Here is a 111,206-nt window from a genome sequence, read left to right on the forward strand (position 1 = left end):
CACCTGGGAGCCAGAAATCTTTCTGATTGAGAGGGGGTCAAATACTTATTTCCCTCATTAAAAGGCAAATCAAGTTATAACATTTTTGACATGCGTTTTTCTGGATGTTGTTGTTGTTAATCTGTCTCTCACTGTTCAAATGAACCTACCATTAAAATTATAGACTGATCATTTCTTTGTCAGTGGACAAACGTACAAAATCAACAGGGGATCAAATACTTTTTGTTCCCTCACTGTAGCAGCAAATACAAAGGGTGCCTTAAGTTGTCATCGCTGTACAGTAATAAAGCATATACTCAACGTGCAACGCGCGTGTGCTGTGTGTGTACCTGTGTGTGTGTACGTGTAGGTGTGTGTACCTATACGTGTGTACCTGTGTGTGCACGCGTAGGTGTGTGTACCTATACATGTGTACCTGTGTGTGTGTGTACACGTAGGTGTGTGTACCTATACATGTGTACCTGTGTGTGTGTGTACGCGTAGGTGTGTGTACCTATACATGTGTACCTGTGTGTACCTGTGTGTGTGTGTACGTGTAGGTGTGTGTACCTATACGTGTGTACCTGTGTGTGTGTGTGTACGCGTAGGTGTGTGTACCTATACATGTGTACCTGTGTGTGTGTATGTAGCTGTGTGTACCTGTGTGTGTGTGTACGTGTAGGTGTGTGTACCTATACGTGTGTACCTGTGTGTGTGTGTGTGTACGTGTAGGTGTGTGTACCTATACGTGTGTACCTGTGTGTGTATGTACCTGTGTGTGTATGTAGCTGTGTGTGTGCACCTGTGTGTGTGTGTACCTGCGTAGCTGTGTGTACCTATACATGTGTACCTGTGTGTGTGTGTGTACGCGTAGGTGTGTGTACCTATACATGTGTACCTGTGTGTGTATGTAGCTGTGTGTACCTGTGTGTGTGTGTGTGTACGTGTAGGTGTGTGTACCTATACATGTGTACCTGTGTGTGTGTGTACCTGTGTGTGTGTGTGTATGTAGCTGTGTGTGTGTACCTGTGTGTGTGTACCTGTGTGTGTGTACCTGCGTAGCTGTGTGTACCTGTGTATGCAGCTGTGTGTAAGTAGCCGTGTGTGTACCTGTGTGTGTGTACGCGTAGGTGTGTGTACCTATACATGTGTACCTGTGTGTGTGTATGTAGCTGTGTGTGTACCTGTGTGTGTGTGTGTACGTGTAGGTGTGTGTACCTATACATGTGTACCTGTGTGTGTGTGTGTACGCGTATGTGTGTGTACCTATACATGTGTACCTGTGTGTGTATGTAGCTGTGTGTACCTGTGTGTGTGTACGTGTAGGTGTGTGTACCTATACGTGTGTACCTGTGTGTGTATGTAGCTGTGTGTGTGTACCTGTGTGTGTGTGTGTATGTAGCTGTGTGTGTGTACCTGTGTGTGTGTACCTGCGTAGCTGTGTGTACCTGTGTATGCAGCTGTGTGTAAGTAGCCGTGTGTGTACCTGTGTGTGTGTACGCGTAGGTGTGTGTACCTATACATGTGTACCTGTGTGTGTATGTAGCTGTGTGTGTGTGTACGTGTAGGTGTGTGTACCTATACATGTGTACCTGTGTGTGTGTGTGTACGCGTAAGTGTGTGTACCTATACATGTGTACGTGTGTGTGTGTATGTAGCTGTGTGTGTGTACCTGTGTGTGTGTGTACGCGTAGGTGTGTGTACCTATACATGTGTACCTGTGTGTGTATGTAGCTGTGTGTGTACCTGTGTGTGTGTGTGTGTACCTGCGTAGCTGTGTGTACCTGTGTGTACCTGTGTATGCAGCTGTGTGTAAGTAGCCGTGTGTGTACCTGTGTGTGTGTACCTGCGTAGCTGTGTGTACCTGTGTGTGTGTAGCTGTGTGTATCTGTGTGTGTGTAGCTGTGTATACCTGTGTGTGTGTATGTAGCTGTGTGTGTGTACCTGTGTGTGTGTGTGTGTACCTGCGTAGCTGTGTGTACCTGTGTATGCAGCTGTGTGTAAGTAGCTGTGTGTGTACCTGTGTGTGTACCTGCGTAGCTGTGTGTACCTGTTTATGTAGCTGTGTGTACGCGTAGCTGTGTGTACCTTAACGTGTGTACCTGCGTGTGTGTACCTGTGTGTGTGTGTGTACCTGCGTAGCTGTGTGTACCTGTGTATGCAGCTGTGTGTAAGTAGCCGTGTGTGTACCTGTGTGTGTGTACCTGCGTAGCTGTGTGTACCTGTTTATGTAGCTGTGTGTACGCGTAGTTGTGTGTACATGTGTGTGTGTGTAGCTGTGTGTACCTGTCTGTGTGTAGCTGTGTGTACCTGTCTGTGTGTAGCTGTGTGTACCTATACGTGTGTAGCTGTGTGTACCTGTGTGTGTGTACCTGCGTAGCTGTGTGTACCTGTCTATGTAGCTGTGTGTGTACGAATAGCTGTGTGTGTGTACGTGTAGCTGTGTGTACCTGTGTGCGTGTAGCTGTGTGTACCTGTGAACCTGTGGGCTTTATGTACCTGCGTCCCACGATGTTTTCCCAGGAACTCACAGAAATGCTCAGCAAATCTGCAAACCTGTTCCTGGGTGTCAGAGATTGGATCACTGCTCTTTCCTTTAATGATGGTGATCGGTGTGGCGCTGCAAGTTACTTTTTTGATGGAATTAAAGAGCGATTTGTGATCGTGGGCCATTGAGGCAGACTCCATCTCCTCAGAAACCCACGACCACCACCCATCCTACCAGCGCCTCACGGCTCTTCGAACCTCTGAGCAAAGGCTGCGGTAAGCCTCATTCTCTGACGTGGGATGCTGTAGACGATTAGAGTCGGCCTGTCGCTTTTTCTCAGCCAGCCTGAACACCTCCTCTGTCAGCCAGAGTCTCTGGGGAGGTCTGGACCGTGTACCCAAAGCAGCCATTGCAGCTGCATGAGTCACAGTCCTAAACCTCGCCCATTTCCCCTCGACATCAGGAGTGGAGGACGATGCCAACTCCAGCCACAAGCGATGATGAAATTCTCGCTTGCAACTTTCATCAGCTAGCTGAGACCATGCCAATGTGGGTTTGAACGGGGTCCTGGGTGTACATCCACCACCGGAGTGGAAGAATGGCAGGCGCATCATACAGATGACAAGTCGATGGTAAGTGGGCAGATCAGCTCCACGGTAGGTCCTGGTGTCTAGGACATGGGCTCGCATCCGCTGGTCCGTCACTATGTAGTCCAGCAGATGTTCTTGCTTGGGCCCGGCATGCATCCATGATGTTGTGTGGATGCACCGATGCAGGAACAGCGTGATGGTAATTACAAGCCCATGGGCTGCACAAAAATCTAACAGCCTCCTACCGTTCTTATTGAGCTGATCTGGCCCATGCCCTCCAACCACTCCAGACCAGGTGCCAGTATCATGACCAACTCGGGCATTGAAGTCACCCAAGAAGATGACTCTATCTCGAGGGGCCACTTTAGCCAGCACCTGTGACAGGAGGTCATACAAGGCATCTGACTCATCGGCCTTGCCTGCATCCCTCCACGCATGTTCGTCTTCGGTGGGGGCAAAAGTAACCACGACCACCACTCCTCGCCTCCGGTTGATGGGAAGGCGAGCCCAAAGTAGCCTGGGGCTTACAGCTTCCCACACCTCACCGCCACGCTCCCACGCCCCCTTCATTATTTTGTTCACAAGAAGAGCCACTCCCTGTTGTTTGGCAGTCTCCATCCCCGAGTCGAGGACTGTCCACCCGTCATGGTGGCAGGAGCCAGAGACGGTCCACCGGATCTCCTGAATACCACAGAGATCCAGGCGGTACCGGTCCAGCTCCCGACAGAGGAGTGGCAGCCTCTCCTCCGCAGTGAGCGTTCGAACATTCCACGTGGCCACACGAAGTGGCTTTTCGTTGTTTCTGGAGGAGCCCCGAGGGTAGAGATTCAATCTCCTTGCTCCGCCAATTGGGGTTTGGGCAGGAGACGTCATGGATGCCTGTCCCCCCAGGGCCTCCGGCACAAGTTTAATGAGATAGTTTTTTCTTACGTGGTTTAGTGGTAATTTATTTGAAGGGGTCACCAGCCCCTCGTACCCGTCCAGAGCCCCCAATTGGCCGCTGTGGTGGCTACAAACGCCATGAAGGGAATGGCAAATCTCAGTTGACCCTCCCCCCACGACTCTGCCCACCACAGCGTTGCCGCCCGGCACCAACGAGGTGGGGGGTTGTTTTGCCGGGCACACATACACACACGTACACACAACAACAACAACAACCGCCATTCGCCACTAAGTGGCGGTGACGTCACCACGACGCTTGTGCCAGGCTATGTGCACCCTGAGGCCACGTGAAGTGTCGAACGCCCGCTGGCAGGAGGTCACGGGGCAGACCCAGGTGCCACGGGTCGACTGACTGAGATGACTGGCTGATGCACCACCTGTGCCCCCTACTGTGCCAACCTGCTGTGCTTTAGCCACCCGGCGCTCCGCTCGCTGTTGTGAGCGTCGCTCCTCCGCCCTCCGTTGTTGTTGGAGGGCGACTGCCTCCAACTGCCCAGTAGCATCCTTCACGAGCCTCCTCCACAGAGGCCGATCTTGACACCGCTGGTACCAGTCATCGGCAAGTCCACTCAGCTCCACGTCCTCCTGTACCACATCACTCCATCTCTTCTCTAGCCCGTGCCGCGCCCGCTTAGCCCCCTCAATCCGGCCAAACAAAAGCTGTTTCGGCATGCGGTGGCTGGGCATGCGGGCTACATGACCCAGCCATCGCAGCCTTGCCTGCCGGAGGAGCTCACCGATGGGACCCTGCCCAGATCTTTCAAGGATTTGTGAGCTCCTCACACAATCCAGTCTGGTTAAACCCAGGATGGATCGTAGGCAGGTCAGCCTAAATGTTTCTAACCGGCGAAGATGTTCCATTAGGGGGGTCCACGTTTCGCAAGCGTAGAGAAGGGAGGGAATGACCGTGGCCGAGAAGACCTGAAGCTTAGTGCGGAGCGACAGACCAGGTAGCTTCCACACAGCGTTACGCAACCGATGAAAAGATATTGCCGCTCGACTGATTCGGAGTGAGACCTCTGCTGTTAAACTGGAGCCAGTCATAAGCACACTGCCCAGGTATGGGAAACTCTCCACTCTCTCCACAACTGCCCCATCACCGATTGGGAGTTGTGGGGGTGGAGTGTCCGATGGTACAAAATACCCAGGCAGGTGCTTAGTTTTGGTGGGGCTGATGGTAAGGCCCCACCTCTTAGTGGCACGCTCCAGTCTCAGCAGCAGCGTCTCCAACTCCTCCTCTGACTGAGCAGCTATTACCAAGTCATCAGCATACATAACGTGGTTGAGCAATAGGGAGCCATCCCTTGACCGCACCCGGGCATCGATTAGCCTCCCATTATATCTGTACCATATGGAGATTCCCCCGGTACAGCTATTGAAGGCTTCACGAACTACGTGGTCAAAATAGATGTTAAATAATGTGGGAGCCAGAGGACATCCCTGTCGCACCCCAAGGTGTACAGGGAATGGCTCTGACTCCCGGCCACGTAGTTTTACCCGGGCCCGCTCACCATCATGAAGGTCCTTAATGATCGTGAGCAGAGGGTCAGGTACTCCAAAAGCACGAAGAACGACCCAGAGCCCAGGCCTACTGATGGTATCATAGGCCTTGACCAGGTCAATAAAGCAGAGATGTAGGTCTTGTTGGAATTCCCTACACCTCTGCTGTAGCAGACGGACAGAAAATATGGCATCTGTGCAGGACCGCCCTTTCCTGAAACCGCATTGGGGCTCCGCAAGCCTCTCCTCAGCGTGCCTGGCAAGGCGATGCTGAATAATCCTTGCCAGGACCTTTCCCGGCACACTGAGGAGTGAGATGCCCCTGTAGTTGTTACAGTCTGTGCGGTCCCCCTTCTTAAAAAGGGGGACCACCAGGGCATCCTTCCAATCCTGCGGAACCCGTCCAGTGGTCCAGACTGTTGTTATGATGTCATATAGGGCAGTCTGTGCACAAACGCCACCCTCCCTCAGCATTTCGCTTGGGAGATCATCTCTGCCCGCTGCCTTTCCTGGTCTCAGACTCCGGATCGCCTTCAATACTTCCTCAGCAGATGGCACCTCAGCCAGCCACTCACAGGGGGTGACTTCATCCAATATTTGAGGCACCGCAGCCTCAGCAGGGTCATCCTCACTTTGTGCCACGATGTTTTCCTGGCTGTGGGATTTTCCCTCCCCCAGGACCTCACAGAAATGCTCAGCAAATCTGCGAACCTGTTCCTGGGGGTCGGAAATTGGATCACCGTTTTTTCCCCTAATGATGGTAATAGGTGTGGCGCTGCAGGTTACTTTTTTGATGGAGTTAAATAGCGATTTGTGATCACGGGCCACTGAGGCAGACTCCATCTCCTCAGCAACCCGCGACCACCACCCATCCTTGCAGCGCCTCACGGCTCTCCGAACCTCCGAGCGAAGGCTGCGGTAAGCCTCCTCATTCTCTGACGTGGGATTCTGTAGCCGATGACAGTGGGCCTGTCGCTTTTTCTCAACCATCCTGAACAACTCCTCTGTCATCCAGGGTGTCTGGGGAGGTCTGGACCGCGTACCCAAAGCAGCCATTGCAGCTGCATGAGTCACAGTCCTAAACCTCGCCCATTTACCCTCGACATCAGGAGGAGTCGGGGACGATGCCAATCCCAGCCGCAAGCGATGTTGAAATTCTCGCTTGCAACTTTCATCAGATAACTGAAACCAGGCCACTTTAGGTTGGAATGGGGTCCTGGGTGTACACCCACCACCGGAGTGGAAGAATGGCAGGCGCATCTTACAGATGACTAGTCGATGGTCAGAGGGCAGATCAGCTCCACGGTAGGTCCTGGTGTCAAGGACATGGGCTCGCATTCGCTGGTCCGTCACTATGTAGTCCAGCAGATGTTCTTGCTTGGACCCGGCATGCATCCATGATGTTGTGTGGATGCGCCGATGCCGGAACAGCGTGTTGGTAATTACAAGCCCATGGGCTGCACAAAAATCTAGCAGCCTCCTACCATTGTTATTGAGCTGATCTGGCCCATGCCCTCCAATCACTCCAGACCAGGTGCCAGTATCATGACCAACTCGGGCATTGAAGTCACCCAACATGATGACTCTATCCCGAGGGGCCACTTTAGCCAGCACCTGTGACAGGAGGTCATAGAAGGCATCTGACTCATCGGCTTTGCCTGCATCCCTCCACGGATGTTCATCTTCGGTGGGGGCATAAGTAACCACGACCACCATTCCTCGCCTCCGGTTGATGGGAAGGCGAGCCCAAAGTAGCCTGGGGCTTACAGCTTCCCACACCTCACCGCCACGCTCCCACGCCCCCTTCATTCTTTTGTTCAAAAGAAGACCCACACCCTGTTGTTTGGCAGTCTGCTGCCCCGAGTAGAGGACTGTCCACCCCTCATGGTGGCAGGAGCCAGAGCCGGTCCACCGGACCTCCTGAATGCCGCATAGATCCAGGCGGTACCGGTCCAGCTCCCGACAGAGGAGTGGCAGCCTCTCCTCTGCAGTGAGCGTTCGAACATTCCACGTGGCCACCCGTAGTGGCTTTTCGTTGTTTCTGGAGTAGCCCCGAGGGTAGGTATTCAATCTCCTGGCTCCGCCAATTGGGGTTTGGCCAGGAGACGTCATAGACGCCTGGCCCCCCGGGGCCTCCGGCACAAGCTTAGTTGTTACATATTTCACTTTAATTCGTGGTTTTGTGGTAATTAATTGAAGGTGGAGGGGTTACCAGCCCCTCGCACCCGTCCAGAGCCCCGTTTAGCCCCTGTGGTGGACACATATGCCATGAGGGGGGGAGCCAATCAAAATTGGAACTCCCCCCACAGCACTGTCCACGACAGAGTTGCCCATCCGGCACCGCGAGGAGGTAGGGGGTTGTTTTGCCGAACGTACACACACCCACATACACACGTACACACACACACACCCACACGTACACACACCCACATACACACACGTACACACACACCCACACGTACACACACCCACACACTCACACGTACACACACACTCACACGTACACACACACACGTACACACACACACACACGTACACACACACCCACACGTACACACCCACATACACACGTTCACACACACATACACACACACCCACACGTACACACACCTACACACACACGTACACACACACACCCACACACGTACACACACACCCACACGTACACAAACCCACATACACACGTACATACAAAAAAACAAAGATCCCCCATATAGCCTTAACAGACTGTAGGGGCAAGTGCTGTTAGCGAGCACCTATGAAGGCCGGAACGGTACACGAGGGGGTGGGTGGCCAGCACCACGCCCGACCGCCTTTGTCTCCCTAGTGGCGATGTTTACACACCGCACCAGGTACTCATTTGAGGCTGAGTCGACCTAAGGGAGGCCCGGGACCGGTTCAGATAATCGTCACTGGTGTTGGCCGTGAGCGGGAATCGAACCCGGGTCGCCAGGTTCATAGCGCAGCGCGCTAACCGCTACACTATCGCTCCCCATTCACGTACATACACACACGTACACACACACACGTACACACACCCACACGTACACACACCCACATACACACACCCACATACACACACACACACACCCACACGTACACACACCCACATACACACGTACACACACACACACGTACACACACGTACACACACACCCACACACACCCACATACACACGTACACACACACCCACACGTACACACACCCACATACACACGTACACACACACATACACACACGTACACACACCCACACACACAAGTACACACACATACACACACACACGTACACACACACCCACACGTACACACACACACATACATATACGTACACACACACCCACATACACACGTACACACACACACGTACACACACTCACTCACTCGTACACACACACACATACACCCACACACACACCCACACACTCACACACCAACACGTACACAAACACCCACACGTACACACACACGTACACACACATACACACTGACACGTACACACACACCCACACGTACTCACACGTATACTCACACGTACACACACATACTTACACACATACTTACACACGTACACTCCTACGTACACACTCACATGTACACACACTCACTCACATGTACACACACTCACACACACTCACACACACATGTACACACTGACACGTACACACACAGAAACCATACAAAACCAATTTATTTAAACCCAGAGATAGACACAAACCCAGAGACAAACAAGACAAAGATCCCCCGTGTAGCCTTTAACAGACTTTAGGGGCAAGTGCTGTTAGCGAGCACCTAGGAAGGTTACCGGCACTGTGACACACGAGGGGGTGGGCGGCCAGCAGCACCACGCCCGGCCGCCTTTGTCTCCCCAGTGGCGATGTTTACTACACCACCACCGCTACACCAGGTAACTCATTTGAGGCTGGGTCGACCTAGGGGAGGCCCAGGGGACCGGTTCAGATCATCGCTATCACCGGTGTTGGCCGTGAGCGGGAATCGAACCCGGATCGCCGGGTTCGTAGCGCTAACCGCTACACTACAAACCCAGAGAGACACAGAGAGACACACATAGAGAGACAGAGACACACATAGAGAGACACAGAGACAGACACACACAGAGACACACACACAGAGACACACACACAGAGACACTCACACAGAGACACACACACAGAGACACACACACAGAGACAAAGATAAAGATCCCCCGTATAGCCTTAACAGGCTGTAGGAGCAAGTGCTGTTAGCGAGCACCTATGAAAGCCGGAACAGTACACGAGGGGGTGGGTGGCCAGCATCACGCCCGACCGCCTTTGTCTCCCTAGTGGCAATGTTTTTATCCACCGCACCAGGTACTCATTTGAGGCTGAGTCGACCTAGGGGAGGCCCGGGACCGGTTCAGATCATTGGCACTGGTGTTGGCCGTGAGCGGGAATCGAACCCGGGTCGCCAGGTTCATAGCGCAGCGTAGCGCTAACCGCTATACTACCGCTCCCCTATGTGTGTGTCACACAGAGACACACACAGAGAAAGAGACACACACACAGAGACACACACAGAGAGACACACAGAGGCACACACACAGAGACACACACAGAGACACACACAGAGAGACACACACAGAGACACACACACAGAGACACACACAGAGACACACACAGAGAGACACATACACAGAGACACATACACAGAGACACATACAGAGACACACACAGAGAGACACACACAGAGACACACACAGAGACACGCACACAGAGACACACACACAGAGACACACACAGAGAGACACACACAGAGAGACACACACACAGAGACACACAGAGACACACACAGAGAGACACACACAGAGACACACACAGAGAGACACACACAGACACACACAGAGACACACACACAGAGACACACACAGAGAGACACACACAGGGCTGTTGTTCCACATCCAGCAGTGGATAGGCCACGGTGATGATATGAATCACAGAGAGAGAGGAAAACGTGGATTCGAGAATACACACAGGACTAGAGACACCACCACCATCATCACCACCATCACCATCATCACCATCATCACCACCACCATCACCATCATCACCATCACCACCACCATCACCACCATCACCACCATCACCATCATCACCATCACCACCATCATCACCACCACCATCGCCATCACCATCATCACCATCACCACCATTATCACCATTATCACCATCACCTCCATCACCATCACCACCATTATCACCATCACCACCATCATCACCATCACCACCATCATCACCATCACCTCCATCACCACCATTATCACCATCACCACCATCACCATCATCAACATCACCACCATCACCACCACCACATTGCTAATTTCCATCCAGCAGTGGAGCGAGCACAGGGGGTGGGGCGGGCGCCAGCCAGCGGAGACGGAGCGGCCAAGCCGCCTCCTGCCGCAGGGGGTGGTGGTGGATCGTTGTCTAGCAGGACGGAGAAAGGGTGGGGGGTGTGTGTGGGTGTGTGTGTGTCTGTGTGTGTGTGTCTGCGTGTGTGTGGGTGTGTATGTGTGTCTGCGTGTGTGTGTGGGTGTGTGTGCGTCTGTGTGTGTGTGTGGGTGTGTGTGTGTGGGTGTGTATGTGTGTGGGGGTGTGTGGATGTGTGTGTGTATGTATGTGTCTGCGTGTGTGTGGGTGTCTGCGTGTGTGTGGGTGTGTGTCTGTGTGTGTGTGGGTGTGTGTGGATGTGTGTGTGTATGTGTGTGGGTGTGTCTGTGGGTGTGTCTGTGTGTGTGTGTGTGAGTGGGGGTGTGTCTGTGGGTGTGTGGGGGGCTCATCCATCCAGCAGTGGATTGACCACGGCCGAGGGTGGGCGACTTGAGATGTGGAGGAGCGGTGAGTTGGTTGCCGTGGTAACGAGAGGGGCGTAGTCATGGCACTGAGGTGCGGTTGGCGTGGCGATCGTTGGGGTGGGGTGGGTGGGGCGTCGTCATGGCGACTGGGCGGGGTTGCCACGGCGACGGTAGGTGGTGTGCAGGTGCTGCTGCAGGGGCGAGGTCTCCGTTGCCATGGAGACCACGTGCTCCAGCTCTCCCTGCGCAGTGAGGCGGAGAATACGCTGGATCTGGGGGGGGCACGGGAGGGGGGCACGGGGGGGGGCACGGGGGGTGGGGTCACGGGGGGGGGCACGGGGGGGGTGGATGTGGGTAACGTTGGATTACCCACCCACTCACTCACCCACCTACCCACCCACCTACCCACTCACTCACCCACTCACTCGCTCGCTCACCCACCCACTCGCTCACCCACTCACTCGCTCACCCACCCACTCACGTACCCACTCACCCACCCACTTGCTCACCCACCCACTCACGTACCCACTCACCCACCCACCCACTCGCTCACCCACCCACTCGCTCACCCACCCACTCACGTACCCACTCACTCACCCACTCGCTCACCCACCCACTTGCTCACCCACCCACTCACCTACCCACTCACTCACCCACTCGCACACCCACCCACTCGCTCACCCACCCACTCACCCACGCACTCGCTCGCCCACCCACTCGCTCGCTCACCCACCCACTCGCTCGCTCACCCACCCACTCGCTCACCCACCCTCTCGCTCACCCACCCACTCGCTCACCCACCCACTCGCTCACCCACCCACCCGCTCACCCACCCACCTGGTCACCCACCCACATCCTCACTCACCCACCAACTCGCTCACCCACCCACTCACCTACCCACTCACTCACCCACTCGCTCACCTACCCACTCGCTCACCCACCCGCTCACCCACGCACTCGCTCACCCACCCACTCGCTCGCACACCCACCCACTCACTCACCCACCCTCTTGCTCACCCACCCACCCGCTCACCCACCCACCCGCTCACCCACCCACCCGCTCACCCACCAACTCGCTCACCCACCCACTCGCTCACCCACCTACCCACTCACTCACCCACCTACCCACTCACCCACTCACTCACCCACCTACCCACTCACCCACTCACTCACCCACTCGCTCGCCCAACCACTCGCTCACCCACCCACCCGTTCACCCACCTACCCGCTCACCCACCCACTCACCCACCCACCCACCCACTCACCCACCCACCCACTCACTCACCCACCCACTCGCTCAGCCACCCACTCACCCACCCACCCACCCACTCACTCACCCAGCCCACCCACTCACCCACCCACTTGCCCACCCACTCACCCACCCACTCACCCACCCACCCACTCACCCACCCACCCACTCACCCACCCACCCACTCACCCACCCACCCACTCACCCACTCACCCACCCACCCACTCACTCACCCACCCACCCAGCCTCTCACTCACCCACCCACTCACCCACCCACCCACCCACTCGCTCACCCACTCACCCACCCTCTCACTCACCCACCCTCTCACTCACCCACCCACTCACCCACCCACCCACCCACTCACCCACCCACCCACTCACCCACCCACCCACTCACCCACTCACCCACCCACCCACTCACCCACCCACCCACTCACCCACCCACCCACTCACCCACCCACCCACTCACCCACTCACCCACCCACCCACTCACCCACTCACCCACCCACCCACCCACTCACCCACCCACCCACCCAATCACCCACCCATCCACCCGCCCACTCACCCACCCGCTCACCCGCCCACCCACCTACCCGCTCACCCGCCCACCCGCCCACCCACCCACCCACTCACCCACCCACCCACTCACCCACCCACTCACCCACCCACCCACTCACCCACCCACTCACCCACCCACCCACTCACCCACCCACCCACCCACTCACCCACCCACCCACTCACCCACCCACCCACCCACTCACCCACCCACCCACCACCCACTCACCCACCCACTCACCCACCCACTCACCCGCCCACCCACCTACCCGCTCACCCACCCACCCACCCACTCACCTGCCCACTCGCCCCGGCAGCACCGCGTGGGCCACCAGCGGTGACGTTTGTCTGTGTGAGTGGTGAGTACCTGTGTGAGTGAGTGGTGAGTACCTGTATGAGTGAGTGGTGAGTACATGTCTGTGTGAGTGGTGAGTACCTGCGTGAGTCTGTGGTGAGTACCTGGGTGACGTGAGGCTGTTTGTTAAAGGTCGTTCTCCCGAGCGTGTGAGAGGTCACGGTGAGCGACTCTCCATCCACCTGTCCCTCGCCCACCTCCACCAAACCTGCTCACTCACACACCGCCTTGGTGAGATGTTGACTGCCTCGCCTGGTACGCAGGAGGTCGTGGGTTCGATACCGACCCTGACAACGCTTGCTGCTGTAGATTTGGAGTCTGCGTGTCTCTCTCTCTCATCATCATCACGGTGGCTAGGAGATGTTGACTGCCTCGCCCGGTACGCAGGAGGTCGTGGGTTCGATACCGACCCTGACGATGCCTGCTGCTGTATATTTGGAGTCTGCGTGTCTCTCATCACCATCATCATCATCACGGTGGCTAGGAGATGTTGACTACCTCGCCTGGTATGCAGGAGGTCGTGGGTTCGATACCGACCCTGACAACGCCTGCTGCTGCTGTATATTTGGTTCGGTTGTTGCGCGTTGATGATGGTGACGCAGCTGCCATTGTTTTTGCGGTTGTTGTGCTTGATGTGGTGGTTGTTGTGGTGGTTGTTGTGGTTGTTGTTGTACTTGTGTTCTGTGCGTTGATGATGGCGATGCGGTTGTTGTGGTTGTTGTGGTTGTTGTTGTGGTTGTACCGGTGTTCTGTGCGTTGATGATGGCGATGCGGTTGTTGTGGTTGTTGTGGTTGTTGTTGTGGTTGTACCGGTGTTCTGTGCGTTGATGATGGCGATGCGGTTGTTGTGGTTGTTGTTGTTGTGGTTGTTGTACCGGTGTTCTGTGCGTTGATGATGGCGATGCGGTTGTTGTGGTTGTTGTTGTTGTGGTTGTTGTACCGGTGTTCTGTGCGTTGATGATGGCGATGCGGTTGTTGTTGTTGTGGTGGTTGTTGTTGTTGTTGTGGTTGTTGTACCGGTGTTCTGTGCGTTGATGATGGCGATGCGGTTGTGGTGGTTGTTGGCCTCTGCTGGTGCTGGTTTGAGGAATCCGGTCTCTCTGTGCATAGGACGTCCTGACTCCACGTGGCTCGCATAGAAACTACATCAACATAGAAACTACATCAACATAGAAACTACATCAACATAGAAACTACATCAACATAGAAACTACATCAACATAGAAACTACATCAACATAGAAACTACATCAACATAGAAACTACATCAACATAGAAACTACAACAACATAGAAACTACATCAACATAGAAACTACATCAACATAGAAACTACATCAACATAGAAACTACATCAACATAGAAACTACATCAACATAGAAACTACATCAACATAGAAACTACATCAACATAGAAACTACATCAACATAGAAACTACATCAACATAGAAACTACACCAACATAGAAACTGCAACAACATAGAAACTACATCAACATAGAAACTACATCAACATAGAAACTACATCAACATAGAAACTACATCAACATAGAAACTACATCAACATAGAAACTACATCAACATAGAAACTACATCAACATAGAAACTACATCAACATAGAAACTACATCAACATAGAAACTACACCAACATAGAAACTGCAACAACATAGAAACTACATCAACATAGAAACTACACCAACATAGAAACTACATAAACATAGAAACTACATCAACATAGAAACTACATCAACATAGAAACTACATCAACATAGAAACTACATCAACATAGAAACTACATCAACATAGAAACTACATCAACATAGAAACTACACCAACATAGAAACTACAACAACATAGAAACTACATCAACATAGAAACTACATCAACATAGAAACTACATCAACATAGAAACTACATCAACATAGAAACTGCATCAACATATAAACTACATCAACATAGAAACTACATCAACATAGAAACTACATCAACATAGAAACTACACCAACATAGAAACTACACCAACGTAGAAACTACATCAACATAGAAACTACATCAACATAGAAACTACATCAACATAGAAACTACATCAACATAGAAACTACATCAACGTAGAAACTACATCAACATAGAAACTACATCAACATAGAAACTACAACAACATAGAAACTACATCAACATAGAAACTACAACAACATAGAAACTACATCAACATAGAAACTACATCAACATAGAAACTACAACAACATAGAAACTACACCGACATAGAAACTACAACAACATAGAAACTACATCAACATAGAAACTACAACAACATAGAAACTACACCAACATAGAAACTACATCAACATAGAAACTACACCAACATAGAAACTACACCAACATAGAAACTACATCAACATAGAAACTACATCAACATAGAAACTGCATCAACATATAAACTACATCAACATAGAAACTACATCAACATAGAAACTACATCAACATAGAAACTACACCAACATAGAAACTACACCAACGTAGAAACTACATCAACATAGAAACTACATCAACATAGAAACTACATCAACGTAGAAACTACATCAACATAGAAACTACATCAACATAGAAACTACAACAACATAGAAACTACATCAACATAGAAACTACAACAACATAGAAACTACACCGACATAGAAACTACACCGACATAGAAACTACACCAACATAGAAACTACACCAACATAGAAACTACACCAACATAGAAACTACACCAACATAGAAACTACATCAACATAGAACCTACATCAACATAGAAACTACATCAACATAGAAACTACATCAACATAGAAACTACATCAACATAGAAACTACATCAACATAGAAACTACATCAACATAGAAACTACACCAACATAGAAACTACATCAACATAGAAACTACATCAACATAGAAACTACAACAACATAGAAACTACATCAACATAGAAACTACATCAACATAGAAACTACAACAACATAGAAACTACATCAACATAGAAACTACATCAACATAGAAACTACATCAACATAGAAACTACATCAACATAGAAACTACATCAACATAGAAACTACATCAACATAGAAACTACATCAACATAGAAACTACATCAACATAGAAACTACAACAACATAGAAACTACATCAACATAGAAACTACATCAACATAGAAACTACATCAACATAGAAACATCAACATAGAAACTACATCAACATAGAAACTACATCAACATAGAAACTACATCAACATAGAAACTACAACAACATAGAAACTACATCAACATAGAAACTACATCAACATAGAAACTACATCAACATAGAAACTACACCAACGTAGAAACTACATCAACATAGAAACTACACCAACATAGAAACTACATCAACATAGAAACTACACCAACATAGAAACTACATCAACATAGAAACTACACCAACATAGAAACTACATCAACATAGAAACTACATCAACGTAGAAACTACATCAACATAGAAACTACATCACCATCAACATAGAAACTACATCAACATAGAAACTACACCAACATAGAAACTACACCAACATAGAAACTACATCAACATAGAAGCTACATCAACATAGAAACTACAACAACATAGAAACTACATCAACATAGAAACTACATCACCATCAACATAGAAACTACACCAACATAGAAACTACAACAACATAGAAACTACATCAACATAGAAACTACATCAACGTAGAAACTACATCAACATAGAAACTACATCACCATCAACATAAAAACTACATCAACATAGAAACTACACCAACATAGAAACTACATCAACATAGAAACTACAACAACATAGAAACTACATCAACATAGAAACTACATCAACATAGAAACTACATCAACATAGAAACTACATCAACATAGAAACTACATCAACATAGAAACTACATCAACATAGAAACTACATCAACATAGAAACTACATCAACATAGAAACTACATCACCATAGAAACTACATCAACATAGAAACTACATCAACATAGAAACTACATCACCATAGAAACTACATCAACATAGAAACTACATCAACATAGAAACTACATCAACATAGAAACTACATCAACATAGAAACTACATCAACATAGAAACTACATCAACAAAGAGACTACACCAACATAGAAACTACAACAACATAGAAACTACATCAACATAGAAACTACATCAACATAGAAACTACATCAACATAGAAACTGCAACAACATAGAAACTACATCAACATAGAAACTACACCAACATAGAAACTACACCAACATAGAAACTACATCAACATAGAAACTACATCAACATAGAAACTACATCAACATAGAAACTACATCAACATAGAAATTACACCAACATAGAAACTACATCAACATAGAAACTACATCAACATAGAAACTACACCAACATAGAAACTACATCAACATAGAAACTACATCAACATAGAAACTACATCAACATAGAAACTACATCAACATAGAAACTACATCAACATAGAAACTACATCAACATAGAAACTACATCGACATAGAAGCTACATCAACATAGAAACTACATCAACATAGAAACTACATCAACATAGAAACTACATCAACATAGAAGCTACATCAACATAGAAACTACACCAACATAGAAACTACATCAACATAGAAACTACATCAACATAGAAACTACATCAACATAGAAACTACAACAACATAGAAACTACATCAACATAGAAACTACACCAACATAGAAACTACATCAACATAGAAACCACATCAACATAGAACCTACATCAACATAGAAACTACATCAACATAGAAACTACATCAACATAGAAACTACATCAACATAGAAACGACATCAACACAGAAACTACATCAACATAGAAACTACATCAACATAGAAACTACATCGACATAGAAACTACACCGACATAGAAACTACATCAACGTAGAAACTACATCAACATAGAAACTACATCAACATAGAAACTACATCAACATAGAAACTACATCAACATCATCAACATCAACATCACCAACATCACCATCAACATCACCAACATCACCAACATCACCATCAACATCACCACCAACATGACCATCAACATCACCATCACCAACATCACCATCATCACCATCACCACCATCACCAACATCACCATCACCAACATCACCATCACCAACATCACCATCATCACCATCACCACCATCACCAACATCACCATCAACATCACCAACATCACCAACAACATCAACATCACCAACATCACCATCATCACCAACATCACCATCATCACCAACATCACCAACATCATCATCACCAACATCACCATCAACATCACCAACATCACCATCAACATCAACATCACCAACATCAACATCACCAACATCACCATCACCAACATCACCATCACCAACATCACCAACATCAACATCACCAACATCACCAACATCACCATCCCCAACATCGCCATCAACATCACCATCAACATCACCATCACCAACATCACCATCACCAACATCACCATCAACATCACCATCAACATCACCATCAACATCACCATCACCAACATCACCATCCCCAACATCGCCATCAACATCACCATCAACATTACCATCAACATCACCATCACCAACATCACCATCACCAACATCACCATCAACATCACCATCAACATCACCATCAACATCACCATCACCAACATCAACATCACCATCACCAACATCAACATCATCATCACCAACATCACCATCACCAACATCAACATCACCAACAGCAACATCACCAACAGCAACACCATCACCAACATCAACATTGCCAACACCATTAACATCACTTGTTGTTGTGGATGTTGTTGTTGTTGTGGATGTTGTTGTTGTTGTGGTGGTTGTGGTTGTTGTGGTGGTTGTGGTTGTTGTTGTTGTGGTGGTTGTTGTTGTTGTGGTGGTTGTTGTGGTTGTCGTGGTAGTTGGTGTTTGTGGTTGTTGTTGTGGTGGTGGTTGTTGTGGTAGTTGTGGTGGTGGTTGTTGTGGTGGTGGTTGTTGTTGTGGTGGTTGTGGTGGTGGTTGTGGTTGTTGTTGTGGTGGTGGTTGTTGTGGTTGTGGTGGTGGTTGTTGTGGTTGTTGTGTTAGTTGTGGTGGTGGTTGTTGTTGTGGTGGTGGTGGTTGTTGTTGTGGTGGTTGTTGTTGTGGTGGTTGTTGTGGTAGTTAGGGTGGTGGTTGTTGTTGTGGTGGTTGTTGTTGTGGTGGTGGTTGTGGTTGTTGTGGTGGTTGTTGTGGTGGTGGTTGTTGTGGTTGTTGTGGTGGTGGTTGTTGTTGTGGTGGTTGTTGTGGTTGTTGTGTTGGTTGTTGTGGTGGTGGTTGTTGTGGTGGTGGTTGTGGTTGTTGTGGTGGTGGTTGTGGTGGTGGTTGTGGTGGTTGTGGTGGTGGTTGTTGTGGTTGTGGTGGTGGTTGTCGTGGTAGTTGTGGTGGTGGTTGTTGTGGTGGTTGTGGTGGTGGTTGTTGTGGTGGTTGTTGTGGTTGTGGTGGTGGTTGTTGTTGTGGTGGTTGTGGTTGTTGTAGTTGTTGTGGTGGTTGTTGTTGTTGTGGTTGTTGTGGTGGTTGTTGTGGTGGTAGTAGTGGTTGTTGTGGTGGTTGTTGTGGTGGTTGTGGTGGTTGTTGTGGTTGTTGTAGTTGTTGTTGTTGTGGTTGTTGTGGTTGTGGTGGTTGTCGTGGTAGTTGTGGTGGTAGTGGTTGTTGTGGTGGTGGTTGTGGTTGTTGTGGTTGTTGTGGTGGTGGTTGTGGTAGTTGTGGTGGTTGTGGTTGTTGTGGTGGTTGTTGTAGTTCTTGTGGTTGTTGTGGTAGTTGTGGTGGTGGTTGTGGTTGTTGTGGTGGTGGTGGTGGTTGCGCTAGTCACGTGTACTCCAACAGTGGCTGCCCCGTGTGTGTGAAGGTGGCCGTCTCCCTGAAGCTGAAGGGCGCCACGCCGGGTGGGTAGAGACCCTCGCCGGCGGGCTGAGACTCCCACACTCCCAGCAGCCACAGCAGTCCACGCAGTGACGCGTGTGGTGGAGGTCCTACACAACAACAACAACACAACAACAACACTACAACACAACAACAATACACACACAACAACACTACAACAACACAACAACAACACTACAACAACAACACAACAACAACACTACAACAAGACTCCCACACCCCCAGCAGCCACAGCAGTCCACGCAGTGACGCGTGTGGTGGAGGTCCTACACACAACAACAACACAACAACAACACAACAACAACAACACTACAACAACACAACAACAACACAACAACAACACAACAACAACACAACAACAAGACTCCCACGCCCCCAGCAGCCACAGCAGTCCACGCAGTGACGCGTGTGGTGGAGGTCCTACACAACAACAACAACACAACAACAACACTACAACACAACAACAATACACACACAACAACACAACAACAACACAACAACAACACTACAACAACAACACAACAACAACACTACAACAAGACTCCCACACCCCCAGCAGCCACAGCAGTCCACGCAGTGACGCGTGTGGTGGAGGTCCTACACACAACAACAACACAACAACAACACAACAACAACAACACTACAACAACACAACAACAACACAACAACAACACAACAACAACACAACAACAAGACTCCCACGCCCCCAGCAGCCACAGCAGTCCACGCAGTGACGCGTGTGGTGGAGGTCCTACACAACAACAACACAACAACAACACAACAACAACACAACAACAAGACTCCCACGCCCCCAGCAGCCACAGCAGTCCACGCAGTGACGCGTGTGGTGGAGGTCCTACACACAACAACACAACAACAACACTACAACAATACTACAACAACACAACAACAACAACAACACTACAACAACACAACACTACAACAACACAACAACAACACAACAACAACACTACAACACAACAACAACACTACAACAACACAACAACAAGACTCCCACGCCCCCAGCAGCCACAGCAGTCCACGCAGTGACGCGTGTGGTGGAGGTCCTACACACAACAACAACACAACAACAACACAACAACAATACAACACACACAACAACACTACAACAACACAACAACAACACAACAACAACACAACAACAACACTACAACACAACAACAACACAACAACAACACAACAACAAGACTCCCACGCCCCCAGCAGCCACAGCAGTCCACGCAGTGACGCGTGTGGTGGAGGTCCTACACAACAACACAACAACAACACAACAACAACACAACAACACAACAACAACAATACAACACACACAACAACACTACAACAACACAACAACACAACAACACACACACAACAACACTACAACAAGACTCCCACACCCCCAGCAGCCACAGCAGTCCACGCAGTGACGCGTGTGGTGGAGGTCCTACACAACAACACAACAACAACACAACAACAACACAACAACACAACAACAACAATACAACACACACAACAACACTACAACAACACAACAACACAACAACACACACACAACAACACTACAACAAGACTCCCACACCCCCAGCAGCCACAGCAGTCCACGCAGTGACGCGTGTGGTGGAGGTCCTACACAACAACACAACAACAACACAACAACAACACTACAACAACACAACAACAACACAACAACAACACTACAACAAGACTCCCACGCCCCCAGCAGCCACAGCAGTCCACGCAGTGACGCGTGTGGTGGAGGTCCTACACAACAACAACACAACAACACAACAACACAACAACAACAACAACACTACAACAACACAACAACACACACACAACAACACTACAACAAGACTCCCACGCCCCCAGCAGCCACAGCAGTCCACGCAGTGACGCGTGTGGTGGAGGTCCTACACAACAACAACACAACAACAACACAACAACACTACAACAACACAACAACACAACAACAACACAACAACAAGACTACAACAAGACTCCCACGCCCCCAGCAGCCACAGCAGTCCACGCAGTGACGCGTGTGGTGGAGGTCCTACACAACAACAACACAACAACAACAACAACACAACAACACAACAACAACACAACAACAAGACTCCCACACTCCCAGCAGCCACAGCAGTCCACGCAGTGACGCGTGTGGTGGGGGTCCTACACACAACAACAACACAACAACAACAACAACACAACAACACACACACAACAACACTACAACAACACAACAACAATACTACAACAACACAACAACAACAACACAACAACAACACAACAACAATACAACAACACAACAACATACACACAACAACAACAACACAACAACAAGACTCCCACGCCCCCAGCAGCCACAGCAGTCCACGCAGTGACGCGTGTGGTGGAGGTCCTACACAACAACACAACAACAACACAACAACAACACTACAACAACACAACAACACACACACAACAACACTACAACAAGACTCCCACGCCCCCAGCAGCCACAGCAGTCCACGCAGTGACGCGTGTGGTGGAGGTCCTACACAACAACACAACAACAACACAACAACAACATAACAACAACACAACAACAACACAACGACTCCCACGCCCCCAGCAGCCACAGCAGTCCACGCAGTGACGCGTGTGGTGGAGGTCCTACACACAACAACAACACAACAACAATACAACAACAACACAACAACACAACAACACACACACAACAACACTACAACAAGACTCCCACGCCCCCAGCAGCGACAGCAGTCCACGCAGTGACGCGTGTGGTGGGGGTCCTACACACAACAACAACACAACAACAACACAACAACAACACAACAACAATACTACAACAACACAACAACAAGACTCCCACACCCCCAGCAGCCACAGCAGTCCACGCAGTGACGCGTGTGGTGGGGGTCCTACACACAACAACAACACAACAACAACACAACAACAATACAACAACACAACAACATACACACAACAACAACACAACAACAAGACTCCCACACCCCCAGCAGCCACAGCAGTCCACGCAGTGACGCGTGTGGTGGAGGTCCTACACAACAACAACACAACAACACAACAACAACAACACAACAACAACAACACTACAACAACACAACAACACACACACAACAACACTACAACAAGACTCCCACGCCCCCAGCAGCCACAGCAGTCCACGCAGTGACGCGTGTGGTGGGGGTCCTACACACAACAACAACACAACAACAACACAACAACAACACAACAACAATACTACAACAACACAACAACAAGACTACAACAAGACTCCCACACCCCCAGCAGCCACAGCAGTCCACGCAGTGACGCGTGTGGTGGAGGTCCTACACAACAACACAACAACAACACAACAACAACACTACAACAACACAACAACACACACACAACAACACTACAACAAGACTCCCACACCCCCAGCAGCCACAGCAGTCCACGCAGTGACGCGTGTGGTGGAGGTCCTACACAACAACACAACAACAACACAACAACAACACTACAACAACACAACAACACACACACAACAACACTACAACAAGACTCCCACGCCCCCAGCAGCCACAGCAGTCCACGCAGTGACGCGTGTGGTGGAGGTCCTACACAACAACACAACAACAACACAACAACAACACAACAACAAGACTCCCACACCCCCAGCAGCCACAGCAGTCCACGCAGTGACGCGTGTGGTGGAGGTCCTACACAACAACACAACAACAACACAACAACAACACTACAACAACACAACAACACACACACAACAACACTACAACAAGACTCCCACACCCCCAGCAGCCACAGCAGTCCACGCAGTGACGCGTGTGGTGGAGGTCCTACACAACAACACAACAACAACACAACAACAATACTACAACAACACAACAACACACACACAACAACACTACAACAAGACTCCCACGCCCCCAGCAGCCACAGCAGTCCACGCAGTGACGCGTGTGGTGGAGGTCCTACACAACAACAACAACACAACAACAACACTACAACAACACAACAACAACACAACAACAATACAACAACACAACAACAACAACACAACAACAACACTACAACAAGACTCCCACGCCCCCAGCAGCCACAGCAGTCCACGCAGTGACGCGTGTGGTGGAGGTCCTACACACAACAACACAACAACAACACAACAACAACACAACAACACAACAACACTACAACAACAACACAACAACAAGACTCCCACGCCCCCAGCAGCCACAGCAGTCCACGCAGTGACGCGTGTGGTGGAGGTCCTACACAACAACACAACAACAACACAACAACAACATAACAACAACACAACAACAACACAACGACTCCCACGCCCCCAGCAGCCACAGCAGTCCACGCAGTGACGCGTGTGGTGGAGGTCCTACACACAACAACAACACAACAACAATACAACAACAACACAACAACAACACAACAACAATACTACAACAACACAACAACAAGACTCCCACGCCCCCAGCAGCCACAGCAGTCCACGCAGTGACGCGTGTGGTGGAGGTCCTACACAACAACAACACAACAACACAACAACAACAACACAACAACAACAACACTACAACAACACAACAACACACACACAACAACACTACAACAAGACTCCCACGCCCCCAGCAGCCACAGCAGTCCACGCAGTGACGCGTGTGGTGGGGGTCCTACACACAACAACAACACAACAACAACACAACAACAATACAACAACACAACAACATACACACAACAACAACACAACAACAAGACTCCCACACCCCCAGCAGCCACAGCAGTCCACGCAGTGACGCGTGTGGTGGAGGTCCTACACAACAACAACACAACAACACAACAACAACAACACAACAACAACAACACTACAACAACACAACAACACACACACAACAACACTACAACAAGACTCCCACGCCCCCAGCAGCCACAGCAGTCCACGCAGTGACGCGTGTGGTGGGGGTCCTACACACAACAACAACACTACAACAACACAACAACACACACACAACAACACTACAACAAGACTCCCACACCCCCAGCAGCCACAGCAGTCCACGCAGTGACGCGTGTGGTGGGGGTCCTACACACAACAACAACACAACAACAACACAACAACAACACAACAACAATACTACAACAACACAACAACAAGACTACAACAAGACTCCCACACCCCCAGCAGCCACAGCAGTCCACGCAGTGACGCGTGTGGTGGAGGTCCTACACAACAACACAACAACAACACAACAACAACACTACAACAACACAACAACACACACACAACAACACTACAACAAGACTCCCACACCCCCAGCAGCCACAGCAGTCCACGCAGTGACGCGTGTGGTGGAGGTCCTACACAACAACACAACAACAACACAACAACAATACTACAACAACACAACAACACACACACAACAACACTACAACAAGACTCCCACACCCCCAGCAGCCACAGCAGTCCACGCAGTGACGCGTGTGGTGGAGGTCCTACACAACAACAACACAACAACAACAACACTACAACAACACAACAACACACACACAACAACACTACAACAAGACTCCCACACCCCCAGCAGCCACAGAAGTCCACGCAGTGACGCGTGTGGTGGGGGTCCTACACACAACAACAACACAACAACACTACAACAACACAACAACAACACACACAACAACACACATCACACAACAACACACAACACACACACACATCACACAACAACACACATAACACACAACAACACACAACAACGCACACAACACACACACAACACACACACACAACACACACAACACACACACATCACACAACAACAACACACACACAACACACACAACAACACAACATACTACACACAACAACACACACAACACACACACAACACACACACAACAACGAGCATCATTCGCCAAGAAGTGACGGCGACGTCGCCACAGCGTTTGTGCCAGGCTAGGTGCACTTTAAGACAAAGGTCCCCCGTGTAGCCTCTACAGACTGCTGGGGCAAGTGCTGTTAGTAGCGAGTAGCAGCACCTATGAAGGTAGACACAGACAAAGGTCCCCCGCGTAGCCTCTACAGACTGCTCGGGCAAGTGCTGTTAGTAGCGAGTAGCAGCAGCACCTGTGAAGGTAGACACAGACAAAGATCACCCGTGTAGCCTCTACACACTGCTGGGGCAAGTGCTGTTAGTAGCGAGTAGCAGCAGCTATGAAGGTAGACACAGACAAAGGTCCCCCGTGTAGCCTCAACAGACTGCTGGGGCAAGTGCTGTTAGTAGCGAGTAGCAGCAGCACCTGTGAAGGTACACACAGACAAAGATCCCCCTTGTAGCCTTTACAGATGGCTGGGGCAAGTGCTGTTAGTAGCGAGTAGCAGCAGCTATAAAGGTAAACACAAAGGTCCCCCGTGTAGCCTCTACAGACTGTAGGGGCAAGTGCTGTTAGTAGCGAGTAGCAGCACCTATGAAGGTAGACACAGACAAAGATCCCCCGTGTAGCCTCTACAGACTGTAGGGGCAAGTGCTGTTAGTAGCGAGTAGCAGCACCTATGAAGGTAGACACAGACAAAGATCCCCCGTGTAGCCTCTACAGACTGTAGGGGCAAGTGCTGTTAGTAGCGAGTAGCAGCAGCTATGAAGGTAGACACAAAGGTCCCCCGTGTAGCCTCTACAGACTGTAGCGGCAAGTGCTGTCAGTAGCGAGTAGCAGCACCGGCACTGTGGCACACGATGGGGTGGCCAGCAGCAGCAACCCACGCGCGCCCGGCCGCCTTTGTCTCCCCCAAGCGACAGGTTAGCCCACACACGGAGGTCGTGCCAGGCTAGGTGCACACTCACCTTCGTCACTCTTGGAGGCCATTGGCTTCAGCACTTGATGTGAACCCCGTGACCTCTACACTTTAACAATCGCTGCTGATGCTGAATGAATGAATCTGTGTGTGTGTGTTTGTTTACTCCGTGTGTGTTATTTGTTGTTGTTGTGCTGCTGTTTCACTTGTGGTTGTCTGCCAATGTCACCGTGACCCGAGGCCTCGAGCGAGACGCGTGACGTCACCGCGAGTCGTGGGGGAGGGGCGAGACTCGTGACGTTACCGCGAGTCGTGGGGGAGGGGCGAGACTCGTGACGTCACAGCGAGTCGTGGGAGGGGCGAGACTGGTGACGTCACCGAGACCCGAGGCCTCGAGCGAGCCTCGTGACGTCACCGCGAGTCGTGGGGGAGGGGCGAGACTCGTGACGTCACAGCGAGTCGTGGGGGAGGGGCGAGCCTCGTGACGTTACCGCGAGTCGTGGGGGAGGGGCGAGACTCGTGACGTCACCGCGAGTCGTGGGGGAGGGGCGAGACTTGTGACGTCACCGCGAGTCGTGGGGAGGGGGTGGCGAGGCTCGTGACGTCACCGTGAGTCGTAGGGAGGGGGGTGGCGGGCCTCCGTGACGTCACCGCCAGCCCGGGAAGCGAAACTCGTGACGTCACCACGTGTCGGGGGGGGGGGCAGACTCGTGACCTCACCGCGAGTTGGGGCGAAGGAAACACGTGACGTCACCGCCAGCCGTGACGCGCGCGCTGGTTATATATATTAATGTATATATAATATATACATTATAAAATGTATATATAATGTATATGTATACTGTATATAATGTATATATAATATATAATGTATAAGTATAATATATTAAGTTAGTTCGAGTTACTCGCCCACTGTTTATCTCCCTTCTGTGCTCACGTTCGTCGTCTTTGCACCACTCGCTGTCGATGTCGGAACTCCTCCATAGACATTCCTCCTACAACGTCCTCCATAGACATTCCTCCTACAACGTCCTCCATAGACATTCCTCCTACAACGTCCTCCATAGACATTCCTCCTACAACGTCCTCCATAGACATTCCTCCTACAACGTCCTCCATAGACATTCCTCCTACAACGTCCTCCATAGACATTCCTCCTACAACGTCCTCCATAGACATTCCTCCTACAACGTCCTCCATAGACATTCCTCCTACAACGTCAACAAAGATGCCCATCGAGATTGTTGTTACTACAGCCATTCACGACACCCATTCACGACACCCTACGACTCTTAACATTGCCCCGTAGACTTTCTATAGGAACCGGTTCCCTATCTCTCAACATTGGCCCATAGACTTTCTATGGGAACCGGTTCCCTATCTCTCAACATTGCCCCGTAGACTTTCAATGGGAACCGGTTCCCTATCTCTCAACATTGCCCCGTAGACTTTCTATGGGAACCGGTTCCCTATCTCTCAACATTGCCCCGTAGGCTTTCTATGGGAACCGGTTCCCTATCTCTCAACATTGCCCCGTAGACTTTCTACGGGAACCGGTTCCCTATCTCTCAACATTGCCCCGTAGGCTTTCTATGGGAACCGGTTCCCTATCTCTCAACATTGCCCCATAGACTTTCTATGGGAACCGGTTCCCTATCTCTCAACATTGCCCTGTAGACTTTCTATGGGAACCGGTTCCTTATCTCTCAACATTGCCCCGTAGACCTTCCAAGGGAACCGGTTCCCTATCTCTCAACATTGCCCCGTATACTTTATATGGGAACCGGTTCCCTATCTCTCAACATTGCCCCATAGACTTCCTATGGGAACCGGTTCCCTATCTCTCAAAATTGCCCCATCGACTTCCTATGGGAACCGGTTCCCTATCTCTCAACATTGCCCCATAGACTTCCTATGGGAACCGGTTCCCTATCTCTCAACATTGCCCCATAGACTGTCTATGGGAACCGGTTCCCTATCTCTCAACATTGCCCCATAGACTTTCTATAGGAACCGGTTCCCTATCTCTCAACATTGCCCCGTAGACTTTCTATGGGAACCGGTTCCCTATCTCTCAACATTGCCCCAGAGACTTCCTATGGGAACCGGTTCCCTATCTCTCAACATTGCCCCATAGACTGTTTATGGGAACCGGTTCCCTATCTCTCAACATTGCCCCATAGACTGTCTATGGGAACCGGTTCCCTATCTCTCAACATTGCCCCATAGACTTTCTATAGGAACCGGTTCCCTATCTCTCAACATTGCCCCGTAGACTTTCTATGGGAACCGGTTCCCCATCTCTCAACATTGCCCCATAGACTGTCTATGGGAACCGGTTCCCTATCTCTCAACATTGCCCCATAGACTTTTTATAGGAACCGGTTCCCTATCTCTCACATTGCCCCATAGACTTTCTATGGGAACCGGTTCCCTATCTCTCAACATTCCCCATAGACTTCCTATGGGAACCGGTTCCCTATCTCTCAACATGCCCCATAGACTTTCTATAGGAACCGGTTCCCTATCTCTCAACATTGCCCCATAGACTTTCTATGGGAACCGATTCACCATCTCTCAACATTGCCCCATAGACTTTCTATGGGAACCGGTTCCCTATCTCTCAACATTGCACCATAGACTTCCTATGGGAACCGGTTCCCTATCTCTCAACATTGCCCAGGAGACTTTCTATTGGAACCGGTTCCCTATCTCAACATTGCCCCAGAGACTTCCTATGGGAACCGGTTCCCTATCTCTCAACATTGCCCCATAGACTGTCTATGGGAACCGGTTCCCTATCTCTCAACATTGCCCCATAGACTTTCTATAGGAACCGGTTCCCTATCTCTCAACATTGCCCTGTAGACTTTCTATGGGAACCGGTTCCCTATCTCTCAACATTGCCCCATAGACTTCCTATGGGAACCGGTTCCCTATCTCTCAACATTGCCCCATAGACTGTCTATGGGAACCGGTTCCCTATCTCTCAACATTGCCCCATAGACTGTCTATGGGAACCGGTTCCCTATCTCTCAACATTGCCCCATAGACTTTCTATAGGAACCGGTTCTCTATCTCTCAACATTGCCCCGTAGACTTTCTATGGGAACCGGTTCCCTATCTCTCAACATTTCCCCATAGACTGTCTATGGGAACCGGTTCCCTATCTCTCAACATTGCCCCATAGACTTTCTATAGGAACCGGTTCCCTATCTCTCAACATTGCCCCATAGACTTCCTATGGGAACCGCTTCCCTATCTCTCAACATTGCCCCATAGACTTCCTATGGGAACCGGTTCCCTATCTCTCAACATTGCCCCATAGACTTTCTATAGGAACCGGTTCCCTATCTCTCAACATTGCCCCATAGACTTTCTATGGGAACCGGTTCCCTATCTCTCAACATTGCCCCGTAGACTTTCTATGGGAACCGCGTGACGGGTCACCCGATCTGCCGTAAAGCGTGACATGTGGGGGGTGTGGGCGTGTTGAAGTTTTACGACAGTGACGTCAGCGCTTCACGACAGCGGCGATGGAGGCGGGTGAGGCGGCGGTTCTGTTGTTGTTGTTGTTGGTGGTGGTGGTTGTTGGTCGTTGTTGTTGTTGTTGGTGGTGGTTGTTAGTGATGGCTGTACCTAGCCTGGCACGGAGCGGCGGTGGTTTCAACTTTCGCCTCCTGTCCGTTGTTGTCGACTAACTGCGTTGTCGGCCGCGGTTTTTGTTGTTGATGTTGTTGTTGTCTTTGTTGTTGATGTTGTTGATGTTGTCTTTGTTGTTGTTGATGTTGTCTTTGTTGTGGTGTATTCGATTTGCTTTGTTCTCATCATCGATATTTATCATCGCTAACCCGTCACTCACCAGTCACTCACCAGTCACTCACCAGCCCCTCACACCAGTCACTCACCAGTCACTCACCCGTCACTCACCAGTCACTCACCAGTCACTCACCAGTCACTCACCAGTCACTCGCCAGTCACTCGCCAGCCACTCACCAGTCACTCACCAGTCACTCACCAGTCACTCACCAGTCACTCACCAGCTCCTCACCAGTCACTCACCAGTCACTCACCAGTCACTCACCAGTCACTCGCCAGCCACTCGCCAGCTCCTCACCAGTCACTCACCAGTCACTCACCAGTCACTCACCAGCTCCTCACCAGTCACTCACCAGTCACTCACCAGCCACTCACCAGTCACTCACCAGTCACTCACCAGTCACTCGCCAGCCACTCGCCAGCTCCTCACCAGTCACTCACCAGTCACTCACCAGTCACTCACCAGCTCCTCACCAGTCACTCACCAGTCACTCACCAGCCACTCACCAGTCACTCACCAGCCACTCACCAGTCACTCACCAGCTCCTCACCAGTCACTCACCAGTCACTCACCAGCCACTCACCAGTCACTCACCAGCCACTCACCAGTCACTCACCAGTCACTCACCAGTCACTCACCAGTCACTCACCAGCTCCTCACCAGTCACTCACCAGTCACTCACCAGTCACTCACCAGCCACTCACACCAGTCACTCACCAGTCACTCACCAGTCACTCACCAGCCACTCACCAGCTCCTCACCAGTCACTCACCAGTCACTCACCAGCCACTCACACCAGTCACTCACCAGTCACTCACCAGTCACTCACCAGTCACTCGCCAGCTCCTCACCAGTCACTCACCAGTCACTCACCAGCCACTCACACCAGTCACTCACCAGTCACTCACCAGTCACTCGCCAGTCACTCACCAGCCACTCACCAGTCACTCACCAGTCACTCACCAGCTCCTCACCAGTCACTCACCAGTCACTCACCAGTCACTCACCCGTCACTCACCAGTCACTCACCAGTCACTCACCAGTCACTCACCAGTCACTCACCAGCTCCTCACCAGTCACTCACCAGCTCCTCACCAGTCACTCACCAGTCACTCACCAGCCACTCACCAGTCACTCACCAGTCACTCACCAGTCACTCACCCGTCACTCACCAGTCACTCACCAGTCACTCACCAGTCACTCGCCAGCTCCTCACCCGTCACTCACCAGTCACTCACCAGCCACTCACACCAGTCACTCACCAGTCACTCACCAGTCACTCACCAGCTCCTCACCAGTCACTCACCAGTCACTCACCAGTCACTCACCAGCTCCTCACCAGTCACTCACCAGTCACTCACCAGCCACTCACCAGTCACTCACCAGTCACTCACCAGCTCCTCACCAGTCACTCACCAGTCACTCACCAGCCACTCACACCAGTCACTCACCAGTCACTCACCAGTCACTCACCAGTCACTCACCAGCTCCTCACCAGTCACTCACCAGTCACTCACCAGTCACTCACCAGTCACTCACCACTCACCAGCTCCTCACCAGTCACTCACCAGTCACTCACCAGTCACTCACCAGCCACTCACCAGTCACTCACCAGTCACTCACCAGCCACTCACCAGTCACTCACCAGTCACTCACCAGCCACTCGCCAGCTCCTCACCAGTCACTCACCAGCTCCTCACCAGTCACTCACCAGTCACTCACCAGCTCCTCACCAGTCACTCACCAGTCACTCACCAGCCACTCACCAGCTCCTCACCAGTCACTCACCAGTCACTCGCCAGTCACTCACCAGCCACTCGCCAGTCACTCACCAGTCACTCACCAGTCACTCACCAGTCACTCACCAGCTCCTCACCAGCCACTCACCAGTCACTCACCAGCTCCTCACCAGTCACTCACCAGTCACTCACCAGCCACTCACCAGTCACTCACCAGTCACTCACCAGTCACTCACCAGCTCCTCACCCGTCACTCACCAGCCCCTCATCAGTCACTCACCAGCTCCTCACCGCCTCGCTCACTCACCACACTCACTCACCACACTCACTCACCTCACTCACTCACCTCACTCACCACACTCACTCACCCCACTCACTCACCTCACTCACCACACTCACTCACCACACTCACCACACTCACCACACTCACCCAAATCACCACACTCATTCACCACACTCACCACACTCACTCACCACACTCACCCCACTCACTCACCCCACTCACTCACCTCACTCACTCACCACACTCACTTACCACACTCACTCACCACACTCACCACACTCACCACACTCACTCACCACACTCACCACACACACTTACCACACTCACTCACCCTCACCACACTCACTCACCACACTCACTCACCACACTCACTCACCACACTCACTTACCACACTCACCCCACTCACCACACTCACTCACCACACTCACCCCACTCACTCACCCCACTCACTCACCTCACTCACTCACCACACTCACTTACCACACTCACTCACCACACTCACCACACTCACTCACCACACTCACCACACACACTTACCACACTCACTCACCCTCACCACACTCACTCACCACACTCACTCACCACACTCACTCACCACACTCACTTACCACACTCACCCCACTCACCACACTCATTCACCACACTCATCACACTCACTCACCACACTCGCTCACCTCACTCACCACACTCACTCACTCACCACATTCACTCACCCCACTCACTCACCTCACTCACTCACCACACTCGCTCACTCACCGCACTCACCACACTCACCCCACTCATCACACTCACTCACCACACTCACCACACTCATTCACCACACTCACCACACTCACTCACTCACCACACTCATTCACCACACTCACTCACCACACTCACTCACCACACTCACTCACCACACTCACCACACTCACTCACCACACTCACTCACCTCACTCACTCACCACACTCACCACACTCACCACACTCACTCACCACACACACTCACCACACTCACTCACCCTCACCACACTCACCACACTCACTCACCACACACACTCACTCCCCACACTCACTCACCACACACACTCACTCACCACACTCACTCACCACACTCACCACACTCACTCACCACACTCACTCTCTCGACTCACTCACCACACTCACTCACCACACTCACCTCACTCACCACACTCACCCACCCCACTCACTCACCCTCACCACACTCACCCTCATTCTCACACTCACCTCACTCGCTCACCCTCGCCCACTCACCACGCTCACCCCACCCACTCACTCACCAATTGGCCTCACCCACTCACTCACCCTCACCTCCTCACTCACTCACCCACTCACCTCACCCCACCCACTCACTCACCAAATTACCTCACCCACTCACCTCACCCGCTCATCTCACTCACCCCACCCAATCATTCACCTACTCACCTCACCCCACCCACTCACTCACCCACTCAACTCACCCACTCACCTCACCCCACCCACTCACTCACCCACTCACCTCACCCACTCACCTCACCCCACCCACTCACCCACTCACTCACCCACTCACCCACTCACCTCACCCCACCGACTCACTCACCCACTCACTCACCCACTCACCTCACCCCACGCACTCATTCACTCACCCACTCACCTCACCCCACCCACCCACTCACTCACCCACTCACCCACTCACTCACTCACCCACTCACCTCACCCCACCCACTCACTCACCCACTCACCTCACCCACCCACCCACTCACTCACCCACTCACTCACTCACCCACTCACCTCACCCCACCCACTCACTCACCCACTCACCTCACCCCACCGACTCACTCACTCACCCCCTCACCCCACCCACTCACCCACTCACTCACCTCACCCACTCACCTCACCCCACCCACTCACCCACTCACTCACCCACTCACTCACCCACTCACTCACCCACTCACTCATTCACTCACCCACTCACCTCACCCCACCCACTCACCCACTCACCCACCCACTCACCCACTCACCTAACCCCCTCGATTCCCGCTCACGGCCACCAAACTCCCGGTTTGATACCGGTCCTGGGCCTCCCCTAGGTCGACTCAGCCTTGAATGAGTTACCTGGTGTAGCGATGGTGTAGTAAACACCACTGGGGGAGACAAAGGCGGCCGGGCGTGGTGCTGGTAGCCCCCCACCCCCTCGTGTGCCACAGTGCCGGTAGCCTTCATAGGTGCTGCTACTCGCTACTAACAGCACTTGCCCCAGCAGTCTGTAGAGGCTACACGGGGGATCTTTGTCTGTGTCTACCTTCATAGGTGCTCCTACTCGCTACTAACAGCACTTGCCCCAGCAGTCTGTTGAGGCTACACGGGGGATCTTTGTCTGTGTCTACCTTCATAGGTGCTGCTACTCGCTACTAACAGCACTTGCCCCAGCAGTCTGTTGAGGCTACACGGGGGACCTTTGTCTGTGTCTACCTTCATAGCTGCTGCTGCTACTCGCTACCAACAGCACTTGCCCCTACAGTCTGTAGAGGCTACACGGGGGATCTTTGTCTGTGTCTACCTTCATAGGTGCTCCTGCTACTCGCTACTAACAGCACTTGCCCCTACAGTCTGTAGAGGCTACACGGGGGATCTTTGTCTGTGTCTACCTTCATAGGTGCTGCTACTCGCTACTAACAGCACTTGCCCCACCACTCTGTTGAGGCTACACGGGGGACCTTTGTCTGTGTCTACCTTCATAGCTGCTGCTACTCGCTACTAACAGCACTTGCCCCAGCACTCTGTTGAGGCTACACGGGGGACCTTTGTCTGTGTCTACCTTCATAGCTGCTGCTACTCGCTACCAACAGCACTTGCCCCAGCACTCCGTAGAGGCTACACGGGGGACCTTTGTCTGTGTCTACCTTCATAGGTGCTGCTACTTGCTACTAACACCACTTGCCCCAGCAGTCTGTTGAGGCTACACGGGGGACCTTTGTCTGTGTCTACCTTCATAGGTAGCTGCTGCTACTCGCTACTAACAGCACTTGCCCCTACAGCCTATAGAGGCTACACGGGGGATCTTTGTCTGTGTCTACCTTCATAGCTGCTGCTACTCGCTACTAACAGCACTTGCCCCAGCAGTCTGTTGAGGCTACACGGGGGACCTTTGTCTGTGTGTAGCGACGATGACGTATGATGCTCTCCTGCTGCTGGACGTGGAGGACTTTCCCGATTCAGAGGAACCGGTGTGGATCCTGGGTCGTCAGTACAGCACACTCACAGGTACCACCACTACTACTACTACTCACACAGGTACCACCACTACTACTACTACTCACACAGGTACCACTACTACTACTACTCACACAGGTACCACCACTACTACTACTCACACAGGTACCACTACTACTACTACTCACACAGGTACCACCACTACTACTACTACTCACACAGGTACCACTACTACTACTCACACAGGTACCACTACTACTACTCACACAGGTACCACCACTACTACTACTCACACAGGTACCACCACTACTACTCACACAGGTACCACTACTACTACTCACACAGGTACCACCACTACTACTACTACTCACACAGGTACCACTACTACTAGTACTCACACAGGTACCACCACTACTACTACTACTCACACAGGTACCACTACTACTACTACTACTCACACAGGTACCACTACTACTACTACTCACACAGGTACCACTACTACTACTACTCACACAGGTACCACCACTACTACTACTACTCACACAGGTACCACCACTACTACTACTACTCACACAGGTACCACTACTACTACTACTCACACAGGTACCACTACTACTACTACTACTCACACAGGTACCACTACTACTACTCACACAGGTACCACTACTACTACTCACACAGGTATCACCACTACTACTACTACTCACACAGGTACCACTACTACTACTCACACAGGTACCACCACTACTACTACTCACACAGGTACCACTACTACTACTACTCACACAGGTACCACTACTACTACTACTCACACAGGTACCACCACTACTACTACTACTCACACAGGTACCACCACTACTACTACTACTCACACAGGTTCCACTACTACTACTACTCACACAGGTACCACTACTACTACTACTCACACAGGTACCACTACCACCACTACCAGTACTGCTCACACAGGTATCACCACCACTACTACTCACACAGGTATCACTGTAGCTCACCCTCTGCTCACCCTCTGCTCACCCCTCTGCTCACCCTCTGCTCACCCCTCTGCTCACCCCTCTGCTCACCCTCTGCTCACCCTCTGTGTGTATCTGCAGACAAAGATGCGATTCTGGACGACGTGAGGTCCCGGCTCTGGTTCACGTACAGACGGAACTTTCCAGCGATCGGTAACGCACGCACCGGGGGGGGTCATGGGGTGAGTGAGTGGGCGGGTGGGTGGGCGGGTGAGTGGGCGGGTGGGTGGGTGGGTGAGTGGGCGGGTGGGTGGGTGGGTGAGTGGGTGAGTAAGTGGGTGGGTGGGTGGGTGGGCGGGTGGGTGGGTGGGCGGGTGGGCGGGTGGGTGGGTGAGTGAGTGAGTGACTGGGTGAGTGAGTAGGTGAGTGAGCGGGTGGATGAGTAAATGGGTGAGCGAGTGACTGGGTGAGTGAGCGAGGTGGGTGAGTAGGTGGGTGAGTGGGTGGGTGAGTGAGTGACTGGGTGGGTGGGTGAGTAAATGACGAGCGAGTGACTGGGTGAGTGAGTAGGTGAGTGAGCGGGTGGATGAGTAAATGGGTGAGCGAGTGACTGGGTGAGTGAGCGAGGTGGGTGAGTAGGTGGGTGAGTGGGTGAGCGAGTGAGTAAGTGACTGGGTGGGTGGGTGAGTAAGTGGGCGAGCGAGTGACTGGGTGCGTGAGCGAGGTGGGTGAGTGAGTGGGTGAGTGGGTGAGCGAGTGAGTGGGTAGGTGAGTAAGTGGGCGAGCGATTGACTGGGTGAGTGAGCGAGGTGGGTGAGTAGGTGAGTGAGTGGATGAGCGAGTGACTGGGTGGGTGGGTGGGTGAGTAAGTGGGAGAGCGAGTGACTGGGTGAGTGAGCGAGGTGCATGAGTAGGTGGGTGAGTGGATGAGCGAGTGACTGGTTGAGTGAGCGAGGTGGGTGAGTAGGTGGGTGAGTGAGTGAGCGAGTGACTAGGTGAGTGGGTGAGTGAGTAAGTGGGTGAGCGAGTGACTGAGTGAGTGAACGAGGTGGGTGAGTAGGTGGGTGAGTGGGTGAGCGAGTGACTGGGTGGGTGGGTGAGTAAGTGGGCGAGCGAGTGACTGGGTGAGTGAGCAAGGTGGGTGAGTAGGTCGGTGAGTGGGTGAGTAAGTGGGCGAGCGAGTGACTGGGTGAGTGAGCGAGGTGGGTGAGTAGGTGGGTGAGTGGGTGAGCGAGTGACTGGGTGAGTGAGCGAGGTGCGTGAGTAGGTGAGTGAGCGGGCGGATGAGTGGGCGGGTAGGTGGGTGGGTGGGTGAGTAAGTGGGTGAGCGAGTCACTGGTTGAGTGAGCGAGGTGGGTGAGTAGGTGGGTGAGTGGGTGAGCGAGTGACTGGGTGAGTGGGTGAGTGGGTGGGTGGTTGAGTAAGTTGGTGAGCGGGTGAATGGGTGAGTGAGCGAGGTGCGTGAGTAGGTGGGTGAGTGGGTGAGCGAGTGACTAGGTGAGTGGGTGAGTGGGTGGGTGGGTGAGTAAGTGGGCGAGTGAGTGACTGGGTGAGTGAGCGAGGTGGGTGAGTAGGTGAGTGAGTGGATGAGCGAGTGACTGGGTGGGTGGGTGAGTGGGTGGGTGGGTGAGTAAGTGGGCGAGCGAGTGACTGGGTGAGTGAGCGAGGTGGGTGAGTAGGTGGGTGAGTGAGTGGGTGAGTGGGTGGGTGAGTAAGTGGGCGAGCGAGTGACTGGGTGAGTGAGCGAGGTGCGTGAGTAGGTGGGTGGGTGGGTGAGCAAGTGACTGGGTGAGTGGGTGGGTGAGTAAGTGGGTGGGTGAGTAAGTGGGTGGGTGAGTAAGTGGGTGAGTGGGTGAGTGAGTAAGTGGGTGAGCGAGTGACTGGGTGAGTGAGCGAGGTGGGTGAGTAGGTGGGTGAGTGAGTGAGCGAGTGACTAGGTGAGTGGGTGAGTGGGTGGGTGGTTGAGTAAGTTGGTGAGCGGGTGAATGGGTGAGTGAGCGAGGTGCGTGAGTAGGTGGGTGAGTGGGTGAGCGAGTGACTAGGTGAGTGGGTGAGTGGGTGGGTGGGTGAGTAAGTGGGCGAGCGAGTGACTGGGTGAGTGAGCGAGGTGGGTGAGTAGGTGAGTGAGTGGATGAGCGAGTGACTGGGTGGGTGAGCGAGGTGGGTGAGTAGGTGGGTGAGTGAGTGAGTGGGTGGGTGAGTAAGTGGGCGAGCGAGTGACTGGGTGAGTGAGCGAGGTGCGTGAGTAGGTGGGTGAGTGGGTGAGCGAGTGACTGGGTGAGTGAGCGAGGTGGGTGAGTAGGTGGGTGAGTGGGTGAGCGAGTGACTGGGTGAGTGGGTGAGTGGGTGGGTGGGTGGGTGAGTAAGTTGGTGAGCGGGTGAATGGGTGAGTGAGCGAGGTGCGTGAGTAGGTGGGTGAGTGGGTGAGCAAGTGACTGGGTGAGTGGGTGGGTGAGTAAGTGGGTGGGTGAGTAAGTGGGTGAGTGGGTGGGTGAGTAAGTGGGTGAGCGAATGACTGGGTGAGTGAGCGAGGTGTGTGAGTAGGTGGGTGAGTGAGTGAGCGAGTAACTAGGTGAGTGGGTGAATGGGTGGGTGGATGAGTAAGTGGGTAAGCGAGTGACTGGGTGAGTGAGCGAGGTGCGTGAGTAGGTGGGTGAGTGGGTGAGCGAGTGACTGGGTGAGTGGGTGGGTGAGTAAGTGGGTGGGTGAGTGGGTGAGTGGGTGGGTGAGCGAGTGACTGGGTGAGTGAGCGAGGTGGGTGAGTAGGTGGGTGAGTGAGTGAGTGAGCGAGTGACTGGGTGAGTGGGTGGGTGAGTAAGTGGGTGGGCGAGTGACTGGGTGAGTGAGCGAGGTGGGTGAGTAGGTGGGTGAGTGAGGTGGGTGAGTGGCTGGGTGAGTAAGTGGGTGAGTGGGTGGGTGAGTAAGTAGGTGAGCGAGTGACTGGGTGAGTGAGCGAGGTGGGTGAGTAGGTGGGTGAGTGGGTGAGTGAGGTGGGTGAGTAAGTGGGTGGGTGAGTAAGTGGGTGAGTGGGTGGGTGAGTAAGTAGGTGAGCGAGTGACTGGGTGAGTGAGCGAGGTGGGTGAGTAGGTGGGTGAGTGGGTGAGTGAGGTGGGTGAGTGGGTGGGTGAGTAAGTAGGTGAGCGAGTGACTGGGTGAGTGAGCGAGGTGGGTGAGTAGGTGGGTGAGTGGGTGAGTGAGGTGGGTGAGTGGCTGGGTGAGTAAGTGGGTGAGTGAGTGACTGGGTGAGTGAGCGAGGTGGGTGAGTAGGTGGGTGAGTGGGTGAGTGAGGTGGGTGAGTGGCTGGGTGAGTAAGTGGGTGGGTGAGTAAGTGGGTGAGTGGGTGGGTGAGTAAGTAGGTGAGCGAGTGACTGGGTGAGTGAGCGAGGTGGGTGAGTGATTCCAGACATGAGGTTCGCTTACCGACGCATTGGTACCAGCGATCGGTAATGTGGGTGGATGAGTGTCTCTCTGTGTGTCCTCGTGTCTCTCTGTGTCCCCGTGTCTCTCTGTGTGTCCTCGTGTCTCTCTGTGTCCCCGTGTCTCTCTGTGTGTCCCCGTGTCTCTCTGTGTGTCCCCGTGTCTCTCTGTGTGTCCTCGTGTCTCTCTGTGTGTCCTCGTGTCTCTCTGTGTGTCCTCGTGTCTCTCTGTGTGTCCCCGTGTCTCTCTGTGTGTCCCCGTGTCTCTCTGTGTGTCTCCGTGTCTCTCTGTGTCCCCGTGTCTCTCTGTGTGTCTCCGTGTCTCTCTGTGTGTCCTCGTGTCTCTCTGTGTGTCCCCGTGTCTCTCTCTGTGTCCCCGTGTCTCTCTGTGTCCCCGTGTCTCTGTGTGTCCCCGTGTCTCTCTGTGTGTCCCCGTGTCTCTCTGTGTCTCCGTGTCTCTCTGTGTGTCCTCGTGTCTCTCTGTGTCCCCGTGTCTCTCTGTGTGTCCTCGTGTCTCTCAGTGTCCCCGTGTCTCTCTGTGTGTCGCCGTGTCTCTCTGTGTGTCCCCGTGTCTCTCTGTGTGTCCCCGTGTCTCTCTGTGTGTCCTCGTGTCTCTCTGTGTGTCCTCGTGTCTCTCTGTGTGTCCTCGTGTCTCTCTGTGTGTCCCCGTGTCTCTCTGTGTGTCCCCGTGTCTCTCTGTGTGTCTCCGTGTCTCTCTGTGTCCCCGTGTCTCTCTGTGTGTCTCCGTGTCTCTCTGTGTGTCCTCGTGTCTCTCTGTGTGTCCTCGTGTCTCTCTGTGTGTCCCCGTGTCTCTCTCTGTGTCCCCGTGTCTCTCTGTGTCCCCGTGTCTCTGTGTGTCCCCGTGTCTCTCTGTGTGTCTCCGTGTCTCTCTGTGTCCCCGTGTCTCTCTGTGTGTCTCCGTGTCTCTCTGTGTGTCCTCGTGTCTCTCTGTGTGTCCCCGTGTCTCTCTCTGTGTCCCCGTGTCTCTCTGTGTCCCCGTGTCTCTGTGTGTCCCCGTGTCTCTCTGTGTGTCCCCGTGTCTCTCTGTGTCTCCGTGTCTCTCTGTGTGTCCTCGTGTCTCTCTGTGTCCCCGTGTCTCTCTGTGTGTCCTCGTGTCTCTCAGTGTCCCCGTGTCTCTCTGTGTGTCGCCGTGTCTCTCTGTGTGTCCCCGTGTCTCTCTGTGTGTCCCCGTGTCTCTCTGTGTGTCCTCGTGTCTCTCTGTGTGTCCTCGTGTCTCTCTGTGTGTCCTCGTGTCTCTCTGTGTGTCCCCGTGTCTCTCTGTGTGTCCCCGTGTCTCTCTGTGTGTCTCCGTGTCTCTCTGTGTCCCCGTGTCTCTCTGTGTGTCTCCGTGTCTCTCTGTGTGTCCTCGTGTCTCTCTGTGTGTCCTCGTGTCTCTCTGTGTGTCCCCGTGTCTCTCTCTGTGTCCCCGTGTCTCTCTGTGTCCCCGTGTCTCTGTGTGTCCCCGTGTCTCTCTGTGTGTCCCCGTGTCTCTCTGTGTCTCCGTGTCTCTCTGTGTGTCCTCGTGTCTCTCTGTGTCCCCGTGTCTCTCTGTGTGTCCCTGTGTCTCTCTGTGTGTCCTCGTGTCTCTCTGTGTGTCCCCGTGTCTCTCTGTGTGTCCTCGTGTCTCTCTGTGTCCCCGTGTCTCTCTGTGTGTCCCTGTGTCTCTCTGTGTGTCCTCGTGTCTCTCTGTGTGTCCCCGTGTCTCTCTGTGTCCCCGTGTCTCTCTGTGTGTCTCCGTGTCTCTCTGTGTGTCCTCGTGTCTCTCTGTGTGTCCTCGTGTCTCTCTGTGTGTCCTCGTGTCTCTCTGTGTGTCCCCGTGTCTCTCTGTGTGTCCTCGTGTCTCTCTGTGTGTCTCCGTGTCTCTCTGTGTGTCCTCGTGTCTCTCTGTGTGTCCTCGTGTCTCTCTGTGTCCCCGTGTCTCTCTGTGTGTCCTCGTGTCTCTCTGTGTCCCCGTGTCTCTCTGTGTGTCCCCGTGTCTCTCTGTGTCCCTGTGTCTCTCTGTGTGTCCCTGTGTCTCTGTGTCCCCGTGTCTCTCCGTGAGGCTCCCTGTGTCTCTCTGTGTGTCTCCCTCTGTCTCTCTGTGTGTCCTCGTGTCTCTCTGTGTGTCTCCGTGTCTCTCTGTGTGTCCTCGTGTCTCTCTGTGTCCCTGTGTCTCTCTGTGTGTCCCTGTGTCTCTCTGTGTGTCTCCCTCTGTCTCTCTGTGTGTCCCCGTGTCTCTCTGTGTGTCCCCGTGTCTCTCTGTGTGTCCTCGTGTCTCTCTCTGTGTCCCCGTGTCTCTCTGTGTGTCCTCGTGTCTCTCTCTGTGTCCCCGTGTCTCTCTGTGTGTCCCCGTGTCTCTCTGTGTGTCCTCGTGTCTCTCTGTGTCCCCGTGTCTCTCTGTGTGTCCCCGTGTCTCTCTGCGTGTCCCCGTGTCTCTCTCTGTGTCCTCGTGTCTCTCCGTGTGTCCCCGTGTCTCTCTGTGTCCCCGTGTCTCTCTGTGTGTCTCCCTCTGTCTCTCTGTGTGTCCCCGTGTCTCTCTGTGTGTGTCCCCGTGTCTCTCTGTGTGTGTCCCTGTGTCTCTGTGTGTCCCCGTGTCTCTGTGTGTCCCCGTGTCTCTCTGTGTGTCGCCGTGTCTCTCTCTGTGTCCCCGTGTCTCTATGTGTGTCCCCGTGTCTCTGTGTGTCCCCGTGTCTCTCTGTGTGTCTCCCTCTGTGTCTCTGTGTGTCGCCGTGTCTCTCTGTGTGTCCCCGTGTCTCTCTGTGTGTCCCCGTGTCTCTCCGTGTCTCTCTGTGTGTCTCCGTGTCTCTCTGTCGCCCTCTGTCTCTCCGTGTGTCTCCCCGTGTCTCTCTGTGTCCCCGTGTCTCTCTGTGTGTCCCCGTGTCTCTGTGTGTGTCTTCGTGTCTCTCTGTGTGTCCCCGTGTCTCTCCGTGTCTCTCTGTCACCCTCTGTCTCTGTCTCTCCGTGTGTCTCCCCGTGTCTCTCTGTGTGTCCCCGTGTCTCTCTGTGTGTCCCCGTGTCTCCGTGTGTCCCCGTGTGTCTCTCTGTGTGTCTTTGTCCCCCGTGGCTGTCCCTGTCTCTCTCTGCGTGTCCCCGTGTCTCTCTCTGTGTCCCCGTGTCTCTCCGTGAGTCTCCCTGTGTCTCTCTGCGTGTCCCCGTGTCTCTCTGTGTGTCCTCGTGTCTCTGTGTGTGTCCCCGTGTCTCTCTGTGTGTCCCCGTGTCTCTCTGTGTGTCCCCCTCTGTCTCTCTGTGTGTCTCCGTGTCTCTCTGTGTGTCCCCGTGTCTCTCTGTGTGTCCTCGTGTCTCTCTGTGTGTCCCCGTGTCTCTCTGTGTGTCCCCGTGTCTCTCTGTGTGTCCTCGTGTCTCTCTGTGTGTCCTCGTGTCTCTCTGTGTGTCCCCGTGTCTCTCTGTGTGTCTCCGTGTCTCTCTGTGTCCCCGTGTCTCTCTGTGTGTCTCCGTGTCTCTCTGTGTCCCTGTGTCTCTCTGTGTGTCCTCGTGTCTCTCTGTGTGTCCTCGTGTCTCTCTGTGTCCCCGTGTCTCTCTGTGTGTCCCCGTGTCTCTCTCTGTGTCCCCGTGTCTCTCTGTGTGTCCCTGTGTCTCTCTCTGTGTCCCCGTGTCTCTCTCTGTGTCCTCGTGTCTCTCTGTGTGTCCCTGTGTCTCTCTGTGTCCCCGTGTCTCTCTGTGTGTCCCCGTGTCTCTCTGTGTCCCCGTGTCTCTCTGTGTGTCTCCCTGTCTCTCTGTGTGTGTCCCCGTGTCTCTCTGTGTGTCCCCGTGTCTCTCTGTGTGTCCCCGTGTCTCTCTGTGTGTCCCCGTGTCTCTCTGTGTGTCCCCGTGTCTCTGTGTGTCCCCGTGTCTCTCCCTGTGTCTCTCTCTGTGTCCTCGTGTCTCTCTGTGTGTCCCCGTGTCTCTCTGTGTGCCCTCGTGTCTCTCTGTGTGTCCTCGTGTCTCTCTGTGTGTCCTCGTGTCTCTCTGTGTGTCCTCGTGTCTCTCTGTGTGTCCCCGTGTGTCTCCGTATCCCCGTGTGTCTCTGTGTGTCCCTGTGTGTCTCTGTGTGTCTCTCTGTGTGTGTCTCCCCGTGTGTCTCTGTGTGTCTCTCTGTGTGTCTCTCTGTGTGTGTTCCCGTGTGTCTCCGTGTGTCTCCGTATCCCCGTGTGTCTCTGTGTGTCTCTGTGTGTCTCTGTGTGTGTGTCTCCGTGTCTCTCCGTGTGTCTCTGTGTGTCTCTGTGTGTCTCTGTGTGTGTGTCTCCGTGTCTTTCCGTGTCTCTCCGTGTGTCTCTGTGTGTCTCTCTGTGTGTGTCTCTGTGTGTGTCTCCGTGTGTCTCTGTATGTGTCTCTGTGTCTCTGTGTGTCTCTGTGTGTCTCCATGTGTGTCTCTCTGTGTGTCTCTCTGTGTGTGTCTCCCCGTGTGTCTCTGTGTGTCTCTCTCTGTGTCTCTCTGTGTGTGTCCCCGTGTGTCTCCATGTGTGTCTCCGTGTGTGTCTCTGTGTCTCTGTGTGTGTCTCTGTGTGTCCCCGTGTGTCTCCATGTGTGTCTCTGTGTGTCTCTCTGTGTGTGTCTCCGTGTGTGTCTCTGTGTGTCTCCATGTGTGTCTCTGTGTGTCTCTGTGTGTGTCCCCGTGTGTCTCTCTGTGTGTCTCTGTGTGTGTCTCTGTGTGTGTCTCCGTGTGTCTCTGTGTGTGTCTCTGTGTGTCTCTGTGTGTCTCCATGTGTGTCTCTCTGTGTGTCTCTCTGTGTGTGTCTCCCCGTGTGTCTCTGTGTGTCTCTCTCTGTGTCTCTCTGTGTGTGTCCCCGTGTGTCTCCATGTGTGTCTCCGTGTGTGTCTCTGTGTCTCTGTGTGTGTCTCTGTGTGTCCCCGTGTGTCTCCATGTGTGTCTCTGTGTGTCTCTCTGTGTGTCTCCGTGTGTGTCTCTGTGTGTCTCCATGTGTGTCTCTGTGTGTCTCTGTGTGTGTCCCCGTGTGTCTCTCTGTGTGTCTCTGTGTGTGTCTCTGTGTGTGTCTCCGTGTGTCTCTGTATGTGTCTCTGTGTGTGTCTCTGTGTGTCTCTGTGTGTCTGCATGTGTGTCTCTCTGTGTGTCTCTCTGTGTGTGTCTCCCCGTGTGTCTCTGTGTGTCTCTCTCTGTGTCTCTCTGTGTGTGTCCCCGTGTGTCTCCATGTGTGTCTCCGTGTGTGTCTCTGTGTCTCTGTGTGTGTCTCTGTGTGTCCCCGTGTGTCTCCATGTGTGTCTCTGTGTGTCTCTCTGTGTGTGTCTCCGTGTGTGTCTCTGTGTGTCTCCATGTGTGTCTCTGTGTGTCTCTGTGTGTGTCCCCGTGTGTCTCTCTGTGTGTCTCTGTGTGTGTCTCTCTGTGTGTCTCCCCGTGTGTCTCTGTGTCTCTCTGTGTGTGTCTCTGTGTCTCTCTGTGTGTGTGTCTCCGTGTGTCTCCATGTGTGTCTCCGTGTGTGTCTCTGTGTGTGTCTCTGTGTGTGTCTCCATGTGTGTCTCCGTGTGTCCCCGTGTGTCTCCCCGTGTGTCTCTCTGTGTGTCTCTGTGTGTGTCTCTCTGTGTGTCTCCCCGTGTGTCTCTGTGTGTCTCTGTGTGTGTCCCCGTGTCTCAGGAGGGACCGGCCCATCAACGGATGTCGGCTGGGGCTGCATGCTACGGTGTGGACAGATGATCCTGGCACAAGCCCTGCTGTGTCTCCACCTGGGCAGAGGTGGCAACCACCACAACCACCACAACCACAACAACCACCACCACAACCACAACAACCACCACAACCATCATAACAACCACCACAACAACCACAACAACAACCACCACAACAACCACCACAACCATCATAACCACCACAACCATCACAACTTCCACCACAACAACCATCACAACAACCACCAACACAACCACCACAACCACAACAACCACCACAACCATCACAACAACCACCGCAACCATCACAACAACCATCACAACAACCACAACAACCACCACAACCATCATAACAACCACCACAACCATCATAACAACCACCACAACCATCACAACAACCACCACAACAACCACAACAACCATCACAACAACCACCAACACAACCACCACAACCATCACAACAACCACCACAACCATCACAACAACCACCACAACCATCACAACGAACCACCACAACCATCACAACAATCATCACAACAACCACTACAATAACCACAACAACCACCAGAACCACCACAACAACCATCACAACCACCACAACCATCACAACAACCATCACAACAACCACCACAACAACCACAACTACCACAACAACCACAACAACAACCACAACAACCACCACAACAACTACAACAACCACCACAACCATCACAACAACCATCACAACAACCACCACAACAACCACAACAACCACCACAACAACCACAACAACCACCACAACCACCACAACAACCACAACAACCACCACAACAACCACAACAACCACCACAACAACCGCCACAACCATCACAACAACCCCACAACCATCACAACAACCACAACAACCACCACAACAACCACAACAACCACAACCACCACAACAACCACCACAACAACCACCACCACAACCACAACCACCACAACCATCATAACAACCACAACAACCATCATCACAACAACCACAACCACCACACCCATCACAACCATCACCACAACCACCACAACAACCACCACAACAACAACCACCACAACAACAACAACAACCACCATCACCACAACCACCATCACAGTTACAACACTCCACCACAACCAACACCACCACCACCACAATTACAACATCAGCCACACAACCACCACCACAACAACCACCACAGTTACAACAACCACCACAACAACAACCACCACCACAACAACAACAACCACCATCACCACAACCACCATCACAGTTACAACACTCCACCACAACCAACACCAACACCACCACCACCACAATTACAACATCAGCCACACAACCACCACAACAACAACCACCATCACAAACACCACAACTAGCATCAGTCACAACAATCCACCACAACCACCACAATTACATCAGCCACACAACCACCACAGTTACAACAACCACCACAGTTACAACAACAACAACCACCACAACAACAACCACCATCACCACAACGACCATCACAGTTACAACACTCCACCACAACCAACACCACCACCACCACAATTACAACATCAGCCACACAACCACCACAGTTACAACAACCACCACAACAACAACAACCACCATCACCACAACGACCATCACAGTTACAACACTCCACCACAACCAACACCACCACCACCACAATTACAACATCAGCCACACAACCACCACCACAACAACCACCACAGTTACAACAACCACCACAACAACAACCACCACCACCACAACAACAACAACCACCATCACCACAACCACCATCACAGTTACAACACTCCACCACAACCACCACCACCACAATTACAACATCAGCCACACAACCACCACCACAACAACCACCACAACAACAACCACCACCACAACAACAACAACCACCATCACCACAACCACCATCACAGTTACAACACTCCACCACAACCATCACCACCACCACAATTACAACATCAGCCACACAACCACCACAACAACAACCACCACAGTTACAACAACCACCACCACAACAACCACCACAACAACAACCACCACCACAACAACAACAACCACCATCACCACAACCACCATCACAGTTACAACACTCCACCACAACCAACACCACCACCACCACCACCACAATTACAACATCAGCCACACAACCACCACCACAACAACCACCACAGTTACAATAACCACCACAACAACAACCACCATCACCACAACCACCATCACAGTTACAACACTCCACCACAACCACCACCACCACCACCACCACCACAATTACAACATCAGCCACACAACCACCACCACAACAACCACCACAGTTACAACAACCACCACAGTTACAACAACCACCACAACAACAACCACCATCACAGTTACAACACTCCACCACAACCAACACCACCACCACCACCACCACCACAATTACAACATCAGCCACACAACCACCACCACAACAACCACCACAGTTACAACAACCACCACAACAACCACCACCACAACCACCATCACAGTTACAACACTCCACCACAATCACCACCACCACCACAATTACAACATCAGCCACACAACCACCACCACCACCACAATTACAACATCAGCCACACAACCACCACCACCACCACAATTACAACATCAGCCACACAACCACCACCACAACAACCACCACAGTTACAACAACCACCACAGTTACAACATCAGCCACACAACCACCACCACCACCACCACAATTACAACATCAGCCACACAACCACCACCACCACCACAATTACAACATCAGCCACACAACCACCACCACCACCACCACAATTACAACATCAGCCACAACCACCACCACCACCACAACAATACCATGTAGTCATGGTATTGTTGTGGTGGTTGTGCGGTTGTTGTGCGGTTGTTGTGGTTGTTGTGAAGTTGTTGTGGTTGTTGCGCAGTTGTTGTGGTTGTTGTGAAGTTGTTGTGCGGTTGTTGTGCGGTTGTTGTGGTTGTTGTGAAGTTGTTGTGCGGTTGTTGTGCGGTTGTTGTGGTTGTTGTGAAGTTGTTGTGCAGTTGTTGTGCGGTTGTTGTGGTTGTTGTGAAGTTGTTGTGGTTGTTGCGCGGTTGTTGTGGTTGTTGTGAAGTTGTTGTGGTTGTTGTGCGGTTGTTGTGGTTGTTGTGCGGTTGTTGTGCGGTTGTTGTGTGGTTTAGAGACCGCCGAAAGTTGGCAGATGGCCTATTTCGGTTTCGGACGAAAGTAATTTTTTTTTTTAACTTTGGGTTTGGTTTTGGTTTCGGCCGAAACTGATATTGACTTTCGGTCGTCAACCGAACATCTATTTTGAGAATATAACACTCGTGCTGAGTCTCATCAGCCGGTCAGTCGGCGCTAGGCAATCCTATGCGATAGGCTGCATACACACACACACGTACACACACGTACACACACACACGTACACAACAACAACAACAACCGCCATTCGCCACTAAGTGGCGGTGACGTCACCACGACGCTTGTGCCAGGCTATGTGCACCCTGAGGCCACGTGAAGTGTCGAACGCCCGCTGGCAGGAGGTCACGGGGCAGACCCAGGTGCCACGGGTCGACTGACTGAGATGACTGGCTGATGCACCACCTGTGCCCCCTACTGTGCCAACCTGCTGTGCTTTAGCCACCCGGCGCTCCGCTCGCTGTTGTGAGCGTCGCTCCTCCGCCCTCCGTTGTTGTTGGAGGGCGACTGCCTCCAACTGCCCAGTAGCATCCTTCACGAGCCTCCTCCACAGAGGCCGATCTTGACACCGCTGGTACCAGTCATCGGCAAGTCCACTCAGCTCCACGTCCTCCTGTACCACATCACTCCATCTCTTCTCTAGCCCGTGCCGCGCCCGCTTAGCCCCCTCAATCCGGCCAAACAAAAGCTGTTTCGGCATGCGGTGGCTGGGCATGCGGGCTACATGACCCAGCCATCGCAGCCTTGCCTGCCGAAGGAGCTCACCGATGGGACCCTGCCCAGATCTTTCAAGGATTTGTGAGCTCCTCACACAATCCAGTCTGGTTAAACCCAGGATGGATCGTAGGCAGGCCAGCCTAAATGTTTCTAACCGGCGAAGATGTTCCATTAGGGGGGTCCACGTTTCGCAAGCGTAGAGAAGGGAGGGAATGACCGTGGCCGAGAAGACCTGAAGCTTAGTGCGTAGCGACAGACCAGGTAGCTTCCACACAGCGTTACGCAACCGATGAAAAGATATTGCCGCTCGACTGATTCGGAGTGAGACCTCTACTGTTAAACTGGAGCCAGTCATAAGCACACTGCCCAGGTATGGGAAACTCTCCACTCTCTCCACAACTGCCCCATCACCGATTGGGAGTTGTGGGGGTGGAGTGTCCGATGGTACAAAATACCCAGGCAGGTGCTTAGTTTTGGTGGGGCTGATGGTAAGGCCCCACCTCTTAGTGGCACGCTCCAGTCTCAGCAGCAGCGTCTCCAACTCCTCCTCTGACTGAGCAGCTATTACCAAGTCATCAGCATACATAACGTGGTTGAGCAATAGGGAGCCATCCCTTGACCGCACCCGGGCATCGATTAGCCTCCCATTATATCTGTACCATATGGAGATTCCCCCGGTACAGCTATTGAAGGCTTCACGAACTACGTGGTCAAAATAGATGTTAAATAATGTGGGAGCCAGAGGACATCCCTGTCGCACCCCAAGGTGTACAGGGAATGGCTCTGACTCCCGGCCACGTAGTTTTACCCGGGCACGCTCACCATCATGAAGGTCCTTAATGATCGTGAGCAGAGGGTCAGGTACTCCAAAAGCACGAAGAACGACCCAGAGCCCAGGCCTACTGATGGTATCATAGGCCTTGACCAGGTCAATAAAGCAGAGATGTAGGTCTTGTTGGAATTCCCTACACCTCTGCTGTAGCAGACGGACAGAAAATATGGCATCTGTGCAGGACCGCCCTTTCCTGAAACCACATTGGGGCTCCGCAAGCCTCTCCTCAGCGTGCCTGGCAAGGCGATGCTGAATAATCCTTGCCAGGACCTTTCCCGGCACACTGAGGAGTGAGATGCCCCTGTAGTTGTTACAATCTGTGCGGTCCCCCTTCTTAAAAAGGGGGACCACCAGGGCATCCTTCCAATCCTGCGGAACCCGTCCAGTGGTCCAGACTGCTGTTATGATGTCATATAGGGCAGTCTGTGCACAAACGCCACCCTCCCTCAGCATTTCGCTTGGGAGATCATCTCTGCCCGCTGCCTTTCCTGGTCTCAGACTCCGGATCGCCTTCAATACTTCCTCAGCAGATGGCACCTCAGCCAGCCACTCACAGGGGGTGACTTCATCCAATATTTGAGGCACCGCAGCCTCAGCAGGGTCATCCTCGCTTTGTGCCACGATGTTTTCCTGGCTGAGGGATTTTCCCTCCCCCAGGACCTCACAGAAATGCTCAGCAAATCTGCGAACCTGTTCCTGGGGGTCGGAAATTGGATCACCGTTTTTTCCCCTAATGATGGTAATAGGTGTGGCGCTGCAGGTTACTTTTTTGATGGAGTTAAATAGAGATTTGTGATCACGGGCCACTGAGGCAGACTCCATCTCCTCAGCAACCCGCGACCACCACCCATCCTTGCAGCGCCTCACGGCTCTCCGAACCTCCGAGCGAAGGCTGCGGTAAGCCTCCTCATTCTCTGACGTGGGATTCTGTAGCCGATGACAGTGGGCCTGTCGCTTTTTCTCAACCATCGTGAACAACTCCTCTGTCATCCAGGGTGTCTGGGGAGGTCTGGACCGCGTACCCAAAGCAGCCATTGCAGCTGCATGAGTCACAGTCCTAAACCTTGCCCATTTACCCTCGACATCAGGAGGAGTCGGGGACGATGCCAATCCCAGCCGCAAGCGATGATGAAATTCTCGCTTGCAACTTTCATCAGATAACTGAGACCAGGCCACTTTAGGTTGGAATGGGGTCCTGGGTGTACACCCACCACCGGAGTGGAAGAATGGCAGGCGCATCTTACAGATGACTAGTCGATGGTCAGAGGGCAGATCAGCTCCACGGTAGGTCCTGGTGTCAAGGACATGGGCTCGTATTCGCTGGTCCGTCACTATGTAGTCCAGCAGATGTTCTTGCTTGGACCCGGCATGCATCCATGATGTTGTGTGGATGCGCCGATGCCGGAACAGCGTGTTGGTAATTACAAGCCCATGGGCTGCACAAAAATCTAGCAGCCTCCTACCGTTGTTATTGAGCTGATCTGGCCCATGCCCTCCAATCACTCCAGACCAGGTGCCAGTATCATGACCAACTCGGGCATTGAAGTCACCCAACATGATGACTCTATCCCGAGGGGCCACTTTAGCCAGCACCTGTGACAGGAGGTCATAGAAGGCATCTGACTCATCGGCTTTGCCTGCATCCCTCCACGGATGTTCATCTTCGGTGGGGGCATAAGTAACCACGACCACCATTCCTCGCCTCCGGTTGATGGGAAGGCGAGCCCAAAGTAGCCTGGGGCTTACAGCTTCCCACACCTCACCGCCACGCTCCCACGCCCCCTTCATTCTTTTGTTCAAAAGAAGACCCACACCCTGTTGTTTGGCAGTCTGCTGCCCCGAGTAGAGGACTGTCCACCCGTCATGGTGGCAGGAGCCAGAGCCGGTCCACCGGACCTCCTGAATGCCGCATAGATCCAGGCGGTACCGGTCCAGCTCCCGACAGAGGAGTGGCAGCCTCTCCTCTGCAGTGAGCGTTCGAACATTCCACGTGGCCAACCGTAGTGGCTTTTCGTTGTTTCTGGAGTAGCCCCGAGGGTAGGTATTCAATCTCCTGGCTCCGCCAATTGGGGTTTGGCCAGGAGACGTCATAGACGCCTGGCCCCCCGGGGCCTCCGGCACAAGCTTAGTTGTTACATATTTCAGTTTAATTCGTAGTTTCGTGGTAATTAATTGAAGGTGGAGGGGTTACCAGCCCCTCGCACCCGTCCAGAGCCCCCGTTTAGCCCCTGTGGTGGACACATATGCCATGAGGGGAGGAGCCAATCAAAATTGGATCTCCCCCCACAGCGCTGTCCACGACAGAGTTGCCCGTCCGGCACCGCGAGGAGGTAGGGGGTTGTTTTGCCGGACACACACACACGTACACACACACATACACGTACACACACACGTGTACACACACACACGTGTACACACACACACACGTACACACACACACGTACACACACACGTGTACACACACACACACGTACACACACACACACACGTACACACACACATACACACAACAACAACAACAACAACAACCGCCATTCGCCACTAAGTGGCGGTGACGTCACCACGACGCTTGTGCCAGGCCATGTGCACCTTGAGGCCACGTACACACATACACACACACGTAGACACACACACACACGTACACACACACGTGTACACACACACAAGTGTACACACACGTGTACACACACACACACGTACACACACACGTGTACACACACACACACGTACACACACACACGTACACACACACACGTACACACATACACGTACACACACATGTACACACACACGTACACACATACGTACACACATACACACGTACACACACGTACACACATACACACACACGTACACACACACACGTACACACACACACGTACACACACACACACACGTACACACACACACGTACACACACACACACATACACACACACGTACACACACACACGTACACACACACGTACGTACACACACACACGTACACACACACGTACACGTACACACACACACACACGTAGACACACACACACGTACACACACACGTACACACACACGTACACACACACACACGTACACACACACGTACACACACACACACGTACACACACGCACACACACACACATACACACACACGTACACACACACACACGTACACACACACACACGTACACACACACGTACACACACACACGTACACACACACACACGTACACACACACACATACACACACACGTACACACACACACACGTACACACACACGTACACACACACGTACACACACACACGTACACACACACGTACACACACACGTACACACATACGTACACACGTACACACACACACGTACACACACGTACACACACGTACACACACACGTAGACACACACACACGTACACACACACGTACACACATGTACACACACGTACACATACACACATGTAGACACACACACACGTACACACACACACACGTACACACACACGTACACACACACACACACGTACACACACACGTACACACACACACGTACACGTACACACACGTACACACACACAACAACCGCCATTCGCCACTAAGTGGCGGTGACGTCACCACGACGCTTGTGCCAGGCTATGTGCACCCTGAGGCCACGTGAAGTGTCGAACGCCCGCTGGCAGGAGGTCACGGGGCAGACCCAGGTGCCACGGGTCGACTGACTGAGATGACTGGCTGATGCACCACCTGTGCCCCCTACTGTGCCAACCTGCTGTGCTTTAGCCACCCGGCGCTCCGCTCGCTGTTGTGAGCGTCGCTCCTCCGCCCTCCGTTGTTGTTGGAGGGCGACTGCCTCCAACTGCCCAGTAGCATCCTTCACGAGCCTCCTCCACAGAGGCCGATCTTGACACCGCTGGTACCAGTCATCGGCAAGTCCACTCAGCTCCACGTCCTCCTGTACCACATCACTCCATCTCTTCTCTAGCCCGTGCCGCGCCCGCTTAGCCCCCTCAATCCGGCCAAACAAAAGCTGTTTCGGCATGCGGTGGCTGGGCATGCGGGCTACATGACCCAGCCATCGCAGCCTTGCCTGCCGGAGGAGCTCACCGATGGGACCCTGCCCAGATCTTTCAAGGATTTGTGAGCTCCTCACACAATCCAGTCTGGTTAGACCCAGGATGGATCGTAGGCAGGTCAGCCTAAATGTTTCTAACCGGCGAAGATGTTCCATTAGGGGGGTCCACGTTTCGCAAGCGTAGAGAAGGGAGGGAATGACCGTGGCCGAGAAGACCTGAAGCTTAGTGCGGAGCGACAGACCAGGTAGCTTCCACACAGCGTTACGCAACCGATGAAAAGATATTGCCGCTCGACTGATTCGGAGTGAGACCTCTGCTGTTAAACTGGAGCCAGTCATAAGCACACTGCCCAGGTATGGGAAACTCTCCACTCTCTCCACAACTGCCCCATCACCGATTGGGAGTTGTGGGGGTGGAGTGTCCGATGGTACAAAATACCCAGGCAGGTGCTTAGTTTTGGTGGGGCTGATGGTAAGGCCCCACCTCTTAGTGGCACGCTCCAGTCTCAGCAGCAGCGTCTCCAACTCCTCCTCTGACTGAGCAGCTATTACCAAGTCATCAGCATACATAACGTGGTTGAGCAATAGGGAGCCATCCCTTGACCGCACCCGGGCATCGATTAGCCTCCCATTATATCTGTACCATATGGAGATTCCCCCGGTACAGCTATTGAAGGCTTCACGAACTACGTGGTCAAAATAGATGTTAAATAATGTGGGAGCCAGAGGACATCCCTGTCGCACCCCAAGGTGTACAGGGAATGGCTCTGACTCCCGGCCACGTAGTTTTACCCGGGCCCGCTCACCATCATGAAGGTCCTTAATGATCGTGAGCAGAGGGTCAGGTACTCCAAAAGCACGAAGAACGACCCAGAGCCCAGGCCTACTGATGGTATCATAGGCCTTGACCAGGTCAATAAAGCAGAGATGTAGGTCTTGTTGGAATTCCCTACACCTCTGCTGTAGCAGACGGACAGAAAATATGGCATCCGTGCAGGACCGCCCTTTCCTGAAACCGCATTGGGGCTCCGCAAGCCTCTCCTCAGCGTGCCTGGCAAGGCGATGCTGAATAATCCTTGCCAGGACCTTTCCCGGCACACTGAGGAGTGAGATGCCCCTGTAGTTGTTACAGTCTGTGCGGTCCCCCTTCTTAAAAAGGGGGACCACCAGGGCATCCTTCCAATCCTGCGGAACCCGTCCAGTGGTCCAGACTGTTGTTATGATGTCATATAGGGCAGTCTGTGCACAAACGCCACCCTCCCTCAGCATTTCGCTTGGGAGATCATCTCTGCCCGCTGCCTTTCCTGGTCTCAGACTCCGTATCGCCTTCAATACTTCCTCAGCAGATGGCACCTCAGCCAGCCACTCACAGGGGGTGACTTCATCCAATATTTGAGGCACCGCAGCCTCAGCAGGGTCATCCTCACTTTGTGCCACGATGTTTTCCTGGCTGTGGGATTTTCCCTCCCCCAGGACCTCACAGAAATGCTCAGCAAATCTGCGAACCTGTTCCTGGGGGTCGGAAATTGGATCACCGTTTTTTCCCCTAATGATGGTAATAGGTGTGGCGCTGCAGGTTACTTTTTTGATGGAGTTAAATAGCGATTTGTGATCACGGGCCACTGAGGCAGACTCCATCTCCTCAGCAACCCGCGACCACCACCCATCCTTGCAGCGCCTCACGGCTCTCCGAACCTCCGAGCGAAGGCTGCGGTAAGCCTCCTCATTCTCTGACGTGGGATTCTGTAGCCGATGACAGTGGGCCTGTCGCTTTTTCTCAACCATCCTGAACAACTCCTCTGTCATCCAGGGTGTCTGGGGAGGTCTGGACCGCGTACCCAAAGCAGCCATTGCAGCTGCATGAGTCACAGTCCTAAACCTCGCCCATTTACCCTCGACATCAGGAGGAGTCGGGGACGATGCCAATCCCAGCTGCAAGCGATGATGAAATTCTCGCTTGCAACTTTCATCAGATAACTGAGACCAGGCCACTTTAGGTTGGAATGGGGTCCTGGGTGTACACCCACCACCGGAGTGGAAGAATGGCAGGCGCATCTTACAGATGACTAGTCGATGGTCAGAGGGCAGATCAGCTCCACGGTAGGTCCTGGTGTCAAGGACATGGGCTCGCATTCGCTGGTCCGTCACTATGTAGTCCAGCAGATGTTCTTGCTTGGACCCGGCATGCATCCATGATGTTGTGTGGATGCGCCGATGCCGGAACAGCGTGTTGGTAATTACAAGCCCATGGGCTGCACAAAAATCTAGCAGCCTCCTACCGTTGTTATTGAGCTGATCTGGCCCATGCCCTCCAATCACTCCAGACCAGGTGCCAGTATCATGACCAACTCGGGCATTGAAGTCACCCAACATGATGACTCTATCCCGAGGGGCCACTTTAGCCAGCACCTGTGAAAGGAGGTCATAGAAGGCATCTGACTCATCGGCTTTGCCTGCATCCCTCCACGGATGTTCATCTTCGGTGGGGGCATAAGTAACCACGACCACCATTCCTCGCCTCCGGTTGATGGGAAGGCGAGCCCAAAGTAGCCTGGGGCTTACAGCTTCCCACACCTCACCGCCACGCTCCCACGCCCCCTTCATTCTTTTGTTCAAAAGAAGACCCACACCCTGTTGTTTGGCAGTCTGCTGCCCCGAGTAGAGGACTGTCCACCCCTCATGGTGGCAGGAGCCAGAGCCGGTCCACCGGACCTCCTGAATGCCGCATAGATCCAGGCGGTACCGGTCCAGCTCCCGACAGAGGAGTGGCAGCCTCTCCTCTGCAGTGAGCGTTCGAACATTCCACGTGGCCACCCGTAGTGGCTTTTCGTTGTTTCTGGAGTAGCCCCGAGGGTAGGTATTCAATCTCCTGGCTCCGCCAATTGGGGTTTGGCCAGGAGACGTCATAGACGCCTGGCCCCCCGGGGCCTCCGGCACAAGCTTAGTTGTTACATATTTCACACACACACACACGTAGACACACACACACGTACACACACGTACACACACGTACACACACACGTACACACACACACACACGTACACACACACACACGTACACACACACACACGTACACACACACACGTACACACACACACATACACACACACGTACACACACGTACACACGTACACACACACACGTACACACACACGTACACACACACACACGTACACACACACGTACACACACACGTACACACACACGTACACACACACACACGTACACACACACACATACACACACACACGTACACACACACGTACACACACACACGTACACACACACACGTACACACACACACACACACGTAGACACACACACACGTACACACACGTACACACACACACACGTACACACACACACGTACACACACACACGTACACACACACACGTACACACACACACACCAGCAGCAGCAGCTTGCGAGCGAGGTGACAGCCACAAGCAATGGTCTGGGGCCCTCAATAAGTGACGTCACGCACCTAGAGATTGGCGCTACGAACCCGGCGGCCCGAGTTCGACTCCCGCTCACGGCCGGTGACGATTATTTGAACCGGTCCTGGGCCTCCCCTAGGTCGACTCGGCCTCAAGCGTGCACGCGGTGCGGTGTGTCAACATCGCCACTGGGGAGACAAAGGCACCCGGCCTTGGTGAATCGGAAGTCCCGGGGGTAGTAAAGCTGGTGTTTCATAAATGTTGTGTTGGGTAACTTGGGTTGTACATCTTCTTTGGTTCTTGTCGGTAAAGTCACCACCACGTGGAATGAGAATAAAATAATAAAATAAAATAACACGACGAAATTCTCACGACGTTTCGGCCACAACGCAAGCGGCCTTCCTCAGGTGAAGATTCGGGACTATCCAGGAGACAGAATCTATCCAGGAGACAGAATCTATCCAGGAGACAGAGTCTCTCTTGTCTCATGGATAGACTTTGTCTCTGTCTCCTGGATAGACCTGTTTCTTCACCTGATGAAGGCCGCTTGCGTTGTGGCCGAAATGTCGTGAGAATTTTATTGTGTTATTTTATTATTTTATTCTCATTCTACGTGGTGGTGACTTTACCGACGGAACCAAAGAAGCTGAAAATCTTGCAGTCATCGCGAAAGCTTCAAATCGAAAAAGAGAGACAACTCTGATGATGATATTGGCACTGTCCTTGACATTGATTGGTCCACACCCGAGACGGCTTTTCTTAGAGCCCTTAGTCTCACACTGGTGTTGGACCAGATGAATAGTATCAAAATACGAAAAAAAACAGTCTCCACACAGGTGTTGGACCAGATGACGCCATTGAAGCTCTGTCGTCCCGACACTTCTGTTCCTTCACCTGCAGAAGGCTACTTGCATTGTGGCCGAAACGTCGTGAGAATTTTATTGTGTTATTTTATTATTTTATTCTCAGTCTACGTGGTGGTGACTTTACCGAAAGAACCAAAGAAGATGAATCTTTTGCAGTCATCACGAAAGCTTCAAATCGAGAATGAATATTCGTTGGTTCTTTCGGTACAAGTCACCACCACGTTAGAAGGGAAACAATAAAATAATAAAAATATAAAACAATAAAATTATTATTCTTGGTTCTTTCGGTACAAGTCACCACCACGTTAGAAGGGAAACAAAATAATAAAAATATAAAACAATAAAATTATTATTCTTGGTTCTTTCGGTAAAGTCACCACCACGTTAGAAGGGAAACAATAAAATAATAAAAATATAAAACAATAAAATTATTATTCTTGGTTCTTTCGGTAAAGCCACCACCACGTTAGAAGGGAAACAATAAAATAATAAAAATATAAAACAATAAAATTATTATTCTTGGTTCTTTCGGTACAAGTCACCACCACGTTAGAAGGGAAACAATAAAATAATAAAAATATAAAACAATAAAATTATTATTCTTGGTTCTTTCGGTACAAGTCACCACCACGTAGAAGGGAAACAATAAAATAAGAATAAACATATATAAAACAATATTATTATTTTATTGTTTCCCTTCTACGTGGTGGTGACCTTACCGAAAGAATCAAAGAGGACGAATCCTTGCAGTCATCACGAACGCTTTAAATCGAAATCTGAATCTTTTGCAGTCATCACGGAAGCTTTAGAATCGAAATTTGGGGTTATTACAGTACGCCTTTCTGTTTCGGTCGGCCTCTACTGTGGTTGTTGTTGTTGTTTTGTTGTTGTTGTGGTTGTTGTTGTGGTTGTTGTTGTTGTCGTGGCGGTTGTTGTGCGTCTGCAGATTGGCGTAGGGAGCATGGTGCAGAACCGCCGTGCATTTGTATTGAGCGATTACGGTTGTTGTTGTTGTTGTGATGATGTTGGTGTGATGTTGTTGTTGTGATGTTGTTGTTGTGATGTTGTTGTTGTGATGTTGTTGTGATGTTGTGATGTTGTGTTGTTGTTGTGATGTTGTTGTGATGTTGCTGTTGTTGTGATGTTGTTGTGTTGTTGTTGTTGTGATGTTGTTGTGTTGTTGTGTTGTTGTGATGTTGTTGTTGTGTTGTTGTGATGTTGTTGTTGTGTTGTTGTGATGTTGTTGTTGTGTTGTTGTTGTGATGTTGCTGTTGTGATGTTGCTGTTGTTGTGTTGTTGTGATGATGTTGTTGTGATGTTGTTGTGATGTTGCTGTTGTGATGTTGTTGTGATGTTGTGATGTTGCTGTTGTGTTGTTGTGATGTTGCTGTTGTTGTGATGTTGTTGTGATGTTGTTGTTGTGATGTTGTTGTGATGTTGTTGTGATGTTGCTGTTGTTGTGATGTTGTTGTGATGTTGTTGTGATGTCGTTTGAAGCTTTCGTGACTGCAAGGATTAATCTTCTTTGGTTATTTCGGTAACGTCACCACCACGTAGAATGAGAATAAAATAATAATACATTGATAAAATAAAATAACACAATAACGTCGTGAGAATTTTATTGTGTTATTTTATTTTATCAATTTATTATTTTATTCTCAATCTACGTGGTGGTGACTTTACCGAAAGAACCAAAGAAGATGTGTTGTTGTTGTTGTTGTGATGTTGTTGTTGTGATGTTGTTGTGTTGTTGTGATGTTGTTGTGTTGATGGTGTTGTGATGTTCTTGTGATGTTGTTGTGATGTTGTTGTGATGTTGCTGTTGTTGTGATGTTGTTGTGTTGTTGTTGTGATGTTGTGATGTTGTTGTGATGTTGTTGTTGTGTTGTTGTGATGTTGTTGTGATGTTGTGATATTGCTGTGATGTTGTTGTTGTGATGTTGTTGTGTTGTTTTGATGTTGTTGTGATGTTGCTGTTGTTGTGTTGTTGTGATGTTGTGATATTGCTGTGATGTTGTTGTTGTGATGTTGTTGTGATGTTGTTGTTGTGATGTTGCTGTGATGTTGTTGTTGTGATGTTGTTGTTGTGATGTTGCTGTTGTGATGTTGTTGTTGTGATGTTGTGATGTTGTTGTTGTGATGTTGTTGTTGTGTTGTTGTTGTGATGTTGCTGTTGTTGTGATGTTGTGATGTTGTTGTGATGTTGTTGTGATGTTGCTGTTGTGATGTTGCTGTTGTTGTGATGTTGTTGTGATGTTGTTGTGATGTTGTTATTGTGATGTTGTTGTGATGTTGTTGTTGTGTTGGTGTTGTTGTGTGGTGGCTGTAGACTGGCGGTGGGAGCAGGACGCCGTGCTGCCCGGTGGGGGCGGCTACGGCAACATCGTGGAGGCCTTCCTGGACAAGAAGGACTCCTACTACTCCATACACCAGATCGGCACGGCCTGACGGGAGACACGGGGGGAGACACGGGGGGAGATCATGGGGGGAGATCACGGGGGGGACACGGGGGGGAGACACGGGGAGACACGGGGGGAGATCACGGGGGGAGACACGGGGAGACACGGGGAGACACGGGGGGAGACATGGGGGGAGACATGGGGGGAGACACGGGGAGACGCGGGGGGAGACACGGGGGGGAGACACGGGGAGACACGGGGAGACACGGGGAGACGCGGGGGGAGACACGGGGGGGAGATGGGGGGGACACACGGAAATATACAGGGACACACGGTGGGTGACAGTAGGGAGGACAGGGACGCACAGACATATACTGTGCCTGTGTAGTGTATAATGTAGTGTATAATGTAGTGTATCGTGTGCTTGTGTAGTGTATAATGTAGTGTATAATGTAGTGTATAATGTAGTGTATAATGTAGTGTATAGTGTAGTGTATAATGTAGTGTATAATGTAGTGTATCGTGTGCTGTGTGTAGTGTATAATGTAGTGTATCGTGTGCTGTGTGTAGTGTATAATGTAGTGTATGATGTAGTGTATAATGTAGTGTATCGTGTGCTGCGTGTAGTGTATAATGTAGTGTATTGTGTGCTGTGTGTAGTGTATAATGTAGTGTATCGTGTGCTGTGTGTAGTGTATAATGTAGTGTATCATGTGCTGTGTGTAGTGTATAATGTAGTGTATCGTGTGCTGTGTGTAGTGTATAATGTAGTGTATAATGTAGTGTATCATGTGCTGTGTGTAGTGTATAGTGTATAATGTAGTGTATAATGTAGTGTATCGTGTGCTGTGTGTAGTGTATAATGTAGTGTATCGTGTGCTGTGTGTAGTGTATAATGTAGTGTATCGTGTGCTGTGTGTAGTGTATAATGTAGTGTATAATGTAGTGTATCGTGTGCTGTGTGTAGTGTATAATGTAGTGTATAGTGTAGTGTATAACGTAGTGTATAATGTAGTGTATAATGTAGTGTATCGTGTGCTGTGTGTAGTGTATAATGTAGTGTATAATGTGTATAATGCAGTGTATAATGCAGTGTATAATGTAGTGTATAATGTAGTGTATAATGTGTATAATGTAGTGTGTAATGTAGTGTGTAATGTAGTGTGTAATGTAGTGTATAATGTAGTGTATCGTGTGCTGTGTGTAGTGTATAATGTAGTGTATAATGTAGTGTATAATGTAGTGTATCGTGTACTGTGTGTAGTGTATAATGTGTACAATGTAGTGTATCGTGTACTGTGTGTAGTGTATAATGTAGTGTATAATGTAGTGTATAATGTAGTGTATCGTGTGCTGTGTGTAGTGTAACGTAGTGTATAATGTAGTGTATAATGTAGTGTATCGTGTACTGTGTGTAGTGTATAACGTAGTGTATAATGTAGTGTATCGTGTACTGTGTGTAGTGTATAACGTAGTGTATAATGTAGTGTATAATGTAGTGTATCGTGTGCTGTGTGTAGTGTATAATGTAGTGTATAATGTAGTGTATCGTGTGCTGTGTGTAGTGTATAATGTAGTGTATAATGTAGTGTATAATGTAGTGTATAATGTAGTGTATGGTGTGCTGTGTGTGCAGCCCAGATGGGTGTGGGGGAGGGGAAGCAAGTCGGGCAGTGGTACGGACCAAACACCGTTGCACAGGTGCTCAGGTGTGTATACGTGTGTACGTGTGTGTGTACGTGTGTGTGTACGTGTGTGTGTGTACGTGTGTGTGTACGTGTGTGTGTACGTGTGTGTGTGTGTGTGTACGTGTGTGTGTACGTGTGTGTGTACGTGTGTGTGTGTACGTACGTGTGTGTGTACGTGTGTGCGTGTATGTGTGTGTGTACGTGTGCGTGTACGTGTGTGCGTGTGTGTACGTGTGTGTGTGTACGTGTGTGTATACGCGTGTATACACGTGTGGTGGGGAGCGATAGTGTAGCGGTTAGCGCTACGCTGCGCTATGAACCTGGCGACCCGGGTTCGATTCCCGCTCACGGCCAACACCAGTGACGATTATCTGAACCGGTCCCGGGCCTCCCCTAGGTCGACTCAGCCTCAAATGAGTACCTGGTGCGGTGTGTAAACATCGTCACTAGGGAGACAAAGGCGGTCGGGCGTGGTGCTGGCCACCCACCCCCTTGTGTACCGTTCCGGCCTTCATAGGTGCTCGCTAACAGCACTTGCCCCTACAGTCTGTAGAGGCTACACGGGGGACCTTTGTCTGTGTCTACCTTCACAGCTGCTGCTGCTACTCGCTACTAGCAGCACTTGCCCCAGCACTCTGTTGAGGCTACACGGGGGACCTTTGTCTGTGTCTACCTTCATAGCTGCTGCTGCTACTCGCTACTAACAGCACTTGCCCCAGCAGTCTGTTGAGGCTACACGGGGGATCTTTGTCTTTGTGCAGGAAGCTGACCCTGTTTGACGAGTGGAGCTCGTTAGCCGTGCACGTTGCCATGGACAACACAGTGGTTATCAAGGACATAGGTGAGTAAGAGCGTTGGAGTGCACCTAGCCTGGCGCAAGCGTCATTCCTGCCAGACTGGTTGGGAATGGCGCCTGTGATACGCAGGAGGTCGTGGGTTCCATCCCGACCCTGACGATGCCTGCTGCTGTAGATTTGGAGTCTGCGTCTCTCTCTCATCATCATCATCATCACGGTGGCTAGGAGATGTTAACTACCTCGCCTGGTATACAGGAGGTCGTGGGTTCAATCCCGATCCTGACGATGCCTGCTGCTGTAGATTTGAAGTTTGCTTGTCTCATCATCATCATCATCACGGTGGCTAGGAGATGTTAACTGCCTCGCCTGGTCTACAGGAGGTCGCGGGTTCCATCCCGATCCTGACGACGCCTGCTGTATATGTGGAGTCTGCGTCTCTCTCTCATCATCATCATCATCACGGTGGCTATGAGATGTTAACTACCTCGCCTGGTATACAGGAGGTCGCGGGTTCAATCCCGACTCTGACGATGCCTGCTGCTGCTGTATATTTGGAGTCAGCGTGTCTCTCTCTCTCTCTCTCCCCGTGGTCGTGTGGATTTTTCTCCGGGTCCTCCGCTTTTTCCCCCTCCACATTTTTAGAATCGACTTAACCCACGCGTTCAGAGCAAGGCCGTGGCCATGGAATCAACATGGGGGGGTGGGGACAACATCCTCCAGGGGGTTTGGGGGTCCCAACCCAGAAAAAATATAAATTTTAAAATAATTTCCTGCCTTAAAATATTAAAAAAATTCACTCGCACGTGGGGTAGCCTTTTTATTTATTTCTTACAATGATGTCCAATAGTGTTATTGTATTACATCATCACTCTGTTTCTGTTTTACCTCTTCTTGTTCCATCGTATGTAATGGCAGAGATTAGCGATTGATAAAGTAACAACCGTAACCACAATCACGCAGACACGAATCTACACTAAATTTTGATTTAAAGCTTTCGTCACTGCAGTAATTCATATTCTTAGTTTTTTCGGTAAAGTCACGTTGAAGAGAAACAACAAAATAACAAAATATATATAAAACAATAAAAAAAATTCTCACGACGTTTCGACCATAACTCAAACGGTCATATTTTGTTATTTTGTTGTTTCTCTTCAACGTGACTTTACCGAAAAAACTAAGAATACGAATCTACGCGTTGATTTATTCTTTGTTTTTTTTCGGTAAAGTCACGTAGAAATAATAAATAAAATAAAATTACATAACGGCATACAACGTTTAAGTATTCTATCGCCGTCTTAAACTTCACACTTAACTTACAATTTAACAATCTTTGACACAGCGCATTCAACCAAACCACGCGTTAATTGCGTTTTAGCTGACCGTCTGTGTTGCTTTACATAGTTTCCAAATTTTGCTGAACCCTGTTTGATTTAGTGTGATGTTCCGTCTCTCTGTATCCCCTGGTGTATCTGTGTTAATTCCCCCTACTTAAGGTCCGCATATATATATCTCCACGGTTATGCCTGTTCCTCTACCTGACGATGATTGCTTGTGTTGCGATCGAAACGTCGCATGCTATTATATATAAAAAAGTTTAATTTTTTTATTATTTCCACGTGACTTTACCGACAAAACCAGAGCGTAATTCCTGCAGTGACGGAAGCGCCTCGTCAAGTTCGCATAGATTTACGTGAAGGCATGTCCAGATAGTAGTGTGGCCAAGGTTTTGCACAGCGTTTTTATTTACATAGCATAGCAATTATTATTTTTTTCTAGCAATATATTATCATTAGAGCCTTGGTTCAGGATATTTGGCTAGTGCTGCTATAAACTTCCACGTGATGACGATGATGATGACGATAAGCCGTCACACTTCGTTGGGCTATCGTTTTTTGATGGCCAGGTCGCTTCTGAAGAAGTGATACTTTAAAAAGAAACTTTTTTTTAAAAACACGCTTTAATGAAACGTACCGTACGAGTAGTAATGGCAGAACCACACGTCTCCAGGAAGTGGCCCCGGAGCTTTGCCACAACGTAAGGGACCCGTGGACAATTACAGCCAAAAGCCAAAACATAACATATAAAAAAAGATTGTTTAAAAAAATATATTTTTTATGATAGAATGTAGTATTGTCATCAGTATGACATCAGTATACCAAGTTTGCAGTCGATATCACATTGGGAAGTGGGTTAATATTGAGTTACAAGATTTGAGGATACAACAACAGAGTGAGTTAAATGAAAGTGTGTAAAAAGATTGTTTCAAAATATATATTTATATTTTTTATGATATAATGTAGTATTGTCATCAGTGTGACATCAGTATACCAAGTCTGTAGTCGATATCACATTGGGAAATGGGTTAATATTGAGTTACAAGATTTGAGGATTCAACAACAACAGAGAGAGAGTGAGTTAAATGAAAGCATGTATAAATAATAAGTAATATATAAAACTACTTTTTAAAATAACACGCTTTAATGAAATGTACCGTACGAGTAATAATGTAAGAACTCCACACCTCCAGGAAGTGGCCCCGAAGTTTGCCACAAAAGCCGAAACATGTAAAAAAGATTGTTTCGAAATATTTTTTATTTTTTATGATATAATATAGTATTGTCATCAGTAAGACATCAGTATACCAAGTCTGTAGTCGATATCACATATTGGGAAGCGAGTTAATATTGAGTTACAAGATTTGAGGATACACCAACAACAGACAGAGTGAGTTCAATGAAAGCGTATAAAAAGATTGTAAAAAAATATATATTTATTTTATATATATATTTTTTATGATAGAATGTAGTATTGTCATCAGTATGACATCAGTATACCAAGTCTGTAGTCGATATAACATTGAGAAGTGGGTTACAATTGAGTTACAAGATTTGAGGATTCAACAACAACAACAGACAGAGTGAGTTAAATGAAAGCGTGTAAAAATAATAAGTAATATTTAAAACTACTTTTTAAAAATCACACGCTTTAATGAAATGTACCGTACGAGTAGTAATGTCAGAACTCCAGGAGGTGGCCCCGAAGTTTGCCACAAAATCCGAAACATAACATGTAAAAAAGATTGTTTAAAAATATATATTTTTATTTTTTATGATATAATATAGTATTGTCATCAGTATGACATCAGTATACCAAGTCTGTAGTCGATATCACATTGGGAAGTGGGTTAAAATTGAGTTACAAGATTTGAGGATTCAACAACAGACAGAGTGAGTTCAATGAAAGCGTGTATAAATAATAAGTAATATTTAAAACTACTTTTTAAAAATCACACGCTTTAATGAAATGTACCGTACGAGGAGTAATGTAATAACTCCACGCCTCCAGGAAGTGGCCCCGAAGCTTGCCACAAAAGCTGAAACATAACATGTAAAAAATAATGTTTAAAAATATATATTTTTATGATATAATATAGTATTGTCATCATTATGACATAAGTATAGCAAGTTTTCAGTCGATATCACATTGGGAAGTGGGGTACAATTGAGTTACGAGATTTAAGGATACAACAGAGTGAGTTAAATCAAAGTGTGTAAAAAGATTGTTTAAAAATATATATATTTTTTATGATATAATATAGTATTGTCATCAGTATGACATCAGTATACCAAGTTTACAGTCGATATCACATTGGGAAGCGAGTTAAAATTTGAGTTACAAGATTTGAGGATACAACAGACAACAGACAGAGTGAGTTAAATTAAAGCGTGTAAAAATAATAAGTAATATTTAAAACTACTTTTTTAAAAATAACACGCTTTAATGAAATGTACTGTACGAGTAATAATGTCAGAACTCCAGGAGGTGGCCCCGAAGCTTGCCACAAAAGCTGAAACATAACATGTAAAAAAGATTGTTTCGAAATATATATTTTTATTTTTGTATGATATAATATAGTTATTGTCATCAGTATGACATAAGTGTACCAAGTTTACAGTCGATACCACATTGGGAAGTGGGTTAACATTGAGTTACAAGATTTGAGGATTCAACAACAACAGACAGAGTGAGTTCAATGAAAGCGTGTAAAAATAATAAGTAATATTTAAAACTACTTTTTTAAAAATCACACGCTTTAATGAAATGTACCGTACGAGTAGTAATGTCAGAACTCCAGGAAGTGGCCCCGAAGTTTGCCACAAAATCCGAAACTTAACATGTAAAAAAGATTGTTTAAAAATATATATTTATATTTTTTATGATATAATATAGTATTGTCATCAGTATGACATCAGTGTACCAAGTTTTCAGTCGATACCACATTGGGAAGTGGGTTACAATTGAGTTACGAGATTTGAGGATGCAACAATGACAACAGACAGAGTGATTTAAAGCTTTCGTGACTGCAGGGATTCAAATTCTTGGTTCTTTCGGTAAAGTCACCACCACCACCACGTAGAAGGGAAACAATAAAACAATACAAAGAAATATAAAACAATAAAATTCTCACGAAAATTTCGACTGCAACACAAGCAATCATCATCAGGTGTGAAAACCACAGCAAGACAAATTTTCTTGCTTTTTTAGTTATTCTTCTTTGGTTCTTTCGGTAAAGTCACGTAGAATGAGAATAAAATAATAAATTGATAAAATAAAATAACACAATAATATTCTAACACGACGTTTCGGCCACAACACAAGCGGCCTTCATCAGGTGAAGGGGCGAGACTGTCTGGTAGGACAGCGCTGGAGTGAAAGAGCCACGTTCAGATCACGGCCTTTAAGCCTCAAATTTCAGCACCTTAAAGGCTTAAAGGCCGTGATCTGAACGTGGCTCTTTCACTCCAGCGCTGTCCTACCAGACAGTCTCGCCCCTTCACCTGATGAAGGCCGCTTGTGTTGTGGCCGAAACGTCGTGAGAATATTATTGTGTTATTTTATTTTATCAATTTATTATTTTATTCTCATTCTACGTGGTGGTGACTTTACCGAAAGAACCAAAGAAGATGAATCCTTGCAGTCACGAAAGCTTTAAATCGAAATTTTTAGTTATTGTTTTATTGTTTCCCTTCCACGCGACTTCAACCGAAGGAACCAAGAATAACAACAGAGCGAGTTAAAATGCAACGTTAAAATAGCTCCTTAGCTCAGTGAGGGCGTTACCCGGTAACAATAAAAACTAGTGTGTGTGTGTGTCTCTGCGTAGTGCAGAGGTTAGCGCTGCGCCGCGCTACGGAGCCGGCAACACCGGAGACGATTATCTGAACCGGTCCTGGCCCTCACCTAGGTCGACTCAGCCTCAAATGAGTAGCCTGGTGGTAGCGGTGGTGGTGGTGTTGTAAACGTCGCCAATGGGGGAGACAAAGGCGGCCGGGCGTGGTGCTGGTAGCCACCCACCCCCTCGTGTGCCACAGTGCCGGTAGCCTTCATAGGTGCTGCTGCTACTCGCTACTAACAGCACTTGCCCCAGCAGTCTGTCGAGGCTACACGGGGGACCTTTGTCTGTGTCTACCTTCATAGCTGCTGCTGCTACTCGCTACTAACAGCACTTGCCCCAGCAGTCTGTAGAGGCTACACGGGGGACCTTTGTCTGTGTCTACCTTCATAGCTGCTGCTGCTACTCGCTACTCACAGCACTTGCCCCAGCAGTCTGTCGAGGCTACACGGGGGACCTTTGTCTGTGTCTACCTTCATAGCTGCTGCTGCTACTCGCTACTAACAGCACTTGACCTCGCAGTCTGCTGAGGCTATGGGGGGTGTCTTTGTCTTTGTAGAGAGTTTGTGCAGGAGGCCGCACACTGCCAGTGTCTCCGACGCCCAGGCCCAGCAGCCCAAGGGGTCCTCTTCACAGGTGAGTGAGTGGGTGGGTGACACACTGGTTGAGTTAGTGAGCGAGTGGGTGAGTGGGTGGGTGAGTGACACACTGGTTGAGTTAGTGAGTGAGTGGGTGAGTGGGTGGGTGAGTGACACACTGGTTGAGTTAGTGAGTGGGTGGGTGACACACTGGTTGAGTTAGTGAGTGGGTGGGTGAGTGGGTGGGTGACACACTGGTTGAGTGAGTGAGTGGGTGGGTGAGTGAGTGGGTGGGTGACACACTGGTTGAGTGAGTGAGAGAGTGGGTGGGTGAGTGGGTGACACTGGGTGAGTGGGTGGGTGAGAGAGTGGGTGGGTGAGTGGGTGAGTGGGTGAGTGGGTGACACACTGGTTGAGTTAGTGAGTGAGTGGGTGAGTGGGTGGGTGAGTGACACACTGGTTGAGTTAGTGAGTGAGTGGGTGAGTGGGTGGGTGAGTGACACACTGGTTGAGTTAGTGAGTGGGTGGGTGAGTGGGTGGGTGACACACTGGTTGAGTGAGTGAGTGGGTGGGTGAGTGAGTGGGTGGGTGACACACTGGTTGAGTGAGTGAGAGAGTGGGTGGGTGAGTGGGTGGGTGAGAGAGTGGGTGGGTGAGTGGGTGAGTGGGTGAGTGGGTGACACACTGGTTGAGTTAGTGAGTGAGTGGGTGAGTGGGTGGGTGAGTGACACACTGGTTGAGTTAGTGAGTGAGTGGGTGGGTGAGTGAGGGGGTGGGTGACACACTGGTTGAGTGAGTGAGAGAGTGGGTGGGTGAGTGGGTGACACTGGGTGAGTGGGTGGGTGAGAGAGTGGGTGGGTGAGTGGGTGACACACTGGTTGAGTTAGTGAGTGGGTGGGTGGGTGAGAGAGTGGGTGGGTGAGTGGGTGACACGCTGGTTGAGTAAGTGGGTGAGTGGGTGGGTGGGTGAGAGAGTGGGTGGGTGAGTGGGTGACACGTTGGATGAGTAAGTGGGTGAGTGGGTGGGTGGGTGAGAGAGTGGGTGGGTGAGTGATTGGGTGACACACTGGTTGAGTTAGTGAGTGGGTGGGTGAGTGGGTGGGTGAGAGAGTGGGTGGGTGAGTGATTGGGTGACACACTGGTTGAGTTAGTAAGTGGGTGGGTGAGAGAGGAGGTGGGCGAGTGAGTGGGTGACAGACTGATTGAGTGGGTGGTTGAGTGAGTGAGTGAGTAGGTGGGTGGGTGGGTAAGAGAGTGGGTGGGTGGGTGGGTAAGAGGGTGTGGGTGGGTAGGTGACACACTGGTTGAGTTAGTGAGTGAGTGGGTGGGTGAGAGAGTGGGTGGGTGACACGCTGGTTGAGTGGGTGGGCGGGAGAGTGAGTGGGTGACACGTTGGTTGAGTAAGTGGGTGAGTGGGTGGGTGGGTGAGGGAGTGGGTGGGTGAGTAGGTGAGCGATTGAGTGGGCGACAGACTGATTAGGTGAGTGAGTGGGTAACACACTGGTTGAGTTAGTGAGTGGTTGAGTGAGTGAGAGAGTAGGTGGGTGGATGAGAGAGTAGGTGGGTGAGTGGGTAAGATTTGGTGAGTGGCGGTGACTCCCGGTGAGTGACGGTGAGTATCGGTGAGTGGCGGTGACTCCCGGTGAGTGACGGTGAGTACCGGTGAGCGTGCGCAGTGTGGGGACGGGAGTTGGAGGCCGCTGCTGCTGCTGATTCCGCTGAGACTGGGACTCACGGAAATCAACCCAATCTACATCCCCTCGCTCCAGGTAACCAGGGACTCACGGGGGACTCACGGGGGACACACGGAGACACAGAGGGGGACACGGAGACACAGGGGGAGACACGGAGACACAGGGGGAGACACGGAGACACAGGGGGACACGCGGAGACACAGGGGGACACGCGGAGACACAGGGGGAGACACGGAGACACTGGGGGAGACACAGGGGAGACACACGGAGACACAGGGGGGGACACGGAGACACAGGGGGACACAGGACTCAGCGTTTCTCAATGACACTGTCTCTATGACTGTGTCTGTGTCTCTGTGTGTGTGTGTCTGTGACGGTGTGTGTCTCTGTGTGTGTGTGTCTGTGACGGTGTGTGTCTCTGTGTCTCTGTGTGTGTGTCTGTGATGGTGTGTCTCTGTGTGTGTGTCTGTGACGGTGTGTGTCTCTGTGTGTGTGTGTCTGACGGACGGGCAACTCTGTCGTGGACAGTGCTGTGGGGGGAGATCCAATTTCGATTGGCTCCTCCCCTCATGGCATATGTGTCCACCACAGGGGCTAAACGGGGGCTCTGGACGGGTGCGAGGGGCTGGTAACCCCTCCACCTTCAATTAATTACCACAAAACCACGAATTAAACTGAAATATGTAACAACTAAGCTTGTGCCGGAGGCCCCGGGGGGCCAGGCGTCTATGACGTCTCCTGGCCAAACCCCAATTGGCGGAGCCAGGAGATTGAATACCTACCCTCGGGGCTACTCCAGAAACAACGAAAAGCCACTACGGGTGGCCACGTGGAATGTTCGAACGCTCACTGCAGAGGAGAGGCTGCCACTCCTCTGTCGGGAGCTGGACCGGTACCGCCTGGATCTATGCGGCATTCAGGAGGTCCGGTGGACCGGCTCTGGCTCCTGCCACCATGAGGGGTGGACAGTCCTCTACTCGGGGCAGCAGACTGCCAAACAACAGGGTGTGGGTCTTCTTTTGAACAAAAGAATGAAGGGGGCGTGGGAGCGTGGCGGTGAGGTGTGGGAAGCTGTAAGCCCCAGGCTACTTTGGGCTCGCCTTCCCATCAACCGGAGGCGAGGAATGGTGGTCGTGGTTACTTATGCCCCCACCGAAGATGAACATCCGTGGAGGGATGCAGGCAAAGCCGATGAGTCAGATGCCTTCTATGACCTCCTGTCACAGGTGCTGGCTAAAGTGGCCCCTCGGGATAGAGTCATCATGTTGGGTGACTTCAATGCCCGAGTTGGTCATGATACTGGCACCTGGTCTGGAGTGATTGGAGGGCATGGGCCAGATCAGCTCAATAACAACGGTAGGAGGCTGCTAGATTTTTGTGCAGCCCATGGGCTTGTAATTACCAACACGCTGTTCCGGCATCGGCGCATCCACACAACATCATGGATGCATGCCGGGTCCAAGCAAGAACATCTGCTGGACTACATAGTGACGGACCAGCGAATGCGAGCCCATGTCCTTGACACCAGGACCTACCGTGGAGCTGATCTGCCCTCTGACCATCGACTAGTCATCTGTAAGATGCGCCTGCCATTCTTCCACTCCGGTGGTGGGTGTACACCCAGGACCCCATTCCAACCTAAAGTGGCCTGGTCTCAGTTATCTGATGAAAGTTGCAAGCGAGAATTTCATCATCGCTTGCGGCTGGGATTGGCATCGTCCCCGACTGCTCCTGATGTCGAGGGTAAATGGGCGAGGTTTAGGACTGTGACTCATGCAGCTGCAATGGCTGCTTTGGGTACGCGGTCCAGACCTCCCCAGACACCCTGGATGACAGAGGAGTTGTTCAGGATGGTTGAGAAAAAGCGACAGGCCCACTGTCATCGGCTACAGAATCCCACGTCAGAGAATGAGGAGGCTTACCGCAGCCTTCGCTCGGAGGTTCGGAGAGCCGTGAGGCGCTGCAAGGATGGGTGGTGGTCGCGGGTTGCTGAGGAGATGGAGTCTGCCTCAGTGGCCCATGATCACAAATCTCTATTTAACTCCATCAAAAAAGTAACCTGCAGCGCCACACCTATTACTATCATTAGGGGAAAAAACGGTGATCCAATTTCCGACCCCCAGGAACAGGTTCGCAGATTTGCTGAGCATTTCTGTGAGGTCCTGGGGGAGGGAAAATCCCTCAGCCAGGAAAACATCGTGGCACAAAGTGAGGATGACCCTGCTGAGGCTGCGGTGCCTCAAATATTGGATGAAGTCACCCCCTGTGAGTGGCTGGCTGAGGTGCCATCTGCTGAGGAAGTATTGAAGGCGATCCGGAGTCTGAGACCAGGAAAGGCAGCGGGCAGAGATGATCTCCCAAGCGAAATGCTGAGGGAGGGTGGCGTTTGTGCACAGACTGCCCTATATGACATCATAACAACAGTCTGGACCACTGGACGGGTTCCGCAGGATTGGAAGGATGCCCTGGTGGTCCCCCTTTTTAAGAAGGGGGACCGCACAGACTGTAACAACTACAGGGGCATCTCACTCCTCAGTGTGCCGGGAAAGGTCCTGGCAAGGATTATTCAGCATCGCCTTGCCAGGCACGCTGAGGAGAGGCTTGCGGAGCCCCAATGCGGTTTCAGGAAAGGGCGGTCCTGCACAGATGCCATATTTTCTGTCCGTCTGCTACAGCAGAGGTGTAGGGAATTCCAACAAGACCTACATCTCTGCTTTATTGACCTGGTCAAGGCCTATGATACCATCAGTAGGCCTGGGCTCTGGGTCGTTCTTCGTGCTTTTGGAGTACCTGACCCTCTGCTCACGATCATTAAGGACCTTCATGATGGTGAGCGGGCCCGGGTAAAACTACGTGGCCGGGAGTCAGAGCCATTCCCTGTACACCTTGGGGTGCGACAGGGATGTCCTCTGGCTCCCACATTATTTAACATCTATTTTGACCACGTAGTTCGTGAAGCCTTCAATAGCTGTACCGGGGGAATCTCCATATGGTACAGATATAATGGGAGGCTAATCGATGCCCGGGTGCGGTCAAGGGATGGCTCCCTATTGCTCAACCACGTTATGTATGCTGATGATTTGGTAATAGCTGCTCAGTCAGAGGAGGAGTTGGAGACGCTGCTGCTGAGACTGGAGCGTGCCACTAAGAGGTGGGGCCTTACCATCAGCCCCACCAAAACTAAGCACCTGCCTGGGTATTTTGTACCATCGGACACTCCACCCCCACAACTCCCAATCGGTGATGGGGCAGTTGTGGAGAGAGTGGAGAGTTTCCCATACCTGGGCAGTGTGCTTATGACTGGCTCCAGTTTAACAGCAGAGGTCTCACTCCGAATCAGTCGAGCGGCAATATCTTTTCATCGGTTGCGTAACGCTGTGTGGAAGCTACCTGGTCTGTCGCTCCGCACTAAGCTTCAGGTCTTCTCGGCCACGGTCATTCCCTCCCTTCTCTACGCTTGCGAAACGTGGACCCCCCTAATGGAACATCTTCGCCGGTTAGAAACATTTAGGCTGGCCTGCCTACGATCCATCCTGGGTTTAACCAGACTGGATTGCGTGAGGAGCTCACAAATCCTTGAAAGATCTGGGCAGGGTCCCATCGGTGAGCTCCTCCGGCAGGCAAGGCTGCGATGGCTGGGTCATGTAGCCCGCATGCCCAGCCACCGCATGCCGAAACAGCTTTTGTTTGGCCGGATTGAGGGGGCTAAGCGGGCGCGGCACGGGCTAGAGAAGAGATGGAGTGATGTGGTACAGGAGGACGTGGAGCTGAGTGGACTTGCCGATGACTGGTACCAGCGGTGTCAAGATCGGCCTCTGTGGAGGAGGCTCGTGAAGGATGCTACTGGGCAGTTGGAGGCAGTCGCCCTCCAACAACAACGGAGGGCGGAGGAGCGACGCTCACAACAGCGAGCGGAGCGCCGGGTGGCTAAAGCACAGCAGGTTGGCACAGTAGGGGGCACAGGTGGTGCATCAGCCAGTCATCTCAGTCAGTCGACCCGTGGCACCTGGGTCTGCCCCGTGACCTCCTGCCAGCGGGCGTTCGACACTTCACGTGGCCTCAGGGTGCACATAGCCTGGCACAAGCGTCGTGGTGACGTCACCGCCACTTAGTGGTGAATGGCGGTTGTTGTTTGTTGTTTGTGTGTCTGTGACGGTGTGTGTCTCTGTGTGTGTGTGTCTCTGTGTGTGTGTGTCTGTGTGTGTGTCTCTGTGTGTGTGTGTCTGACGGTGTGTGTCTCTGTGTGTGTGTGTGTGACGGTGTGTGTCTCTGTGTGTGTGTCTGTGTGTGTGTGTCTGTGACGGTGTGTGTCTCTGTGTGTGTGTGTCTGACGGTGTGTGTCTCTGCGTCTCTGTGTGTGTCTGTGACGGTGTGTGTCTCTCTGTGTGTGTCTGACGGTGTGTATCTCTGTGTCTGTGTGTGCGTGTCTGTGACGGTGTGTGTCTCTGTGTGTGTCTGACGGTGTGTGTCTCTGTGTCTGTGTGTGTGTCTGTGACGGTGTGTGTCTCTGTGTGTGTGTGTGTCTGTGACGGTGTGTGTCTGTGTGTGTGTGTCTGACGGTGTGTGTCTCTGTGTGTGTCTGACGGTGTGTGTCTCTGTGTCTGTGTGTGTGTGTCTGTGACGGTGTGTGTCTCTGTGTGTGTGTGTCTGTGACGGTGTGTGTCTCTGTGTGTGTCTGACGGTGTGTGTCTCTGTGTGTGTCTGACGGTGTGTGTCTCTGTGTCTCTGTGTGTGTGTCTGACGGTGTGTCTCTGTGTGTGTCTGTGACGGTGTGTGTCTGTGACGGTGTGTCTCTGTGTCTCTGTGTGTGTGTGTCTGTGACGATGTGTGTCTCTCTGTGTGTGTGTCTGACGGTGTGTGTCTGTGTGTGTGTGTGTGTCTGTGACGGTGTGTCTCTGTGTGTGTGTCTGACGGTGTGTGTCTCTGTGTGTGTGTGTGTGTCTGTGACGGTGTGTCTCTGTGTGTGTGTCTGACGGTGTGTCTGTGTCTCTGTGTGTGTGTCTGTGACGGTGTGTGTCTCTGTGTGTGTGTCTGACGGTGTGTGTCTCTGTGTGTGTGTCTCTGTGTGTGTGTGTCTCTGTGTGTGTGTGTCTGTGACGGTGTGTGTCTCTGTGTGTGTGTCTGTGACGGTGTGTGTCTCTGTGTGTGTGTCTGACGGTGTGTGTCTCTGTGTGTGTCTCTCTGTGTGTGTCTGACGGTGTGTGTCTCTGCGTCTCTGTGTGTGTGTGTCTGTGACGGTGTGTGTCTCTGTGTGTCTGTGTCTCTGTGTGTGTGTGTCTGTGACGGTGTGTGTCTCTGTGTGTGTGTGTGTCTGACGGTGTGTGTCTCTGTGTGTGTGTGTGTCTGACGGTGTGTGTCTCTGTGTGTGTGTGTCTGACGGTGTGTGTCTCTGTGTGTGTGTGTCTGTGACGGTGTGTGTCTCTGTGTGTGTGTCTGACGGTGTGTGTCTGTGTGTGTGTGTGTCTGTGACGGTGTGTGTCTCTGTGTGTGTGTGTGTCTGTGACGGTGTGTGTCTCTGTGTGCCTCTGTGTGTGTGTCTGTGACGGTGTGTCTCTGCGTCTCTGTGTGTGTCTGACGGTGTGTGTCTCTGTGTGTGTGTGTCTGTGACGGTGTGTCTCTGTGTGTGTGTCTGACGGTGTGTGTCTCTGTGTCTCTGTGTGTGTGTCTGTGACGGTGTGTCTCTGCGTCTCTGTGTCTGACGGTGTGTGTCTCTGTGTGTGTGTGTCTGTGACGGTGTGTGTCTCTGTGTGTGTGTCTCTGTGTGTGTGTCTGTGACGGTGTGTGTCTCTGTGTGTGTGTGTCTGACGGTGTGTGTCTCTGTGTCTCTGTGTGTGTGTCTCTGTGTGTGTGTCTGTGACGGTGTGTGTCTCTGTGTGTGTGTGTCTGTGACGGTGTGTGTCTCTGTGTGTGTGTGTCTGACGGTGTGTGTCTCTGTGTGTGTGTCTGTGACGGTGTGTGTCTCTGTGTCTCTGTGTGTGTCTGTGACGGTGTGTCTGTGACGGTGTGTCTCTGTGTCTCTGTGTGTGTGTGTCTTTGACGGTGTGTCTCTGTGTCTCTGTGTGTGTGTGTCTGTGACGATGTGTGTCTCTCTGTGTGTGTGTCTGACGGTGTGTGTCTCTGTGTGTGTGTGTCTGTGACGGTGTGTCTCTGTGTGTGTGTCTGTAACGGTGTGTCTCTGTGTGTGTGTGTCTGTGACGGTGTGTCTCTGTGTGTGTGTGTCTGACGGTGTGTGTCTCTGTGTCTCTGTGTGTGTGTGTCTGTGACGGTGTGTGTCTCTGTGTGTGTCTGTGACGGTGTGTGTCTGTGACGGTGTGTGTGTCTGTGACGGTGTGTCTCTGTGTGTGTGTCTGTGACGGTGTGTGTCTCTGTGTGTGTGTCTGACGGTGTGTGTCTTTGTGTGTGTGTGTGTCTGTGTCTCTGTGTGTCTGTGACGGTGTGTGTCTCTGTGTGTGTGTCTGTGACGGTGTGTCTCTGTGTGTGTGTGTCTGTGTGTGTGTGTCTGACGGTGTGTGTCTCTGCGTCTCTGTGTGTGTGTCTGACGGTGTGTGTCTCTGTGTCTCTGTGTGTGTGTCTGTGACGGTGTGTCTCTGTGTGTGTGTCTGTGTGTGTGTCTGACGGTGTGTGTCTCTGCGTCTCTGTGTGTGTGTCTGACGGTGTGTGTCTCTGTGTGTGTGTCTGTGACGGTGTGTGTCTCTGTGTGTGTGTGTCTGTGACGGTGTGTGTCTCTGTGTGTCTGTGACGGTGTGTCTCTGTGTCTCTGTGTGTGTGTGTCTGTGACGGTGTGTGTCTGTGTGTGTGTGTGTGTCTGACGGTGTGTGTCTCTGTGTGTGTCTGACGGTGTGTGTCTCTGTGTGTGTGTGTCTGACGGTGTGTGTCTCTGTGTGTGTGTCTGTGACGGTGTGTGTCTCTGTGTGTGTGTGTCTGTGACGGTGTGTGTCTCTGTGTGTCTGTGACGGTGTGTCTCTGTGTCTCTGTGTGTGTGTGTCTGTGACGGTGTGTGTCTGTGTGTGTGTGTCTGACGGTGTGTGTCTCTGTGTGTGTGTCTGACGGTGTGTGTCTCTGTGTGTGTGTGTCTGACGGTGTGTGTCTCTGCGTCTCTGTGTGTGTCTCTGTGTGTGTGTGTCTGACGGTGTGTGTCTGACGGTGTGTGTCTCTGTGTGTGTGTGTCTGTGACGGTGTGTGTCTGTGTGTCTGTGACGGTGTGTGTCTCTGTGTGTGTGTGTCTGTGTGTGTGTGTCTGTGACGGTGTGTGTCTCTGTGTGTGTCTGTGACGGTGTGTCTCTGTGTGTGTGTGTCTGACGGTGTGTGTCTCTGTGTCTCTGTGTGTGTGTCTGTGACGGTGTGTCTCTGCGTCTCTGTGTGTGTGTGTCTGTGACGGTGTGTCTCTGTGTCTCTGTGTGCGTGTGTCTGTGACGGTGTGTGTCTGACGGTGTGTGTCTCTGTGTCTCTGTGTGTGTGTCTGTGACGGTGTGTCTCTGCGTCTCTGTGTGTGTGTGTCTGTGACGGTGTGTCTCTGCGTCTCTGTGTGTGTGTGTCTGTGACGGTGTGTGTCTCTGTGTCTCTGTGTGTGTGTCTCTGTGTGTGTGTGTCTGTGACGGTGTGTGTCTCTGTGTGTGTGTGTGTGTGACGGTGTGTGTCTCTGTGTGTGTGTGTGTCTGACGGTGTGTGTCTCTGTGTGTGTGTCTGACGGTGTGTGTCTCTGTGTTTCTGTGTGTCTCTGTGTGTGTGTGTCTGTGACGGTGTGTGTCTCTGTGTGTGTGTCTGACGGTGTGTGTCTGTGTGTGTGTGTGTCTGTGACGGTGTGTGTCTCTGTGTGTGTGTGTGTCTGTGACGGTGTGTGTCTCTGTGTGCCTCTGTGTGTGTGTCTGTGACGGTGTGTCTCTGCGTCTCTGTGTGTGTCTGACGGTGTGTGTCTCTGTGTGTGTGTCTCTGTGTGTGTGTGTCTGACGGTGTGTGTCTCTGTGTCTCTGTGTGTGTGTCTGTGACGGTGTGTCTCTGCGTCTCTGTGTCTGACGGTGTGTGTCTCTGTGTGTGTGTGTCTGTGACGGTGTGTGTCTCTGTGTGTGTGTGTCTGACGGTGTGTGTCTCTGTGTCTCTGTGTGTGTGTGTGTCTCTGTGTGTGTGTCTGTGACGGTGTGTGTCTCTGTGTGTGTGTGTCTGTGACGGTGTGTGTCTCTGTGTGTGTGTGTCTGACGGTGTGTGTCTCTGTGTGTGTGTCTGTGACGGTGTGTGTCTCTGTGTCTCTGTGTGTGTCTGTGACGGTGTGTCTGTGACGGTGTGTCTCTGTGTCTCTGTGTGTGTGTGTCTTTGACGGTGTGTCTCTGTGTCTCTGTGTGTGTGTGTCTGTGACGATGTGTGTCTCTCTGTGTGTGTGTCTCTGTGTGTGTGTCTCTGTGTGTGTGTCTGTAACGGTGTGTCTCTGTGTGTGTGTGTCTGTGACGGTGTGTCTCTGTGTGTGTGTGTCTGACGGTGTGTGTCTCTGTGTCTCTGTGTGTGTGTGTCTGTGACGGTGTGTGTCTCTGTGTGTGTCTGTGACGGTGTGTGTGTCTGTGACGGTGTGTCTCTGTGTGTGTGTCTGTGACGGTGTGTGTCTCTGTGTGTGTGTCTCTGTGTGTGTGTCTGACGGTGTGTGTCTTTGTGTGTGTGTGTGTGTCTGTGTCTCTGTGTGTCTGTGACGGTGTGTCTCTGTGTGTGTGTCTGACGGTGTGTGTCTCTGTGTCTCTGTGTGTGTCTGTGTCTCTGTGTGTGTGTCTGTGACGGTGTGTCTCTGTGTGTGTGTGTCTGTGTGTGTGTGTCTGACGGTGTGTGTCTCTGCGTCTCTGTGTGTGTGTCTGACGGTGTGTGTCTCTGTGTCTCTGTGTGTGTGTCTGTGACGGTGTGTGTCTGTGTGTGTGTGTGTCTGACGGTGTGTGTCTCTGTGTGTGTCTGACGGTGTGTGTCTCTGTGTGTGTGTGTCTGACGGTGTGTGTCTCTGTGTGTGTGTCTGTGACGGTGTGTGTCTCTGTGTGTGTGTGTCTGTGACGGTGTGTGTCTCTGTGTGTCTGTGACGGTGTGTCTCTGTGTCTCTGTGTGTGTGTGTCTGTGACGGTGTGTGTCTGTGTGTGTGTGTCTGACGGTGTGTGTCTCTGTGTGTGTGTCTGACGGTGTGTGTCTCTGTGTGTGTGTGTCTGACGGTGTGTGTCTCTGCGTCTCTGTGTGTGTCTCTGTGTGTGTGTGTCTGACGGTGTGTGTCTGACGGTGTGTGTCTCTGTGTGTGTGTGTCTGTGACGGTGTGTGTCTGTGTGTCTGTGACGGTGTGTGTCTCTGTGTGTGTGTGTCTGTGTGTGTGTGTCTGTGACGGTGTGTGTCTCTGTGTGTGTCTGTGACGGTGTGTCTCTGTGTGTGTGTGTCTGACGGTGTGTGTCTCTGTGTCTCTGTGTGTGTGTCTGTGACGGTGTGTCTCTGCGTCTCTGTGTGTGTGTGTCTGTGACGGTGTGTCTCTGTGTCTCTGTGTGCGTGTGTCTGTGACGGTGTGTGTCTGACGGTGTGTGTCTCTGTGTCTCTGTGTGTGTGTCTGTGACGGTGTGTCTCTGCGTCTCTGTGTGTGTGTGTCTGTGACGGTGTGTCTCTGCGTCTCTGTGTGTGTGTGTCTGTGACGGTGTGTGTCTCTGTGTCTCTGTGTGTGTGTCTCTGTGTGTGTGTGTCTGTGACGGTGTGTGTCTCTGTGTGTGTGTGTGTGTGTGTGACGGTGTGTGTCTCTGTGTGTGTGTGTGTCTGACGGTGTGTGTCTCTGTGTGTGTGTCTGACGGTGTGTGTCTCTGTGTTTCTGTGTGTCTCTGTGTGTGTGTGTCTGTGACGGTGTGTGTCTCTGTGTGTGTGTCTGACGGTGTGTGTCTGTGTGTGTGTGTGTCTGTGACGGTGTGTGTCTCTGTGTGTGTGTGTGTCTGTGACGGTGTGTGTCTCTGTGTGCCTCTGTGTGTGTGTCTGTGACGGTGTGTCTCTGCGTCTCTGTGTGTGTCTGACGGTGTGTGTCTCTGTGTGTGTGTCTCTGTGTGTGTGTGTCTGACGGTGTGTGTCTCTGTGTCTCTGTGTGTGTGTCTGTGACGGTGTGTCTCTGCGTCTCTGTGTCTGACGGTGTGTGTCTCTGTGTGTGTGTGTCTGTGACGGTGTGTGTCTCTGTGTGTGTGTCTCTGTGTGTGTGTCTGTGACGGTGTGTGTCTCTGTGTGTGTGTGTCTGACGGTGTGTGTCTCTGTGTCTCTGTGTGTGTGTGTGTCTCTGTGTGTGTGTCTGTGACGGTGTGTGTCTCTGTGTGTGTGTGTCTGTGACGGTGTGTGTCTCTGTGTGTGTGTGTCTGACGGTGTGTGTCTCTGTGTGTGTGTCTGTGACGGTGTGTGTCTCTGTGTCTCTGTGTGTGTCTGTGACGGTGTGTCTGTGACGGTGTGTCTCTGTGTCTCTGTGTGTGTGTGTCTTTGACGGTGTGTCTCTGTGTCTCTGTGTGTGTGTGTCTGTGACGATGTGTGTCTCTCTGTGTGTGTGTCTGACGGTGTGTGTCTCTGTGTGTGTGTCTCTGTGTGTGTGTCTGTAACGGTGTGTCTCTGTGTGTGTGTGTCTGTGACGGTGTGTCTCTGTGTGTGTGTGTCTGACGGTGTGTGTCTCTGTGTCTCTGTGTGTGTGTGTCTGTGACGGTGTGTGTCTCTGTGTGTGTCTGTGACGGTGTGTGTGTCTGTGACGGTGTGTCTCTGTGTGTGTGTCTGTGACGGTGTGTGTCTCTGTGTGTGTGTCTCTGTGTGTGTGTCTGACGGTGTGTGTCTTTGTGTGTGTGTGTGTGTCTGTGTCTCTGTGTGTCTGTGACGGTGTGTCTCTGTGTGTGTGTCTGACGGTGTGTGTCTCTGTGTCTCTGTGTGTGTCTGTGTCTCTGTGTGTGTGTCTGTGACGGTGTGTCTCTGTGTGTGTGTGTCTGTGTGTGTGTGTCTGACGGTGTGTGTCTCTGCGTCTCTGTGTGTGTGTCTGACGGTGTGTGTCTCTGTGTCTCTGTGTGTGTGTCTGTGACGGTGTGTCTCTGTGTGTGTGTCTGTGTGTGTGTGTCTGACGGTGTGTGTCTCTGCGTCTCTGTGTGTGTGTCTGACGGTGTGTCTCTGTGTGTGTGTCTGTGACGGTGTGTGTCTGTGTGTGTGTGTGTCTGTGACGGTGTGTGTCTGTGTGTGTGTGTGTCTGTGACGGTGTGTGTCTCTGTGTGTCTGTGACGGTGTGTCTCTGTGTCTCTGTGTGTGTGTCTGTGACGGTGTGTGTCTGTGTGTGTGTGTCTGACGGTGTGTGTCTCTGTGTGTCTGACGGTGTGTGTCTCTGTGTGTGTGTGTCTGACGGTGTGTGTCTCTGTGTGTGTGTCTGTGACGGTGTGTGTCTCTGTGTGTGTGTGTCTGTGACGGTGTGTGTCTCTGTGTGTCTGTGACGGTGTGTCTCTGTGTCTCTGTGTGTGTGTGTCTGTGACGGTGTGTGTCTGTGTGTGTGTGTGTCTGACGGTGTGTGTCTCTGTGTGTGTGTCTGACGGTGTGTGTCTCTGTGTGTGTGTGTCTGACGGTGTGTGTCTCTGCGTCTCTGTGTGTGTCTGACGGTGTGTGTCTCTGTGTGTGTGTGTCTGACGGTGTGTGTCTGACGGTGTGTGTCTCTGTGTGTGTGTGTCTGTGACGGTGTGTGTCTGTGTGTCTGTGACGGTGTGTGTCTCTGTGTGTGTGTGTCTGTGTGTGTGTGTCTGTGACGGTGTGTGTCTCTGTGTGTGTCTGTGACGGTGTGTCTCTGTGTGTGTGTGTCTGACGGTGTGTGTCTCTGTGTGTGTGTCTGTGACGGTGTGTCTCTGCGTCTCTGTGTGTGTGTGTCTGTGACGGTGTCTCTGTGTCTCTGTGTGCGTGTGTCTGTGACGGTGTGTGTCTGACGGTGTGTGTCTCTGTGTCTCTGTGTGTGTGTCTGTGACGGTGTGTCTCTGCGTCTCTGTGTGTGTGTGTCTGTGACGGTGTGTCTCTGCGTCTCTGTGTGTGTGTGTCTGTGACGGTGTGTGTCTCTGTGTCTCTGTGTGTGTGTCTCTGTGTGTGTGTGTCTGTGACGGTGTGTGTCTCTGTGTGTGTGTGTGTCTGACGGTGTGTGTCTCTGTGTGTGTGTGTCTGACGGTGTGTGTCTCTGTGTGTCTCTGTGTGTGTGTGTCTGTGACGGTGTGTGTCTCTGTGTGTGTGTCTGACGGTGTGTGTCTGTGTGTGTGTGTGTCTGTGACGGTGTGTGTCTCTGTGTGTGTGTGTGTCTGTGACGGTGTGTGTCTCTGTGTGCCTCTGTGTGTGTGTCTGTGACGGTGTGTCTCTGCGTCTCTGTGTGTGTCTGACGGTGTGTGTCTCTGTGTGTGTGTCTCTGTGTGTGTGTGTCTGACGGTGTGTGTCTCTGTGTCTCTGTGTGTGTGTCTGTGACGGTGTGTCTCTGCGTCTCTGTGTCTGACGGTGTGTGTCTCTGTGTGTGTGTCTGTGACGGTGTGTGTCTCTGTGTGTGTGTCTCTGTGTGTGTGTCTCTGTGTGTGTCTCTATGTGTGTGTGTCTGACGGTGTGTGTCTCTGTGTCTCTGTGTGTGTGTGTCTCTGTGTGTGTCTCTGTGTGTGTGTGTCTGTGACGGTGTGTGTCTCTGTGTGTGTGTGTCTGACGGTGTGTGTCTCTGTGTGTGTGTCTGTGACGGTGTGTGTCTCTGTGTGTGTCTGTGACGGTGTGTCTGTGACGGTGTGTCTCTGTGTCTCTGTGTGTGTGTGTCTGTGACGATGTGTGTCTCTCTGTGTGTGTGTCTGACGGTGTGTGTCTCTGTGTGTGTGTGTCTGTGACGGTGTGTCTCTGTGTGTGTGTCTGTAACGGTGTGTCTCTGTGTGTGTGTGTCTGTGACGGTGTGTCTCTGTGTGTGTGTGTCTGACGGTGTGTGTCTCTGTGTCTCTGTGTGTGTGTGTCTGTGACGGTGTGTGTCTCTGTGTGTGTCTGTGACGGTGTGTGTCTGTGACGGTGTGTGTGTCTGTGACGATGTGTCTCTGTGTGTGTCTGTGACGGTGTGTGTCTCTGTGTGTGTGTCTCTGTGTGTGTGTCTGACGGTGTGTGTCTTTGTGTGTGTGTGTCTCTGTGTGTGTCTCTGTGTGTGTGTCTGACGGTGTGTGTCTCTGTGTCTCTGTGTGTGTCTGTGTCTCTGTGTGTGTGTCTGTGACGGTGTGTCTCTGTGTGTGTGTGTCTGTGTGTGTGTCTGACGGTGTGTGTCTCTGCGTCTCTGTGTGTGTGTCTGACGGTGTGTGTCTCTGTGTCTCTGTGTGTGTGTCTGTGACGGTGTGTCTCTGTGTGTGTCTGTGTGTGTGTGTCTGACGGTGTGTGTCTCTGCGTCTCTGTGTGTGTGTCTGACGGTGTGTGTCTCTGTGTGTGTGTCTGTGACGGTGTGTGTCTCTGTGTGTGTGTGTCTGTGACGGTGTGTCTCTGTGTGTCTGTGACGGTGTGTGTCTGTGTCTCTGTGTGTGTGTGTCTGTGACGGTGTGTGTCTGTGTGTGTGTGTGTCTGACGGTGTGTGTCTCTGTGTGTGTGTCTGACGGTGTGTGTCTCTGTGTGTGTGTGTCTGACGGTGTGTGTCTCTGCGTCTCTGTGTGTGTCTGACGGTGTGTGTCTGTGTGTGTGTGTCTGACGGTGTGTGTCTGACGGTGTGTGTCTCTGTGTGTGTGTGTCTGTGACGGTGTGTGTCTGTGTGTCTGTGACGATGTGTGTCTCTGTGTGTGTGTGTCTGTGTGTCTGTGTCTGTGACGGTGTGTCTGTGACGGTGTGTCTCTGTGTGTGTGTGTCTGACGGTGTGTGTCTCTGTGTCTCTGTGTGTGTGTCTGTGACGGTGTGTCTCTGCGTCTCTGTGTGTGTGTGTCTGTGACGGTGTGTCTCTGTGTCTCTGTGTGCGTGTGTCTGTGACGGTGTGTGTCTGACGGTGTGTGTCTCTGTGTCTCTGTGTGTGTCTGACGGTGTGTGTTTCTGTGTGTGTCTCTGTGTCTCTGTGTGTGTGTCTGACGGTGTGTGTCTCTGTGTGTGTCTGTGACGGTGTGTGTCTCTGTGTGTGTCTGTGACGGTGTGTGTCTCTGCGTCTCTGTGTGTGTCTGTGACGGTGTGTCTCTGTGACGGTGTGTGTCTGACGGTGTGTGTCTCTGTGTCTCTGTGTGTGTCTGACGGTGTGTGTTTCTGTGTGTGTCTCTGTGTGTCTGACGGTGTGTGTCTCTGTGTGTGTCTCTGTGTCTCTGTGTGTGTGTCTGACGGTGTGTGTCTCTGTGTGTGTGTCTGTGACGGTGTGTCTCTGTGTGTGTGTGTCTGACGGTGTGTGTCTCTGTGTGTGTGTCCACGGGCTCAGGTCTGCTTCACGTTCCCGCAGTCGCTGGGTTTCATCGGCGGGAAACCCAACAGTGCCCACTACTTCATCGGATACGTGGGTACGAGGGTGTGAGAGTGTGCCTGGGTGTGTCCGTCTCTCTCTACGTGTCTCTCTCTACGTGTCTTTCTCTTTGTATGTCTCTCTCTCTGTGTCCGTCTCTCTCTGTCTGTGTCTGTCTGTCTCTCTGTATCTGTCACTCTGTATCTGTCTGTCTCTCTCTCTGTCTGTCTCTCTGTATCTGTCTCTCTGTATCTGTGTGTCTCTCTGTATCTGTCTGTGTCTCTCTCTCTGTATCTGTCTTGTCTCTGTGTCTCTCTCTCTGTATCTGTCTCTCTATCTGTCTCTCTCTCTGTATCTGTCTCTCTCTGTATCTGTCTGTCTCTGTGTCTGTCTGTCTGTCTCTGTATCTGTCTGTCTCTCTGTATCTGTCGTCTCTCTCTGTGTTTCTCTTTCTGTATCTGTCTCTCTCTCTGTATCTGTCTGTCTCTCTGTGTTTCTCTCTCTGTATCTCTCTCTGTATCTGTCTCTCTCTGTATCTGTCTGTCTCTGTGTCTGCAGGGGATGAGCTGCTCTATCTGGACCCGCACACGTGCCAGAATGCGGTGGAGCTGGATTCCACTTCGCGTTTACCCGACTCCTCCTTCCACTGCCAGAGAGCGTCCCGCATCCACATCACCCAGCTGGACCCGTCCATCGCCCTGGTGAGACGCGGGGATCCAGGCGGAGACACGGGGAGACACGGGGAGACACGGGGATCCAGGCGGAGACACGGGGAGACACGGGGACACACGGGCAGAGACGGGGAGACGCATGTGGAGAAACTGGGGACGCATAGGGAGACACGGAGACGAGAGGAGACACGGGGAGACACGGAGACGAGAGGAGACACGGGGAGACACAGGGAGACACGGAGACGAGAGGAGACACGGGGAGACACGGAGACGAGAGGAGACACGGGGAGACACGGGGAGACATGGAGACGAGAGGAGACACGGAGACACGAGAGGAGACACGGAGACGGTGATGCCGCCGGTGTCTCCGCAGGGATTCTTCTGCAAGACGGAGAGCGACTTCCGCGAGTGGAGCGACTTCGTTACCAAGGTAACCGGGACTCGGGATCGTGTGTGTACGTGTTTGTTTACGTGTGTGTTTGTACGTGTGTGTGTGTGTACGTGTGTGCGTATACTTGTGTACGTGCGTATAGTCTCTATAAGACTATATGGTTCTCTATGTGTCTCTGTGAGTCTCTATAAGACTGTGGGTCTCTATGTGTCTCTGTGTGTCTCTATAAGACTGTGTGGATCTCTATGTGTCTCTGTGAGTCTCTATGAGACTGTGGGTCTCTATGTGTGTCTGTGAGTCTCTATGAGACTGTGGGTCTCTGTGTGGGTTTCTATGGGACTCTATGGGACTGTGTGTCTCTGTGGATCTCTATAAGACAACGTGGGTCTCTGTGAATCTCAGTAGGACTACGTGGGTCTCTGTGTGGGTTTCAATGGGACTCTATGGGACTGTGGGTCTCTGTGGGTCTCTTTAAGACGACGTGGATCTCTGTGTCTCTGCGAGTGTCCGCGAGTCTCTATGAGACTGTGGGTCTCTATGTGTCTCAGTGAATCTCTTTAAGACTGTGGGTCTCTGTGAATCTCAATAGGACTACGTGGGTCTCTGTGTGGGTTTCTATGGGACTCTATGGGACTGTGGGTCTCTGTGAATCTCTATAAGACGTGGGTCTCTGTGAATCTCAATAGGACTACGTGGGTCTCTGTGTGGGTTTCTATGGGACTCTATGGGACTGTGGGTCTCTGTGTGTCTCTGTGAATCTCTATAAGACTACGTGGGTCTCTGTGAATCTGAATAGGACTACGTGGGTCTGTGTGGGTTTCTATGGGACTCTATGAGACTGTGTGTCTCTGTGAATCTCTATAAGACTACGTGGGTCTCTGTGAATCTCAGTAGGACTACGTGGGTCTCTGTGTGGGTTTCTATGGGACTCTATGGGACTGTGGGTCTCTGTGTGGGTTTCTATGGGACTCTATGGGACTCTATGGGAGTCTATGGGACTGTGGGTCTCTGTGTGGGTTTCTATGGGACTCTATGGGACTGTGGGTCTCTGTGTGGGTTTCTATGGGACTCTATGGGACTGTGGGTCTCTTTAAGACGACGTGGATCTCTGTGTCTCTGCGAGTGTCCGCGAGTCTCTATGAGACTGTGGGTCTCTATGTGTCTCTGTGAATCTCTTTAAGACAACGTGGGTCTCTACGTGTCTCTGTGAATCTCTATAAGACAACGTGGGTCTCTGTGAATCTCAATAGAACTACGTGGGTCTCTGTGTGTCTCTGTGAATCTCTATAAGACTACGTGGGTCTCTGTGAATCTCAATAGGACTACGTGGGTCTCTGTGAATCTCAATAGGACTACGTGGGTCTCTGTGTGTCTCTGTGAATCTCTATAAGACTACGTGGGTCTCTGTGAATCTCAATAGGACTACGTGGGTCTCTGTGTGTCTCTGTGAATCTCTATAAGACTACGTGGGTCTCTGTGAATCTCAATAGGACTACGTGGGTCTCTATGGGACTCTATGGGACTCTATGGGACTGTGTGTCTCTGTGGGTCTCTTTAAGACGACGTGGGTCTCTGTGTGGGTTTCTATGGGACTCTATGGGACTGTGGGTCTCTGTGTGGGTTTCTATGGGACTCTATGGGACTCTATGGGACTGTGGGTCTCTGTGTGGGTTTCTATGGGACTCTATGGGACTCTATGGGACTGTGGGTTTCTATGGGACTCTATGGGACTCTATGGGACTGTGGGTCTCTGTGGGTCTCTATGGGACTCTATGGGACTATGTGGGACTGTATGGGACTCTATGGGACTGTGGGTCTCTGTGTGGGTTTCTATGGGACTCTATGGGACTGTGGGTCTCTGTGGGTTTCTATGGGACTCTATGGGACTCTATGGGACTGTGGGTCTCTGTGTGGGTTTCTATGGGACTCTATGGGACTCTATTGGACTCTATGGGACTCTATGGGACTCTATGGGACTCTGTGGGTTTCTATGGGACTCTATGGGACTGTATGGGACTGTGGGTCTCTGTGGGACTCTATGGGACTCTGGGTCTCTATGGGACTCTATGGGACTGTATGGGACTGTGGGTCTCTATGGGACTCTATGGGACTGTATGGGACTCTGTGGGACTCTATGGGACTCTATGGGACTCTGTGGGACTCTATGGGACTGTATGGGACTGTATGGGACTCTGTGGGACTGTGGGTCTCTGTGGGTCTCTATGAGACTCTATGGGACTCTATGGGACTCTGTGGGTTTCTATGGGTTTCTATGGGACTGTATGGGACTGTGGGTCTCTGTGTGGGTTTCTATGGGACTCTATGGGACTGTGGGTCTCTGTGTGGGTTTCTATGGGACTGTATGGGACTGTGGGTCTCTGTGTGGGTTTCTATGGGACTGTATGGGACTGTGGGTCTCTGTGTGGGTTTCTATGGGTTTCTATGGGACTGTATGGGACTGTCCGTGTGTCGTGCCGCCCCCAGCTGGTGCTGGCCGGGTCGTCTCTGCCCATGTTCGAGCTGATCCCCTCCCGCCCCCTGCACTGGCCTCCGTTCGTCCCTCCCAGCAAACCCGACGTGCTGCAGGCTGCTGCTGGTACACGTGGGGACACGTGGGGACACGTGGGGGACACGTGGGGGACACGTGGGGACACGTGGGGACACGTGGGGGACACGTGGGGACACGTGGGGACACGTGGGGACACGTGGGGGACACGTGGGGGACACGTGGGGACACGTGGGGACACGTGGGGGACACGTGGGGACACGTGGGGACACGTGGGGACACGCGGGGACACGCGGGGACACGTGGGGGACACGTGGGGGACACGTGGGGGACACGTGGGGACACGTGGGGACACGTGTGGGACACGTGGGGGACACGTGGGGGACACGTGGGGACACGTGGGGACACGTGGGGGACACGTGGGGGACACGTGGGGGGGACACGTGGGGACACGTGGGGACACGTGGGGGACACGTGGGAACACGTGGGGACACGTGGGGGACACGTGGGGGACACGTGGGGGACACGTGGGGACACGTGGGGACACGTGGGGGACACACGCACGTGGGGGGGAGACATGTGGGGACGCAGGCAAGAAGACACTGGGACACACGGTGAGACAAGGGAGAGATGGGGACGTGCGGAGGGACGCACGGAAAGACACGGGGAGAGACGCCCACTCACCCAATCACACCGGGAGACACCGGGACACTCGCCCACACGCTCACCCACACACGGAGATACTCACCCACACACTCACCCACACACTCCTCACACCGGGAGACACAGGTACACTCACCCACTCACCCACTCACACCGGGAGACACCGGGACACTCGCCCACACGCTCAGCCACACACGGAGACGCTCACCCACACGCTCACCCACACGCTCATCCACACGCTCACCCCCACACTCACCCACACGCTCACCCACACACTCACCCACACACTCCTCACACCGGGGCACTCACCCACACACTCACCCACTCACACCGGGAGACACAGAGACACTCGCCCACACGCTCACCCACACACGGAGACACTCACCCACACGCTCACCCACACGCTCACCCCCACGTTCACCTACACGCTCACCCACACACGGAGACACAGGGACACTCACCCACACTCCTCACACCGGGAGACACAATGATACTCACCATACTCACCCACACACACCCACACGCTCACCCACACATGGAGACACTCACCCACACGCTCACCCACACACTAACCCATACACTCCTCACACCGGGAGACACAGGTACACTTACCCACACAGTCCTCACACCGGGAGACAGGTACACTCACCCACACAGTCCTCACACTGGGAGACACAGGGACAATCACCCACACGCTCACTCACACGCTCATCCACACGCTCATCCACACGCTCACCCACACATGGAGACACAGGGACACTCACCCACACTCCTCACACCGGGAGACACAATGACACTCACCATACTCACCCACCCACATGCTCACCAACACGCTCACCCACACACTCACCCACACACTCCTCACACCAGGAGACACAGGTACACTCACCCACACACTCCTCACACCAGGAGACACCGGGGCACTCACCCACACACTCACCCACACACTCACCCACACACTCACCCACACACTCACCCACTCACTCCTCACACCGGGAGACACAGGTACACTCACCCACACGCTCCTCACCCACACGCTCCTCACCCGCACGCTCCTCACCCGCACGCTCCTCACCCGCACGCTCCTCACCCGCACGCTCCTCACCCGCACGCTCCTCACCCGCACGCTCCTCACCCGCACGCTCCTCACCCGCACGCTCCTCACCCGCACGCTCCTCACCCACACGCTCACCCACACGCTCACCCACACTCCTCACACGCTCCTCACCCACACGCTCCTCACCCACACGCTCCTCACACCGGGAGACACAGGTACACTCACCCACTCACACCGGGAGACACAGGTACACTCACCCACACACTCACCCACACACTCACCCACACACTCACCCACACACTCACCCACACACTCCTCACACCAGGAGACACAGGTACACTCACCCACACACTCACCCACACCAGGAGACACAGGTACACTCACCCACACACTCACCCACACCGGGAGACACAGGTACACTCACCAACACTCCTCACACGCTCACCCACACACTCCTCACCCACACGCTCCTCACCCACACGCTCACCCACACTCACCCACTCTCCTCACACCGGGAGACACAGGTACACTCACCCACACGCTCCTCACCCACACGCTCCTCACCCACACGCTCCTCACCCACACGCTCCTCACCCACACGCTCCTCACACGCTCACCCACACGCTCCTCACCCCCACACGCTCCTCACGCACACGCTCCTCACCCATGCTAACCCACACTCCTCACACGCTCCTCACCCACCCGCTCCTCACCCCCACATGCTCCTCACCCTCACCATCTCCAGGCTTCACACAGGTGGAGCGGCCTGACGAGGTGCGCTTCTACGACTCCGACGACGACGAGTTCGAGATCCTGCAGGCGTAACCACGGCAACCGCCCAGCGCGTCGCTGCGGAAACCGCCGGGTTGCTTGGCCGCTGCACTGCCTGAGGGGGGAGGGATCCCAGATGTCGGGAGGGATCCCAGATGTCGGGAGGGATCCCAGATTCCTGTAGGGGTCTGTTTCCGGGGTTCCTACAGAGGTAAGGGGGGGCGGGGGGGGGTACCCCCAAGTTTTCCTGAGTCCTGAGTGGCCCGTAGGGTCACTCTGAGATTCTCCCCCCCCCCCCCCCTACTCATAGGGGTCCTGGGTTCTCTTGGGGGGGGGGGGTCCCATTGGGGGTCTCCCATTGGGGGTCTCCCATTGGGGGTCTCCCGTACGGGGGGGGGGGGGTCTCAGATTATGTCAGCGGTCCGAGGTTTTCCTTTGGGAGTTCCGCCGGAGTTCTGGTGACACACAGAGAGTGGGGGGCGGATCCTGCGAGGGGTCTGTCATTAGGGGGTCCCCCTCCCACCCCGCCCCCCTGGGGCCTCCGAGGGTTGGTGGACACGCACGTGGACACGCGTGTGGACACACGCACACACACGCGTGTGGACACACGCACACACACGCGTGTGGACACGCACGGAGACGGTGCCCCCACACACACACACACGCGTGCACAGCAAACGCACAGGCGACTCGCAAATAACGGAGCTCGCACGCAAGCGCCTGCGGGGAACTGCAGAACAAGACTCAACCTTTGAAAAATTTGCCATCTTGCCAGCAGCGTTTATTCTGTCACAAAAGGCTTGACTGCGAAAAAGAGGGGATGATGATGGGGATGATGATGATGGTGGTGATGATGATGTCCAATCCCCCACCCCTGTAATTCTACCCCCCTCCCCCAACCACCTGTCCGCCTCCTCCCACCCCCACCAAATAAACGAGTTGGTTTACACTACAGCCGCCTTCCTCGCCATCAACCTCTTCAACGTCCTTGGGACGCAATGCCGAGTCAAGGTGCCAGCTGTTGCCCTGTCAGGGCAGCGGGAGGCTGCCTGGGCGGGACCTCTCTCTGCGCATGGCTAGGCACCGCCCAGTGGCTAGGACTCACCCAATGGCTAGGCACCGCCCAGTGGCTAGGCCTCGCCCAATGGCTAGGCCCCACCCAATGGCTAGGCTCCGCCCAATGGCTAGGCTCCGCCTAATGGCTAGGCCTCACCCAATGACTAGGCCCCGCCCTATGGATAGGCCCCGCCCAATGGCTAGGCACCCCCCAGTGGCTAGGCCCCGCCCAATGTGCACGATGACGGGGAGAGCCGAAAACTCCAAACCTACAGCAGCAGGCGTCGTCAGGGTCGGTATCGAACCCACGACCTCCTGCATACCGGGCGAGGTAGTCAACATCTCATAGCCACCGTGATGATGATGAGAGACACCGAAAACTTCAAATATACAGCAGCAGGCGTCAGGGTCGAGATCGAACCCACGACCTCCTGCATACCGGGCGAGGTAGTCGACATCTCCTAGCCACTGTGATGATGCTGCTCTTGAGAAAGACACCGCAAACTACAAATATACAGCAGGCATCATCAGGGTCGGGATCGAACCCACGACCTCCTGCGTACCGGGCGAGGGAGATGACATCTCCTAGCCACCGTGATGATGATGAGACACCGATAACTCCATATATACAGCAGGCGTCGTCAGGGTTGGGATCGAACCCACGACCTCCTGCGTACCGGGCGAGGGAGATGACATCTCGTAGCCGCCGTGCCACCGCCACTGGGCGAGGTGGTGGTGGCTATGCCCACAGGGGGAGGATGGGGTTGGTGGCCGCCTGTTGGATGGCGCGGGTGGCGAGCGGCAGGATCCTCTGGTGGACCTCGTCCGGACTGCCTGTGCCATCCACCTGCTGCAGTCGGGAGTGGGAGTGAGTGGCAGTGAGTGGTACAGTGGGGGGAGTGAGTGGCACAGTGGGAGTGAGTGGCACAGTGGGGGGAGTGAGTGGCACAGTGGGGGGAGTGAGTGGCACAGTGGGGGGAGTGGCACAGTGGGGGGAGTGGCACAGTGGGGGGAGTGAGTGGAACAGTGGGGGGAGTGAGTGGCACAGTGGGGGGAGTGAGTGGCACAGTGGGGGGAGTGAGTGACACAGTGAGAGGAGTGAGTGGCACAGTGGGGGGAGTGAGTGGCACAGTGGGGGGAGTGAGTGGCACAGTGGGGGGAGTGAGTGGCAGTGAGTGGCACAGTGGGGGGAGTGAGTGGCACAGTGGGGGGAGTGAGTGGCACAGTGAGAGGAGTGAGTGACACAGTGAGAGGAGTGAGTGACACAGTGAGAGGAGTGAGTGACACAGTGAGGAGTGAGTGACACAGTGGGAGGAGTGAGTGACACAGTGAGGAGTGAGTGACACAGTGAGAGGAGTGACACAGTGGGAGGAGTGAGTGACACAGTGAAGAGTGAGTGACAGTGAGAGGAGTGAGTGACAGCGAGGAGTGAGTGACACCGTGAGAGGAGTGAGTGTCACAGTGAGTGAGTGACACAGTGAGAGGAGTGAGTGTCACAGTGAGAGAGTGACACAGTGAGAGTGACACAATGTGAGTGATGCGCAGGGAGCGTGACACAAGGAGGGCCCCCCCCCCCCCCCCGCCATGTGCGTGGTGGTGATGGTGGTGGTGATGGTGGTGGTGATGGTGGTGGTGGTGGTGATGGTGGTGATGGTGGTGGTGGTGGTGATGGTGGTGGTGGTGATGGTGGTAGTGATGGTGGTGATGGTGGTGGTGATGATGGTGGTGATGGTGGTGGTGATGATGGTGGTGATGGTGGTGGTGGTGATGGTGGTGATGGTGGTGATGGTGATGATGGTGGTAGTGATGGTGGTGATGGTGGTGATGGTGGTGATGGTGGTGGTGGTGATGGTGATGGTGGTAGTGATGGTGGTGATGATGATGATGGTGGTGGTGATGGTGGTGATGGTGGTAGTGATGGTGGTGGTGATGGTGGTGGTGATGGTGGTGGTGATGGTGGTGGTGGTGATGGTGGTGGTGATGGTGGTGGTGATGATGGTGGTGATGGTGGTGGTGATGGTGGTGATGGTGGTGGTGGTAGTGATGGTGGTGATGGTGGTGATGGTAGTGATGGTGATGATGGTGGTGATGATGGTGATGGTGGTGATGGTGGTGATGATGATGGTGGTGGTGGTGGTGATGGTGATGATGGTGATGGTGGTGGTGGTGATGGTAGTGGTGGTGGTGGTGCCTCACCTCCCAGGTGAGCGTGGGGTCACGTGCCAGCTCGTCGTACCGCTGCAGCACGCGCTGCTGGAAGGCCGCGTGCTCGTAGCGCTCGTCGCCGTAGCGACCGCGCTGCTGGGCGTGGGCCGGGGGCACGGACAGGAAGAGGACCAGGTCCGGGCGCGGGAGGCCCACGTCCGGGTGGCGGCACCACTCGGGGTCAAACCCCTAAACGCACGCAATCAAACGCACGCGATCAAACGCACGCGATCAAACGCACAATCAAACGCGCAATCAAACGCGCAATCAAACGCACACAATCAAACGCACGCAATCAAACGCGCAATCAAACGCACGCAATCAAACACACAATCAAACGCACGCAATCAAACGCGCAATCAAACGCACGCGATCAAACGCACGCGATCAAACGCACGCGATCAAACGCACAATCAAACGCGCAATCAAACGCGCAATCAAACGCACACAATCAAACGCACGCAATCAAACGCGCAATCAAACGCACGCAATCAAACACACAATCAAACGCACGCAATCAAACGCGCAATCAAACGCACGCAATCAAACGCACGCAATCAAACGCACAATCAAACGCGCAATCAAACGCACGCAATCAAACGCGCAATCAAACGCACGCAATCAAACGCACAATCAAACGCGCAATCAAACGCACACAATCAAATGCACAATCAAATGCGCGATCAAACGCACACAACAACAGCAAGTCGCCATTCGCCACTAACTGGCGGCGACGTCACCGCGGCGCCTGTGCCAAGCTAGGTGCACCGCTTTGAGGGCCGCCACGTGAAGTGTCGAAGGCTCTCGCTGCTGGCAGGAGGTCACGGGGACAGACCCAGCAGGTGCCATGAGGTTGACCGACTGAGATGACTACTGGCAGATGCACTACCAGCTGTGCCCCTTACTGTGCCAGGCTAGGTGCACGAGGTCACGGGGACAGACCCAGCAGGTGCTATGGGTTGACCGACTGAGATGAGTGGCAGATGCACCACCAGCTGTACCCCCTACTGTGCCAGGCTAGGTGCACGAGGTCACGGGGACAGACCCAGCAGGTGCCATGAGGTTGACCGACTGAGATGACTACTGGCAGATGCACCACCAGCTGTACCCCCTACTGTGCCAGGCTAGGTGCACGAGGTCACGGGGACAGACCCAGCAGGTGCCATGAGGTTGACCTACTGAGATGACTACTGGCAGATGCACCACCAGCTGTACCCCCTAATGTGCCAGGCTAGGTGCACGAGGTCACGGGGACAGACCCAGCAGGTGCCATGAGGTTGACCGACTGAGATGACTACTGGCAGATGCACCACCAGCTGTACCCCCTACTGTGCCAGGCTAGGTGCACGAGGTCACGGGGACAGACCCAGCAGGTGCCACGAGGTTGACTGAGATGACTACTGGCAGATGCACCACCAGCTGTACCCCCTACTGTGCCAGGCTAGGTGCAGGAGGTCACAGGGACAGACCCAGCACGTGCCATGGGTTGACCGACTGAGATGACTACTGGCAGATGCACCACCTGTGCCCCCTCCTGTGCCAGGCTAGGTGCAGGAAGTCACGGGGACAGACCCAGCAGGTGCCACGAGGCTGACCGACTGAGATGACTACTGGCAGATGCACCACCAGCTGTACCCCTTACTGTGCCAGGCTAGGTGCACGAGGTCACGGGGACAGACCCAGCAGGTGCCATGAGGTTGACCGACAGAGATGACTACTGGCAGATGCACCACCTGTGCCCCCTCCTGTGCCAGGCTAGGTGCAGGAAGTCACGGGTTGACCGACTGACACGACTGGCAGATGCACCACCAGCTGTTACCCCCCCCCTCACTGTGCCAACTCGCTGCGTTTTATCCGCTCCGCTCGCTCCGCTCCCCGTTGCGAGCGTCGCTCCTCCGCCCTCCGATGCTGCCGGGAGGGAGCCTCCCAGCTGCCCAGTAGCGTCAGCGTCCTTCACTAGCCTCCTCCATGGCGCGCATACAACAACAACACCACCAACAACAACAACAAGCGCCATTCGCCACTAAGTGGCGGTGACGTCACCACGACGCTTGTGCCAGGCCACGTGCACCCTGAGGCTACCACGTGAAGCGTCGAACGCCCGCTGGCAGGGGGTCCACGGGGGCAGACCCAGCAGGTGCCACGGGTCGACTGACCGAGATGACTACTGGCTGATCTATGCGGCGCGCACACACGCACACACACACGCACACACGCACACACACGCGTGTACACTCCACCCACGCGTGCGTGTGTGTGTGTGTGTGCGTGTGTGTGTGTGTGTACCAGCGCCGGGCGCGTACCGGCTTGGCGGCTGTGAAGGCGACCCCGGAGAACGCGTACCGATCCACCACCAGCGTCACCCCCGCCTGCAGCTTCTCCCGAATCAGGGAGCTGGGGCGGAAGGGCACGAGAGATACGCAGGCATATCACACGGACGCGCGCGAGATACGCAGACTCGCGCACAGATGTACATGGACGCGCACGCACATACACGGGAGATGCACGCAGCAGCAGCAACAACAACCGCCCTTCGCCACCAGGTGGCGGTGGCGTCAGCACGGCGCTCGTGCCAGGCTAGGTGCACGTTGAGGCCACGTGAAAGCGTCGCAACGCCCGCTGGCAGGGGGGGCAGACCCAGGTGGCACGGGTCGACTGACCGAGACGACTGGCCGACGCACCACCTGTGGACCCCTACTGTGCCAACTTGAGATGCACAGGCATTTATAGACGGCACGCAAATATGCAGACACACACAGAGATGTACATGAACACACGCACGCAGATACGTAGACACAAGCAGAGATGTACATAGACGCACACAGATTACATACACAGATACACAGGCATATATAGACACGCACGCACGCAGATACGTAGACACACAGATGTACAGACACACACACAGATTACATACACAGATACACAGGCATATATAGACACGCACGCACGCACATACGTAGACACACAGACACACACACAGATTACACAGATACACAGGCATATATAGACACGCACGCACACAGATACGTAGACACGGAGATGTACAGACACACACACAGATTACATACACAGATACACAGGCATATATAGGCACGCACACACGCAGATACGTAGACACAAGCAGAGATGTACATAGACACACACAGATTACATACACAGATACACAGGCATATATAGACACGCACACAGATACGTAGACACATGTACAGGCACAAAGATACCCCGTGTAGCCTGAACAGACTGTAGGGGCAAGTGCCGAGCACCTATGAAGGCCGGCACGGCACACGAGGGGGTGGGTGGCCAACACCACGCCCGGCCGCCTTTGTCTCCCTAGTGACGATGTTTACACATCACACCAGCTACTCATTTGAGGCCGAGTCGACCTAGAGGAGGCCCGGGACCGGTTCAGACAATCGTCACTGGTGCTGGCCGTGAGCGGGAATCGGACTCGGTGTGTATCTGTGTGTGTGAGTAGCGCTAAACACTACACTACACACACAGATACACACGCGTCTCTGTGTGTGGTGTAGCGCTAAACACTACACTACACACGCAGATACACACTTGTCTCTGTGTGTGTAGTGTAGCGCTAAACACTACACTACACACACAGATACACACGTGTCTCTGTGTCTCCGTGTAGCGCTAAACACTACACTACACACGCAGATACACACGTGTCTCTGTGTCTCCGTGTAGTGCTAAACGCTACACACACAGATACACACGTGTCTCTGTGTCTCCGTGTAGCGCTAAACGCTACACACACAGATACACACGTGTCTCTGTGTCTCCGTGTAGCGCTAAACGCTAAACGCTACACACACAGATACACACGTGTCTCTGTGTCTCCGTGTAGCGCTAAACACTACACGCTACACACACAGATACACACGTGTCTCTGTGTCTCCGTGTAGCGCTAAACGCTAAACGCTACACACACAGATACACACGTGTCTCTGTGTCTCCGTGTAGCGCTAAACACTACACCACACACACAGATACACACGTGTCTCTGTGTCTCCGTGTAGCGCTAAACACTACACTACACACGCAGATACACACGTGTCTCTGTGTCTCCGTGTAGCGCTAAACACTACACTACACACGCAGATACACACGTGTCTCTGTGTCTCCGTGTAGCGCTAAACACTACACCACACACACAGATACACACGTGTCTCTGTGTCTCTGTGTAGCGCTAAACACTACACCACACACACAGATACACACGTGTCTCTGTGTCTCCGTGTAGCGCTAAACACTACACCACACACACAGATACACACGTGTCTCTGTGTCTCCGTGTAGCGCGGGGAGCGGTAGTGCAACGAGCGGTAAAGAGCTCTGCGCTACGAACCCGGCGAACCGGGTTCGATTCCCGCTCACGGCCACCGACACCGGTGACGACTATCTGAACCGGTCCCGGGCCTCCCCTAGGTCGACTCAGCCTCGAGTGAGTAGCTGGTGTCGCGGTGGTGGTGTAGTTAAACATCGCCACTGGGGGAGACAAAGGCGGCCGGGCGTGGTTCTGGTGGCCACCCACCCCCTCGTGTGCCACAGTGCCGGCAGCCTTCATAGGTGCTGCTACTCGCTACTAACAGCACTTGCCCCGGCAGTCTTTTAAGGATATACGGGGGATCTTTGTCCCCATGTCTCCATATATCCCCTGTGGGACCCTATGTTCCCCTGTGTCTCCACGAGTACTCTCCCCCCTACCCAGGTCCCTGTGTGTGTTTCCGAGTTTTCACGTCTCCTCCATGTGCAGTGATCTTAACGGAGGCACACACTTTGACTTGGGAGGCAATGCGTTTATTACACATCCCCAACAGAGCTAACTACATCAACGTATACACACACACACTAACTAGACCCCAACAGGGTAACAACATGCGAACAGGTTTTCCCCTTTTTTCTGGCAACAACAAAACAGGCTGTGTTAAGATGTTAAAACACCAAACTGAAACCTTTTACAAGGAATCATGTAACTGCATTAACCGCAATACTTGTGGTCAGAATGCAAACCAAAAAAAACGTACTCTGATAATATGATGCATTGTCTTTGAAACTGATTGGTCCACACCACAGACAGCTTTCTTTTGAGCCTCGTCTCAAAACGGTGTTAGACCAGAGGACGCCAAAAGGCGTAACAACAACAACTCCTAGGCCTAACGGGGCGACTACATAACGGGGTCAGTCAGCATCATGCTGGCTGACCCACGTTGCCGAGCGAAGACCGAAGGTCGGAGAGACGTAGCGCCGAGCGTTGATTCCAGAGAGACAGCCAAGAACGCTCTTGGGACCGCCCATTTATGCTCCCGAGCGTGGCCTCGCTCCGCCCTCGGCCACGCCCCCTTCTGGGTCTTTCCGGATGGGGGCGTGGCCTCGCTCCGCCCTCGGCCACGCCCCCTTCTGGATCTTCCCAGAAGGGGGCATGGTCTCGCTCCGCCCCTCGGCCACACCCCCTTCTGGATCTTTCCAGAAGGATCTGGAGCCAGTATCACGTGTCCCTCAAGCCCCCCCCCCCCCTTTTGGGCCCCCTTTCCACCCCGTGCCGGTCACGTGCCCTCTCCAGTTCAGGCAGACGGTCACGCCCTCACGTGCCCCTCTCTCTCTGCCCGTCAACGGGGCCCATGCAAAGTATTATTCTGCATTTTGGTTTTAGCGTGCTGATCTTAAATGTGCATTGAAAAATGTGATACTCCCGACTGATGCTCCTGCTGTTGTTTGTGGAGTGACTCATGCAGCCAGCTGTGGCTCTAGGGTTTGGTGTTACGTGTTATTTATGTAGTTTATTGTTAAAAATTCGGTCACAGTTCCTATGATCACTGTTACATTGCATTTATGGCTATATTTTGGTGATTTCTAAAAGTTTTTTAGTTTGGCCATGTTTTTGTTTATTGTAGTACGGAGTTAGACTGATGGCCGTAATCTAAGTTTTCTTGTTGCTGTTGTGGTTTGACTTGCATCCCACTGGGATTTTTGCACACAGCGTTGGTGTACGGTGCTATTTCAGGAATAGTTTGATGTTTTTTCCTGGATTTTCTGTTTGCACAGTCACACAAAGTCACTTTAAGATGTTTTTCTTGCTCACGTTTTTGTTTGTTGCGGTTGCACCCGATTCAAGAGCCGAATGGCTCACACAGGGCTCTACCAAAATAAATGAAACTATGAACTATGAAAACTATGCCCTCTAGGACCCCGTTTCCCTGCCGTACCTACGCCGGCGCCAGAGAGGGGCACAAGACGCACAGTTACCGGCTTGTGAGCGTAGATGGCGCACACGCCATAGGGAATCTACTGCTGTCTCCACGCATACTCTCTGGTTCTTTCGGTAAAGTCACGTAGGCAAGGCCCCCAAGCGGCTGCTGCGTGGCTCCTTTTTCAGACAGCGACCCTGGCGGTCACAAATGATGGCGCGCGCGAAATGGCGGCTTGTGATCGTCGTCATCGTCACCACGTGGACATTTATAGCAGCGGCGGCAGCAGCCAAATGCGTGCTGTTGATTCTAAACGGGGAGGGAAACGCCGGAGGACCCGAAGAATAATCCACGCGACCACGGGGAGAGAGAGAGACGCAGACTCCAAATATACAGCAGGTGTCAGGGGTCGGGATCGAACCCACGACCTCCTGTACACCAGGCGAGGTAGTTAACATCTCCTAGCCACCGTGATGATGATGATGAGAGAGACAAGCAAACTCCACCTACACAGCAGGTGTCAGGGTCGGAATCGAATCCACGACCTCCTGCATACCAGGCGAGGTCGTTAACATCTCCTAGCCACCATGATGATGATGAGAGAGAGACATGCAAACTCCAAAGATTCAGCAGGCGTCAGGGTCAGGATCGAACCCACGACCTCCTGTATACCAGGCGAGGTAGTTAACATCTCCTAGCCACCGTGATGATGGTGATGAGAGAGAGATGCAGACTCCAAGGGTCGGGATGGAACCCACAACCTCCTGTATACCATGCGAGGTAGTTAACATCTCCTAGCCACCGTGATGATGGTGATGAGAGAGAGACGCAGACTCCAAATATACAGCAGGCATCAGGGTCGGGATGGAACCCACGACCTCCTGTATACCTGGCGAGGTAGTTAACATCTCCTAGCCACCGTGATGGTGATGAGAGAGAGACGCAGATCCAAATATACAGCAGGCATCAGGGTCAGGATGGAACCCACGACCTCCTGTATACCAGGCGAGGTAGTCAACATCTCCTAGCCACCGTGATGATGAGAGAGCGATGCAGACTCCAAATATACAGCAGCAGGCATCGTCAGGGGTCAGAATTTAACCCACGACCTCCTGTATACCAGGCGAGGTAGTTAGCATCTAGCCACCGTGATGCTGATGAGACAGAGAGACGCAAACTCTAAATATACAGCAGGCGTCGGGATTAGGATCGAATCCACGACCTCCTGTACACCAGGCGAGGTAGTTAACATCTCCTAGCCACCATGATGATGATGAGAGAGACACGCAAACTCCAAATGTACAGCAGGCATCGTCAGGGTCAGGATCGAATCCACGACCTTCTCCATACCAGACGAGGTAGTTAACATCTCCTAGCCACCATGATGATGATGATGAGAAAGACACGCAAACTCCAAATATACAGCAGGTGTCAGGGTCGGGATCGAACCCATAACTTCCTCCATACCAGGCGAGGTAGTTAACATCTCCTAGCCACCATGATGATGATGAGAGAGAGACATGCAAACGCCAAATATACAACCAGGCGTCAGGGGTCGGGATCGAACCCATGACCTCCTCCATACCAGGCGAGGTAGTTAACATCTCCTCGCCACCATGATGATGATGATGAGAGAGACACGCAAACTCCAAATGTACAGCAGGCATCGTCAGGGTCAGGATCGAATCCACGACCTCCTGTACACCAGGCGAGGTAGTTAACATCTCCTAGCCACCATGATGATGATGAGAAAGGCATGCAAACTCCAAATATACAGCAGGCGTCAGGGTCGGGATCGAACCCATAACTTCCTCCATACCAGGCGAGGTAGTTAACATCTCCTAGCCACCATGATGATGATGATGAGAGAGAGAGACATGCAAACGCCAAATATACAACCAGGCATCAGGGGTCGGGATCGGACCCACGACCTCCTCCATACCACGAGAGGTAATTAACATCTCCTAGCCACCATGATGATGATGATGAGAGAGACACGCAAACTCCAAATGTACAGCAGGCATCGTCAGGGTCAGGATCGAATCCACGACCTCCTGTACACCAGGCGAGGTAGTTAACATCTCCTAGCCACCACCATGATGATGAGAGACATGCAAACGCCAAATATACAACCAGGCGTCAGGGGTCGGGATCGAACCCACGACCTCCTCCATACCAGGCGAGGTCGTTAACATCTCCTAGCCACCATGATGATGATGATAGAGAGAGACATGCAACCGCCAAATATACAACCAGGCGTCAGGGGTCGGGATCGAACCCACGACCTCCTGCATACCAGGCGAGGTCGTTAACATCTCCTAGCCACCACGGCGGTGATGTCCCCATGTCTCACCTTTGCGTCACCCCGTGTCCTTGCTTGTCCCGTCCACCCTTTGTGTCTTCCCGTGTGCTCACCGTGCGTGCGTGTACGTGCATGTGCTCATACATGCGTGTGCATGTGCTCATACGTGCGTGTGCATGCGTACATGCGTGCGTGCGCGTGCGTACGCTCGCTCCCATCGGTTGGCGGAGAAGAGGAGGTGGACAACGTGATCATCCAACTCCACGTTGCGCTGCAGGTACGAGCTCACCAGCTGGCCTATGTGCGTTGTGCGGTCTGCGGCAGACACACACACACAAGAGTTCCACGCGACACAGGCACTAGAGCTAAACTATCTTTCTTTTAAACAGTTTTTTTTATTTTATTTTACCAGGTAAGCCCCACCGAGCTATAATCACAGCTCATAGAAGTGGCCTAATCACGTGGAAATGTATAGCAACAGGCAAATGCTCTAAACGCGTGGTGACGTTGATTCTAAATGTGGAGGGGAAAAACCGGGGGACCCGGAGAGAAAAATCCACGTGACCACGGGGAGAGAGAGAGAGACGCAGACTCCAAATATACAGCAGCAGGCGTCGTCAGGGTCGGTATCGAACCCACGACCTCCTGTGTACGAGGCGAGGTAGTTAACATCTAGCGATCACGGCAAGATGTGCCAGGGGGGGATTGATGATTACTGTGTGGGTCTAGCCTAGGGGCACCCCCAGTGGCAGCTGTCCCTGTGCATCAGTCTGTCAGTAGTAGGGGGTGGTGGTGATTGACTGCTGTGTGGGTCTAGCCTAGGGGCACCCCCAGTGGCAGCTGTCCCTGTGCATCAGTCTGTCAGTAGTAGGGGGTGGTGGTGATTGACTGCTGTGTGGGTCTAGCCTAGGGGCACCCCCAGTGGCAGCTGTCCCTGTGCATCAGTCTGTCAGTAGTAGGGGGTGGTGGTGATTGACTGCTGTGTGGGTCTAGCCTAGGGGCACCCCCAGTGGCAGCTGTCCCTGTGCATCAGTCTGTCAGTAGTAGGGGTGGTGATGGCTGCTCTGTGAAGTGGCAGTGACGTCACCACGGCGCTCGTGCCAGGCTAGGTGCACCTTGGGGTCGTCACGTTTAGGGTGTAAGGCTCTCGCTTCCTGCTGTGCCAGGCTAGGTGCATGAGGTCACGGGACAGACCCAGCAGGTGCCATGGGTTGACTGCTGTGCCAGGCTAGGTGCAGGAGGTCACGGGACAGACCGAGCAGGTGCCATGGGTTGACTGCTGTGCCAGGCTAGGTGCAGGTCACGGGACAGACCCAGCAGGTGCCATGGGTTGACTGTTGTGCCAGGCTAGGTGCAGGAGGTCACAGGACAGACCCAGCAGGTGCCATGGGTTGACTGCTGTGCCAGGCTAGGTGCAGGAGGTCACGGGACAGACCCAGCAGGTGCCATGGGTTGACTGCTGTGCCAGGCTAGGTGCAGGAGGTCATTGGGGTCAGTGCCAGGTGCCATGGGTTGACTGCTGTGCCAGGCTAGGTGCATGTCACGGGACAGAACCAGGTGCCATGGGTTGACTGAGATGCTTGGCAGATGCACCACCTGTACCCCCCACTGTGCCAGGCTAGGTGCACCAGCTATGCCCCCAACTGTGTAAACTCGTTTGCTACAAACCACACGCGGGTGAGTGTACACCCTGCGTCTCTCACCTCCTCACCTTTTACCTCACCCAGTGTCTACCTCACCCTCACCTTTAACCTCACCCCGTGTCTACCTCACCCTCACCTCACCTTTAACCTCACCCCGTGTCTACCTCACCCTCACCTCCTCACCTTTAACCTCACCCCCTGTCTACCTCACCCTCACCTCCTCACCTTTAACCTCACCCCCTGTCTACCTCACCCTCACCTCCTCACCTTTAACCTCACCCCGTGTCTACCTCACCCTCACCTCCTCACCTTTAACCTCACCCCGTGTCCACCTCACCCTCACCTCCTCACCTTTAACCTCACCCCGTGTCTACCTCACCCTCACCACCTCCTCACCTGGGAACGCCATGCCCTGTGCGCTCACCCCGGCGCGTGTGAGGAGGTGGTCGACGAGGAGGGCGGCCTGGGTCGATTTCCCGGCTCGGTCCGCGCCCTCCAACACCAGCAGGGCGCCTCTTCGTAGACTCATCCTTCACCTCGTCACAGGGGCGACGAGGTGTGGTGGACAAGGTGTGGTGCACGATGTGGTGGACAAGGTGGTGGATAAGGTGGACAAGGTGGTGATGAGGTGGTGGATGAGGTGGTGGTGGATAAGGTGGACGAGGTGGTGGTGGATGAGGTGATGGGTGAGGTGGTGGACGAGGTGGTGGTGTATGAGGTGGTGGATGAGGTGATGGGTGAGGTGGTCGACGAGGTGGTGCTGGATGAGGTGGTGGACGAGGTGATAGTGGATGAGGTGGTGTATGAGGTGGTGCGTGAGATGGTGGACGAGGTGGTGGTGTGTGAGGTGGTGTGTGAGGTGGTGTGTGAGGTGGTAGACGAGGTGCTGGTGAACGAGGTGCTGGTGGACGAGGTGCTGGTGGACGAGGTGCTGGTGGACGAGGTGCTGGTGGACGAGGTGCTGGTGGACGAGGTGGTCCTGAATGAGTTGGGATGACGATGAGATGAGGTAGATACGGACAAGGGATGGCGGGGTTAATGAGGTGAGACGACGGGGAAAACGAGGTGCGTGCGTTGAACTTCCTTCGCACCGTACGCAGCACAATCGCGCTAATCTGAGCTTGCGTGTGACGAGGTGGACTTCGGAGGCGAAGAGGTGGTGGGCGATATCGTCACTTGACGTCCACCCTCGCTCGCTCGCTCTTTCTGAGGCGGCAAACGCCAATAAAAAGCGCGGGAAAACTGATCTCGTTGGGTGCGTCCATTACGCTGTGTGGGGGGGGGGTATCCGCCATCTCGCCTCAGGCTCCTTTCGTCTTTCCTTTCCACAGCCGTATTTGTCTTCCCACCCACCCACCACTATTTAGTTTTTAATTTCACTCGTTACCGTTTAAAAGTTTTCGAAACGTATTTGCGGCCGTCGTTGTGTCTCGGGGCGAATTAACAATTATTACACCCCCCCCCTCCACCACCGTCAAACCTACTTGGTCGCGTCCACTGAGAGGTACCACGAGCGGCAAGATCCGGACTCAGACGGATTTTAAATTTTAATTTAAAAGCTTTGGTGACTGCAGTAATTAATATGCTTAGCTCTTTCGGTTAAAGTCACGTTGAAGGGAAACAATAAAATAATAAAATATATATCTATAAAACAATTAAAAAAATTCTCACGACGTTTCGACCATAACACAAACGGTCGTCATCAGGTGAGTCGGTTTGCATTAATTTATAATTATAATTAATTATAAATTAATGCAATTTATAATTAATTATAAATTAATGCAAACCGACTTATTATTAATTATAAATTAATGCAAACCGAAGAAGATTAATCCTTGCAGTCACGAAAGCTTTAAATCGGGATTTTAATTTCATTCTCGCGATTTGAATTTAAAGCTTTCGTGACCGCAAGGATTCAAATTCTTGGTTCTTTCGGTAAAGTCACCACCACGTTAGAAGGGAAACAATAAAATAATAAAAATATAAAACAATAAAATTATTATTCTTGGTTCTTTCGGTAAAGTCGCCACCACGTTAGAAGGGAAACAATAAAATAATAAAAATATAAACAGTAAAATTATTATTCTTGGTTCTTTCGGTAAAGTCACCACCACGTTAGAAGGGAAACAATAAAATAATAAAAATATAAAACAATAAAATTATTATTCTTGGTTCTTTCGGTAAAGTCACCACCACGTAGAAGGGAAACAATAGAATAATAATATTGTTTTATATATGTTTATTATTATTTTATTGTTTCCCTTCTACGTGGTGGTGACTTTTACCGAAAGAACCAAAGAATATTCTTTCTTTGATTTGAAGCTTTCGTGATGACTGCAAAAGATTCATCTTCTTTGGTTCTTTCGGTAAAGTGACCACCACGTAGAATGAGAATAAAATAATAAAATAAAATAATAAAATAGTAAAATAAAATAATAAAATTCTCACGACGTTTCGGCCACAACGTAAGTGGCCTTCTTCAGGTGAAAGGAACAAATCCTGTCGGAACAAACCCGTCGGGACGACAGGTTTGTTCCTTTCACCTGAAGAAGGCCACTTGCGTTTGTGGTCGAAACGTCGTGAGAATTGTATAACGTTTTATTTTATTATTTTATTCTCATTCTACGTGGTGGTGACTTTACCGAAAGAACCAAAGAAGATGAATCCTTGCAGTCACGAAAGCTTTAATACTTTATTATCAGTCTAACTCTGCACTACAACCACAAACAAATATGGCTAAACCCCAAAAAAGTTTTCGAAATCACCAAAATAAAGCTATGATAAAGCAATGTAACGGTGATCGTAGGAACTGTGATTGAAATTTTACAATAAACGATATGTACATAACATGCACTACCAAAGTTTGCAGCCATTAGCTGGCTGCATGAGCCACTCCATGTAGGATTATCAACAATTCTTCAATGCACCTTCAAAGATCAGCACAATATAATCACATTCTCCTGCGGGAGGGAGCTGGTTGGAACGTTGGGTTGCTCGGTCAATGGACAGGGTCAACAACGGGCGGCACCACCACGTGGTGTGTTCAGCAACAATATGCCCGACTGTGAGGGCGGGCACAAGCCGGAGTGAGTTGGTGAAACGTTGAGTTTTATAAGGGGGGCACCACGGGGTGACCAGCCCCTCCCCACCCAGCCCCACCCCTCCCATCCCCCACCCAGCACCACCCAGCCCCTCCCTCCCACCCATCCCCTCCCCACCCAGCCCCTCCCTCCCCACCCAACCCAGCCCCTCCCTCCCCACCCAGCCCCTCCCCACCCAACCCAGCCCCTCCCCACCCAACCCCACCCTCCCCACCCTCCCCTCCCCACCCAGCCCCTCCCTCCCCACCCAGCCCCACCCTCCCCACCCGCCCCTCCCCACCCAGCCCCACCCAGCCCCTCCCTCCCCACCAAGCCCCTCCCCACCCTCCCCTCTCCACGCAGCCCCTCCCCACCCAGCCCCACCCTCTCCACCCCACCCAGCCCCACCCTCCCCACCCAGCCCCTCCCCACCCTCCCCTCTCCACCCAGCCCCTCCCCACCCAGCCCCACCCTCTCCACCCCACCCAGCCCCACCCTCTCCACCCCACCCAGCCCCACCCTCCCCACCCAGCCCCTCCCCACCCTCCCCTCTCCACGCAGCCCCTCCCCACCCAGCCCCACCCAGCCCCTCCCTCCCCTCCCCACCCAGCCCCTCCCCACCCAGCCCCTCCCCACCCAGCCCCTCCCTCCCCACCCAGCCCCACTCAGCCCCTCCCCACAGTCCCCTCCCCACCCAGCCTCTCCCTACCTAGCCCCTCCCTCCCCACCCAGCCCCTCCCCACCCAGCCCCTCCCTCTCCACCCAGCCCCTCCCCACCCTCCCCACCCTCCCCACCCAGCCCCTCCCCACTCCCCCCTCCCTACCCAGCCCGACCCTCCCCACCAAGCCCCTCCCTCCCCTCCCCACCCAGCCCCACCCTCCCCACCCAGCCCCTCCCCACTCCCCCCTCCCCACCCAGCCCCTCCCTCCCCACCCAGCCCCTCCCCACCCAGCCCCTCCCCACCCTCCCCTCCCCACCCAGCCCCTCCCCACCCAGCCCCTCCCCACTCTCCCCTCCCCACCCAGCCCCTCCCCACCCAGCCCCTCCCCACCCTCCCCTCTCCACCCAGCCCCTCCCCACCCAGCCCAGCCCCTCCCCACCCAGCCCCTCCCCACTCTCCCCTCCCTACCCAGCCCCACCCTCCCCACCCAGCCCCTCCCTCCCCACCCTCCCCTCTCCACCCAGCCCCACCCCTCCCATGTTTGGATGCACGACGGACGGACACAACAACAACAATAACAATCCCCTGTGGGCTTGTGGTGTATAACCAGGAGGTTCCTCCTACCAGCATCAAATCTCAATATCATACTTTGCAGCGGTCATCCGAAGCAAAACATTTAATTTCATTTCAGGCCACTCTGAATGGCAGTGGCAGCTAGGGGTGTACAGCTCCTCTAGAGCAGTTTTGAGTGAAGATCTCACAGGTAGTGTGATCCAAGTTGCAGTTTATTGTCGAAAGCATTCCAGACCCCTGGGGGCATCAATAGCAAAGTCCCTTCCTCCAGTATTTGTACGGCAATAAGGGAAATGTGAAGCTGGTAGATGAGCGAAGAAGACCTTAGGTCGCGTTTGTTCTTTGAAACAGAGAGGAGATCCAGCAGGTATTCTTAGCTCTTTCGGTAAAGTCACGTTGAAGGGAAACAATAAAATAATAAAATATATCTATATAACAATAAAAATTCTCACGACGTTTCGACCATAACACAAACGGTCGTCATCAGGTGTGCCGGTTTGCATTAATTTATAAATTAAATAAAATTTATAAATTAAATACACTGCCAAATCGCTACACGTGGCGCTGACGTTTTTTTATAAATAAATACACCGTTTGAAAATAAATAAATTTATGCGAACCGACACACCTGATGACGACCGTTTGTGTTATGGTCGAAACGTCGTGAGAATTTTTTATTGTTTTATATATATTGTATTATTTTATTGTTGTCCCTTCAACGTGACTTTACCGAAAGAGCTAAGAATATGAATGACTGCAGTCACGAAAGCTTTAAATCAAATTTTTTTCCGTCATATTGTTTATATTTAATAGAAACTCTGTTTTTTTGTTTCCCACAGTATGTGATCACATACTAGATTTGAAGCTTTCGTGACTGCAAGGATTCATCTTCTTTGGTTCTTTCGGTAAAGTCACCACCACGTAGAATGAGAATAAAACAATAAAATAAAACAGTAAAATTCTCACGACGTTTCGGCCACAATGCAAGTAGCCTTCTGCAGGTGAAGGAACAGAAGTGTCGGGACGACAGAGCTTCAATGGCGTCATCTGGTCCAACACCAGTGTGGAGACTGTTTTTCGTATTTTGATACTATTCATCTGGTCCAACATCAGTGTGAGACTAAGGGCTCTAAGAAAAGCCGTCTCGGGTGTGGACCAATCAATGTCAAGGACGGTGCCAATATCATCATCAGAGTTGTCTCTCTTTTTCGATTTAAAGCTTTCGTGACTGCAAGGATTCATCTTCTTTGGTTCTTTGGGTAAAAGTCACCACCACGTAGAATGAGA

General features: G+C 52.2%; 3 protein-coding genes across 4 annotated transcripts; 1 reads left to right on the forward strand and 2 right to left on the reverse strand.

Moving 5' to 3' along the window:
- Positions 1 to 9,172: 9,172 nt before the first annotated feature.
- THAP4 (THAP domain containing 4) lies at positions 9,173 to 27,678 on the reverse strand. Of its 2 annotated transcripts, XM_076063411.1 has the most exons (6): positions 27,343 to 27,678; positions 20,397 to 20,556; positions 14,540 to 14,633; positions 14,432 to 14,471; positions 13,596 to 13,699; positions 9,173 to 11,604 (listed from the first exon to the last, which is right to left on the reverse strand). In XM_076063411.1, the coding sequence occupies exons 1-6, from the start codon at positions 27,362 to 27,364 to the stop codon at positions 11,470 to 11,472; spliced, it is 555 nt and encodes a 184-aa protein (XP_075919526.1). In that variant the 5' UTR covers positions 27,365 to 27,678; the 3' UTR covers positions 9,173 to 11,469. The 2 variants fall into 2 exon arrangements, with proteins under 2 accessions (XP_075919526.1, XP_075919527.1); XM_076063412.1 differs by lacking the exon at positions 14,432 to 14,471 and having other exon boundaries at positions 14,509 to 14,633; positions 27,343 to 27,622.
- A 3,063-nt stretch (positions 27,679 to 30,741) lies between these two features.
- Positions 30,742 to 93,147, forward strand: ATG4B (autophagy related 4B cysteine peptidase). Its single transcript, XM_076063413.1, has 14 exons — positions 30,742 to 30,839; positions 36,278 to 36,379; positions 37,438 to 37,509; positions 46,279 to 46,377; positions 61,757 to 61,864; positions 63,463 to 63,535; positions 64,276 to 64,355; positions 70,044 to 70,120; positions 71,739 to 71,831; positions 86,116 to 86,194; positions 86,695 to 86,837; positions 87,181 to 87,237; positions 89,683 to 89,794; positions 92,170 to 93,147. Exons 1-14 carry the CDS (start codon positions 30,830 to 30,832, stop codon positions 92,247 to 92,249), a joined length of 1,185 nt encoding a protein of 394 aa, XP_075919528.1. The 5' UTR covers positions 30,742 to 30,829; the 3' UTR covers positions 92,250 to 93,147.
- On the reverse strand, positions 92,917 to 106,133 carry LOC142905336 (thymidylate kinase-like). The gene is made up of 5 exons (XM_076063414.1): positions 106,001 to 106,133; positions 104,168 to 104,276; positions 97,760 to 97,850; positions 95,448 to 95,645; positions 92,917 to 94,101 (listed from the first exon to the last, which is right to left on the reverse strand). The coding sequence occupies exons 1-5, from the start codon at positions 106,131 to 106,133 to the stop codon at positions 93,991 to 93,993; spliced, it is 642 nt and encodes a 213-aa protein (XP_075919529.1). The 3' UTR covers positions 92,917 to 93,990.
- Positions 106,134 to 111,206: the final 5,073 nt, after the last annotated feature.

Source organism: Petromyzon marinus, unplaced genomic scaffold (assembly GCF_048934315.1).
Source record: "Petromyzon marinus isolate PM22_M1 ecotype Great Lakes invasive population unplaced genomic scaffold, UKy_Petmar_22M1.pri1.0 PM_Scaffold_113, whole genome shotgun sequence".
Lineage (NCBI taxonomy): Eukaryota > Metazoa > Chordata > Hyperoartia > Petromyzontiformes > Petromyzontidae > Petromyzon > Petromyzon marinus.

Bases quoted from the DNA above. Each gene is read 5' to 3' on its own strand.
- THAP4 (XM_076063411.1), bottom strand. From the start codon at position 27,364: ATGGCCTCCAAGAGTGACGAAG. The intron at 14,472-14,539 runs CGCATCGCCATC...AACCACCACAAC, and splicing joins AGGCCAACAACCACCACAAC to AACAACAACCGCATCGCCAT. The intron at 11,605-13,595 runs GTACTCACCACA...TGCCCCCCCCAG, and splicing joins AACAGCCTCACGTCACCCAG to ATCCAGCGTATTCTCCGCCT.
- ATG4B (XM_076063413.1), top strand. The intron at 37,510-46,278 runs GTAACGCACGCA...CCCGTGTCTCAG, and splicing joins ACGGAACTTTCCAGCGATCG to GAGGGACCGGCCCATCAACG. The intron at 64,356-70,043 runs GTGAGTAAGAGC...TTGTCTTTGTAG, and splicing joins AGTGGTTATCAAGGACATAG to AGAGTTTGTGCAGGAGGCCG.
- LOC142905336 (XM_076063414.1), bottom strand. From the start codon at position 106,133: ATGAGTCTACGAAGAGGCGCCCTGCTGGTGTTGGAGGGCGCGGACCGA. The intron at 97,851-104,167 runs GTACGCACGCGC...CTTCCGCCCCAG, and splicing joins GCCAACCGATGGGAGCGAGC to CTCCCTGATTCGGGAGAAGC. The intron at 95,646-97,759 runs GTACGCGCCCGG...GCGTGCGTTTAG, and splicing joins CCTTCACAGCCGCCAAGCCG to GGGTTTGACCCCGAGTGGTG.